The 121,896-nt window shown below is 47.5% G+C and overlaps 1 protein-coding gene across 1 annotated transcript; it reads left to right on the top strand.

Annotated features, from left to right (window-relative positions):
• The first annotated feature begins 836 nt into the window (after window positions 1–836).
• On the top strand, window positions 837–81,154 carry Commd10 (COMM domain containing 10). Its single transcript, XM_042672506.1, has 7 exons — window positions 837–945; window positions 3,439–3,529; window positions 6,515–6,625; window positions 9,046–9,201; window positions 20,245–20,355; window positions 79,598–79,657; window positions 80,365–81,154. The coding sequence occupies exons 1-7, from the start codon at window positions 905–907 to the stop codon at window positions 80,401–80,403; spliced, it is 609 nt and encodes a 202-aa protein (XP_042528440.1). The 5' UTR covers window positions 837–904; the 3' UTR covers window positions 80,404–81,154.
• Window positions 81,155–121,896: the final 40,742 nt, after the last annotated feature.

Below are 121,896 nucleotides of genomic sequence, written 5' to 3'. Positions count from 1 at the left end.
CGCAGTCCTGGGATTCCTGTATTTGAGAGAGCAGAGGGAGGAAAGTTGAGGCGATGGTGGGCTGCAGAGGCGGGGGCAGGAGGAAGCAGGGGGCGCGGATCAGCAGGCCTGGCTCTCCCCAACACACGGGGCGTGCACCATTATTGATGGTGATAATTAAGCAGTGTGCGCAAGAGAGACAGTCGGTGACTACCTATGCCTTTAGATGGAGTGCAGCGTGACCTGCCACCAAGCCTAACCTTTAACCTGCCACTCAGGCTTAACCTTTAACCCGCTACTCATGCTTAACCTTTAACCGGCCACTCAGGCTTAACCTTTAACCTGCCACCAAGCTTAACCTTTAACCTGCCACCAAGCCTAACCTTTAACCTGCCACTCAAGCTTAACCTTTAACCTGCCACTCAAGCTTAACCTTTAACCTGCCACTCAAGCTTAACCTTTAACCTGCCACTCAAGCTTAACCTTTAACCTGCCACTCAAGCTTAACCTTTAACCCGCCACTCAGGCTTGACCTTTAACCCGCCGCTCAGCTCGACCGTCAGCCCGCCGCTCAGGCGGGGCGGTCCCTGCGCTTTCTCACTCACGCCCGCTGCTCTGCCCCTTCGGCCCCAGCGGCGCTCTTGGCTGTTTGCCGGTTCACCGGGGTGAGTCTCGCCCAGGCTGGCCTCGAACCGCGGTCCTCGGATCTCAGCCCGGCCCGCGGGGCGACGACGGCCGCCAGCGCCAGCGGCCCCGCCCTCCGCGGGCGCGGCGCACGCGCACCTGCGCGCCGCGCGTCTGCGCGCCGCGCCTGCGCACCGTCGGCACACTGCCTGCGCGTGCGCGCGCGGCGCGGCCTGGGCCTCGCGGGCTTCCGTCCGGCGCCGCCGCGTCGGGCGGGGCGGAGCGCGGAGGAGGCTTCAAGATGGCGGCGCCCGCGGCCCCGGTGCTGAGGGAGAGCCCCAGGTGCGGGACGGCGGGACGGCGGGGCGGCGGCGGGGCGGCGGGGCGGCGGGGCGGCGGCGGGGCGGCGGGGCGGGGGGGGTGCGTCAGCCCGGCCCGGCGTCCGTCCGTCCGTCCCGGCGTCCCCGCGCGCTCGCCGGCGGCCCGGCAGCCGCGTGCGTGGGTAACGTGAGGCCGGCGGCCAGACCCGGGCTCGAACCCGGGGCAGCGGCCTGCGCCTGGGCCGCAGCGCCCCTGACGGGACAGACGGACAGGCGGACAGACGGACAAGCAAGGCCGGGTCGCGCAGCAAGTATAAACGCACTCGCCACGCTGCAGTGAGCGCAGGTCTACACCTAGATCTCTCCACGGAGAGACAGACAGACAGACAGACCGGGAGATAGCCTAAATCTATACACACAGAGAGAGATAGACAGACAGAGACAGACAGACCGGAGATAGCCTAAATCTATACACACAGAGAGAGACAGACAGACAGAGACAGACAGACCGGAGATAGCCTAAATCTATACACACAGAGAGAGACAGACAGACAGAGACAGACAGACAGGGAGATAGCCTAAATACAGACAGACAGGCAGACAGACATAGCCTAAACACAGACAGACAGACAGACATAGCCTAAATCTATACACAGAGAGAGACAGACAGACAGAGGAATAGCCTAAATCTATACACACACATAGAGAGAGAGCCAGACAGAGCCAGACAGACCGGAGATAGCCTAAATCTATACACACACAGAGAGACAGACAGAGACAGACAGACCGGAGATAGCCTAAATCTATACAGAGAGAGAGAGAGAGAGACAGAGAGAGACAGACAGACATAGCCTACAGACAGACAGATAGACAGGCCGGGAGATAGCCTAAATCTATAACAGAGAGAGAGAGAGACAGACAGACATAGCCTACAGACAGACAGATAGACAGACCGGGAGATAGCCTAAATCTATAACAGAGAGAGAGAGACAGACAGACAGACATAGCCTACAGACAGACAGACAGACAGACAGACAGACAGACATAGCCTAAATACAGACAGAGAGACAGACAGACATAGCCTAAATACAGACAGAGAGACAGACAGACATAGCCTAAATACAGACAGACAGACAGACATAGCCTAAATCTATACACAGAGAGAGAGAGAGAGAGAGACAGACAGACAGACAGAGATAGCCTAAATCTATACACAGAGAGAGAGACAGACAGAGGAATAGCCTAAATCTATACACACACATAGAGAGAGAGAGACAGACAGACAGTCTATACAGAGAGAGAGAGAGAGAGACAGATAGCCTAACTCTATACACAGAGAGTCAGACAGACAGACAGACAGAGAGATAGCCTAAATCTATACAGAGAGAGAGAGAGAGAGACGGACAGACAGAGGGACAGATAGACAGCCTAAATTTATACACAGAGTCAGGCAGACAGACAGACAGAGAGATAGCCTAAATCTATGCAGAGAGAGAGAGAGACAGACAGACAGAGAGATAGCCTAAATCTATACACAGAGAGAGACAGACAGACACACAGATAGATAGGTAGATATGGATGCACGGTGGCGAGTAGAATTAGGTTGCATGAACATCTTCCCTGTCGTTTCCTCTCTGGGAAGACTTTCTGGAATGTTCCACCTCCTGCCTTTGCACCTTTCTGCATGACCGGTGTTTCCCGTAACTATTTTCACAAAACAGGACACTCATTGTTCAGAACGAATGAAAGCAAAGACTTGATTGGTGAGGTGCGTAGGGCTTCTCCCTTCTTCCTCTTCCTTCTTCCTTCTTTTGATACTGGGTTCTAAAGTTGTGTCCCTGGCAACTCCGGAGGACTTTGCTCGTCCCCTCCCAGCACCCACCCTGCGGCCTCCTTCAGGTTTTTTATTAATTTATTTTTTTCCTGCAGTCATCTATAATTTCCACCCACTTCTTCTCACTCCTCCTCCCAGCTCCATTTTGGTGTAAGTGGTTACACCAACGCACTGCCCCTGTCCTTTTGCTCTGACCAGCACAAGAGGACATTTGCCCAGCAAACGTTTTCAGCAGAATGCTTGAGAGAGAGAGAAAGAGAGAGAGAGAGAGAGAGTGTGTGTGTGTGAGTGTGTGAATACCAAGATGACTGGATTAAAAAAAATTTTTTTTTCCTGCTCTCCTCCATTCTGCTTTTGTTTCACCGACACCACCCAGCCGTTAGAATAGTTGAAGACACCCCTAGCCAGTGCATTCAAAAGCTCGTTTCAAAACTTTGTCTTTGGGGCTGGGAAGGTGGCTCAGTGGTAGAGCGCTTGGCTTGCATGTCTGAGGCCTGGGTTTGATTCCTCAGCACCACATAAGCAGAAAAAGCCGAAAGTGGCGCTGTGGCTCAAATGGTAGAGTGCTAGCCTTGGGCTGAAGATCTGAGGGAGAAGCGCACAGGCCCAGAGTTCAACTCTGTGACTGACAAAAAAACCCCCAAAACCAAAAAGACAACTCTTTCTTTCCCATTTGTTCAGCATGAAGAAAGCCGTGTCACTGATCAACGAGATCGATATAGGAAGATTTCCGCGCCTGCTTACCCGGATTCTTCAAAAGCTCCACCTGAAGGTGTGTGGTTTTTATGTCTCTAAATTTGTGACACCTCCTTCCGATTTCACTGAAAGCTCACGTTCCTGTTTGGAGAAATCTTGGGGAGATGTACCATTCTTTGTTTTCTCAGCAGATTTGATAATGTTCCCCTTGGTCCTGTGTTTGGGAAGTTCTGGGTTCAGTACAGTTAGTTTCTTAACAATTATGACGCTTTTCAGAGTATCTAACATACTAGTGTTCACGGTAAATACCTGAGTGAAAGATGGCATGTAATAGTTTCCAGATGCATTTGGATGGTGTCAGTTTTGGGGCTGCTGTTGTATGGCACATACTTCGAGAAAATTCTGATTTCATTTCTTCCTACTATAGATAACTCGGGTGCTGGCTGTTGGTCAGCGTTAGTCTTTCTGTCAGTTTTGCTTCTCCTCTGTCTTTATTTCAAGGGCATCGTCACTTCCGGCTTTCATGAGTAGTTTATTGGAGGTGAGAGTCTCTTAGACTTTCCTGCCCAGGCTGGCTTCGAACTGTGATCATCAGATCTCAGCCTCCTGAGTAGCTAGGATGACAGATGTGAGCCACTGGCTCCTGGCTCCATCTTTTATTCTGACACTGTCGGCAGCTGTGAGCTGTCGGTGGAGCTGGGAGCTCCGAGGGGCTAGCACTGTGCTGCTCGAGTGGAAGTCATTGAGGACAGAAAGACCGGTGTGGCTGAGTGCCGGTGGCTCACGCCTGTCATCCCAGCTACTCAGGAGGCTGAGATCTGAGGATTGCGGTTCAAAGCCAGCCCAGCCAGGAAAGTCTGTGAGACTTTTATCTCCAATGAACCATCAGAAAACCAGAGGTGGTGCTGTGGCTCAAGTGGTAGAATACTGGCCCTGAGCTGAAGAGCTGAGGGACAGTGCCCAGGCCCAGAGTTCAAGCCCCACAACTGAAACAAAAAAATCCCCACTAGTGTGACTGCTTGCTTGTCAGCTAAGAAATGGTTGAGAAACAGAATTTTCTTTTCTTTCTTTTTTTTTTTTTTGTCAGTTGTGGGGCCTGAACTCTGGGCCTGGGTGGTATCCCTCAGCTCTTCAGTTCAAGGCGAGCTCTCTCTCACTTGAGCCACAGCGCCACTTCGGTTTTTCTGGTGGTTTATTGGAGATAAGAGTGTCACGGACGTTCCTGCCCTGGCTGGCTTTGAACCGTGATCCTCAGATCTCAGCCCTGAGTAACCAGGATGACGGGCTTGAGCCATGGGTGCCCGGCAGAATTTTTTTTCCTGACCCATTTCAGGCTTGGTTTTCCAGAGGGGTACTGGGGGAGGGGTGCTGCTGGGGGAGGGGTGCTGAGGGAGGGGTGCTGCTGGGGAGGGGTGCTGCTGGGGAGGGGTGCTGCTGGGGAGAGGTGCTGCTGGGGAGGGGTGCTGAGGGAGGGGTGCTGCTGGGGAGGGGTGCTGAGGGAGGGGTGCTGCTGGGGAGGGGTGCTGCTGGGGAGGGGTGCTGCTGGGGAGGGGTGCTGCTGGGGAGGGGTGCTGCTGGGGGAGGGGTGCTGCTGGGGAGGGGTGCTGAGGGAGGGGTGCTGCTGGGGGAGGGGTGCTGAGGGAGGGGTGCTGCTGGGGGAGGGGTGCTGAGGGAGGGGTGCTGCTGGGGGAGGGGTGCTGAGGGAGGGGTGCTGCTGGGGAGGGGTGCTGAGGGAGGGGTGCTGCTGGGGAGGGGTGCTGCTGGGGGAGGGGTGCTGAGGGAGGGGTGCTGCTGGGGGAGGGGTGCTGCTGGGGAGGGGTGCTGCTGGGGGAGGGGTGCTGCTGGGGAGGGGTGCTGCTGGGGAGGGGTGCTGAGGGAGGGGTGCTGCTGGGGAGGGGTGCTGCTGGGGGAGGGGTGCTGCTGGGGAGGGGTGCTGAGGGAGGGGTGCTGCTGGGGAGGGGTGGGTCTTCAGGCCAGCAGTGGTCATCGGTGTCCTGTCCGTCCTTCTGTGCTTTCTGTCTGTCCAGTTGTCTTGTGCCTGGGACAAGCAGGGTGAAGAGGGTCGCCGCTGCCACCCTCACTGTCAACAGCTAGGTGCTTTGATTTTGCCAGGCTTTCCCCTTATGGGCACACACTGGGTGTCTGTTTTGTCCAGACTGGTTCCTCATAACTCCTCGTAGGAATCAACCGAAGAAACCAACAGCGTCGGCAGCGTTGCGGGGCCGAGGATACACTGTGGAGTCCTCTGAGCTGCCCTCCTGTCCTGTCTTTGTGTGCACAGATGATATGTGACTTGGGGTGTGTGTGTGTGTGTGCGTGTGCGTGCGCGTGTGTGCATGATAGGATTTATTGTGTGTGTTTGGTACTGTGTGTAATGGAGCTGCTGGCATTAATTGCCAGGGTTCTCTAGTGTCCTGAATTGCCGCACCCAGCGTGCCATCTTGGGCAACACGGAGCGGGCTGGGGCGGACTCCGGAGCTGGGAACTTAGACACCAGCGACAGCAGGTGCAGCTCGGGCAGCTGCAGCTCTGTGGCTGGCTCCAGAGAGGAGACGAAGCCCCGCACGGAGGCTTGCAGACGGCATGTACCCGATGCTGTGCGCGTGAGAAGTCTGGCCTGCCTGACCGTGGCAGACCAGACGCAGGCTGGGGACGGAAGTGGCTGTGTGCACACTCAACCATGTCTGGAAATGAAAGGGAAGAATTGGGAAATGCAGGCACAACACGAATAGAGATTAAAAAAGGAAGGTGAGAAATCACCTGGGCGTCCGAACTTTTCCAGGGCACAGCAGCCTGGAGCTCCTGCTCTAATGATGACCAGAAGGGGTCCCGAGAAGTGCGTTTGCTGCAGTTCTCCAGTGCGGGCCAGGCCTCGCAGACTCTCACAAGCACTTCCCTCTTGTCGTCATGGATTCGTCCCTTCTTTCAGGTTCTTCACTCATAGATGGATGAGCCTGTTTTCTCTAAGATCTCATGTTGTGTATGAATGAACCAGTCTTCTGCTAAGGATGACTTTTGGGTGCCTGAACGGATGCTAATCAGTTGCTCTTTGTAATTGCAGGCCGAGAGCAGTTTCAGCGAAGAAGAGGAGGAAAAGCTTCAAGCCGCATTTTCTCTAGAGAAGCAAGATCTTCACCTCGTTCTTGAAACAGTAGCATTCATTTTAGAGCAGGTATTTTTATGCCTCAGGTTCCCTAACTATGGGTCAGTATGTATTTGTGTTGGTGTGGGATCTGTGACACTGCTTTGTTGAGTGTGGATGATGGAGGCCGTGACTGTTACTTTAAGAAGAGGCTGGTGGCTCATGCCTGTCATCCTAGCTTCTCAGGAGGCTGAGATCTGAGGCTTGCTGTTCAAAGCCAGCCTGGGCAGGAAAGTCCATGAGACTCTTATCTCCAGTAAACCACCAGAAAACAGATGTGGTGCTGTGGCTCAAATAGTAGAGGGCTCACCTTGAGCTGAAGAGCTGAGGGACAGCGCCCAGGCCCAGAGTTCAAGCCCCACGACCAACAACAACAACAAAAAAAGCATCTCAGTGTAGTAAAACATTCAAATAATCCCAATTTTTGCTTATTGGATTCTGCACAAAAGTTGAATGTTGTTGGTAAAGATTTGACCGTGTGAATTGAGACTTCACGAACACGAGACAGTTGTGCAAGACTTGAATTCATTGGAGGAGGAAGCACATTCCACGGGAGAAGTCAGAGCAGTGCGTGGGGGTGTGTCTGACTAGGGTGGGGTAGTAAGCTGCCCACCCCTCACTGAGCTTCGGTCTGGGTCTCCCTTCTCCTCACCCCGTCCACGGCTCAGCCCCAGCCTCGACTTCGCCTTCACCCCTGGCGCCTCTGTCCCTCCTAGCGGGGCAGCGCACTGCCGTCCTCTGCGCTTTCCCCTCTGCTAGATTTGAGCTTGCCTTCTGGGCAGGCGTAAGCCTGGCCGGCTGCAGGAGGCGGTGGCTGGGCACTAGGCACTCCGCGAACGGAGGCCGTGCCCTTCCCCTTGTTTCTTTTGGGCAGCACTGGGGTTTGGCCTTAGCTTATTAGGCGCTTGAGCCATGCCCCCAGCACTTTCTTATATGTTAAACTCTGAGTCTTCGTTAAATCACATTAATGTTACAGAGGCTTTCAGAATTTTCAGATACGAAGGTATCCTAAGTCGTTTGTGCAGTCCGTCCAGTGATTGTGGATTGTGGGTTGATGTCCCACCCCAGCACTTTTTTGCCTTAGTTAATTTTCTTTCTTTCTTTTTTTTGGTCCAGTCGTGGGGCCTGTACTCTGGGCCTGGGCGCTGTCCCTCAGCTCTTCAGCTCAAGGCTAGTGCTCTACCACTTGAGCCACCTTCCCAGCCCCGCCTTAGTTAATTTTCAAATAAGAGTCTCACCCTTAAAAGTGGGGGGGAGGGGGAGGCTGGCCCTGAGCCATGATCCTCCTACCTCCATTTCCTTCACAGCTGGGATTATAGTAGACATGGACTGTAATGCCAGGCTTGTTTGGTGAGGAGATGAAGTCTCATATTCTTTTTGCCCAGCTGACCTCGAACTACAGTCCTCTTCCTCCCCCCAGCCTTCTGTATCCTTATACAGATTATACATCCTTCATCCTGCTTCAGTAGAGAAACCAGGTCCCTGGGCAGCCTGCTCAGGGCAGGGCTTAAGGGGAAGCTGCTGTAGAAGGTGAGAGACAGAGCAGGTGTCCTGGTTAATGCTTTGACTTTTTTTTTAATGAATGACTTAGGACATTGGTAAGCGAAGGTAAATTGGTAAGTTTTACTTTATAGAATTTGTTAGTTGAATACGGGTGCCAGTGGCTCATGCCTGTCATCCTAGCTACTCAGGAGGCTGAGATCTGAGGATTGCGGTTCAAAGCCAGCCCGGGCAGGAAAGTCTGTGAAACTCTTATCCCCAATAAACCACCAGAAAATTGGAAGTGGCGCTGTAGCTCAAGTGGTAGAGTGCTCGCCTTGAGCTGAAGAGCTGAGGGACAGTGTTCAAGTCCAGAGTTCAAGCCCCACAACCAACAACAACAACAAAAAAAGAATTCGTTAGTTGAAGAACAAAACCACTATGAACTTTGAATAATGAAATGAAATCAATGAAATTTTAGTTCATGTAATTTACATAGAGCAAGGAAGAACAGTTTCTGGTAATTAACTGAATTAGGCATGGTTTAAACCACAGGCAAAAATGAAAGAGCTTAATTTGAGTGAGTTAGGTCTTTTAAGAGTCTCTTGCAATGGTGGCGGTACTGGGGCTTGAACTCAGTGCCTGGACCTGTGAATTTTCACTCAAGTCCAATGCTCTACCACTTGAACCATAACTCCACTTCTAGCTTTTTTTTGGGTGCTTAATTGGTGATAAGAGTCTCATGGACCTTTCTGCCCGGGCTGGCTTTGAAGCTCAGTCCTCCTATCTCAGCCTCCTGAGTAGCCAGGGCGACAGCCCAGCCCCCAGTACCCAGGCGTAGTGGTAGTGTTTAGTCCTTGGCTGTGTATGTTGTGGGTTGTAAAATGGCTGAGAATGTCCACAGGAACAGCAAATGTCTTCACTTCAGTAATGTGCAGTAGTTGTGTGCTGATGTCTCGGTCTCTCTGCAGGCGGTGTACCATCACGTGAAGCCGGCCGCCTTCCAGCAGCAGTTACAGAGCATCCACTTGGCGCAGGACAAAGTCGAAGCCTTCCTCAGTGTCTGGTCGTCTCTCGGTCAGGAGACAGTGGAGAAGTTCCGGCAGAGGAGTCTGGCTCCTCACAAGGTACAGGACTTCCCATCCCAAAGATATTTCCAAAAATGTGCAGTATGTTACTATATCTAGAGAGTTTTCTTCTCTTTTCTTTTCTTTTCGTGCCAGTCATAGGGCTTGAACTTGGGACCTCATGCTCTCTTAACTTTTCTGTTCAAAGCTGGTACTCTACCATTTGAATCACAGATCCACTTCTGGCTGTTTTGGTAGTTTATTGGAGATAAGAGTCTCACAGACTTTCCTGCCTTGGTTGGCTTTGAACCATGATCCTCAGATCTCAGCCTCCTGAGTGGCTAGGATTACAAGTGTGAGCCATCAGTGCCAGTTCTGTCTTGTGGTCTTGAGACGAGACTGTACCATGTACACAAGATTTCATTGTGGTTTTGACATTCATTTTTCTGATGACAAATGAGACTGATCACCTTTGCATCTCTTGGCCACCATGCTTATGTTTGGGAAAAATGCCTGTTCAGGGCCTCTGCTCATTATTAAAACTGAGTTAATTTTTTTTGTCTGCAACTGTGTGACGAATCCTTTGTATCTTTTTTTTTTTTTTTTGGTCCGGCCTGGGCGCTGTCCCTCAGCTCTTCAGCTCAAGGCTAGCGCTCTACCACTTGAGCCACAGCGCCACTTCCAGCCTTTTTTTTCTTTTTGCTTATGTGGTGCTGAGGAATCGAACCCAGGGCCTCATGCATGCAAGGCAAGCGCTCTACCACGGAGCCGCCTTCCCAGCCCCCCTTTGTATGTTTTTTATGTTAACCACCCGTCACATATGTGGCTGGTAGCTGTGTCTCAGGGTTTGCAGGCTGCCTTTTCGTTTTGTTGAGTTTCCCTTTGCTTTTAGGAGCTCTTTGTCCTGTGCAGTCCCATTCTTTCATGTGCTCGGTTGTCTGAGCTTCTGGTTGCTTTGCTGAGGCATTGCTGGTTTTGTTCTCTACCCTTCCTTTTCCAGTTTTACGGGCTCACGCTGTACCTTTAAGAGTTTCAAGTTAACTTTTGTATATGATAAAGATACGGATCCAGTTTTCGTCTTTGATATGTAAATAGTTTTTCCTGCACTGTTCAAGAGACCACATTTTTTCCCCCATTGTATATGCGTGGCATCCTTGTCAAAGATGAATTGAAAACACCTCTTTCTGTGTTTTATTATTTAGATCTAATAACTGGGAGAGTCAGATTGAAGACTAGCCTTGGTAGCTTTTTTTTTTTTAAAGCATGTGATTGAAAGGATTGTTCAATTTTATCTCCTTTTCCTTAAAAAATAGACTTTATCTTAATCTCTCTGGAGATTTGAAACTAAAATGTCACCACCACCTATTAGAATTTATATTCTTTTATCAGTGTTCCGCTGACTGTCAGCAGTGTTCTTCAAACAGCATTTTTTTTGTTTGACTTTGGTTATAATGTCTTTATGGTTATAATATTTATGAAGCTTTCAATCCTTTCCAGACAAAAATTGAATGCTGTATTTAATTGTATTCCTGAAATGGTAGTTAGTGTCTGTTACGTGTATTTCTACTATGCTAACAGTGAATACTGACATTTCAAACATTTTTAATACCAATTTACCTTTTTTTCTGAGGTCTTTTGTTACACAGTTCTTGAACTGTGTAAAGATATTTCAGGAAATGTGCCAATATAAAATAAGGTTATAAGTAATACATAGAAGGCATATTTTGAGTGCATCTAGAGTAGCTTTCTGTCCTTTTTTTTTTTTTTGGTTGGTTTTGGGACTTGAACTCAGGGCCTGGGTGCTGTCCCTGAGCTTAAGGGTAGTGTTCTATCACTTGGAGCCACAGCACCACTTCCAGTTTCCTGGTGGTTAATTGGAGATAAGAGACTCATGGCCTTTCCTGCCTGCCCTGGCTTTGGACTGTGATCTTCAGATCTCAGCCTCCCAAGCAGCTAGGATGACAGGTGGGAGCCACCAGAATCTGACTAGGGTAGCTCTGTCTTTAAAGGATACACACCCCCTTCTTAAAAACCGTGTCTGTTAGGAGCTTTCCCTTGAATCTGTGTTGAATGTGTTCAGTGTGATGTTCTCTTGTGAGAGGAACTTACTGTTCCTCACCAATTACATGAGTTATTCATAGTGGAAACTCATTTCTTTATATAATGAGATTTCATTATTTTCCAGCAGCTTCTCGGGAAGCTTGGGAGGCTGTATGCTCAAGGTTCTTAACACAAGAATGGTTTTCCGTAGGAAAAACCCCCTTTCAGCCATTGTGAAGCTTTACTGTATTGTTAAGTATAATGATCACTTCAGTCATTTCTGTGGAGTAGAAGAAATTAAAAGTTTAAAAATTACATTCTTTTATTATTTTAATTTTTAAAATTTCATTTTTTGGTTTGGAATTTGTTTTTTTGGGGGGGAGGGAGCGGTCAGTCATGGGGTTTGAACTCAGGGCCTGGACGCTGTCCCTCAGCTCTTCAGCTCAAGGTGAGTGCTCTACCACCTGAGCTACAGCGCCACTTCTGGCTTTCTGGTGGTTCATTGGAGATAAGAGTCTCATGGACTTTCTTGCCTAGGCTGGCTTTGAACTGTGGTTCTCTGACAGCCTCTTGAGTAGCTAGGATTAGATGTGAGCCTGGCTTTTGTTTGGAATTCTGAGGAGAAATGGGTGGCTTTATTGTAAAGAGGACAGACAGACAGACAGGCTTCATGCATGTCAGTCTCCAAACATACTGCATGACTTGGACATTATGTAGTAAGGGCGTCTGTGTACTGGCATGCCTTCAGCACAAAGTCATGGTTTTTCTGTGTGCTTGAATTAGCTGAGTTAAACGGTTGTGACTTTTAACTTGTTACCAATCTTTTTTTTTTTTTTTAACTTTTCAACTATTTTATTTATTTATTTTTTTAAATTTTATTTGAGAACATACTGTACAGAGGGGTTACAATTACATGGGCAGGATAATGCATACATTTCTTACCAAGCATTGCAGCCTCCTCCTTTGTTTACCCTTCACCTCCCTTCCCAGCCTCCCCCCTCCCCCCCACCCAATCCTTCCCCCCCCCACACCGACATTGTAAAGCTCGTTTTTGACATGACATTTTATACTTCTCATTGTTGCAACAGGTCCACCTGAATCCTTAAACGACTTGTTTGTCCCCATCTCCTCCACAAGTTATACTGACATCAAATATAGTGAAAGCGGGGGTTACACTGTGGGGGAGGGACATACAAAGCAACAAAGAAATAATCTTATAAATGCGTTAGAAACACATGCATGAAAGAAAAAAAAACATTAAAATACATATTTGAGGGTTCGTTTTCCTAACATCACATTATCTGACCTTTTCCGTTGCCAATCTTTTAAACTTCCTTTTGAAACATAACTTACCTGCAGTAAAACACAAGTAAGTGCTCAGTTTTGGTGGGCTTCAGTATTCTCTCTCTCTCTCTCTTCTTATAGATGGATAGGTAGATGATTATTTCCAGTCACTGTCTTTAGTAAAGCGGTGTTTCCATCACCCAGAGGAGCCTGAGCTGCATTGTGTGGCTACATATTGGGAAGCCAGTCTGGTTTCTTCATGTGGGCACGTGTAAGTGTAACTTCCCTCCCAGAACCATGCTCTGTGCATCCCACTGATTCTCCAGTAAGTTGTGTTTCTCTTTTCATTTAATGCTAGGAGTTTTTAACTTTTGCCCTTGATTTCTTTTTTGTTTTTCGTTTGTGACATTAAAAAATAATTTTCTTGGGCTGGGAAGGTGGCTCAGTGGTAGAGCGCTTGCCTTGCATGCCTGAGGCCCTGAGTTCGATTCCTCAGCACCCCATAAGCAGAAAAAGCCAGAAGTGGCGCTGTGGCTCAAGTGGTAGAGCACTAGCCTTGAGCTGAAGAGCTGAGGGACAGCGCCCAGGCCCAGAGTTCAAGCCCCACGCCTGACCCGCCCGCCTCCCCCCATTTTTTTTTCTTGTTGTTCCTAAGTTGCTGTACAGAGGAGTTACCGTCTCTAGTTAGGTCACAAGCACAGTGTCTTTTGGACCATGCCGCCCTTCCTTCTTTTCCCCTGGTTTCCCCACCCGTCCCTGCCTGCCTACAAGTTACATACTTCATTTTCCGCGTGGGGCATACTGAACATCATGATTGCGTTTCTTCACCCTCCCCCCCCCCCCCCCCGCCCCTCCTACAAAACACAAACAAAATCACCAAAAGAGAAAACAAACATACCACCACCACCACAACAAAAAGCCCCTCACGTTTCCATTTCCTGGAGCTCGTGTGGATGAGTAGTGCTTTAGATGTTTGGAGGAGCTGCATCTTTGGGTTCCTCCTTTAGACTGACTGTGTGTGGATGCCTACAGTCCTGCACAGCTTATCGTGTCCAGTTACGTTTATCTCTAGTGGCCACATAGAGAGCGTATGCTGTTTGTCTCTCTGAGCGTGGCTCACCTCATTTGGCATAATTTGTTCTAAGTCCATCCGTTTCCCTGTAAATGACCTGTTATTCTAATATGTGAGTAAATTGCCTTTGAGTGTCAGTACGACATGTTACCAATCCACTCATCTATGGTGGGGCATCTGTGCTGTTTCCATAACTTGGTTCTTGTGAATAGTGCAGCAGTGAGCATGGGTGTGCAGGTGTCTTTGTGGTATCCTGGCTCGTGGTGCTCAGGGTAGATGTCCAGGAGTGGCGTGGCTGGGTCGTAGGAAGGTCTATGCTGATCCTGGCTCGTGGTGCTCAGGGTAGATGTCCAGGAGTGGCGTGGCTGGGTCGTAGGAAGGTCTTTGCTGATCCTGGCTCGTGATGGTCAGGGTAGATGTCCAGGAGTGCCGTGGCTGGGTCGTAGGAAGGTCTATGCTGATCCTGGCTCGTGATGGTCAGGGTAGATGTCCAGGAGTGGCGTGGCTGGGTTGTAGGAAGGTCTATGTTGATCCTGGCTCATGATGGTCAGGGTAGATGTCCAGGAGTGGCGTGGCTGAGTCGTAGGAAGGTCTGTGCTGAGTGTTTTGAAGACTTCCAGATGGCTCTCCGGAATGTTTGCACTAGTTTACATTCCCGCCAGGAGTGCAATATGCCCTGATTTCTTTGATGTCCCATTGATGGTTCAAAAGCGTGCTATTGTTCATTCTTAATGTGTGTTATTGATTTATAGTTTTATTCCATTGTGCTCTGATAAAATACAAGAAGTGATTTCAGTTTTCTTGTGTTTGTTATTTGAGTGGAGTTTCTGTTAACATCTGACAGCTTTTAGTGGTTCTCCACTGCCTTCAGAGTTGCCATAAAAGGGGCTGCGAAGGAGGCTCAGTGGTAGAGCGCTTGCCTGGCATGCATGAGGCCCTGGGTTCTATTCCTCAGCACTACACAAGCAGAAAAAGCCAGAAGTGGTGCTGTGGCTCAAGTGGTAGAGGGCTGGCCTTGAGCTTACGAGCTCAGGGACAGTGCCCAGGCCCAGAGTTCAAGCCCCACAACCCAGGAAAAAAACAAAACCGAAACCAAAACAAAACAAAAAAACAAAGCTACCATAAAATACTTGGTTTAGAGGTTATAACTTTTATGTTAAAGGAGGTTAGAATGATGCCAGCTACTCCTTCACAATGGTCAGGTCAGGAATACCAAACTGCAGGTCTCCCTTCTAAACTGCACATCTTACTCTATCCTGAATCTACAGATGGTTTTCTGTTACTGAGGATGGAAGTCTGAGTTCTCACTGGTGCCTGGTGCCCGGCACCCCCTGGGTGCACTCACTGGCACTAGTGTGCTGACCTTCACCTGCTCATAGCCTCCACCCGGCTCTCTGAACACCTCTGATGTGGTGGCCTTGGAAGCTCTTCCCTGGATGGCCATATGGCCGTCTTCCTGCCTTCTTTAGATCTTGGTTTCTGGTGACATTTATCTGTGAGCCTCTCCCTGATCATCTCTTCAAAGTGCCCCCTACCTAAGGTACTTTGCTGCCTTATTTTGCTTCACATCTGTATTTGTTTACCTGGCCCACTCTCTTGTTTTGTTTTACCTGGTTGCTTTTTATTGTATGTCCATATCACTGAATGTGAATCCACTAAGACAGTAATGTCGGGATGTTGTCAGTGAACTGGGGGAGATCCTAGAGTCTTAATAAATGTAGTTGTGTGAATATGTACACACCCTCCCCTCTTTGCAGAGTATACTGTTTCGAAGTTCAGTCTGTTTGCTTATAGGCAGGAACGTTCCTATTGATTGGTCCAGAAAATGGCAAGGAGGGAAGATGTGAGCAGTGTTTTGTATTTCCTAATGTTTTGTCTTCATTTTATTAATCTACGTTAAGCTTTTTCATGGTTCATTTCTTTTATGTGTTTTGAAATTTACTAGACTACTAGCTTCCAGTCACTTAAAAATTTCCCTCTTTAAATGTGGGAATATAGAGCGAGTTGCTTTAGCTTGAAACAGATGGAAAAAAAGGGATGGATTTAGCTGTTGATGCAGCAATCGATGTAAAGAGCTTTAGATCTAAGAGACCCTTAATCAGTCTCATTGAAGCAGAAATGTATTCCGAGCTTGGTAAGTAAGTGGCTGAATCCAGCCCCATTAACACACTGGATGAAGATTTTGCTAATGCCCGAGAGCTGTGCTTCGAGCAGAATTACTCTTGTTCTGTCAGAGCATTCGAGGATGTGCACTGGCTAAACAGAACCCCTGTCCTCCTTCAGAGTGTTGCCAGTTTTGAGAGCGTTGGTTGACTGACATTCCCTCGTCCTCAAATGCGTTCTGTTACCCTCCTGTCATCCTGGTCTGCAAGGAGATTGGCTGGTGTTTCCAAACAACTCCTTACCGCTCGGACCTGGGCCTGGTCTGCAGGGCAGCCCTCGGTGAGAGGAGGCTGTCTTTCCTGGAGCACCATTTCGCAGATTTCTTCATCTTTTTTTTTTGTATATTTAAAAATAACTCATTTGCTAAATCAGTGTCTTATAAATATTTTATCAGTCTATTGCTTGCTTTCCCCCCCCCCCCAATGGTGACATTTGAAGAGCAGAAATTTTAAGGTTTTGGTTAAGTGCAGCTGAACTCTATTTTTTAGGGCTATGCTTTTAATATACTCTGTTGTAAGACCATAGATTATTCTTTTGTGTTTTCTTTTAGAAATTTGATAGCTGTCTTCTTATATTTAATATATGATATATTTTGAGGTTTTTTTTCTCTCTCCCCTTCCCTTCCCTTCCCTTCCCTTCCCTTCCCTTCCCCTCCCCTCCCCTCCCCTCCCCTCCCTTCCTTTCCCTTCCCCCTCTCTCCCTCCCTCCCTCCCTCCTTCCCCCCTTCCTTTCCTCCTCCTCCCTCCCTCCCTCTCTTCCTCTCTTCCTCTCCTCTTTCTTTCTCTCTTTCTTTTTTCCCCTCTTGTGCCAGTCCTGAGGCTTGAACTCAGGGCCTGGGTGCTGTCCCTGGGCTTTATTGCTCAAGGCTAGTGCTCTACTACTTGAGCCACTGCTCCACTTCCAGCTTTTCTTTTCTGTTTTTGTTTTTATTTGATGGTTAATTGGAGATAGGAGTCTCATGGACTTTTCTGCCTGGGCTGGCTTCAAACTGTGATCATTAGATCTCAGCTTCCTGAGTAACTAGGATTATAGGAGTGAGCCATTGGTACCTGGCTTTGAGTTGTGTTGGTTTATGATAACTTCATTTTTATTTCTCTCTCTCTCTCTCTCTCTCTCTCTTTTGTCGGTTGTAGGGCTTGAACTCTGGGCCTGGGTGCTGTTCTGGGCTCTTCAGCTCAAGGTGAGCGCTCTACCGCTTGAGCCACAGCGCCACTTCTGGTTTTCTGGTTAGTTTATTGGAAATAAGAGTCTCACAACTTTCCTGCCCAGGCTGGCTTTGAACCACAATCCTCAGATCTCAGCCTCCTGAGTAGCTAGGATGACAGGCGTGAGCTACCAGCGCCCAGCTCATTTTTATTTCTATTTTATTAGAAATTAATGACACTTATTAGAAATTAATACCTGGGTCTGTGTCCTTTTTCTTTTTCTTCCTTTTTTCTTTTTCTTTTGGTTGGTCATGGGGCTGGAACTCTGGGCCTGGGTGCTGTCCCTTAGCTCTTCAGCTCAAGGCTAGTGAGCCACAGCACCACTTCTTGCTTTTTCTGCTTATGTGATGCTGAGGAATCGAACTCAGGGCCTCATGTACGGGAGTCAAGCACTCTACCACTGAGCCACCTTCCCAGCCCCTTTGTGTTTCGCTAGTGCCACATTTTCTTGATTGCTGTAAATACTAAAGTTAGGTAATATAACTTATCCAAACTTAAATAAAATTACTTCTTCTCTTTTGCATTTTATCCTGTCAATTATATTTAAAAAATGCCTACTGGGAATTTAATTTAGGTTACACTAAATCTGTAGATTACTTCAGGGAGCGATGGTATCTTCTGAGAGCTTTCAGATACATGCATGATACATATGTCAGTTTAATGATGCCTTATCAATTTATGCTAGTAAGTTTTGTAGTTTTTCATTGTCCAAGACATGCATAATTTGTTTTCAGTTTATTGCTATAAATGTGTATATTTCCATTTTACTACTATAAATAGAATTTAATTTGTGAGATCTTCCCTGCTTCCGGTGTATTGAAATTCTGATTAATCTTGTTTCATGTGAATCTTGATTGCGGTAGCCTTCCTAAAATCATCTGTTAGTGTTGGTAACTCTTGTGAAGCGCACCTCAGATTTTCTGATGGTGCGTTATATCAAAATTGTTTTCTTAAGTGTTTCTGTGCTGCTACACCCGGAACACTTGGGCAAAGATTGTACATTAGACAGATTGGTCTTTGCCGTTGTCCTCGGCATCTGAGATGGTGTAAAAGCCAGCCCACAATCCTGTGCCTCCCTATCCACTACTTTTCCTTTCTGGCCATGCTTTTTACTCACATTTTACAATATATTAGGACTTAACTCCTTACTGTTTGTTTTTTTTAATCACCTGCCCCGCCTCCCTCTTCCTCTTCCTTCTTCTCTTTCTTTCCTCTGTTCATATGCACCTGGTAATTTTATCTACTCCTCAGGCTTCAGGTAATAATTTTTTCCCTCTACCCCAGGCCTGCCTACTTGATAACTTTATTGGCTGTGTCATAGATAGCTCAAACTTAAGGTTACAGACAAGTCCTTCACATTCTGTAGCATTTTCTTTATTTTAAAAAAGGATAAAACTTGACGTGCTCAGCAAATGATTGAAAAATACTCAAGAAAAAAGTTAACCAGAACACCTTGTGTTGATAATTATTAAAATTTCAAAACCTTTGATATATGCATTTTGTTTGTATATCACTACTAACTCAGAAAAGCAAATCATTCGTGTGGGTTTGTTTTATATATATACATACATATATATGTATATATATGTGTGTGTATACACACACACACTCACACACACACAAAGACACTGAGATCTTGAAAGGCTAGGCCTTCGCTGGGGACAAGTCATTGGTGATAGCTCCCGACATGAACTAACCACAGCTTTCAAGTTCCTGCTCTCTTACCCGCCCTCCTCCCAAATTTATGCAGTGTCTAAGTGTATATTAATTAATGCTGGAAATAGCTTCTGTTAAATGAGATCGTCCATATCAGAACCCAGAAGCTGCCTTTTCAACCCAGGCCTGGTGTCAAAATGCTCTTGGGTGTGAGAGGAGATATGACATGTTTATTAGCGGGACTGTTTGTGTGACTCTTGAAAACGGCGGCAGGCTGATCTCAGAGACTCTGCTTCCTGCATGTGTGAAAGATCAGTATATCAGAGCCTTAGATTGAGCTTTTTACTTACTAGGGATTATGGATCTTATCCCCCTTTCCCCGTAACCTCCCAGAGTGCCAGAGAGCGCAGAACTGTCTCTTTATTTTCTCACCGCATCCGCTCCCACATAGATAGCACTTTCATCGCTCTCTTTCCAACTTGGCTCCGAGTCACTGCCGTGGTTCTGGCTGTTGAGCAGGCTTTGGAGTGCGGTGATTAGTATTCTGGTCCAGTGGAAATTGGTGTGAGGCCGGCACTCGTCCCCAGTGCAGCTAAGGCAGTTTTGCTAATCCATTATCAGGGTCATGCCAGGGCCTTACAGCAATTTTGCCTCGTGAAACTGCTAAATACTGAGACTTGAGATTTGCAGGAAATTGAATCTAACTCTGTACAGTATCCTCATGCTTTTTAGGTTGGAGAAATTAGTAAAGTTTCATGAATTTATGCTGTTTAAAAGGAAATGGAAGCTGACTGAGTCCTTCTTGCCTGATTTTGTTTTACTCGATTACATTGTGCTGTTAAAAACACTCAGAGGAGATGTTCTAATAAGTTACTGTCACAGTTGGGAGCTTTAAGGCGCACCAGGATGGTCTGCTGGGTACCACTTGCAAACTGGTAGACACCAGTTCCTTGCCCGGCTCCAGTCTGCTGTCAGTGGCTGTGTGGTGTGCGTAGGAATGAGGAGGAGGGATCCCTGTGTTTTACCTACATGCAAAGATTTTTGGAAAGATAATGAGAAGTCATTAAAAGATTTTCAGCAATACATACTACTTGCTCGTTGAAATTTGTACCCAGTTAAGCATATTAATTTTAGGGCTGGGAAGGTGGCTCAGTGGTAGAGCACTTGCCTTGCATGCCTGAGGCCCTGGGTTCGATTCCTCAGCACCCATAAGCAGAAAAAGCCAGAAGTGGTGCTGTGGCTCAAGTGGTAGAGCGCTCACCTTGAGCTGAAGAGCTGAAGGACAGCGCCCAGGCCCAGAGTTCAGGCCCCATGACAGACCCCCCCCCCAAAAAAAAAAAGTATTAATTTTAAAGTAATGGTTATTAATTCAAAAAATTAATGTGGTAAATTTTATAAAAACTAGTGACTCTTTCGTGGACTTTGCTGCTTGGAATTTTTATTTGTAGCAGGGAGTATATTCGAACAATGCATGTGCTGTTGAATTTGACAGGCATGGCCAGAGGCTAGTCTAATGAGTCCAAGGGGAAGAGTTGCCGCGTGCGTGGAGTAAGAGAGGTCTGGAACTGACTGTCATGAAGTCGAGGCCATTCACGGTGATTCCTGCGGGGCAGGAATTTGCTTCAGTCGACGCTTTTCTTCCTTCGGTACCATCTGACTCCGATGTGCACTTGTCTTTTCCAGCTGGAGACGGTTGGATGGCAGCTTAACCTTCAAATGGCTCACTCTGCTCAAGCAAAACTAAAATCTCCCCAAGCGGTGCTGCAGCTGGGGGTGAGCAGCGAAGACTCGAAGGTGAGCGACGCTGCCCTGGCGTGTTGGCAAGGTCATGCGCTCTGTGGGTAACAGTCTTCATCCTCTGCCTCTGAAATGCCAACACAGATCTGTCACATGTGAAGGCGCACATCAGTAGGTCTTTATTTGTGGCACGCTTTAATGTCAGGCTTTTTAATATCACTGGTAGGTATCGGTGTGAAGAAGTAGCTTATCTTGCAAGATACCTTCTTACAAGAACACTTTATAATATCCTTTACATTTTGCAAGGAGAAAACTTGGTGGAAAGTACACAACATTGCAGTTTTAGATATTTATGGACAACTCTTAAGTCTTCTGTGTTTTAAACTGCATACGTAAAGTAGAGGGACTCCAATCAATACCCGCAAGTGATGGTGGCCTGAAGTAGGTTTTTTTTGTGTGTAGAGTGATTGTGGTGTGTGCGTGCGTGCGTGCGTGTGTGTGTGTGTGTGTGTGTGTGGTGAAGGTGGTGGTGGTGGTTAAATCCTAGCTTGTACAAGATAGAATTTTAGAATAGTTTAACATCACATGGTGGTTTCCCCATCATTAATTTTATAGTAACATGGATGTGCTCATGCAAGATCAAGAGTTGTTGTGGAATAGGATATAGAGAAATACTTATTTCAGATATAATAGGAACGATCTATCATATTTTACATTGTAGTTGATTACCTTTTTAAGAAGAGAGGGAGAATGATCTTTCCTCTAAATGAACGAGACTTTCTGTGTCATTTAAAGAGGAACAGAATAGAATTGAGAATGAGGTGGAATGGCAGGATCTGAAGAAAGAGATCACCGTGGCCGAGGGTGCTCGGAGTCCCTTGTCATGGGTCTCGAGCATGGAAACGACACTTCCTCCTGGCACGCTCACAGTTAGTTACTGCATCCTGGATAGTTCTAGCTTTTTTTTTATTTTTTTATTTTAGAACTTGGCCCCGTGAGTATCCTGTTATATGTGCAATTTGTTTTCCTGTTATCTGTGAGAGTTGTTAGTTTAGTACAGTGTTTCAAAAAAGTCACCTCGGGGCTGGGAAGGTGGCTCAGTGGTAGAGCGCTTGCCTTGCATGCCTGAGGCCCTGGGTTCGATTCCTCAGCACCACATAAGCAAAAAGAAAAAAGCCGGAAGTGGTGCTGTGGCTCAAGTGGTAGAGCGCTAGCCTTGAGCTGAAGAGCTGAGGGACAGCGCCCAGGCCCAGAGTTTGGGCCCCATGACCGGACCCAAAAAAGTCACCTCATTTTCGTAAAAGATAATCTAAATGTAGTGGCTAAGAGACAAACTGACAGATACATGCGCCCTGCAGTCTCGCAGTGCGGAGATCTCTGGTGTGGAACTTAATCTTTCCAAGTCTCGGGTTCATCATTTGTCACATGGCAGTAATACCCATCTCATAGGGTTTTTGTGACGTTTGATACTCGGTGTGTGGAAAATGCGTAGTTAGTGCCTGCTCCTGGGGTCAAGTGCTGGCTCTGCCAACATTTATCAATAAATAAATCATTTTATTATATTTTTTAGGCCAGACTTCTTACTAATTTTATTTCCTAATGGAATTAGTGCCTGTTTCTTTCCCCTTTCTGTGTACTCTCTTTTTGGTGGGGAGAAGTTGGTCTTGTTAGTAATGTTTTTGCTAACTGGGGATTTAGGAAGGAAAGGATGGTTTGGAAACTCCCCCTTTGCCTATCAACCAAGGAAGACATTCCTTAGGTTTTGTAGAATGACCTGGAATTCACTGGTATAGGAGATGCATGCATACATACGCATGTGTTCACACATGGAATTGAACATATACTCACATACACAGGGACAGACATACATGCACATGGTCACATTCTCCTGTACATACCCATAGATACACACGTGTGCATATACACATCCATACGCATTCATACATACACACATGCATGCATACTCCAGGTAGCACTGTGCCTTTCCTGTTTTATTCTCGTAACTACTGAATGTTAACTGGGTAGTCAAGCGATGCGCAGGCCAGCGCGTGGAAGGTATGCATTTTAGCCTACACTGGATGTGCCTTCGGCCCCATGACGTCGGCAGGGCTGGGCTCTGGGAGGCTCCTCCCCTTCAGCTCTTTGTCCAGCTGCACAGTGTGTCCATGCGTCTTTATTGTACTTTCAGACCGTGGAAATGAATAATGCTTCTGTAAGACAGCCATGTTTTAGCATTGCCTTATTCCAGAAGCCAGTGCAGATGTGACAGCGCTGCTTGTGGATGTGTGCTCGAGTATGTTTCTGTGTTTCTGTGTGCTGCCGTGTTGAAATTTTAAATGGTGATGACAAGTGCACGTTCGTTAGTCTTAGCTTAAAGCTTGCCTGGCCGGCGCACTGTTGTTATTAACAGACCAAAGAGCAGCAGCACCCGAATGTGAAGGACGTGTCTTTTCATTTTGTATGCAGACTTCCTGTCGGCCTTCCGCCTTCCTGTGTGGGTTTGTTTCCAACTGCTTGTATCTCCTTCCCCATAGACACATCAGGGAGCCTGGACAAAGCACTCATGCCGAGTGCACTACCTGTAGGGAAGCGGCCGGCTAGACTACGGCACCTGCTCCCTCAGGGACCCTCCCCAGCAGCAGCTCTGCTTCCCTGTGCTCGCCTTCGCCTGCTTACGACCCAGTGTTCTAGTCTTCCTACTTCATCTGAATGCTCGGTGTCAGTTCTTACGGTAATTCTTACAGAAGTTGCATAACAATTCACATACTTTCCCCTAAAGATTTACTCTGTTCTGAAATGGGAACTCAAAAATTATTGATGGGTTGAGGTGGTAAGAGAAGGAACGAAGGTTGTGAAAGCAAAGGGAGAGTTGTTTTGTTTGTTTTTTTTTTAGCTACAAGGTAGTTTAACAACTATGACTGCTTAGTTTATGAGGCAAAAGTTCCATGAAGTACACACAGAACTGTCATGAAATGGATGTTTGTCTGAAACAGCTTTAGGTAAAATTGTTTTAAGTACCTGTCTTAAAAAGTAACACCCTTTGAAGTACTTCTGAGAGGATTAGAGTCAGTGCAGATGTTGAGAGGCTGTTTTGACAGTGTTGCTGGAGAGCCGTTGGACTGAGAATGCCGTAATTTACTCAGGAGCATGGTTTCTGAGAAGTGCGTTTTGTTTTTTTGCTTCCAACATACACACAAGAAAAGTAGCCTGCAGTGACGTTTTAATTTGCTATCGCACTAGATAACATTGTTTGACTCTGGTATCTTTTTTCTCAGTGCATTTTTGTCTCGAGGCTTTCCTGTTTTGCTACTAATTTTATCACACAGCTAGGTGGTTATAGCTTTTCTGTACCACTTTGATGCATATTCTGATTCCTTTCAGTTATTGGTCTCAGTGTTTGTGTGCTGTATTTGGCAAGGTATGGTTATTTTCCTTTCCCATAGATACTTCAGTTTTCTGGGCTTTTTTTGGTCTTATTTCAGTAGGGGGCAGTAGAGTTCTTTGCTTACCTACCCATTTCTTGCATTCAGTGTTACTTGAAATAACATTCAGAATAATTTGTGAAGTCAGTGGTTATGGGAAATGCTGTTTACATTCCTAATCTGTATATAACAATAGAGTCTTGTTTCCATCAACACAACGATTGTCTATTAATCAGATACGTAAAGAACAAATAAATGAAATCATCATGATTCAGCTTTTGTTCATTTGTATGCCATCACTTGCCAAAAATTAAATCCATTAAAGAAACTGTCCGTACTGTTGACTTCGGTTAAATCCTGTCACATTAACTTCTTTATGAGAAAGGGAATAAAATAAGCCCCAAGATAATTGACTGGCTCCATTAGTTATAGTTTAACTAGTTCCAGGCCCAGAGTAGGCTGTTGGAAATAGTTTATGTGTGGAATGTAGCGTGTCATGTGTAACAGTGTGGTGGTCACTGGTGGTAGCGGGGCTTTAACTGTGAATTTGGGTTTTGTGATACCATTTTCTGAAGTAGAGATCTTGTTTCCAAAATAAATGAGCTCTACTTGAAGTAAGAAGAAAGGGTAGATTTTTTTTTCTTGTTGCTATTGCTTTTTACTGTTTACTTTCCACTAGGCATGATGTTTAAAACATCTTTTGCAGGAATGAATTGGTATCACTTCCACTTATCAATAGATGGAGACACGATGTACAGAGAGGTTAAATAATTTTCCCAGACCATAAAACTGGTAAACACATACTTAGGATTTGAGGAGCTGCTGCTGCTGCTGCTGCTGCTGCTGCTGCTCCTCCTCCTCCTCCTCCTCCTCCTCCTCCCCCCCCCCTCCTCTCCCCCCCTCCCCCCCCCTCTGCTTTTTTTGGTACTGGAACTTGAACTCAAGAGCATGCTCTTGCTCAGCCTTTTCTCTGATGATTGGTGTTCTGCCACTTGAGCCATGCCTCCCATTCTCAGGTGTAGGTTTAGAAATGAGACAATTTTTATTTCAGAATTCTGGGGTAGAATACTGTGTCATTTTACTTAGTAATTTAGTAGCTGGTCTTCCAGTGTATGCATATGTTTCAGGATGTTGGGTGCTATTCTAAAATGCAAGGTCCTGTGGTTCTTTTCTTTTTGGTTATACTCATATAGATTGTAAGTTTTGTTTTCCTTTTATTTTACTAAACTGAAATGATTTTATACTTTTAGCCAATTAGAGATACTTATGTGATTTTATGTGGTGAGTAAAGTCACAAATGATATCAGTTAGTTTAACAGACCTACGTTATTACCACATCTTATTGTAAGGACTGTATGTTACATCATGATCTGGGTGTCTTTTGAATAAAGAAATAGGCTATATGACTTTAAAAGAAAACACATCCTCCAATTTACTTGGGACAGATACTTACAAAAGAAAAATGTGTATGCCAATCAAATCATGGCCTCTTATGGAAATTGTAATTACTTTTATCTCCTTAAAGGTGATGTTGATATTGATTGATTTACAAAGACCTTTGAGTTTTTCTGAGCTGTTCTCATGAACAAGTCTGAATTTTCTTTTTCTTTTCTTTTTTTGGTCAGTCATGGGTCTTGAACTCTGGGCCTGGGCGCTGTCCCTCAGCTCTTCAGCTCAAGGCTAGCGCTCTACCACTTGAGCCACAGCATCACTTCCGGCTTTTTTCTGCTTATGTGGTGCTGAGGAATTGAACCCAGAGCCTCATGCATGCAAGGCAAGCACTCTACCACTGAGCCACATTCCCAGCCCCAAGTCTGAATTTTCTAGATGCAATATATTTATTAGCATAAATCACACTAAAGAATATTTTTTACCCTTAACCACACAAATAAGATATCCATGTTGGTACATAATTTGTTGAAAAGTTACCCTCTTATAAGTCACATTTTTAATTGTATATGTTTAAGGTGTGCAGCCTGATTTTTGTTTTGTTTTGTTTTTGTTTTTGGGTCCGGTCGTGGGGCCTGAACTCTTGGCCTGGGCACTGTCCCTCAACTCTTCAGCTCAAGGCTAGCGCTCTACCACTTGAACCACAGCGCCACTTCCGGCTTTTTTCTTTTTGCTTATGTGGTGCTGTGGAATCGAACCCAGGGCCTCAGGCATGCAAGGCAAGCGCTCTACCACTGAGCCACCTTCCCAGCCCCAGCCTGATGTTTTGATATAAATATACAAACAAAACAAATAACTGCAGTTAAGAAAATTAACTTATTCACCAGCCTCCATAGTTCCTCTTTTTGTATGTGTGGTAAACACATCTAAAGGCTATTAGCAAAATTTTCATTTGTTGTATATTATCTGGAGTTCTCATGTTGTGCATTAGATCTGTAAAGCGACCCCACATAGTTTCTGATCTGACCTATTTCTCCATTTCTTCTTTCTTCTCCCTGGTAACCCCTGTTCTAGCTCTGTCTGGTTTTGTGTACTAAGCCTTGTGTGTGCTGATCCCAGGGCTTGAACTTAGGGGCCTGCCGCTGTCCCTGAGCTTTTGTGCTCTACCACTTGAGCCACAGCTCCATTTCTGGCTTTTTGGTGGTTTGTTGGAGATCAGCATCTCATGGACTCTCCTGCCTGGGCTGGCGGCAAACCGCAAACTGTGATTCTCAGGCCTCAGCCTCTGAGTAGCTAAAGATTACTTACAGGTATGAGCACTGACGCCCAGTTACCTTTGTAGTTTTGACTTCCGTGAATCTGCAGAGTTTGAGAGTCCACTCAGGATGCTCAGAATGAATCTTTGCAATAAAGTATTAGTTGTCTGTCAGACATATTCTTTCTCTCCCCCGAGGGTGCATTTTGTTGGCAAACACTTCCGTCATATTTGACAAATAACAGGTGCTAACATCTTTTGCAGGCTTGTCACGGGATTTGAGGGTCTAGGTCACCATGTTCATTAATTAAGTGCAGGAGATTTTTATCTCTCCTGTGGCTAATCATTTTCTTGTGGCACTCATCAGTCACCTGTGTCTCCGGGTTCTCTGCTTCCCTCCTGTCCTCTGTAGTGTTTGGTTTTACACAGCAGTATGATTTGCCAATGTAATCCAGACAGTGCTTCTCTTTGTGTTTTTGAAGTTTCCTTCCTTCACAACTCAGAACCCAGAAGCTGCCAGCATCCTCCACAGGGAGCGGCGTGAGTAGCGCCACACTGCACGCTCGACCATCTCCTGCTCCCACTGCTGTAACAGTGGAAGCTGCCTGATTTGTAGCAAGACCGCTTCAGAGCTGCTCCTGCCCCAGGGCCTTTGCACTTTTCCTTTCCCATTCTGGAGTGCGTCTGTCCCAGCTGTCCTGTCCTGTAAGCCTCTGCTCCAGTGCCCTCCGGTCACGGTTCATGAGGAAGTGACAGCGCCTTGTCAGCGTCGGTCCAAGTGCAGCGCGGGCACACAGTGTTAGCTGCGTCCCGACGGGAGGCCCCAAGAGGAGGACACGTTTGAGTGAGCCCTTAAAAAATGGCCTGGGCTGGGAAGGTGGCTCAGTGGTAGAGCGCTTGCTTGCCTCGCATGTGTGGGGCCCTGGGTTCGATTCCTCAGCACCACATAAGCAAAAAGAAAAAAGCCGGAAGTGGCACTGTGGCTCAAGTGGTAGAGCGCTCTTCTTGAGCTGAAGAGCTGAGGGACAGCGCCCAGGCCCAGAATTCAGGCCCCACGACCAGACCCAAAAAAACAAAAAAACAAAAAAAGGGCCTGGGTGGAGAGAAAAGTGAAGTACAGGCAAGGACTAAGTTCAGTGTGGTTAGAATGTAGATTGCCCAGAAGAATGCTTAATTAAGATGGATTCGTCTCCTATGGTGAGTGTAAACTTTTCAGTTACAGCGTGAATAGATAGTTCTAATAATGTTGTCGTATGACCTTACAGACAGTGACAAACTCACAGGCTCTTTCTTCATAGTAGATACTTCCATCACATATAGTAGATCAGGCAGGATGTTTAATCCTGAAAGGAAAGAATTTTCCAGGAACGTTGGCCTGAAAGCTGTTTCATAAACCCTGATGTGTGTGAAGCTCTGGCGTCTAGATAACAGTGTTGTGTTCTTAAAGGCCCTGGGGTGGTTCGGGAGGGACGAGTGAGGGAGCAGATGCAGAGGGCTGTCCCCGCTAGCTGCTCAGAAATGGCAGTGAGCCTCCGAGGTTGGCCGCACATGCAGGAACAGCACATGACCCCCAAGGCCGTCTTCCCGGTGCTCAGTCCCAACCTCTGCTCTAAAGTCCATAGCGCGAGAATGGAGAGGTGGCAGGCGGTAGACATTGCTAGAATGGAGAGGTGGCAGGCGGTAGAGCATTGCTAGAATGGAGCGGTGGCAGACGGTAGTGTTTTGTTGGTTGTGTGGCCTGAACTCTGGGCTTGGGCGCTGTCCCTCAGCTCTTTAGCTCAAGGTGAGTGCTACCTCTTGAGCCACAGTGCCACTTCCAGTTTTCTGAGTAGTTTATTGGAGATAAGAGTCTCACGGACTTTCCTGCCCTGGCTGGCTTTGAACCGTGATCCTTGGATCTCAGCCTCCTGAGTAGCTGGGCTGACAGGCGTGAGCCACCAGTGCCTAGCTAGAGCATTTTATTTTATTTTGTTGGTTGTGGGGCTTGAACTCAGGGCCTGGGTGCTGTCCCTGAGCCTCTTTGTGCTCAGCCACAGTACCACTTCTGGTTTTTGAGTGGTTAATTGCAGATAAGAGTTAATTGGAGATAAGGGTCTCATGGGGACTTGTCTACCTCATCTGACTTCGAACTGAGATCCGATCCTCAGAGTAGCTAGGATTATAGGCGTGAGCCACTGGTGCCCAGCTTGGAGAGTATTTTAGATACAAGTGGCTCAGAATTGTTAGGCCTTTTGCTGCGGGTTACTGTTTTGTGGACAAACTATGAATTAAAAACACATAAACTCAGAAAACTTTGCATGAATTTATGAATACTTCTGTTCTGGCATTGGCGGTGAGCTAAATCTCTTGTCTATTTCCCCTAAGGAGTTACTTAGAGTCACAGTGCGAGGAAGACCTTCACCTCTTGAGTTGCGTGGGGAGGAAGGGCTAGAAAGGCCGGAAGGCGTATGAGTGATGGCAGAGTCGCTGAGTGCAAGGGAACACGGAACTGCTGCTAGGAAATAGAGTCAGGATGAACAGGAGCACATCTGTTGCTATCAGAGATTTCTTTAGCTTATTTTGTGAAGTTCTTCTTTTCTTTGTCCTCAGAACCTTGGCATAGAAAAACCTTCAGAAAATCCATGGCTGTAGTCAAGGCAACAAGCGATCTGAGCCCCGTAGTGCAGTGCGATGGGGATGGGGTGCGGGAGAAGGTCTCAGGGCTGTGCCCCGTCTTCTCCAGGGGCCCTGTGACCCAGTGCCCGCGGAGCCGCGGAGGAGAGCCAGGCTGCCCTGTGCTGAGGGCGGGGGGGGGGGGGCGCGGAGGAGAGCCAGGCTGCCCTGTGCTGAGGGCGGGGGGGGGGGGAGGAGAGCCAGGCTGCCCTGTGCTGAGGGCGGGGGGCCGCGGAGGAGAGCCAGGCTGCCCTGTGCTGAGGGCGGGGGGGGGGGGGGGGAGGAGAGCCAGGCTGCCCTGTGCTGAGGGCGGGGGGGGGGGGGAGGAGAGCCAGGCTGCCCTGTGCTGAGGGCGGGGGGGGGGGGGCTGGGGGGGGCGCCGGGCGGGGTGCCCGCCCCGCTTGCTGCAGAGGCTTGCTCCTCACCTTCACACTGGGCCCTGTTCTTTTTCATAGTAATACTTTTTATCTTATAAGGTAATTCAGGCTTTGGAAAACAATCTGTCATTTCATAGAAAATAAAATGTTGGCATTGCATTTCCATTAAGTTCACTAGCCCTGTGCGTGTGTGTGTGTGTGCGCGCGTGTGTGTAAAATGTCTGTGTTTACATCTGTGACATCCACAGTCTGAGACTACAGGTGTAGAGGAAAGACTGTGGGCTTTGGGTTCAGCAAACCTGTTCAAACTCATTCTTTAATGTGCTTCTAGTTTTCATCTTGAAATGGGATTGTGTGTGCCCCCCTGCTCGGGTTCTTGTGTGTGGATTGGCACAGTGCCAGGTGCAGACAGGAGCTGCAGAGACTTAGCTTCCCCCCTTCCTTCTTCCTGTAAGTCATTGGGGTACTGCTGGGGTGCGTGTAGCGGAGCCTAAACTCCAGGAGCAAAGAGGAAGAGGCGTGGCAGCCGCAGCCGATGACGCCCTAGTGAAGAGTAATGAACACGCATCTGTGTCAAGGTGACTGCCCATCTGCATAAGGAAGTTCATAGAATGCTTCACTCACACGGCAGAGATAAGTCAAATGTGGTAGACCTTAGATTTTATTTCTGTAAAATGAATTAAAACAATGGACACAATACTGTGGTAGGGAGCCCCGGTCCAGACTAAGTCGTTTTAGCCAGGTACTGATGCGCACCTTGCGGGGCTTGTTCTGTGCACTCACGGCAGGTGATTTCTTCACGGGTCACCGCCTCGGAGGTGTCTGAGCAGGCGCGATGCGCTCTGTGCTCTGCGCCGTCACCATTTCCATCTTGCAAATCTTAGATCATTGTTTATGGACTTACTGTTGCTGCTATCTGTGGCTTGGGCTGTTTGGTTAGGACCTGCCTTTGAGGTATTTCTTCCTTGCCTCCTATGAAATATTTTAGTCCCTATTGGATAAATTGAGAGTGCTAGGGAAAATGACCCCCCATCATGACAGTAGCCTTGTGCTTCGGAAGGAGAATCTGTCTGTCTGTTCACCTCAGTGTTCGCCATGGGTCGCAGCGAGAAGCACTGTTGCCATGGTAGTTGGTGAAATGGCTGTTGGAGTGGACAGCTGGAAAAGCATAGATTCTTCCATCTACGTTTGTTTTTGTTTACTTATGTATTTTGGAGAACTTTCTTCAATTTCAACATGTGGCAATTTCCATATAAAGAAATCCAACAGGACAAAATTTATGCAACTCATTTCTCATTTATAAATACAGACCTGCACAGCACTGCCTAGGTATATGCATATAAGCATTTTAATTAGGCATGGTCTATACCTTTTAGTAACCATGGACTGTTTTCTTAGTACCAAGATATCGGGCCAGGTTGTGATCTGTAATAATTGTAAACTATAAAGTTAGATGCAACTATCCTTCTTTGTAGAGATGTACGGCATTATTTTATTACTGTCTATAAGGTTTTAAGACTTGGATCTGTATCTTCTAGTTCCAAGTTAAAGATTCTATAAATGGCCAAGCACGCCCTTTCCCCAGAATAATTGTAATTCTTTGGGGGAAGGCTCTCTGGGGAAAGTTCCAGCAAGTTTATTATTTGTACCACTTCCTGGAACGAAACCTTGCGCATGATCATATTTAAACTCAGCTGTTGGCAGTGGTGTTTAAAGCAAATGATTTTCACCTAATGGCATGTCTAGAGCTTACAGAATGGCTTAAGACTGGCAAATGCAGCTTCCTGCCCCATTGCTTCATGTATTACATGTTGACACGTTTGTTAAGTGTTCAGGAAAATCCCGTATTGGCCCTCTAGCTGGTATTTTCAGAGATTGAAAATGTGATTTGAGTTATTGTCTGCGGGTGGATGGAGGTGGGGGAGAAAAACTGGGTGATTTTAGGAGGGGACAGTGTCTTTATACTTCCCGCATTAGGAGTGGAAAGGGGAGGGGTGGAGAGGCAGAAAGAAGGTGAGGGGGGAGGTGATAGAAGGAGAGTCCATGGGGCTGGGGAGGTGGCTCCCTGGTAGAGCGCTGGCCTCGCATGCCTGAGGCCCTGGGTTCGATTCCTCAGCACCACAGAAGCAGAAGAAAAAAGCTGGAAGTGACATTGCGGCTCAAGTGCTAGAGCGCTCGCCTCGAGCTGAAGAGCTGAGGGACAGCTCCCAGGCCCTGAGTTCAGGCCCCACGACCGAATCCCCCCCCCCCCCCAAACAAACAAACAAGAAGGAGAGTCCATGCTGGTCCCAGTAGTGGTGTGAAAGAGTATTGACTGCTGCCTCTTTTCCATGTGGCACCCTGAGTTACCAAGGGCCGCCCACTTTATGGTTGTGCAGAAGCACCGAGCCTCCTGATTTGGAGCCATGGCTCCTCCTGGCTATTGCTTCATGCTCTCTGCCCCAGGAAGGAACATGCAAGTACTTTATCTTCAGTATCGTAGAAAACAACGAGGAGTTCCCGTCTGTGTGGGGGGGGAGAGAGGGGGAGACAGAGAGAGAGAGAGAGAGAGAGAGATTGTGTGTGAATGTGTGTGTGTTTGTGTGTGTGAATGTGTGTGTGTGGGCATCCTTCCAGGACACCTTCTCCTCTATCTGCGTCTACAGTCTTCGACCAGGTTGGTGTCCAGGGAGAAAAGGAACACAAGGATCTGTACCCCTGAGTTTGAACTACACGCATGTAGGTTAAATTAAAAAATATTTTTACCAACCTTACATGTGAAGTAGCAAGGCTTTGGCATGTCAGCTCTGTTTTTAATCTTTTAAAAACGTGACTGTTGAGTGCTGTTTCAATGGTGATTTCCACGTAAAAACTTTAGTTAACAGAGCCTGGACTAATGTAAATCATGTAAATAATGAAATCAGATCTTTGACTTTTGCCTTTGTAAAGTTTCTGAAATTTAAATTACTTAAAATTATGGCAGTGGTATAATCTTCGATGAGGTTTAGAATAATGCAAGTGAATAATGCAACTTTGTGTGCATGTTTTCTTTTGAGATGTGTTAAAATATTTAGGTAATGTTAAGGTCAAGGAAGTCATATATTAATTCACGTAACAATTGTCTCCTGTTTCCTCATTGTATTTTAAAGTAGCTTACAAATGAAAAAAGCCATTAATGCCTTGACATTAAATTTCATTTCTTAGACATCAGGAAATTCTTAAATTATACTTCCTCTGGCAAACATATTGCATCATTCTATGGGTATAGTGACTTTCAGCTTTCCTGTTCTATATACCTTTAAAATGTTACATAAGCTAACTTAAGCTAATTCTAGAATAAGAGTGTATAAACTTTGGAATTTCCTGGCTTTTAGGGCGTTAGCTTTCTGCTTTGCTTTGGTGGGCTGTATGGTGCGATTTAACGTACACACTTTGTATATTCGAAGTCAGGAGGGAACTTGGCCTTCCGGTGAGAGAACTGGACAAAGCAAGCGCCAGGCAAGGTGGTTCAAGAATTGCTGCCACGGCACAGGGAGAATCTGCAGAGCGGCAGCTTGATGGCTGGGAAATGGAGAACACCCCTTGTGTCGTAATAAAATTTAGGGAAACAAAGCAGTATTCTGTGCAGTCACGAAGGTTATCAAGGGCTATGAGGAAAGCAGTCATTTTGGGGGATTTGAAGAGATAGTGAATCTATAAACATTAATGATAGAAAGACAAGTTGATAGGGAATAAAATATTTGACGGGATAACAGGCAGATTGTCAAGAAAGCGAATGAAAATAAGAGATTAATACACAGTCATAAAGATACTATCGATGGGAGAGAGAATTTGCTCATCAGAGAATGTAGAAATGAATTGATTAGCAGATTCACCTATTACCTAATAGTACATTGAAATATGGTATTAGTATTCTTAGGGGAGACTAAAGGGACAGTGCCCAAAATGGAAAGAAAAAGCAGCTTCTAGAGGATCTCAACCATAGCAAGCTTAGCAAGCTCCTTGAGAATGGATTTTAAATGCCTGAAGTAGTTTTGAAAATCTCAGTTTAGCTGGGTCATATCTTAGAATTTCAATGACTACATAGAAAATTAACTCATTAAAATGAAAGTCAATCTTGTTTTCATTCTTAATGTGATATTTTCCACTTCTCCAAGAAACTATTGAGAGGCTTAACTAGTCTGTGTACTTATGGGATGGAAGGGAATTGCAGGACTTCTTGAAGTTAAAAAGGATATGGATTTTTTTGAGCAGTGTTAACTTAAACTGGTGACTTTTTTGATATTGTCTGGTTTTCCACTTGAAAGAAATAGAATGTTTCTGTTTTGCTCACTAATGCATTCATTGCACTTAGCATAGTGCTAGCCATGTAGTAAACATTTAATAAATACTTACTGAATAAATGAATAAATATGACTTTTACAATTAGTTCTGCATTCTCTTGAAAGCTGAAAATTTAGTTTATTTGTGGTGTCCTAAGAGATCTATCTTTTTACTGAACTCAAGTATGATGATAGTAAGCTACACTTGAATAATATTAGTGCTTGTTAGAAATGCAGTAGAATGTTTTTGAGTACAGAACATATTGATGTTATTTTAGACCAAGTATACATTACTTTAGATTATTTATGTTGACTTTGTTATTTTGACCATTCTCCTCTTCAAGGAGACATAATCACAGTTGACAATGCTGTTGGAAAATTCTAAATATTAAAGGTCTGAGTTCATGTTGCTTTGGAAAATAAATATTGCTGATGACTGTTGAAAGATGTTTTATACATCTCAGATGGGTCCCCTCCCCCTCCCCCTCCTCTTCCCCTCTCCCCTTTTCTTTCTCGCTTTGATTTATTCCTGCCACCCAGTAGATGTGTTTATTACTATAATCACTCACACACGTGTAGGAAAAGGAGCGATGTCTGTCTGGTCCCGAGTTCCCTGGCGTTTGGTGTGGCATGTCAGGACTTTTGCAGCCACTCCCTGCTTACATTCGTATACTGTATTTTTCTTAAGTCTGACATTTCTTTGTTCTCTGAAACTCTTGATTGGGCTCAGCTCTGCCCGGCCGTGCTTTGCGTGCGGCCTCACTTCCTGCCGGTCTTCAGCCGTGCCTCTGTGCGGTGTGCGCGTAGAGCGGCGCTGTAGTGAGCACCACCAGCCCGAGGAAGCACCTGCGACCGCTGCTCTCCAGCCGCGCACGGCTGTCGAGTGCCTCGAGGGAAGGCGGAGCGGGGATCTGCGCTCTCACTGGTGGTTCTCAGCGTGTGGGAGGTCATTTCATGGCCTTCGGTCAGGCTTGTATGAAGCGGTCACCGAGGCGCAGTGCTGCGTGTGGCCATGCGCGTGGCAGCGAGCGCTGGGATGTCACGCATCCACGGATTTGCCTCGTGACTTCGTGACTGTGCGCGAGCTCCCTGACCTGTCTGGACCGTCACTTCCTGTTCTGCTATTTCCTGACGGGAGTAACATGACTACTGAGATGCGGGCACCCATCGGTGTGGCCTTCCCTCCCCACGGATGAACAGGGTTTTAGAGAGAATTCTAGATGAGTGTCGTCTTTGTTTGCTGTAGCCGTGTACTCCCTGGTTTCTGTAGCATCTCACCCCGAGTGGTCCCCGGCACCCCGGCCACCTTGCGTCCTCAGAAAGCACGGAGCTCGCCTTGAATGAAGGGTCAGCTTGTGTTGAGCACGACGTGGCGGTGTGTGACAGACCCCAGGAACTACGCTAGCGGGGCAGCTACCCTTGTCCGTGTTACTGATTGTCTTTCCGTGTGAGGTAATGAGTGTGTATCACAAAAATGTGTGAAAACTGTAAAGCTCGCTCACGGGGTCTATTCCGTAGCTTTCCTTTGTCTTGGGGCTCACCTTGCTCACTCTTCCGGCTTTTAACATTTGCAGGGCTTGTGGAGTTAGAGTGGGAAGAAGATAGGGAAGCATTTCAGTCCTTTATTGCACCTAAAGCTCAGAGAATGAAGTGCGGCCAGAGAAGAGTCTGAGCAAGGGTCTGACGCAACCATCCCTTCATCCTGGCCGTGATGCCTACCTCAGCAAACAGCGGCACTCAGTTTTCTGTGACATCTTTAATGAAGAAGTAGCAGTACTGTGCCCTGGATTGCTCCTCCTAGTGTGCAAGATCTATAGGTGAATGTTGCTTTATTATCTAAGTATGTATACAGAGGTGCTTCAGTTCAGCCCGTCAGCGGATGGATACAATGCATTTTCCAACAACATTTCTTATTCCAAGAATTTAGAATAATTATATTGTGAATGTGTTAGAGACTGGTTTGCCATGTCCACTGTTTTTTTTAATCAGTGCGCGTAAGCTCACGTCTGAGTGGTCTGGAGCATGCAGAGCTGCAGCGGCGACTTCCTGGCTGGATAAGGGCCTCAGGAGCCCGGCTGTGCACCTGCTGAGCTGGCCTTGGGGAGCAGGCGTGTATCCTGTGGCACTGAAGAGACGTGCCGTGGAGCCGGGCTGGGAAGGCTTACTTCTAAGAAAACGGTTGCTATTTATGGGTGTAGACCGTGTGTGTTTATATCCAAACATTCCTCTTGCTGTTAATCACAGAAAGACTAAAACTGTATGTATGAATGACTTGTCAGAAACGGTTTGGAAAAATAGCTAGTATACTATATTCTAAATGAGACATCTTTATCTTCATCTATAAGGATAGCTTTTCCTATTTTTCAAACTTATCAGGAAGACATTAAGCAAAACCTAAAAAAAAAAAGTGACAAATGATTTACTAGATAAAGTTCAGAAGCTTTGCTGTACCTGCGTTCTTGATTTTCACTGTATGTTTACCTAAAAAACAACTTTATAAGTATTTTTCTTTTATAGATTGCCAGTAATTCATATCAGAAGTATAAGATCATGAAATCTGCCAAATATACTTTTTAATGTTTCTGCTGTAAATACGGTGGCATTTTTACTGTGTCTTTCTCGTTTCGCAGTCTAGTTTACAATCATAGGCCCTTCAGTTTTGGAAGAGACTGTAAAGTTCATTTCATTCATTCCCCAAGCTTCAGTGGTCATGTGCTCTTGAAGACTTAATAAGAAATTAACACCTAAGATGGCTTTTTCACTTTACAAAATGTCATATATTTCATGTAAACGGCACATGAGATTATGCCAATCTTTCTATGTCTTGTCAATAAGAATGACAAATAGCGGCAGAATTTTATTTTTATATTACTGGTGTAATACAACGTTTTTATATTAATAAATGTAGAAGTCTGTGACTTTGCATTTCTGCATGTGCACGTGGCTGTACAGTTCCTCGTGTGTGTAGGCAGTTACTTGGTGGTGGCTTCGCATGTAGAGACAGGCGTGCAGGGAGATTGCAGGAGCTTCTCTGTGAGGATGAGACCTGACTGAGCCCAGGCCTGGGCCAGCGTTGGTGCCGCCCAGACCCGGGGCATTTCCATGTGGCTATCGCCCGGACTCTTGGCTAGCAAGATAGAGTGAGCATTTCTCCCGCCCTCCTGCCCCGTCCTTCTCTTGATGCATCTGTCTCTGTACCACTGTCTCTCTCTTCTCTTCCTCGCTCTCTCAGTCTTGAGCATTTTGATATTTTTTTAACCATATATATATATATATATATGTATATATATACACTTCTTCCATATATATATACACCTCTTACATGTGCTTTTGTTTATTCGAATTTTTTAAAATGTCAGTGTATATGCTTTGCAATGTCCGTTGTACTTCTTTTTTTTTGCCAGTCATGGGCCTGAACTCTGGGCCTGGGCGCTGTCCCTCAGCTCTTCAGCTCAAGGTGAGCGCTCTACCACTTGAGCCACAGCGCCACTTCTGGCTTTTTTCTTTTTTCTTATGCTGAGGAATCGAACCCAGGGCCTCAGGCATGCAAGGCAATCGCTCTACCACTGAGCCACCTTCCCAGCCCCGAGCAGTTGAGTTTTTAAGTGCATTTTTATTTTTCCCTTCGCACGGTGTGGGAGATTGATGTTTTTAGAAGACACTCGTCTCTGGCCTTTGCGGCTGTTCTGCTGTTCTGAGAGAGGCAAAACAGGAGCGCAGAGGTTTTGTTGTTGTTGTTGTTTTTGGTGGGGAAGGGTTGAAGACAACGCTTAATATGACACTAAAACAACGGCTAGTACTCACACTGGCAGGATGCACAGGCCCGGGGTGTCGGTGTGCGAACGTGGGGTTGGGACGCATGGCCTCCTCATCACGGCTTGCACACACGCAGTAGTACGCATTTCATGTTTCTCCACGTCTTTTCCTACTTGGGTTGCTTTTTTTAAAGAAACAAAACACTGAATACTATTCTCTCATCTGAAAGTGCACGCTTGGTCTGCGTAGCTGTTGAGAGACGTTTGGGATGCGTCAGTGTTCTGGCAGCTGCGAGGCAGCTGCCGTTGTCTGCCAGGGCTGGCTTCCGTGTGGGTAACCATCCCCTCCTCCAGGTGGCCCCGGGGCCCGCGCGCCCGCTCAGGGAGACGCCAAGCCCTCTCCAGGTGACTGCGCCGCTCCCCACTCGTGGCAGAAGCACCTGAGAATTCCTGTGGGTGCATGCGCTCGCCGGGCTCCGGTGCTGGCTGCGCTCACCAATACGTCTGCAGTAACGGCACATGGCTGTCTTAAATGTTCATTTCTCTGGAAGAGAGTGTGCATCCGGATGGAGCATCTTCTCAGATCCTCACTTGTCATCATCGTATGTCTTTTATTGTGACGTGTATGTTAAGATTGTTGGTCTTTTTTTTTAGTCTGCTTTTCTCATCGTTGAGTCTTTCGTATTCTTTGCATATTTAGGTGCGGGACTTTATATTAGGTATGTCTTTTGCAAATTATTTTCTCTAGTCATCTCTGGCCTTTTTTCTTTTTTAAATTCACAGTGTCTTTTACAGAGTGGAGTGAATTAAGTGTAATGAGGCCTGGCTCACCTGATCTTTCCCGGATGATGACTTTGGCTTTGTACTTGACACTCTGTAGCCGGGTGCGGGGTGCGGGGTGCGTTCTCGCTCTTGGTGCGTTCTCGCTCTTGGTGTGTGCGCTCTGGAGGCGGAGGCAAGGAGAGGGCGCCTTGCAGCCTGGCATGCAGGGCGGGTTTAAGGCAACCTGAGCTCTGAATCGAGATGCTGCCAAGGGCCAGGAATGCAGCGGAGAAGTCGGTCTAGAAAATAAAAGGTTTCGGCCAGGCCCAAGGTGTTACACCTATTTTCTCTTGAGTTGTCTTGGAGGAGTTTTGCTGTTGTGTATTTTACAGAGTGAGTGGCGGCATCTGATGGAGGAGGCAGCGCCCGTTCAGGGTGGAGCTCTAGTTGCTCCAGCGCAGCGCGTTGAAGAAGCTGTCCTTTTCTCCATTGTGTGGTCTCGGTTCCGTCTTCTGAGGTCAGGTGACTGCGTCTGTGTGGCGGCTCTGCTCTCTGTTCTGTGTCCCTGCTCTGCAGGCAGGCATCATTTAATGATGGCGATAAGGCTTGAGAAATGTGTCCTTAGGTGATAGCCTTGTGCAAACATAATAGAACATCCTCACACAAGCCAAGATGACAGAGTTCAGTTACTCTGTGTAGCCTCCATGTAGCCTCCTGATGCGTAAAGCATAGTGAGCAGGAAACGTAGGAGGCTGTCGCCAAGTAACACTGGAGGACTGTTCACAGCGCACTGCTTGTGAAAGTAGAGGGAGTCTAACGTGATGATAAAAAGTACACCTTAGGAAATATAGAAACTAACAGCCATTGATTCTCATTAGCAAGTGTGTGTGTTTTCCTGAATTATCTCTCTCTATACTTCTGCTATACTTTTATAAGACTGAAAGTGCAGAAGGTTTGTGTATATACCAGCACCGCTGCAAACATGCCAGCAGCGCACCACTCCCCACTTACAACAGCTAGATCACAACCTGAATGGAGTGTTCAGCTTCACCGTACCGAACCGCCGCACTGTAATGCCACACACACAAAACCCGAGCATGTCATTGCTTTTGTCCCGCATCCATGGTATTATGTTTAAATGTCTACTTTGCTGGAATATGGAAAAGTGATGACTCGGTGTATTATTAACCTTGTATCTGGCAGCCACAGTAACAGAAGGTTTTGTGCATTCATCATATTTTCTACACAATGGCTTTCTTGACTTTGGTATGAGGATAATGCTGACCCCATAAAATGATCCTTTGCTTCCACTTTCTGCAAGAAATTGTAGTGAAGCAATGTAATTTCTTCCCTCAATGCTGGGTAAGATGACCCGAGAACATATCTGTGTAGAAGGTTTGTCATTTGAATTCAATTTCTTTAGTAGGTACAGGCTTATTCAGAATGTGCTCTGTGTGTGTGTGTGTGTGTGTGTGTGTGAGAGAGAGAGAGAGAGAGAGAGAGAGAGAGAGAGAGAGAGAGAGAAAAGAGAGGAAGAGAGAGAGGGAGAGAGAGAGAGAGAGAATGCGAGCGCACATTGGTAGATGTGTCCTTCAAGTCATAGTACATCTCATTGCAAGTTTTTTGTAGTATTCTTTTGAATCCTTTTGATGTCCATGGGGTCTATAGTAGTGGCTCCTGTTTTATATCCTATTTCTTTTCTTCAGCTCAAGGCTAGCGCTCAACCACTTGAGCCACAGCGCCACTTCGGGCTTTTTCTGCTTGTGTGGTGCTGAGGAATGGAACCCAGGGCCTCGTGCATGCGAGGCCAGCGCTCCACACTGAGCCCTTCCCAGCCCGCCTTTTTGTTTTTCGTCAGGTATTTACAGATGTTCTGTATCCGTCATCCGTTGTTGCCGTTTGTGTGGGTGCGGTGTGGTGGGGCAGGGCAGCTTGAGGTCAGGGTCATTGATTTCTGTGCTGTTTTATTTTTATTTTTTCATTCATTTCGGTTTAACCTGCTCTTCTTTATATAGTGTCTTACCCTGGAAGCTTAGATTGTTAATTTTAGATCTTTCTTTTCTGGTGCATCATTTGCCGCTGAAAGGGCATTAAATAACTTGTAAAAATAATTCAGGGGTAAGTTGCTCAGTGTTCTAGATGCTTCCATCTGAGGAAGTAACTTTCAAGTGTGAGGCCTTTTGAAAGTAACATTTCCCTCAGCATGCTACAAAATTTTATTGCGTCCACTTTGGTAAATTGTGTTTTCATTTTCATTTGGCTCCAAATGTTTTAAATTTCTCTTATGATTTCTTCTTGTCTCATTTGTGCATCGTGTGCAAGTGATTGTTAACCTATTCTGTTTTGGAATTTTCTAGCAATTACAACTAATTCCGCCGTGTTGGGAAGCAGATATTATATGACGGCTATCTTTTAAGTTTCTGAGATTACTTTTTACGTCCACGGTGTGGCCCAGGTGAGGGACTGCTGTGGGTGAGCGTGAGAAGAGTGCGTTCGGCTTTTATGGAATGGAGGAAAATGTTACACTGATGCCGGGCGTCGTCTGAGTTAAACACTCTTCACTGATTATCCGCTACTCTGCCGCTCCCTCCTTCCAGAGGACTAGACTTCTCTTTCTGCTATACCACTAAATCCCACTTTCTTTGAAACTAAATACGAGTGCTTCATGACTAGAAACCTCGTGACGCCGACGTGTCTGCGTTTAGCCTCATCTTGATCTTGGGATTCTCTCACTGTTTCTGTGCCTTATTCAATATTTTTCCTATTTGATCTGGTTCCTGAGGATGATGAATTCAGAGGCATGCGTGCCATTTGGGGGACAGAATATCTAGTATCACAAGTCTGTTTCAGATTTAGGGTACTGGCAGCAGTGACTAGTGGAACACACACCTACTGCTGTATTCACATTTGAGTTTGTAGAGTACTCAATAGTAACGTGCCAACAAAAAACATACAGTGACAGTACTCAGTGCTAAATAAGATTTCAGCACCACAATTGCTTTGCGGGGTTTAATAGCATCATGGTGCGATAGTTTAATGTTAATACTCGCTCAGGCTTAAAATGGATATCTGCGTGTAAACCTTTTATTTTCTGGGGAGGCCGTGGAAGAGGATATTTAAAGAGACGTTCGACCAGAACTCATTTTTCTGATGGGCTCCCAGGTTCCCATAGCAATTTTCACCACACATGCTGTTTTACTGCAAGAGTAACTGCAGGATGTAGTCAGACCCCTCCCTGCCTCCCATGGTAAACCTTCTGTTTGTTCTGTGGACGTGGCAGTTAAAGGTGTGAGATGCAAGTTCTGTCTCCTGTCAGATGCTGCTAAATCAGACAGTAATAAAATGGCTGCCAAGCTCCATTGGCTCCTCTTTTTATTCCATTAGACATAGATTTCCTCAGTGGTCATGACAGCTGGTTTGTCCAGAGCGTCTTACTCTGGAAGCACTAAAACCTACAACATTAAATTTAAATTCCAAATGAAAGGCGGGGGAAGGGACCCCTCATAAGTGAAAATGTTCCTCAAACAAATGCAAGGCAACAGAATTTCCCCTGGAAATTTATTTTTACTTTTTTGACCATTATATGATTTCCTTAGCAATATCAAGCAATTCCCTGCCGTCCCTCCCCATTTAATTATTGAAGCAGAAAAGTACATTAAATCTTAATTAGCTATACTATCTATAGTAGCATCTGGTGTTGCTGAATTTTGCCTGCCTCTCGAAGCAGCGCAGTAATCATTCTTTACCTGCAGGAACGAATTCTAGCCTTCTGTTTGATTAGATAACTTTTCCGGACTCTCAGTTACAGAATGTGTTTAAAACTATCTGATAAACATGCAAGAATACGCACGTATAGACATTCATGTGCCTGGGTTTGAGCATTTGCACGTGCCTCTCTAACTAGTATTCTGTTTTATACTGTGGAAGAATATTTAAAAATGAGGATAAGTTATTAAGCAATTGATTTCAGCTTCACATTATACGTAGAAAAATTCCATATTGTTCATATAGTTTAGATGTTTTGATAGTTGGTTGATTTTTCTTTTGTTTTCTTGGCACTCTTGGTTTTATATTTTTTCCTGTAATTACTTGGAGCACCAGGTTTCACCTACATTGATTCTCCTTCCTCCTTAGTTTCCTGCACACATCATTTAGGTGATAGAATCCGAGGGTAAGCATGTAATTTAGAAACAGTTGAAAAGTTTCATCACAATTTTGAACATTTTTTTTTTTCTGAGATTCTCAGCTCATCGACGAATTGTCCTCTTGTCCGACATGAGGTTGTAGCCGCTGGGAGCTTCCTACGTAGTTTATACTTAGCTTATAGATGAGATGAATCTATATCCACGTTCCAAGTCAGTGAAATGTTAATGCCCTGGATTGCTGAAGGACAGGAAGAAAGGTTAGGGACCTCTTCATTTTCTGGTTTTTTCCTGTTGCTCCTTCAAGAGCTTGCAGAAAGAGGATGTCCTGTTAAAGAATGGGTCTCCCTCGTGAGCTTTTCCTAGTTGGCTTCAGGACCCTGTAGTGTCAGTCAGTGTTTTCTGTGTTATATTCTTCACCTCCAGCGCTCCTTTCCATTCTTCCCTTTGGCCGACACGTAACAAGTGCCTTGCGCAAGGAACGAGAGCTCTCAGTCCTTCCTGTCCTGGTGGAGATGCGTGGCCGCGTCTGAGATGGTCGCCGTGGGGTGAAGGGCTCTGACCACTTTACTCGGGGTGGTCAGCGGACCTCACCTTGGTGCCGCCTCCCTCCGTGTGACCCTGGAATACAGTGTGCTCACCTTTTCTTCTCCGGTGTGGGAAGCACCTGAAGTCCATCAGTTCTTCGCAGCTTCCTGGTGGACATGGCTGTGCGTGCAGCTCCCATGATCCCCCGGTGCACCGGGCTGCAGTGGGCAGCTTCTCCTTCCTTGTGGGGGTTGCTTACGTGGGGTGCGGCGGTTGGGTCTGTTGTCATTTATTAGTTGTTACTGTAAGTCTTTTAAAGGGCAGGGGCCAGAGGAATTACTGGCTGGCCTGTTACCTTGTATCACAGGCATTTGATCATGGAAACACATAAGAGCATGTGGTGGAGAGAGGCATACGTCCCGCCGAGTCTGAGCAGCAGAGTGCAGTGACGCCGTCTGTGTTCCCGAGCTGGGCTCTGTTCGCTGTTGCTCTGTGCCTCGGAGCCCTCCCTTCCGTGGGGTCAGCAGCTTCCTTCTCCCACTTCCCCGTGGCTTCTGCACTGCTCGGGAGAAGAAGCAGGCTCTATTTCCAAAGTAATTACAGCTCGTTAAATCCCACGTGTGGAAACTCTGATTGTATGTCGTCATCTTCCAGCTCTTTACTTTGTTTTTTCACTTGTGTAATGTCCTTTTTCCTTCGGGCTCGGTGTACTCATTTCTGAGTCCTTTCCCCTCACCAGTCCGTTTTCCCCCCAAGTCCTACCCTAAAGCTTTTCAAAGGTACACAGTTATTGGCCACTCTGGACTAAATCAGCTCTTTTTAAAATTTTATAGTTTGCGTTTTATGTGCTCTAGTTTGACTCATTTAATAAATAGTGTTTTCTCCTTCTGGTATTTCTGTTTTAACTTTTATTTGGCTTTCCTCTGGCCTTCTATAGGCTGGGGGAGGGGAGATTAAGCAGCGCTTCTAACAAGTGCAGGCATGCAAGCGTGAGAAACCCCTCTTTGTTTTACAAGAGGAAAGGTTAGCGTTAGCAGAGCTGACCATAAACCTCACAAGTTGCCAGTTTGGTCCACCAAATTGGTCAGTTAAGAAAACATGGTTTTGTAACATGGTATGTCAAACCCAAAGAGTCCTCGGTGCTTCTCAGTTCTAAGGAAGTGCCTGGAAGGACCGCTGTTTTCATTAGTAGAGGAAAGAAAGGAGGAGAGGTTTATTGTCCATTCATAAGGCCGTCGTGGTGGGTTTTTTTTTTAAAAACTGAAACCTATGTTATCTACTTCCTAGTTAAATTGTATTAAAATTAAAACACTTAAGAAAAAAGTCAACATTGAAAATCCAGTAGCAATTTATGCCAGAGTGACATGTTATCTAGTAATGCTTGTTGAAGCATTTTAAATTAATTTTCTTAAATCATCTGTTAAAAACAGTATGTTTCTGTGTACTTAACAAGTTTTGTTTTTTTTGGCACAGATCGATTTGGCAGTCTTCTTGGAGATATTGTTAGCAACTCACAGAAATGGTGACACATTAATTAAAAAATAACTTAAGTTATCTCTTGTCAAACCTAAGCATTTGATCCTATTAAAAAGATGCTTGTTAATGACTGTAAGAATGACAACAAAGGAGGATGTGAAATGCAATATTTAGCTGCTGTTAAAAAGAATGTGCTTGATACTTTGACATTTGCCTATAAACCAGGAGTGTTTGTGGTAATAGAGCCTACCACAAGCTTATTTTTGTATATTGTTACTCACCTAATCAATGTTTGTGAATAGTCTGTTATGATTGGGGTGTTCACAGCTCCCCTCCCCTCTTCTGAGCAAATCCTGTTTGCTCTCCTTGTAAAGAATCCACGCTGCATACAGCTGCGCACCTGCACACAACCTGTGTCACCCCCCCAGGGACCGCCCCCCCCCCCCCCCCCCCCCCGCAGCGCTGCCTCCCCTGAGCTTCTTACCCAAGTGCCACCCTGTGACGTTCTGTGTTTAATTGCACTCTCTGGGTTTTTTTTTTTCATGCTATGCCTATTCATTTTTTACTGCCTGTGTTTATATTTGTGTCCCCCTTGGACACAAATCATGGATGAGCGGTTCACCTTTCTTACATAGCTAGTCTTTCGCTCTCCAAATGTAGAACAATACGCAGTATGCCCTAGGGGAGAGGCAAAAGGAATAAATGCCGTGCAGCGACAAGTGCAGGCTGATTTTGGCAAAAGTAGGCGAGGCATTATTTTTGACACTAATCACTATTTTTAATACTAGTCAAAAATAGTACCTTCGCCAAGTCCCGGTAGCTCACACCTGTAATTCTAGCTACTCAGGAGGTTGAGATCTGAGGATCATGGTTAAAAGCCAGCCCAGACAGGAAAGTCTGTGAGACTCTTACCTCTAGTTAAACACCAAAAAGCCGGAAGTGGAGTTGTAGCTCAAGTGATAGTATACTAGGCTTTAAGCCACAGGAGCAGTTCACACACACACACACACACACACACACACACACACACACAGCACCTCAACATACTTTTGTGTAATGTATTTTTTAAATTGATGAGCGAATGAATGAAGGAAGGACAGTGCAGAGTTTGGCTTTCATAGTCTGTTTTGGAAACTTTTGACAATATATACTTAAATGCATAACTCAGAAATTCTGCTTGTAGGTAATATACCAAGTGAAATGGAGACGTATGTTCATTAAAAGGCCCTGCCTTTCATGGCAGCAGAAATAGCTGTAGAGTTGGGTCCAGAGTATAGTGCGGGCATACAGTGATATACTGGGTATTGACGTAGAAGAATTAGGTCCTAAAGCACATGAATGAACCACACACATGCGGTGTTAAGCGAAAGCAGCCAGCAGTCTTCAAGAATGCGTACTGTAAAGTTCAGTGTCATTACATGTCAAGACACCCCCGAAGCGGGTGTGAGCAGGGGCATTTCGGAGGTTGGTGCGCTTTGTCACCCCTACCTTGAGAGCACGGGTCTAGTGACATGTCTGGTGGCGTACAGAAAGTGCTCCGGGTGAACTGGGGAAGGAGTCATATGTGGCAAGACAACATCGTAAATAATTATAATGCCTTGAAGTATTGTCTTTGTGTCTTAAGTACCAGATGTTGCTCGAGGACTAGATGAACTCAAATTCCCCCAACTCGGGTAATTTTATGATAGGTGGCTGATCAGTTTCATTTTGTGCTCGTGCCAGGGCTTGAACTCAGTACCTCAGTTCTCGTTCAGCCTTTTTGCTCATGGCTGGTGTTGGTGATGGCGGTGGCAGAGGTAGCTGGGAAGAAGGGCTGGGCAGACGCTGGCAAAAGGTATCACGTGTGTGGAATTAGGCAAGAGGAGCAGATGTGCAGAACTTCTGATTGAAATACAGAACATAGCTGGGCACCGGTGGCTCACGCCTGGGCACGTGAGTCCGGGAGAGTGTTATCTTCAGTTACGTACCCAAAAGCCAGAAGCGCAGCTGTGGCTCAAATGATAGAGCAAAAAAGCTCGGGCAGAGTACCCAGGCCTTGAGTTCAAGCCCTAGTACCAGTGTGTGCATGCGCGCGCGCGCACACACACACACACACACACACACACACACACACACACACACACACACACACACACACACACACACACACACACACACACACGATGGACTGAAGACATGGCTAGAGTGCAGAGTATCAGTCCTGAACAAGCAAGCTGAGGAACCGAGGTCGAGCCCTGGCCATCCACCACCACCATAAATACATAAAAATACAGAACATGCAAGCCGTATGTTATTTTAAGAATTTACTCCTGGCCTTTGGTTGAGACTAGGTAATGAATTTACCACATTTTATCCTTCTTACCCTGTTCACTTTAAGGAAACTAGCGGGAGTTTCGATGGTTTGCTTTAGTGTGATAGTGGTGTCACGCATTTTAGCGCGTGGCCCAGGCCGGCCTGAACTGAGCAGTCTTCTTGTCTCGGCCTTCGCACCGCTGTGCCTGATTTTTATCCTTCTGAACACAGAGGTAACAGTGCCAGCGTGCTTGTGATGCTACCGTTCCTGGGAAGGGAAGAGCCTTATCGCGGGCGGCGCCCATAGGAGGGGGCAGTTGATCTGAAGGGAGACGGCCCGGGCCCTGGCACTGGTACACGGATCAAAGGCTTCGTCCCTAAACAAGAGCCCTGCGCAGCAGCTGGGCACAGCGTGTAGATACAAAGAAGCTGGTTTTTACGGTGAGGAAGTTCTGTCCTCTGGTTTGTATTTTTAACCATTACGTAAGATTTTTACCATTGGAAAAAACCCCACAAAAACCAGATAGCACCCTTACATTTCACATCAAGGAGCAACCTTGAGCTGTGATAGAGCTCTGATAAAACGATTTCCTGTTATGTGTCTGTTAATCCAGAACACTATCCTACTCCTTGTTACTTCCTGGAGTTAACGAAAGAGAGAAGATCTGGCCACATCAGCACAGCCCATGTACACTAGACGGCACACATGCAGATGGAGACCACTGCTCCGCGCTCGCTCTCCGTTTGCATGGAAACACTCACGGCGCCTAGGTTGCATTTTATGAACCCATACTTTACTGAAACTATTACAAGCAAAGTGATGACTAGTAAATGTTTTATATGTGAAAGTCATTTATCTATGTATGTATCATAAATATATGTCTAGCGTAGAATTTCTAAAGGGGATAGAAATTAACAATACCAGCCCTAAATTTCTGTTGTGCTATCGTTTTTAAACCTCTTCTTTAGTGTGCTCTATCTTTAGTACAAAGAAGGTAAAGCCTCTTCTATGGAGGGTGTAGATTGAGAAAGTTTTTTTTTTTTTAAAGAAGGAATAGGTTTAAATGGCTACTTTTGAATGTCCTGTGAGGAAAATAGTCTAAATTGGCTTTGAAAACAGAACATGTAATGTTTTTTAAATTTCTAAGAGTAACAGGTGGTCATCAAGAAAGATGATCGCCAAGGTCTGCAGAAATGGACCCACTTGTTGAACAGAGAGAGGCCTTCTCCTGTGGGACCAGCTGCAGCTGGCTCTCTGTCTGGTGGGGTGTAAGTTCCCAGACAGCAAGGACCTAGCATGTGTTTCTAGGGTGACGCAGTCTCTTGGTGAGGCTGGGTAGAAGACAGGAAATGCTCTGGGAGAGCCCTGGTGGGCAGTCCTGGGTCTGGAGGAGTAGTGCGGAAGCAAAAGAACTTGGGGTTAATTTCACACTGTTGGACAGTTCCAGCTTAGGGCCTTGACTTAGAGGGTTAGAGAATGAGTTGCGGTGCTCCCCAGTATTCTTAGGTTGAATCTCTGGATTCCCAGGGTAACTGTTTCTGGAGACAAGGCCTTTAAAAGGCAGTTGAGGTGAGTGAACCGTGGCGGCAGCGTGATTGGCGTCTGCTCCCTCGGGGTGTCAGCGCTGGGCACGGGGCCGCGCTGGCTCCATGGACAGGCCGAGGCCAGAGGCCAAGAGGGAAACACCAGCTGACACTTGTGCCTTGGGCTTCTTGCCCCCAGGTTCCTATGGTTAGACCCCGCGGTCTGTGCTCTGGTGTTGCGGTGGCCCCATCAGACCAGCATGGGAAGGAAGATCTCCTCCTCTCCCCTTTCCTTCCCTCGTTCCTTCTTTCTGCAGAATAGTATGGTGAACAGAGCAACGGACCTTCATACATGCTAGATTCTAGTCCTGGGACTCTGTAGGAAAAGGGCTTTTATTTGATCACGTGGCGAGCTGAGGGGGAAGGGTTATCTAGACAGACCCTAACCCCGGTCACAAGCGCGAGCGAGGAGCAGGTGGTGACGTCGCTGTGTGGAAGTAGTCAGAGACCGCAGTGGGGCGGCGCAGTGAAGGGCGGCGCAGTGAAGGGCGCTGCTCCAGGGCGGGGAGAGGTGGGTGGGAGAATCGTGGCGGGGGGCGGGGGGCCCGCTGACACCGTTATTTTTCCCAGTGAGCCTGGCTCTGACTTTGGGGGTTAATTATTGCTGAGGTGTGTGGCGGAGTCACAGCGGCTGCGGGAGGCGATGCGGGCCTCCGCTCCCCCACGCACACGGCCGAGGACACGCCTCGCCGCGCTCCTGAGTCGCGGTCTTGGCCTGTTCATTTGCAACGCGTTCAGGCTGACCGTTGGTCAGTGTTTGAGCCGTCATCGCATTCTCAAAACTCTGCGTAGTCATGATAGCTTTTAAAGCACTGAGAGATTTAGTAGTGTTTGGATTTCTTAATCAGTGACTGGAATGGCATCAGAAAATAGTCTCTCACTAAATTCCTTTGAGCATTCAGAGAGAGCCCAGCGGACACCAGCGCCAGCGCTGCCACCGGAGGAGGCCGTGGGCCGGTTTTGTTTGTGTTTTAATCAGGAGAAACCATAGGAAAGGAGTATTTAGCTGCAAAGATGTCATAGTTCACCCAGAGCCATCTCTGTTACCCAGCGAGCATCATCGGGGATGGCAGCCTCGGCTGACAGCGTTGCTGCTGAGTCTCCCTGAACACATTCCGATCCACGTGTGTCCTCCCTAAGAATGCGTTGTGGGGAATTGGATCAGGGAGCAGAGGGATGCGGCCACTGGAGAGTGCCTTCGAGCGTGACGCACGGTGATGACACCCTGTGTACCGTCACCGGCAGCCTTTCTCCCGCTGGACAGAGTGGACGTGGTCAGCTCAGTCTCCGGCTGAGAAACAGGAGTGGGTGAGGAGAGGTCCACAGCCCCCCTGCAGCGCAGCGCTGAAAAAATAATAATAAAATTCACACCTATTATTCCAGGCTTTCAAATACACGTACAACTCACCAAGTAGAAAGTCTTCTTCCTGGACTTGTGGTGTCTTTAATCGTTAATGGCGTCTGCCAACAAGTCCCAGCTTATCGTACTATTCTCCTAAGGGAATATCTTCTAAACACCAGTCTTCCTTGTTATTGCTGAGAGATACGTGGTTGTATAGTTACTGCTTGCTGGTTAGTCCTGGACCCCTGGGGAGAGCCTGTTTTCAAGATCCCTTAGAAGTACTTTGGAAAAAAAGGCCTTAGGTTTAAAACACCAACTACTGGTGTTTATTTGAAAAAGTATAGATGCTTTACACAGATCGAAGGTTATTACTACTTTTCCAGTGTTGGTAAGGACATTTTTTTATCAAAATGTCCTTAAATTTAAATTGGTGGTATAATTTCAGTTTGGCAAGCTACTTTTGACATGGCCCTGTGATTGTTTTGGACATCACACTTCTGTATTCAGGCACCAATCTTTATTTGCCTGGTAGAAAGTCAAAGGGGCACAAAGGTAGAGTTAAGAATTCTCCCTTTGCTTCCTAGAGGAAAAAATAACAGTGTAGACAGGTAGACAGACAGACCGACCAGCAGACAGTGGAGCCCATAACTGCACAGATAGATAGATGGAAAGACCAGCAGACAGTCCAGCCCATAACTGCACAGACAGATAGATGGAAAGACCAGCAGACAATGCAGCCCATAACTGCACAGACAGATAGATGGAAAGACCCGCAGACAGTGCAGCCCATAACTGCACAGATAGATAGATGGAAAGACCTGCAGACAGTCCAGCCCATAACTGCACAGACAGATAGGTGGAAAGACCAGCAGACAGTCCAGCCCATAACTGCACAGACAGATAGGTGGAAAGACCAGCAGACAGTCCAGCCCATAACTGCACAGACAGATAGGTGGAAAGACCAGCAGACAGTGCAGCCTGGAAAATACAAACCCAACCCTCCAGAAACCTGTTTTGAAGATTGGTGAGGCGATAAGCTGAATTTACGGGTCTGTGCCTCTCCTTGCGTTAGCCAGGGCAGGTGTGGGGAAGCGAGCCTTGGCATCCACCAGCCTTGATAAACACACAGAGCCGGCCAGCAGAGGGAACCAAGGTGGAGGGGGCACACTGAGGTGCGCTCCCTCGGGCCACAGCACAGCTAAGGAGGAGTCGTAATGCCTTGTTCTCTGCACCCAGCGAGAGCTCAATCCATTTCAAGCCTGTAATTCTGTTCTCATTAAAGTAGTCCCGAGAGCTGAAGAAAGTAAATAATCAGTCCATATGGAGCTTCAGAAAAGTTAGTCTTAACTGTTGGCATTAAATTTTAATAGTTTAATTTGGAAAGCTATTCATCCTGAAATCTCAACTTGGTGAAAGTATGGATTCTTGTACAACTGTTTTGGTCAACAGCTATGGTTTCTGTACCCATTAAAGTAGCAAATGCTTACAGCCCGAATGATATTAAACTGACACATTGACTTAACTAATTAAATGAGAATATGTTTTTAGACGCACAAGATTCTACTTGTAGCCCAAAAGTTGATACATTCTTTCTTCTTTCTTTCCTTCTCTCTCTCTCTCTCTCTCTCTTCTCTCTCTTTCTGGTAGGGCATAGGGCTTGAACTCTGGGCTGTCCGTGACCTCTTTTGCTCAAGGCTAGTGCTCTACCACTTTGAGCCACAGCAGCGCTTCCAGCTTCTGAGTGGTTAATTGGGGATAAGAGTCTCACAGGGACTTTTCTGTCTGGGCTGGCTTCGAACCAAGATCCTCAGATCTCAGCCTTCTTAGTAACTAGGATTATAGATATGAGCCACCGGCTCCTGACTAATTGGCACATTCTTTGCCAGGGAATTTTTAATATTTTGGAACATGAACCTGGACAGAACGAGGAGAGGAAACTATCTCAGTTCTTCATATTCACCTTTTGTTCATAGAAGAAACTGAAAATCAAGAGAAAACAACACTTAGCAGGAGTTGGTTTTTGTTTGTTTGTTTTGTTTTTGTTTTAGGTGCTGGTCCTGGAGCTTGAACTCAGGGCCTGGGCACTGTCCCTGATGGGCGCTGTCCCTGATGGGCGCTGTCCCTGATGGACGCTGTCCCTGATGGACGCTGTCCCTGATGGGCGCTGTCCCTGATGGGCGCTGTCCCTGATGGGCGCTGTCCCTGATGGGCGCTGTCCCTGAGCTTTCTCTCTCAAGGCTAGGGCTTTACCGCTTGAGCCACAGCACCACTTCTGGCTTTTTTGGTGCTTCATTGGAGATGAGTCTCATGGAATCTCAGCCTCTTGAGTAGCTAGGAGTTCAGACATGAGCCACAGGCACCCGGACACTTAGCAGTTTTTATATTATGGTTGTTGTAGTTGATGCGTATCTTCAGATGGCTCTTGATTAGAGTATATAAGTAATACTTTGTGTTTCTTTAATTTGCTTGTTTTTTAAAAATACCTTTCACTGCCTTGCCATTTATAAATTATATCTAATCTATATGCAGGAATCAGATTTTTTTCTATATTAAAAATATTTTTCTTAAGAAATAGAAAAGGAAATAAAAGTCTAATAATTATTTTGGATAAGTGACTGTGGACTTCAGTTTGAGAAGGGAGAAGAGCTTTGACTGCAAAGTAGAATGTGAGGTGCAAGACCAGATGCAGAGGTTTATCTACACTTTTCTTGGATGTCATTTATTTAACAAATATTGATTGCATTCCAGAGTTGGTACCACAGAGTTTCTTAGGCTCACATACTGATGTGTCATGCCTTGCATGTGTGATTAGACAACTTAGGAGTTCTAACAAGAAAAGCTCATGGTTCTTAGAGTGTCTGTCTAGCAGGCACAAGGACCGGAGTTCAAACCTGGCACCCCCAAGAATCAAAACCAAAAAACACTGGAACTGCTGCTGTCTTAAAAGGCCCCTGGACGGAACACACAGTTATTGGAGGGGAGGCAGTGAGAGGCGGTGAAATGCAGCGACTCGACAGCCAGCCCTCGCGCTGTACGAGGGAACGAAGGCTCTTGCTCAAGCCTTGAGGATGGAGGTGTTCTGGGCTCTCCTTGGTGGCCTAGTTCATCTCCTTCGTCTCTGAATGGCCACCTGTGTCATTTCTAGTCATACTGAGGATTGCTGTTAGCATTTCTTGTCATTGAGGCTTAGTTGCAATCTATTCTCTTAATTTTGTGCTTTCTAGATATGTTCTTAATTTCGTTTTATTATTGAAGGGAGGCCTTTGACTATGTAGTTCCAGTCACTTTGACTTCCATACACGCTGATGAGAATTCAGGTGTCAGTCTCACCGTTCTTCCTTTTGTGGAAAGACCTCACTGAAGAGCTAAATGTGCTCGGTTTTCATGCCTAGGAGAAATTTTCTTAGAGTTATTTGTATTGATTTGCATTTCCAGCTGAGACTGTGTGGCGTGGGGTGTGTGTGTGTGTGTAGATACTTAGATGAGAGAGACCGGATCTTCATGCTGTTCTCGTAGGCCATCAGTTTGCCTGGCTTGCATGTGCCAAGATTACCCTCTTTGAGGTGTCCGCTCACCCCACTCCCAGGGGTTCCTACTGCTCCTTCCCGGTCAGACTCCTGTAGGTCTTCCTTGTACCCCGTGTCTGCATAATTTAACAGTCAGCACGAAAAGCTGTTGGCAGAGACATTGTTCACCCCCCTCCGTCGGCATCTTTGCTCCTCAGAATTCCATCCTAATTGACAGCTCTGAGCTGGCGCTTGGTTCTGTGCTCTGACATATCAAACCCGTCCAGATTCCTCTTTCTCCCACTCAGGCTGCAGATGATTGATGGATTTGCTCCAGTTAATAAGAGAAACACAAAATTAAAAAGTCTGTTTTCCCCTTGCCTGCTTTTTCACTAGACTTGTGTGAGTTTGCTGTCAGCCAGTTTGTGTTGTGGATGTGGGTCTCCTGCCGTCTGATGTTGGCTTGGCTCCAAGATTTCCCCTTTAAATTTCCCCCCTGCCTTTTCAGCTCTGGATTCCAACACCGTCAGCCAGTGTGGCTTTCTTTCTTTCTTTCTTCCTCCACTTTTTTGTTGGCTTGGAGTTGGATCTGTATGCTGCAGCAAGGATGCCATAAACTCTATTCTTTTTTGGGGGGGCGGGGAGGGGGTAGTGAGCCTTGAACTAAGGGCCTGGGCACTGTCCCTGAGCTCTTTTGCTCAAGGCTAGAGCTCTGCCACTTTAGTGACAGCACCACTTCCAAATTTCGAGTGTCTAATTGGAGGTAAGAGTCTCATGGGGACTTCTCTGCCCTGGCTGGCTTCGAACCACAGTCCTCAGATCTCAGCCTCCTGAGTAGTTAGGATTACAGACAGGTGTGAGCCACTGGTGCCTGGCTGAACTCTATTCTTAATTGTTCTACTTTGAATTTTCAAACTTGAACTTTCTTCAGCTATATGTCTGCTTTTGAAAACTCTAGAAGTTTCTTTAAGTATCTTTAAGATCATTTTGATCTCTAGGGTTTTGTGAGAACATCTCACAAGTGTGAGCCACCTGGCTCAAATACATACTCAAATACATATTTCAGCCTTGCAAAGATGAAGAAAATCCTAAGAGAGGTCAAGGGTAAAGAACCCAAAGTTATTAGCAAAAGAAAAGGAGTCCAATTGGTATTTGGTTTCTCACCAGCAATGCTGAAATCTAGGCCACTGTGTCAAGAGGTGTGTCTGTCTGGGGAAGATTTTTCAGCCATTAAGTCACATTATCCACCAGTATGACTGCAAACAAAAATGAAAGCATTCTGGAAGTTTCTCTCCACTTTCCTTTTTTTTTGTATGAACATTCTCTTGAGAATCTACTTCAATTAAATGAGAAAGAAAATGACTACAGATGAAGAGATTTGCTCCAAGTAAGTGTCAGTCTAACCCAGAGTTAGTATAGGACAGTGAAGTACCTGCATTGTTGTCTAAGACAAGTGCTCATCTTGGAACTAGAAACCTAACAAGCACGCGTCAATCTTACGTTAGCTACCCAGCTCTTACAGTTATGAGTCCATGGGACTAAAGTCACTCTGCAAGGAATTATAAAGTAGTCACTGTTAACCTGGTCGCTGGATTGATCCTTTTTAACTGTGAGCTGCTTCTTATTCGCTCATACTTGTGCCAGTTGTGTCTTAGTAATGTTGTCGGAGTGCCTGGTCTGCTCGCCTGCTCAGGACCAGAGACTCACTCCTGTCATCTCCGCTACCTGGGAGGCAGCGCTGGGCAGAGTTAATGAGGCCTTGTCTCAAAAACAAATAGGAACACAAGGGTTGGGGGGCATGGCCCAACTGGTAGAGCCTCGCGTGCTTGAAGACTTGGGCTCAATCCCCAGTCCTGGAAAAAAATGACACCTGTCATGTATGGCAAAATTATGCCTCAGTGGCTTAGTCCTGGGATGTATAGATGATGAATTCATGCATTCTCTCAACGTAACCTCACATTTGAAGAAGTGCCTCTGCGGGGTGTGTTCAGGTAGACTCCGGGAGGGAAGGCTCAGGCTCAGGCCCCGTGGCTGCCTTCCCCAGCCTGGGTCTGCCAGGCCTAGAGCCCTGGCCCTTCCCTCCCCACCCCCCCTGCTGGCCCTGGCCCTTCTCTCCCCCCCCTCCCCCCCCCCCCCGTTGGCCCTTCCCTCCCCCCCCCCCCCCCGCCCTGGCCCCCCTCCCCTCCCTCCCTCCCCTGCTGGCCCTGGCCCTTCCCTCCCTCCCTCCCTCCCTGCTGGCCCTGGCCCTTCCCTCCCTCCCTCCCTCCCCTGCTGGCCCTGACCCTTCTCTCCCTCCCCCCTCCCCTGCTGGCCCTGGCCCTTCCCTCCCTCCCTCCCCTGCTGGCCCTGGCCCTTCCCTCCCTCCCTCCCCTGCTGGCCCTGGCCCTTCCCTCCCTCCCTCCCCTGCTGGCCCTGGCCCTTTCAGGGAGCTCCCCCTCCCCCACAGGGATGTAGCTTCCCCCTAAAGTCAGAAGCCTCCAACCTTCCAGATGAGCTTATCCTAGAACTCATACTATTAGCCAGGGAATCCCTAACTCTCAACGACACGTCAGTTATTTGTAGATGATTGCCAGTCCGGCCAGATTGCCTTATTTACATGATATTACGGGACACCTGAATGGCTTCTCCATTTGAACGCTAACTTTTACTTCATTTCAAACACACTTGCATTAGCAGGCCATGGCATTCTGATTCGCGTTGAGGTCCGTGCTGTCCAGCGCTGTGTGTGCGTGTGTTGAGTGCGTGTGCGTTGGCGTGGCTGCCGCGGCGTTCTCCATCTCCAGCCTGAGCATCCGCGAAGGCCCCTGCGACATTCTCCTTCCTCCGCTGTGCTGTCCAGGTCAGCTGCTACTGTCCCGGTCACCGGCTTGTGTGGCTGACGTCCGCTCAGGCGCAGTCTTCCCGGGCCCAGCTTCAGCCCTCTTCCTGCCTAGCTCCCTGGCCCTCAGACATGCGCACCGCCGACGGTGGGCTCCTGTTTGTGTGTACCTTTTTCTTCACTCTCCGTGCAGATCCCTCCAGGGGCTTCCTGTCTGAAAGCACTCCTGAAAGCCCCTCTCTGGCTGGGGTGCTGTCTCCCCTCGTCCTCCCCCTCCCTGTGCCGCCTGCCGCAGCTGCTCGGCCCCGCTTGGTCTTGGAGACGTGGAGCCCACATCCTCTGTGGGGTGCGGGCATGGCTTCCCCAGTGGCAGAGCACCTTAGGAGAGCAGCTCCCCTCTCCTCCAGCCGGCCTCCCGCCCCTGAGAGCGTCTCAGCTCAGCCTGAGTGTCCACACACCTTACCACGCCCCGCTGGTTGGCTTTGATAGGGTCTCTCACTTTTTTGTCCAGGCTGAACTTGAACTTCTCTTCCCAATTTCCACCACCCAAGTAGCTGGGATTACAGGCGTGTGCCACCATCCTTGGCCTTACTGGTAAATTTACTAGTGTTGTTTCTGTTAGAGCCATGGTTGATGATATCACCATGCACACACTTGTTTTTCTTTACTTTTCCATTGACTTATAAAACAGCACTAAAATAATAACCAAACGTCTGTCGTCGTTGGAGGCAAACCAGGTATGTTGGTTATCTTTTGGATCCTGAAATGTACTAATAAAATGAAATGGAAGACCTGGAGGGGGGAATTACAGTTTCTCAGTATTGGAATTGGAATTACTTGAAAGAAAAAAAATATTAATTTATTGATATCTTGTTTGAGCGTTTCTAAAACTGAGGAGTAAGTAAATAAACCACGTAAATGTGGAACACCCATTGCTGTAATTTTGTTACGTTAACTGTCAGTTCTGTATTATTTTTAGTGAAAGATCGCACACTTACGGGGTTCGCTTTGTAGCGTAGCTACTAGCTCTGTTCTTCCTTTACAACCACATGTTGCGCCACACATTCACACCCTCGGTGGTTGGGACCGTTTCAGATAACTAAATGATCAGAACTCTTTTTGTGTGTTGACTTGGTTTTTAGAAGTGAAATTTTCATTGCATGATAATGTAGCATGACATGATTATATGTAGCAATACTGATGGGATCGATACAAATGCTCTAGAATTAGAAGTTTCTAGATACAAGTCCACACTCCATTGTACTTCTCTGTAAAGTCCTAGTAATGACCAGAATTTCATAGTCATGAAAATATCATGAATATAGGATACCTAGGAAAAGGACTTGACAAAATATTTGCAAAATCCACACACTAAAGTTATAAAACACTGCAGAGTAACCAAGCAAGACCCCCAAATACAGTGATTACTGTGGATTAGTGTTTTCCTGTTTCATCTCTCAAACGTCTGGAGTCATCCAAGAGCTAGCTATGGGAAGGCACACGTCCACTTTTATAAACACACATTTGTCTCCATGTAGAGGTTGGATGCAAAACACTTCAGTGGCATCATGGTGCTTTGAAGTTGCTGTGATATTGGAAGGGAACTCTAATTTATAACAGTGTTGAGACTGCGAATTTGACTAGAGATTCAGAACTGAAACGAGCCGATCAGGGTCTGTTCCCTGCTTTCCTCTTCCCCATGCCTGGCCACGTGGGCTCTGACCTGTGAAAGGTAATGCGTGCAGCTGAGGTGGCTGATCCATGTGTGCAGCAAAGCTGCAGCATTGTGTGCTTTCAGGGATGTTTTTCTGTCGGCCAGGCACTCCGCTGCAGCCGCTTGTGGCCTGGGCTGCCTGTGGTGTTTCTGGTTTGGAGGAGATACCTGGCCAGCGCCCAGCCCCACATCTGACTTTATGAAATGTAACCAGAAATGAAACAATGGCAGTAAAGTAGTAAGTCGGCATAATGACTCAGTTAACTGCAATTCCCATAAATCACCGGACAGGCACATTTGTTTAGTGCCGTGCTTGTCATAAATTTAATATCTAGAACTTTCCAAGTTCGTAATATTGTTTGTTTTTTTTTCCTGAGTGCAATTTAATGAGTTGTGGTCATTTATATGTTCTCCTGACTTCCATGTATCTAGTTGAGCCTTTCTACTCATTGCCTCTTTTGTAGAGGAGATCTGACTTTCACTTTCAGACATCTAGTTTTAACAGCTGAGATAGTGGGGGCAGCTACATTATCTTTCTGTTGTTTCGTAAGGAAACCTTTGGATCTGAAGCAGGCAGAGTCTGGAAGCTTCACTCGATGGGGAGGTGGTGGTGGTAGCGTGTCCTCCATCCTTCACAGATGAACACGACTGTTGCTTTCCAGTCCACACATGCTTGTACACAAGTTCAATTGAAAGCCAGAACGGTGTGGATTTGTCCAGATCCTAGTGTAAGACTAGTTGTTGCCCAGGTCAGCAGGCGAGACTGTTTTTACAGACACCAGACAGGAGTAGTCTGGTTTACAAAGGAGAAAAAAAGACGGAGGCCTGAGCCCGCATGATGATCACGGAAATGGAAGTGTAGCGAGTGACTAGATGCACAGCCGAGAGAAGGAGGACGCCACCACGACTTGCAAGGCTCAGGAAAACAGGGAGCGAGGAGCTGCGAGGGAGCTGGCGGGTGCTGCGAGCTGGAAGCCCTGGAGGGGCCCTGCCCCGAGGGTCTGGCAGGAGTTCTGTCGGGCGCGGTACCCTCTCCCGGCCTGCGTCGTTCCCTGACCAGCCTGGCTCCGTGACTAAGTCTGACTGCTGCCGGCCTGCGGAAGCCCTGCTGCCTGCACACAGAACCCTCCGTGCCCACAGCGCTCATGAAGCAGGCGGGAAGGCACACGAATGCCGCTCAACTGTGAGGCCTCTCTGTTTCCCATGATGCTCTTGTGCTTACCGTAGGTTTTATTGTTCAGATGTGCTGCTCCCCATCACACGTTCTGAAGCCAACTGTTTTCTTTTTTAAATTGTTTTTCATAAAGGTGATGCGCAGGGGTTACAGTTATATAAGTCAGGTAAAGAGTGCGTTTCTTTTTTTGTTATTAAAAAAGTTTAAATGGTTGTAGGTTACACAGAGAGGGGTGACAGTTACAAAGTCAGATAAAGAGTACAGTTCTTTTTGGACAGTGTCGCCCCCTTCCCTCGTTCTCTCCCAGTTTTCCGCTCCCTTCTCCACCCACAAGGTGTGCAGTTCATTTGGAACAAAGTGTCTAGTGAGCACCACTGCTGCATTCCTTCACTCCTCACCTCCGTTTCTGTGTCCCTCCCCTTAACCTTCCAAAAGACAGATAAATGAACAAGCAAGACAAAAAGAAAGCAAAAACGGCAACTAAGAAAAAAGCCTCTTGTTTCCATTTTCTGGAGTTCATGCCTATAAATATTATTTTATGTGATCAGATGCGCATGTGCATTGTGCTTTTGTGTTCCTCTCCTAAGAGCATCCTCCTTCAGTGGCACTGTGCATGAATGCCTAGAATCCCAGTGTAGTTTATATCTAGCTTCTGCCGTTTGTGTCTCTGTACCTCACTTAACATGATTTGTTCTGGGTCCATTTATTTGTCTGCAGATGACATAATATTCTTTCTAATGGCTGTGCAAAATCCCATAGTGTATAGGTACCACAGTTTTTGGATCCACTCATCTATTGTAGGGCATCTGGGCTGTTTGCTCAACGTGGCTGTAGTGAATAATTCTGCAGTGAACATGGGTGTGTGAGCGTCTTTACAGTATCCTGGCCTGTGATGCTCTGGGGAGATGCCCAGGAATGGTGTGGCTGGGATGTGGGGAAGGGCTAGGTTAGTGTTTGGAGGAACCTCCAGGCTGCTGTCCAGGGCGGTTGTGCTAGTTTACATTCCCACCACCAGTGTGGTACCGTTCCTTTCCCCCCCATCTGTGGTGAGATGGACTCCCAGGGTTGTTTTCATTTGCATTTCCTCGATGGCCAGGCATCAGGAGCACTTCCTCCTGTGTTTCTGTGCTGTGCTTACCTTTTCTGAGAAGTCTCTCCTTAGCTCCTCTGCCCATCTAATGATTGGTTTATTAGCTTCGGGAGGGGCTAGTTTCTGGAGCTGCTCGTGTATATTGGACATCAGGCCTTTGTCAGATGTGCTGCTGGTAAAGGTCTTCTCCCAGTCTGTTGGCTGTCTTTCTGCTTTAGTAAAGACACCTTTTACTGTGCAGCAACTTTTGACTGTCCAGTCTCTCTCCTCTCTGCTGTGCCCCAGGGACTTTTTCATACAGTTTCTGCCTGTGCCTGTTTCTTCTACTCCTTGCAGTAGTTTCAGAGTTTTAGGTCTGACGTTGAGGTCTTTGATCCACTTTGAGTTGATATTTCTGTATTGTGACAAACAGGGATCTACTTTTAGTTGTTCACATATGGATGCCCAGTTGGAAGCCAACTACTTTTAACTTCACTTTTGGACTCTACCAGTAAAGCTTCCCCCCCCCCCCCCCCCAAGACATCTGATTAGCTTATATGTTGATGGAGCATAATTTAGGAATAATTTGTCTTTATAGTTTATAATCTTAGTTTGAATTTAATAATATAAGCCAATTGAAATTTAATAGTGTATCTATGCTAACTGCAGATTGGTTGATATACTCTATTGGGCTATATCATTTTTGCTTCTAAGAGATACTAAATGCCTTATTAAAACACTGAGAAATGTTGATCTTACTAAGTGAAAGAGAACAAATTTCTTGTCTTTAAGTCATTTATGGGATGTGAATTGAATGTAGTGTTCAGAACTTTTCTCATTTCTTTAAAATTTCACAGACGTACATTTGCACCATTTCTGTATTTAATCTCAGCTGAATAAATTAGCCTGAGCCTACATGACAAATTGCCTTCTATAAAAGTTTCCAGAAGCATTCACGGTTGTGCCTGGCTTTGGGTGGCTATGGATTGGAGGGGAGGAGTCCCACAGGCAGCGGGAGGGAGCTACAGGGCGTGTGGCCAGGGAGGGCGTGGAGAAGCTCCCAACCTGACACTTTGGGGGTGAGTGAGAATTGGAAAACTATTATTTGTCTCTGAAGGTCAGAAACATTCATACTGGTCATTATGCCAGAGTAAAATTTGAGTATTTTTTTTCAGTCTGTGGTAGACTTCAGATTACTGCAGAAATTTTTTCTTTGGTTCAGGTCTGAAGTCTTAATTGCTCATCTTTGGATATGCGTAATGACGGCAGAAAATAGACACTTTTCCTGTGCAAAAGGCCATTGTAGACATTTAAATATATAGTCTATCTACCTATAGTTTATCTCCTCACTTAGTATTTCAAACTTATGTGTTTCCTGATTCAGATGCTTCATACCAAGGAAACATGTATGGAATTTATGAAAGGCAAATGCACAGGTGGGAAGTTGAGCAAGACAGAGAAAGCGGCATGGCTGGTGGCCTTTTCCCGTTGGGCGTGTAGTAAATGGAAGGCTCAGAGCTCTCCGCAGGGGTCTCTTCCCTTTTAGCAGGCACCACTGCTTTTCAGTAATGAGGCCAAGTCCTCACCATTTTCGGCACACAGAGAGACTGGTGCTGCCCTTAGGCTAGCATTAATTAGTGTTTCTGAGAGTTCTTCTTACAGACTGCTTCCACAGAGCATGGCATCCAGGTGAAGAGTTTGTGTGTATTTAATCTCATTTGAAGGCTAGGTAGACTTGACTTCGTTTCTGGCGGTGAATTGCTGTGGAACTTTGTAGATACTCCCTTGTTCTCATATATTGTCAAAACAAGTGCAGGTGTCAGTATAGTTCTTCTATCTGTGGATGACCTGTGTCTGCCCCTGCTACTCCTGGAAGGCTTTGGGCCTGGGCGGGGAGGGTGCATTGGCTTTGAGGGGCGCAGCAGACCCCTCCCACTCTCCCAGGCTTAGCCGCGTTGTTGGATGGTCTTGCACTTTTTGTCTGGGTCCTGCCTCGGACTACAGTCTTTCTTCCGCAGCCTCCTAGGTCGCTGGAGTCACAGGCACGCACCACTGTACCACACCTGTGTTTGGGGTTTTATCCCGAGTTTCAGTGTACACTAGAATGTGATGAGGTGGTGTCATTACTTCCATGCCTCCTAGGCTGTTTCCCCAGCCCCCATTACAGCTGAAGGCCTGAGTCTGTTTTTAGCTAAGGGAAACTTCCTGGTCTTCCTTCCTCTTCCTCTTGAACTCTGGGCTTTGTGCTCTCGCTGAATTTTTTTTTTTTTGCTCCTGACTGGTGCTCTACTATGTGACCCACATGTCCATGGCCAACTTTTTGCTGGTTAATTAGACATAAGACGTTTTAATTTATTGCCTGGACTGACTGTGAGTCTTCACTCTTAGGTCTCAGCCTCCTGAGCAGCTAGGATTATAGGAGTGTGCCACTGGGGCCTGGCCTTTTCCTTTATGTCTGTGATTCACTCCCCCCCCCCCCCCCACCCCCCACCCCGCCCACTTCTCTCTGCTTTATCTTCTTGTTAGGTAGCTACTGGGTTTTCTTAATCTACTTTTTCTGTCTCGTTGTTGTTACTGTTATTTGCTATGCAGTAGATCCTGGAGAGTCTCTTGATCTTCCAGCTCAGTAGTTTGATCTTTAGTTGGGTCCTTTCAATTTTTATCCCTTAGGAGATTTTGTCACTCTTCCATTATGCCTTAATTATGCTATTTCTTTTTGTCAATCTGAGATCTGTATAGATGTGAAATAAAGAGAAAGTAAAAACATGAAATCATTGTGATGGAGTCCTGTCAGCCTCTTTGCAAAGGAGGAAAGTGTGCTGTGTAATTTACCGAGGTCATTCATTTGGCATTAACCTCTAACACGACCCCATTTTGTTATCCAAGAGAAGAAGTCGGCAGTACTGATTCTTACCGCAGGTTCTCGGGCAAGGCTTGTTGCCCGTCGTCCTGTTCAAGAGGAGAGCTTGCTGTCCGTGTCCTTTTATCTCGCAGGAGCAGACTGCTTTGACACACTCAGTGCTCCGTCTGTCTGTTTTTAGTAAGTGGGCAGTTTATTTTCAAAAGTTTCACAGCAGGTCATGATTTTGATTAGAAAATGTTAATTTAACCAGTATAGAAGAAATAAATCATTATGTATTTCAGTGGGAAAAAAAAAGACCTCCCCTTTTTCCTCCAGGGTTGATTCAGTAAGAAGAGAAAATCAAGTGTTCTATTAATGGTATGCAAAGCGATAGCTAATCTGCACCAGTAAATTAACTGTCTGCTCAAATGGACAGAGGTTTGTTTAAACCTCATTCTAATTAAATACATTTTTGGAAAGTGAATGCAGTTTAAAATTAGACCCCAGGTTGGAATTTGTTGTATTTTTCACAATTATATTTTGAAGCAGCTTGCTACTAGATGTCTAGAAGAAAGTTAGAAGAGTTTTGTTTACGTAATTCACGCTTATTTATAGAACTGACATTGTATGTTTGTCATTAAAATATTCCAAAGAAGGAAGAAGTTGGGGAACAACCTGTGCTCCTTACGGAAGCTGGCGATTATTAGCTAATCAGTAAGATTGCCTTTTGTATTGTACTGCCTCATAGAGACTTACACAATTTGATCTCACTTTTCTCTTTTACTTTTTTTTTCCTAGAAAAGCGGGTTTCTACTTTAGAGATCGGTGGCCTGTGAAAATTCGTTACTTTTAATTTAAAGGTGCACCTGCATCCCAAACTGATTAAAAGCACAGTTTTAAAAGAAAAACTACCATAATGAATTGCATTGCTCAGTACTACCTCATTTGCCAATATGACTAGTTTTGATGAAAAAGAAGCTGATTACAATGTTCAGAACTGTTTATTGAGCAGAAAAGATGAATGCAGTCAGAAATCAGAGACGCACCCGTGCATCTGAGCATCCTGCTGTGGCTCTTCTTCTTCAGGTTTTGCTGGTACGGCCAGGGTACGACGGCGCCGTGCTTCTGCAGATGTGTGCAGAGTTCCCTTGAGGGTGGTGCTGGTGACTTGGCAGTCTGGTTGGGCGCGCAGTGATGGAGGGTGTCGGCCTCCGGGGGGCACTTCCCGAAGGGTCCGTGGCTCAAGGGTTTTCAGCTCAGCATCTTTACCGTGTCCCTTGTCGTTCGAGTCACACCTGACTCCTGCCTCTTCCTCCTTGTTATCCACTTTCCCATTTTTACTTTGGATTCTTCTGCATATGTAAAGACCTCTTGCGGCATCATTCCTGTCAACTAGCTTTCTTTGCCCCAAGCCCAGCTAACAGCTCGTATGAGTTCTATCTTACATTAACTTAATCGCTCTTACAATGTGTTTTTAGCAGTTATTGAGACATATTTGAACATCCTTGTGGGTGGATTCTGATAATTCTGTACAGATGTGCAGAGCATAAAGCCCAGCGTGGCCAGTCAGCATCTGCGTCTCTCCAGCTCCAGAGGATTGAGCTCGGGGCTCCTCAGCCTGGGCTCTGACTGCCAGCCTTCCCTACCCTTTGACCATCAGAAATGGTCTTCTCCCTTCAGTTTTATAATAATAGTAATTGGTATTTCTTGAGGGCTTACTTTGTATCATTTATTATTTGAACATGGCTCTTGATCTTCACTACAACCTTTGAGATATAGTGCTATCTTTGTTGTTGTTGTTGTTGAAGCATAAGGAAAAGCCTGGTGCCGGAGTTTATGGCCGGTAACGGCAGCTGCTTATAAGGCAGGTCAAACCAGTGAAATGTCTGTCTTCTCATCCCAGTTAGAATGATTACTGCAAAAAACAAAACAAAAATCGGACAGAGATGTAGCAAAAAGGGAACTCAAAAGTATTATTGGTGGGAATGTGAACTAGTTTAGCCACTACTGGAATCATTCTGGAAACTTCTCAAAGAAGTAAATCCAGAAAGGAGTACCAGATGATCCGTATGGTTCTGTATGGTCTTCGTTGGCCTTTTCTGTCCCATGCAGGGATCTGTATTGTGATGGGAGTTGCGTTGCTCTTGAGCAGTATTGCTGCTTCTGTGTAATGGGCGCGGGAGGCTGGCACACTGTTTTACAATTTTCATTTCAGAGGCCTTGGCACTTCGTCAGCTATTCCAAAGTATTATTCTTGCAGCCATTGGAAATTGCTTCCTTAATTTCTTTTTCAGCAAATTCATTACTGATGTATAAAAATGTCATGGCTTTTCATAAGCTGAACTTGCATTGAGTTAATTTAGAAGTCTTGACAATCTTGATGGAGTGTTTAGGCTTTGCTGTGTATTTCTATAGAGAGGAGAGAGAAATAGCCAGAGAGAATCCCAGCTCCTCCAGGGCTGGAGATCGGGAGGACGGAGGTTCAAAGCCAGCTTGGGCGGAAAAGGAAATTCCATCTACAATAGCCAGCATAGGGGCTGGGAAGGGGGCTCCGTGGTAGAGCGCTTGCCTTGCATGCCTGAGGCACCACATAAGCAAAAAGAAAAAAGCCAGAAGTGGCGCTGTGGCTCAAGTGGTAGAGCGCTAGCCTTGAGCTGAAGAGCTGAGGGACAGCGCCCAGGCCCAGCGTTCAGACCCCATGACCGAACCTTCCCCCCCTCAAAAAAAAAATAGCCAGCAAAAATAGCTGGACTGGAGGTTCGGCTCACGTGGTAGAGTGCCTATTAAACAAGCAAGCTGAGCAAGCACAAGGCCCTGCATTCACACTCTTCTACTACCAGAAAAAAAGTATAAGACCTACTTGGGGGGGTAGGGGAGAAGCAGATATTATTTTACAGATTTGACCAACTATAATTCAGGCCAAAATTTGAAGGTATGTATGCAGCCATCGTATTGTTTTAATATTTTAGTTCGTTCTCTTTAGTAGCTACAGTAATGACTAGTCAGGATACCCTTTCACTAAAACCTAGGTCTGTAACTTGAGGACTCATTTCTCAGTGTCCAACTTTACTGTTATTCTTCAGCATAGACAGCACTAACCACACACAAACAAATGTGTTTTCTGCAACTCTGAATCTCCTTAGTCCCTTGTCAGGAGAGACCATGGAGTTGAGAACCGTATCGGGGCTGGTGCAGGCCCGTTTGGAATAGAAGCCAGGCCGATGGGCCTCCCTGCCTCCTTCCGCAAGCCGCAAGTCAGCTCTTCAGGGACACCTGGCCCCAGCCCCATCCCTGGCTCTCATTTCTCCCTCGCTCTGCTTCATTTCTCCCTCGCTCTGCTTAAAGAGTATTTTTCTTCGTCTGCAGCTTGATGAAGGGAGTTACCACTGTCACATTTTTGCATAATGTCTCAAGCGTCTTGAAAAATAAGTCATCTAAATGCAAACTATGGTTAGTCCTTTTAATCTGAGACATCATCTGATTTTTTTTTTTTAAGGCAAGTCTGTATTATGTAAAGGATATGCATTCACAGAACTTACTCTTAAAGTTTATTTCCTAAAAGTGTCAGACACTGACTGCATTCAGAGTGGTTGGCATTTCATTTTTTTTGGTTCTTTGCTTTGTTTTCGTGTGGTCATTGAAAAGGGTAGGGAGACCTCTTCTAATATTAATACTGTGGCTTAATTTTGGATTCCATCGCCAGAGAAATGAATTTTATAGGCCCGTTTTATTATACACAGATTTTTACTACACACGTTTTTACTGCTTCCAAAACAATAACATAACTCTGCATTTTTGTTGGTCTGCATTCAAGAGACATTACACCTAAATATAGCTGGTGGTTGCAGTTTCGTACGAAGTAACGTTAAGCTGGGAAGAGACCGGCTCCGCATGCTCGCCCTGCAGTGTGTTCTGCATGGCCTCGTTCCACTCGGCCCCGAGTCAGGATTTCTTCTGCAGTGCTGATTCTGCTGACATCGGCCTCCGGAGTAGCCACGAACCGTCTCTCAAACACCTATACGAGCATTGATAAGCCCAGTTCCCCAGTGACACGCGTGAGGAATTTTTTTCACAGCTACTTGGTTAAAATTCATCGAACTCCCTAGTTTATATTTGTTAAGCCAGATCTGACTTGGCAGTGCAAGTCCTTTCGGGGTTAAGCAGATTTAAGCTGTCCCCCACCCTGGCCTCCCGGGCAACCTCGACAAGGAGCCTCCCACCCAGCGCACCCCTAGGGAGAGCTAACCCTTTTTATATTGTGTCCCAGCCGTGTATGGAGCTGGGTCCATTTGTCTGTGACTGCGTTCCAGCCGTAGGTGACCTGTAACCAAAAAGAGAGGGTCCTTTCCCCCGTCCAGAGAGGAAAGGCTCTGAGACCGCGCCTTCTCGCATGGCTGCAGGAGCCCCTCAAGCACGTTCAGATCCAAAGTCACTCCTGAGAACTTCTTAACGGGGCATTTAAAGGTTTGTTTTATTAACTTGGCCCAGGTCAGAAAACTCATTAGTATTCTGATTAGGCTAGAGAAGCACTTAGCCTCTATAATCACGAGCAGATACAAAACATTAAACCAGATTGTGAAGCTGTCTCATGCTACGCGTCGAAGCAAAGACCACATGGGCCACGCAAGCGTGGCCTGCTCGTCAGGTCCCCCCAGCTGCGCCTGCAGCCGCTTCCTTTACGTAGGTAGACTGGCATTCCAAAACTAACACTCCAGTAAAATTTTCATTGAATTCATATGAGTACAGGAAATACTTGGAACTACACAGTCATGGCGCAAAACACATACTAGTAAATTACAGAAAAGAGATAAAACTTAGGGGCACAATTTTCTCTTTCAAAAGTCCCAGTTTCATCCGGGCTGGCTCCTGGTGCTTCTCGCTGTAATCTGAGCAGAGGCTGAGATCCTGAGGCTCATTGTCCAAAGCCAGCCAGGGCAGAAAAGTCTGTGACATCCCATCTCCAAACTGACCAGCCAGAGACTGAGCTGGAGGCATGGCTCGAATGGCAGAGCGCCAGCCAAGCAAGCCTGAGTCCCTGAGTTCAAACCCTAGTACAGGGGAACCACAGCAGCAGCAACAGCAAATCGGTCTTAAATTGCGTTTCTTCTAAAGAAGTTCATGTGATGGAAGTCATTGCTGACTGTGTGACAGTCCCAAAGCTGCGAAGTGGTGGCCCCTGCCAGTGCCTCCAGCTAGACTCCCTACGAGAGAAGCGCGTCAGGTGACCGTGGAGAAGGCCTGGCACTTCCACCACTAGATGATCAGTGAGGTCGCTTTCAGTAAGTAGAATTAATAATACAAGACATTTGTTACAAAAGTCGCTAACAAACTTCCAAATGGTGAAGTAGTTCAGGTTTCCAAACTGCACATCTCTGTACAAAAGCAGCCATAGGCCATCTGTGAATGAATGAATGAATGAATGAATGAATGAACATGGCTCTCGTCCAGTAAACCTTCATTTAGAAAAATGGCCAGCAAGTCAGACTGGTGGTCACTTAACGTGTGTGTTTTAGACTCCAGTCTTCGCCAGCGGCCGGGGCTTCCTTCCCCACCTCTTCGCCAAAGATATGCTTGCTGGTGACCTTGTCCTTGTTGAATCCAAATAAAATCCTACGCGTCCTTTCTCATTGGCTTCTGGGGAGCTGGGACACCCCGGTCACTCTGTCCTTCTTAAACTTCCTCCCTGCAGGGCCACGGAGAGTGTGCTTTGGGGATTTTGTCTTGATCTCCTCCCTGCCCGAGGGACCTTCCAGATCCCGACCCCGAGACGGGCTTGGGGATCCAAAGGCCTGCTGCCTTTCTTCCCTTGATGGTACAGAAGTACTGCTGCTCACACGCCTGTCTCTGTTCCCACCCTGAGTTCTACCCAAGGACCGTACCCCTAAAACTCACCCTGCCCCACTCAGAAGCCCCGCGCCTCCCTCCGTGCCCTGCCTGCACTTAGTGCCCCTTTCCAGCCAGTCCCCCGAGCTTTGTAGAGCCTCGCCCCCACGCATCTCCTCTGCCCCACGTCTTCCCGTGCTGGGCTGTGCCCGCCGTGGTACAGGCCCCGTCCCGTGCTCTCTCGAGCACTGCTGAACTCCCATACTTCTCTGCTGCATTCTCTTTCACCAGTAGGACTCTCCCTCTGCCTTGGCCCGCCCCAGTTAATTATTTTTCAGGTCTCACATGAGCTCTTACTCCTACTGGGAATGCTTTATTTTTACTTTATTTTTTGTCGGTCGTGGGGCCTGAACTCTGGGCCTGGGCGCTCAGCTCTTCAGCTCAAGGCTAGCGCTCTACCACTTGAGCCACAGCACCACTTCCGGCTTTTTCTGCTTATGTGGTGCTGAGGAATGGAACCCAGGGCCTCATGCATGCAAGGCAAGCGCTCTACCACTGAGCCACCTTCCCAGCCCTGGAAATGCTTTATTGACTCTGTACTCTGGGCTTGCTGTGTATTCTGTACTTTGCCCATAATGGCACTGACGTCACTTGGTACTTTCTGTTTGTTGGTCTCTCTTGGACTCTTAAGCTCAGGAAAAACAAAGGTCATATGCATTGTCTGTGTTACTGCTTTCATCCCAAACACCTTAGCATCTTGCTAGTAAATGTATGCTGAAAACCTGAAATGAGTCCCAGTATCCTCAACCGCACAGCAAAGCAGCAAACATAGCTGGTGAGCTTGATTCGCAAGGGCAGACCATGGAAGTATGTGCTCAGACAGGCGGGTGAGGAGGAGCGGGCGGGCCGCGCCTCCCACAGGCGCCTTCTGTGGAGCCCCTGCCCCCCACACCCCTGTAGCAGAGAGGGGTGATCCTGACCAAACCGCGCTGTCCTCGTAAACGGACAGGTTGCTGGTCAGCCTTTGTACAGCCCCTTACACGTAATCACCCAGAACTTAAAAATCACGGTCAGTCACGCTGCCGGAGCCCAGGCGGCTGGGCCACATGCATGGTGCAGGCCCCTGCAGCCCAGGTGCACCACGAGTGTGAGATTCCTGTGTGCGCACCGTGCCTTGCTGAGCCCGCCCCAGAGGGAGCGTTAGAACGCAGGATCTACATTTCATTCAGGTAGTTGGAGGCTACCTTCAACGATGATTGCATTTTCATCACTTCATTCTAGAGGTCAGTTTTGCAGAGCAGCGTAAAAGCCATTTCCTTCCCAGTCTCTTGGAGTCTACCTGTTCTTTAACATGGGCTGTTTTCAGAATGGATTGATAATCTTGGTAATGACTTAACCCTTTCAGTGGTCTTATACAAGGCATTGTTAATTTAGGTGGATCCAAAGCAGTGCAGTCGTTTAGTAATGAAAATGATACACGTATCCATTAGCATCAGCCTTGTAAACAACATCCTTTACAATTCTATAATGCTTTCATTTCATCTCAAATACTCCTGCTTGAAGCGTTTTAACTTTATCATACGCCACCTCTCTGCTAGGTGTGTCGCCTTGAAACATGTACTGTGGTGAAAAAGTAGTACTGCAGATATTTCCGGAAGCTGAGAGTTTGTCATGTCATTACAAAGTAGATTTCTTATAAAGGAAGTAAGGGAAAATGCCAACAGTGAATGGAGTGAGACCTGCTAAATCTAAAACATAGTTTGCTGGCCTCTCGCAGTCCTTCAAGTGTGGCTTTGTTCCCTTGTTTTTAACCTTATTACTAAATATATATATGAGTACCATGTGGAATTGTGCACCACGTTCACAAACTAGTGGCACAGGGATTATTATTGCTCTTTAGCAAAAGAAGAAACTAAAGATCAGAGAAGTCTGGTGGTGGATTCAAACTAGGTCTGTCTGGCTATAGGATGGTCCATTCCCAGAGTCTCTAAAATCTTTTTTTTTTTTTTTTTTTTGTCGGTCGTGGGGCTTGAACTCTGGGCCTGGGCGCTGTCCCTCAGCTCTTCAGCTCAAGGCGAGCGCTCTACCACTTGAGGTACAGCGCCACTTCCGGTTTTCTGGTGGTTTATTGGAGATAGGAGTCTCACGGTCTTTCCTGCCCTGGCTGGCTTTGAACCGCGATCCTCAGATCTCAGCCTCCTGAGTAGCTAGGATTATAGGCGTGCGCCACCAGCGCCTGGCTAGTCTCTAAAATCTTAACATACAAGAGAGCATGTACCAGTGTAGGCTTCCGGGGCCTACCACCTGACTAGAACTCTGGCTCTGTCCCCAGCTGCTGTGGGAGCTGAGGTTAGCTCATCTCTGCTTCAGACTCCTCATCTTAATGGAGATCCTAATCACACTTAATGGGCTGGATGCGAGAATTCAATTAGTTAATAGGTACAAAGCACTTAGAGCAGTGGCTGGCCCGTGCTAAGTGATGTGTTTGCTATTATTACTTAACTTATTATTTCTGCTGTGTGCTGTGTGCATTCCCCCTCCCCCTTTTATCATTTGAGCTGATGAAACATTAAACCTTAGAAATGCCCATCATAATGTCTCAAGAGTCTCTAATAGATAAAAATTAACTGATATTTTTTTCCTCGTTCAAGAAATGCATGTCAGAGGGGCTTGGGGTATGGTTCAGCGGTGGAGCACTTTCTTAGCACGCGACAGCACTGGGTTCCGTCTCCAGGCAGAGAGGAGGGAGGGCAAGGGGGAGGGACGTGTGTTGAAAACCTCTTCTGTCCATACCGTGTCATGTGCTGCATTAGAGAGTGGCGATTGGAAATCACAGGAACACTGTTGCGTTTTGAAAACCCTGCTGAAGATCATCACATCAAAAAAGCCTGCCCACTGTGCGGGAGGCTGGCACTGAGATCACCCTTTCCAGGAGGAATCTAAGTCGTCAGAAAGAAGAAGGGAATTGCTTAAAAGCTCCCAAAACACGAGTCCAGAAGTATTTCTTTAATTGTCAGGAGATGTTATGTGTGTGAGGTTTGGGCGCTGTGGGGTCCTGGTTTTCTTTTTTAACTCTCAGTTTTAGTCTTCAACGGTTCAGGTGCTTACATCGGGGCATGTCTCGGGCTTAGTAGAAGTTACACTGTTGAATACTACAACATGGATGCTCTTTGGCGTAGAGTGGAGGAGTAAACTTAGTCACAAAAGTCCACATTTTATATGGTTACGCTTAGAAGTTGAGATTGTTTGAAGAAAAGGCTGCCCTGGGGGTGGGGACAGACAGACGCATGGGAATATTGGCAGATGGTGGCTAAAAGGCAGGAACCCTCTTTATGAGGTGGCGAAAGTATTCTAAAAGTAGCTAATGTTATTGTTTGGCACAGTTTTGAGAGTACACTAAAGTGCCTGCCTGGGACGGAACTGGCACCACTGTCACTGCTAAGACGGAAGCCCAGCGTCCATCCTCACCCAAGTGTCATGGTACAGACAGAGCCGTCTGCGCTGTGCCCTTTGCTCAGTTCACAGCAGTATGCCACAGACCTGCTGTACACAAAATGGAGGCCTCCCTTAGCAGCCCCCTTATACCAAGGATCATGGCGATGCCCCAGCTCGTTAGAACGGTTTGCAAACATGCACCATCAGCTCCCTGATGATGAGAATATTGCAAATCATAGTTAGGCAATGGTCACAGGGCTCTAACATGGATAGGAAGATGGTTCAGTTGCCCTCTGTAATGTTGGAATGTCGCCATTATAGGTTAATCTTATTTCCTCCAGACAGACACTGCCTTAAACTAACTCTCTCCTCTGTCAGATTAGTCTTTACCTGCCTGGCGCAGGAATTTAGGTTCACAAATATTGGGAGTAAAATAGGCATTTCCTATCACATTCCAATTAACAGTGGGCGGTTACCTATGATTATGTAATATAATAAACATGATAAATTCAGTGCAGCAAATCATGAATTTACCCCCTTTAGTGAAATAGAGCTTACAAGTAGCTAATAAAGTGTAAATTGCCACTAAATTATGAAATGAGCACTTTCTTAGGTGTACATCTTGTTCTTCTGTCCTTGAAGACCTTACATGACAGCAGAAGTAGAAAGTGTGAAACCTGCATATGTTTTTAATTACATTTTTCTTACACTCTGAATCACACTAGGTTATTTAATTTTGATGAAGTGGCTCCTGAAAGTACAAATGAATCATACAAGGAAATCCAATAACGTGACTTTATGAAGAGAGAGGCCCAAATTTGGGTCCTGAGCTCATAGTCATTAAAACTGCACAGGGGAAAAAAAATAGGATTTTAATTTGATATTTGTAGTTTACCTAACATCTCTCAGATGTTAGACATGTTTTGCAAAGTAATGCAGCTATTCCAAGTGAAGATGCTTCAGCAGCAGATAACTAACTACTCTTAATTATAAAGGAATATATCTGGAAAAATGCAGCATCTCCTATAGTATTTAGCATAGAAAAGGCTCATTCTTTCCAGCCATTGTTCCTGGCATAATTTCTTACTGTTTAAAGTGCATCAGAACCTGTTATCTTGCTGATTATATTCAGCAACCATAGCTAAATATTTCAGTACCAAGGTTGAAAATTGTGATGACATATGGGCACACACATAATAAATTGCAGTTCACGAGTGCTATGGGAGGTGCATTTTGATTGGCTTCGAGGTTGTGATCTCGGCTCATGCACAGCATGGTATATTTTAAAGAAGGAAAATGTTTCATCTATCCAAGAGCAAAGCAGTATTTTAGCTAGAATAAAGAGTATATGCAGATATAAGCGAATGTCTACCAGCCAAAATAAATGTGCTTAGTGAATACTTAATGTGCACTCTTACTCAATTTTTGTTTTGATTCTGATTTTTTATTAAAAAAAAAAAAAAGATTTGTTCTCCCAGTGACAGCCAAAACCATGACTTTTTTTTGTTAATTATGTATAAAACCCCAAATCTCTGGTTTGAAACCATGTTTATGTGTAGAGAATCAGAGCTTAAGAGCTTCATCGCTCGACTGTTTAACCTGTGTATTTTCTAGGTTAGCGAGATTTACGAAAGCCAAGCCTGCTGGCAGCACATCAAATACTACAATGTAATTGTAGCATAGAGGCATTGTTTAGACAGAATCTACCTATACTAATGCTCTCCATAAGGGGAAAATGGTAGAATATTCTGAGTGTTCAAGTAGGTAACCAAATGAAGTAGCTGATCTTGATGCATGCATGCACGCATGCACGCACGCATGTGTGTGTCTGTGTGTCCACGTGTGCATGCACACAACCCAATGGTGCTTGTAGAACCCAGCAGGCAGTCCAGCGAAGACCTGGGGGCAGTAGAGAGAGCGGTGCTGCTGGCGTGCTGAGGTGGAATTAGCGCTTCCTGTTGGCGTCCTGCTTACGTGGTTGACAAACAGGCGTGGTGCCGGCCTGTGCTGTTCAGAGACGGGCGTGTGTAGAATTCCGAATTCCGGTGGTGGTTTCTGCCCCACGCAGTGTGGCAGGTGTCCTCCGGCCCGGGATCCACGCTTCCCGTCTGCCACCTTCGTAAACTTGCCGTCCTCCCCAGAGTGGGGCTGGAGCGGTGCGCTGAGAGCCGGCGGCCGGGCTGGGAGGTGGCAGAGCCCCGGCCTGGCCTGGGCGGTCGAGCCTGGTACCAGCCTGCCCATCGCGTCTGTGGCAGTTGCGGGTGCACACTCCCCTGCGTGGAATTAGAATTGGAAGTTAGCGCTCATATTGGGTTAATTGGCTAATCAATGTAGCAGGATCAAAAAAGCCCCCACAAAACTATTATTTCTTTCGGAATATGTTTGAGAAATGCAAGAGTTGAGTCTCACAGGACGCCAGCTGTATTTATCAGAAGTCTGACCCTGGGCACGGCCTTACTTACATGGTTGTTGAATGGAAGGAGTTGTGCTCATTACGAGGAACCTTCCCCTAAGCTCTCTTGGGGGGCAGAGGAGGGGCTCGGCTCCTGCAGGGGTGCCGGGGGCTGGGCGGCGCAGTCTCTGTCCTCACACTGAGGCGGGAGATCACCCACGTGTCCACGCGTCGGGGGCTGGGCCGTGGGGTCTGTGTCCTCACACTGAGGCGGGAGATCACCCACGCGTCCACGCGTCGGGGGCTGGGCCGTGGGGTCTGTGTCCTCATACTGAGGCGGGAGATCACCCACGCACCCACGCGTCGGGGGCTGGGCGTGGTCTGTGTCCTCACACTGAGGCGGGAGATCACCCACGCACCCACGCGTCGGGGGCTGGGCGGCGCGGTCTCTGTCCTCACACTGAGGCGGGAGATCACCCACGCGTCCACGCGTCGGGGCTGGGCGGCGCGGTCTGTGTCCTCACACTGAGGCGGGAGATCACCCACGCGTCCACGCGTCGGAGGCTGGGCGGCGCGGTCTGTGTCCTCACGCTGAGGCGGGAGATCACCCACGCGTCCACGCGTCGGGGGCTGGGCGGCGCAGTCTCTGTCCTCACACTGAGGCGGGAGATCACCCACGCACCCACGCGTCGGGGGCTGGGCCGTGGGGTCTGTGTCCTCACACTGAGGCGGGAGATCACCCACGCACCCACGCGTCGGGGGCTGGGCCGTGGGGTCTGTGTCCTCACACTGAGGTGGGGCGATCACTCATGTGTCGGGGGCTGGGCCGTGGGGCCCACCTCCTCACACTGAGGCGGGAGATCACCCACGCGTCCACGCGTCGGGGGCTGGGCCGTGGGGTCTGTGTCCTCACACTGAGGCGGGAGATCACCCACGCGTCCACGCGTCGGGGGCTGGGCCGTGGGGTCTGTGTCCTCACACTGAGGTGGGGCGATCACTCATGTGTCGGGGGCTGGGCCGTGGGGCCCACCTCCTCACACTGAGGCGGGAGATCACCCACGCGTCCACGCGTCGGGGGCTGGGCCGTGGGGTCTGTGTCCTCACACTGAGGCGGGAGATCACCCACGCGTCCACGTGTCGGGGGCTGGGCGGCGCGGTCTGTGTCCTCACACTGAGGCGGGAGATCACCCACGCGTCCACGCGTCGGGGGCTGGGCCGTGGGGTCTGTGTCCTCACACTGAGGCGGGAGATCACCCACGCGTCCACGCGTCGGGGGCTGGGCCGTGGGGTCTGTGTCCTCACACTGAGGTGGGGCGATCACTCATGTGTCGGGGGCTGGGCCGTGGGGCCCACCTCCTCACACTGAGGCGGGAGATCACCCACGCGTCCACGCGTCGGGGGCTGGGCCGTGGGGTCTGTGTCCTCACACTGAGGCGGGAGATCACCCACGCGTCCACGTGTCGGGGGCTGGGCGGCGCGGTCTGTGTCCTCACACTGAGGCGGGAGATCACCCACGCGTCCACGCGTCGGGGGCTGGGCGTGGGGTCTGTGTCCTCACACTGAGGCGGGAGATCACCCACGCGTCCACGCGTCGGGGGCTGGGCCGTGGGGTCTGTGTCCTCACACTGAGGTGGGGCGATCACTCATGTGTCGGGGGCTGGGCCGTGGGGCCCACCTCCTCACACTGAGGCGGGAGATCACCCACGCGTCCACGTGTCGGGGGCTGGGCGTGGGGTCTGTGTCCTCACACTGAGGCGGGAGATCACCCACGCGTCCACGCGTCGGGGGCTGGGCGTGGGGTCTCTGTCCTCACACTGAGGCGGGAGATCACCCACGCGTCCTCGTGTCTGACACCTCAGTTCCCTAGTGTAGCTTGCCCATGTTGCCTTGTCTTTTCTTCAGTCTCCTGAGGGTGCAGGAGACCGAGTGGCCTCACTGAAAGGTACATACAGCCTCCCTCCCTCCCTCCCCTCCCACCAAGCCAGGCCCCTCCCCACGGAGCTGCTCCTGACGCCTGGGTGGCCCTCTTCCCTCCATGTCCAGAGACGCTCTCCCCAAAGGTAGGCTCTCGGTGGCAGGGGCAGCCCCCAGCATGCCGGAGGACCGCGCCCACCCGGCCCGGCCACCGGCCTGCCCAGAGCCTGCTTCTCCTCAACTGTTTACTGAAAGACTAAGCGTGCATTCTCATGGCTTATTCAGGAGCGGGACTGAAATTCCATCTCTGCTTTCAAACACCACTGAGTAAGACCATCAGCATACACTCATAATTATGTAGAATTTTATGTATGTATAGAAATCTGCCTGTCTGTCTATCTCTATCTATCTATCCATCTATCTATCTATCTATCTAATCTATCTATCTATCTATCTATCTATCTATCTATCTATCTGTCTGTCTATCTATCTATCTATCTGTCTATCGTGCCTAGTTATTTTTGTTTACTAAATCTGGTCAGTAAGACTTGAAATGTTATCTTTCAAAAAGTCTTTGCCTACATGTCATGTCTACAACTTAAAAGGAAACTTCCTCTTTAAGTAGCTCTCCAACTCGACAAGAGATTACTACTAGTATTTCTCTAACTGGAATCTTTTACTGCCCGATTTTCTAGGTGAAAGGGTAATTGTAGCATTTCTAATTCTGATATGCAATTTAAATTTAAAAGCTTAAGTGATATAATTTTGGGTCAATTCTTATCTAGTTTATATTTGCATTATTTAGAAGATATTTCTGCTTGGATAATTTGTAACAAGGTAAGTGCATTTCTGTCTTGAAAAATGTATTTGTGCTTCCAATTCCTAACTAATGGGAAAGCAGAAAGTATTTTCAGTGTCAGATTCCATCAAGGCAGCCCTTTCTGAAGGCCGCAGTAAGTTCTAGTTCCAGGGGAATTTTGCTAATGGGTCTGTGCAACCTTATCCACGTGCTCATATGTAGGATTACAAATTAAAAATAAAAGGGGAAAAACGAACAAGTGCATTTTCTTCCTTAAGACTCAGGCAGAGTATTGATCTTTGTGCTTTCCTTCTCGCTTTGCCGTGTTTTCAGATCGAGTACACGAAGTCTGCCTTTGGCAGTAGTGAGTGGATGGGCGTAGACATTACAAGCGGTAACCACCCTAAGTTGGGCCTTGTAATCTTAGACTAATGAGGCCGAAGAAAGAAAGAGTCTCCCCGTCTGGGTGTCTTCAGTGAGTTTTCCAGGAAAACAGAAGATTGGAGACATATTTGAGCATGCGTTTTATTCTTGTGCCGACTGGTTTTGTAATGTGGTAAATGCCCACTGCCCGGTTGAGCACGCAGTGCGGCAGACGTCTGTGTGCCTGGTGGCTCTCTGAGCACTCACTCCACAGACTCACGCGCCCTCCACGGTGGAGCTGCACTCGCGCTGCCAGGGCTCTCGGGGCTGCTTCCCTTGCACCGCGCTCCTGCCCTGGGCCCTCCGCCCACTCTTCAGCTTTGACCTGTCATCAGTATTCCAGCGGCCCTAATGCACCTCTCCACCTCCTTTTCTAGTTTCAGGCTTCAATCAGGTGTGTTTGTTTGTTTTTTGTCAGTCGTGGGGCCTGAACTCTGGGCCTGGGCGCTGTCCCTCAGCTCTTCAGCTCAAGGCGAGCGCTCTACCACTTGAGCTACAGCACCACTTCCGGTTTTCTGGTGGTTCCTGGGAGATCAGAGTCTCACAGACTTTCCTGCCCAGGCTGGCTTTGAACCGCGATCCTCAGATCTCAGCCTCCTGAGTAGCTGGGATGACAGGCGTGGGCCACCGACACCCGGCTCAATCAGGTGTTTTTAGGGAAAACTCTCCAATATACGATGCTCATTGTGCTTTGCCTGCTCAAAACTTGGGGTAAACTTGGGTCTGCTATTTCCCTTCTCCAGTGGAGAGCAAATACAGTGCATACTATTTCTACACTGTGCCGATTAACTCTCAGTGCTGTGTGCCAATTAGCCAATTTGTACTTTTAATAATTTTATATAATTCCTAAAGGATGATGCGGCCACTCTTCAAGACGCAAGTACTTAGGTTAGTGTCGGAGAGAAAACGAAAAGCTGTTCATCTGCCCCCGAGACTAGGCTTCATGGAGAGGGAGGTGGTGTTTCTGAACATGGCCCCATGGGCCTCCCTGCCGTCAGCGAACGTGGCTTCTAAATTTAGCTTTGTTGGTGCACACGGGAATTCAGCCGAGGCCAGAGGCTCTGTGGAGCTGGCCGTGGGCAGGCGTCTGCGGTGAAAGCCTCCTTGGAGTAGGCTGCCTCTCCCTGGCCTGGCTCTGTGGCGTGGAGCACCGGTGAGGCCAGGCAGCCCGGCTGGCTTCCCCCCATCCCTGCCCCTCCCCGCCTCCCCCCTCCCCGAGCAGCCCGGAATAGAAACGACACAGCCCCAAAGTCTTCAGAATTGATTTGTTTCCCCAGGTACAGAATCAACCAAAGGCTGTGTGGTTGTTAGTTGGGCTTAGTTTAAGGTTACATGTGATAACGCCATCATACATACTACACAGGATTACACCATCATACATGCTACATGCGACCACACCATCACACAAGCTACACATGGCTACATCATCGTAAACACATGCACAGTATTATTCAACTGTGTGGGTTGAGTTTAATGTTACATACGTTCTCATACTCACATCTACAATTTCCTTAGCAGCCATAAAAGTTTCTCCAGTGCATGGGCCATGAAGCAAAGGAGAACGTCTCTGTGTCCTGGCTCTGAAGCGGTTGTGTTAGAAGTTAACTTTTGCTGAGTGTGTACCTTTAGGAAGGTAGCCCTGTCAGCATGCTCGGATCATAGCTGGTCGGTTAGTGCTTGCAGGCAGTAGCGAGGCCTTAATGGCTGCGTGAGTTCCATCAGCTAGGCCTCCTCCAGTGTCTTTGTGTAATGATATTTACTGGATGGCAAGTGGACTGCTGAGGAAGATGAAACATAATCTCTCGTATCATGTGTCTCGAAAAAGAAGCAGCAGTGAGATTGTTCTCTTAGCTGGAGTGTATTTCATTGACCTTTGTGGGGCCACCTTGACCCCAAGCCTGTGGAGCCCAGGCCTTCTGCTGAAATGGAGTGCTACTAAGTGAGTTCATGACATTTGGGAATCACGGGATTGGGGAGAGCAGGTAAATGTTTTAAAAGAAAAAAAAAATCCCACCCAGAACAGCACAGAGCATTCTCGGAGGCGAAGTGGAGAAGAAAGTCGTAATGTAAATTCCACACAACTAAATTCTTTCTTTGACTTGCTTTTTTACAGGATCTGGAAAAAGTGCTTGTGGAATTCAGTCACAAAGAGTTGTTTGATTTCTATAACAAGGTCTGTATTTTTAAATAACTTTCTGATATGTCGTGTTTTTTTTTTAATGCTACTTTATCTTATAAATTTTCTTAAATGCCACATTATGGAGCTGAGGTCTTTAAGCCTCCCTTTATAAATCTCCCTTTATAATCTCCCAGCGGGAATTATAGCTGAGATAGGAGAATCTGAAAACAAAATGAGGAGGACAATTCAAATGGCTTTAATTAGAGCCAAGGCGCGAGCGCGCCGCTGTGTGACCCCAGCCACCATGACACTTTATGTAGTGGCGTGTGAAAAACTTGAATTTCTGGGCTCAGGAAACATGGACAGGGAGAGGCTGGTTTTGTAGATACTTATCTTTGAGTGTATTTTGAGTTTCTTTCTGAGTGCTGCTTTTGTAGCCCAGGAAAATGCATGCTCCTTCCCCCCACCATTAAGATCTCATCATGTAGCTATAATTTAAGATGAAATTGCTGGGTGTGCTTAAAACAGTAGTTCTTAAAAGTCTTCCTCTCTTGCAAACTTGGAAAATAAGTGGCACGCATCGACTCTGTCTTTACACAGAACAGTAGTGTGGGTGCCCTTCCATTGCTGTGTGGATGGGTGTAATAGTGCGCACAGTTAGCCGTGCCGTTCCCTCCCCTTCATTTGCATGTTCCTAAACAGCACTCCCTGCGCACGCGCTCCTCTCCCTCACCAGCCTCTCTCTCTTGTCTTGTGAATAGCTGGAGACCGTACAAGCACAGCTGGACGCCCTCACGTGAGGCTGGAAGCAGGCTCCCCATCACCTTCCCGCTGCTCCATGATCCTGCCTGGAAGGGAAATTGCCTGGTTGTAGTTTCTGGAGGCTTCAATGGCTTTCCTCCTACAAATTGTATGGCTTACCATTTTTTTAAACAAGTTGACAGCCAAGGGGGGCGGGGGGGTCACTGTCAGGAGCTCGTTCTCTGCCTTTGTGAGCCGGTGCCAGTGGTGATGAGTGCTTTCAGCTCCAAGAAGTCAGAGGCCAGGACCGTGGTGTGGTTCTTTCTGTGTTTTGCGGCTTCACTGCCCTACCTGCTTATTTTGATGCTGCCTCTGTCATCAAGGTGGGTCCACAGATAGAGTACAGCAGAATGCAGAACCTGAGCGATCACCTTAGCATCACTGAAAAGGCAGCCGCTCACCATCAGACACATTGCATACATTTCCCTACGATAAGTGCATTTGCTTTAGTTATACATAATACAGGAAAGAAATTTAAAATAGATCTAGTAGTATTAGTTCTCTTGTGGGCTTCTCTGTGCTCTTGAATTTTTCTGAGTTTAATGAGTTAATCATAGCTTAGGTTTTGTGTGCTTTTCTTTGAACTGCCAGTTAATGATTCACTTCATAATATGGGTGACAGATTGAGATCATGAGTAATAGTAATTGCAATGAATCCTAAGTAAGCATTCTTGCCATTGTTGTGCTTCTTTTTCTGTGAATATTAATTGGTTTCAGTCAATAAAAATTTTGTGTTTTGGGATAATTGGAGCTGGTGTTCAACATTTCTTATATATCTCCTATTTTTAGATGTGCCCGTGTGATCTGTAGGATGGTCTTTGTAAAGAGTCCGCTGCGTCTCCTCTGTATTAAATGCCTGTCCTACACTGTTTCCAGAGGGAGGGAGAAGGGGAGGAAGAGTTGAAATGGACCTCACGCAAAGCAGTTTGAATTCAGGAGCTAAAACCATTACCATAGTTCTCATATGAGGTATCTGGGTAATAAAGTACGTTCTGTGTCTCTTTCAAGTAAACGTCCATTATACAGAATTTATACCCTCACCTGTTTATATATGTGTTTGTATGTTGTTGCTTAGAAAACTTGAAAGTTTGGGTTGGTTCATAGTCGAGTATTTCAAGTATTGCTGTCTGTAGATCATTGATTCTTAAAGTTCTCCAGAGTCCACCTTCCACTGTTAGTTTATCCCTAGGCCTGGGCACGATATGAAGGGACTTGTGGAGTGGAGTCCTCTCACCTGCTCTGTGTCTGTCTTCTTTAGGCCTGGCCCCCTGGGTCGCCCAGGCTCCTCGCGTGACCCTCCTCCCTCAGCCTCCCTCAGGAGCCAGGACCATACTAGGACGACACATGCCCTGCCTGGCTTTCTCTCGCTTTTTAAGCTGCATGTTGCCGTTCCCAGCGGCGACTGCCTGAGGTCACCGAGGAACTGGAAGCATTTGGTAAGCGTGCTCCACGCTCCCCCATTTTGTAAACAGCATCCAAACTGGTCTGATCCCCAGCCCAGTCTGTTAGCCCCTCCCGGCAGTGGCCGTAGAAACACTTTTACTGATGTAATGGCCAGTGTAAGTGTCTTAACATTGCCCGTGATTCTTAGGATGCATTCTGTGATGTTCGCACAGTGATGAGTCACCTCGCGATACATTTCTCACAACACATTCTCACCTACCAGTAGGCAAAGCATGACTCTTGTCTTTTGTCTGAAGACGTACAGCTACTCCCTAGACGTAGAAATCAGTGAACTCGAAGTGGGGCTGTGACTCAAGCGGTAGAGCGCGTGCCTTGAGCTGAAGAGCGCAGGGACAACGCCCAGGCCCAGAGTTCAAGCCCAACAACCAACCAAAAAAAAAGAAAGAAAGAAATCAGTGTACTGTTTTCATGTTCACTGCAAAATACTTGCAGTTCTTCTCTGATTATGTGATATATGATTATTTTAAATTGGGAAATAACAAAAATCATAAACAGTCTAAACTTCATTATAAGTTCCATTATCCATTTTAGTAGAAGCTGACATTCATTTTCCTACCTTTCTAACAAATTGAGGCTATGCTACGTGGAACTTGCCAGGTAACCCTTGCTATTGTCAGGGTCATGTGGCAGGGAACTATGTGGGGTGAGCTGTAGATGCTGAGGGAGGGAGAATTGTACCAGCCAGAAGCTGACCTCTGGACCTCTGCAGCCATGGAAGAAGCCACCACGCTGGCCTTGCACGCATGGTCCACAGTGGTCGTGAGAGTACAAATGTTTGTCTCAAAAGTATGTGGTTATTTATTAAGCTGCAGTAGGGAACTAAAACACCTGCTATGCTCGTTTGTTTATGTGTAAGTTCTCCATAATTATAAAATTACAGCCCGTTTTAGAAAATGTGCAAACCCTTGCTTTATGCTGTTTCCTAAACTGGGGCATTCATACAGAATCTAAAATAGTGGGTAGTGAACACAAAAGCCCTGAAGTGCAAACAGTGCGTATTTCTACAGCTTCACTTCAACCCTAATCTTTGTCTTCCCACTAGAAAGTAGATTTCCCATGCTCCTTTGCAGCCACTTGAAGCCATGTGACTTCAGTCTCACTGGAGAGTTACAGCTGAAATGTATGTACACTTGGATTTGCATCTGCTGGGAACAATAGATAGGAAGAGCCCAGGTCCCTGCTTGTCCTGGAGCACAGCTGCACGTGTGCCCTTGGCCTGTGGACCGCCACATGAGAGCTAAAAGCCCTGGTTTGTACAACTGTGTTTGCAGTTCGATCACGCTATCAACAGTTTAGTCTAGAACCAAGCTGATAGGGTGATACCGTGGTTTCGAATGGGCAGTAATTTAGAGTATTTGTGCTTAAAGATAGCTTAAAATCTTACAATGCATAGTTCAGACTACCTCTACATGCTTTAGAGAAACAGGAGGCTTGAAGAAGGAGAGAAAATTGCTTGAAGTCTGAAGCCTCAGGATAAACTGTCAACTACTTACATTCCTCCTCCTCCATTGTGACTGCTTTGAAAGAATTTGAGAACCTTGAGTACAATTGTAAATTTCCCCTTGTAATCTTCACATATTTTCTTTTCTGTGTTTGAAGAAGAGAGGGCAGTTCTGACTTGTTCAGGCTCCTTTAGAAGCTCCTCAGGAATTTAGGCTTCATATCAATCAATTTTGATTCCTTAAAACTTTGATTTTTTTTTTTTTGCTATCATTATGCAAATAGCCTACTCAATAGACCAGCCTCATTTAATGGTAAAATTAGAAACACATTAATTTGAAGAATTTTATAGTAAAACTATATGCATTAATGGCATTTATAATTTGGGGGAATTTAAAGGGTTTTTTCCCTCATTGTTTCCCTGTCTCCCAAACACTTGAAATCTTTTTGGAAGCTGTTCTATCTCTAAGGTATCAGATTGCCCCAGCAGATCTGGGGACATAGCATAATTCCACGTGGCAACAGTTTTCCTAACCTGCTTTGTCTTAGTTGAAATGGAAACTTACTAGTTTTATTTCCAAAGGAATAATCTGCATACTTAGCAAAATCCAGCCTATAAGTCATTAAGGAAGGGGATGCTACAGGGTTAGAGAGACAGTGTCAGACTCCAAGACGGGGAAAAAGAGAATGCACAATAATGTTCCCCAGTAAAACCAGCCTTTTACCACAACCAGAATTTGAGAATCTCCGTCTTTTCATGACTTGATTTTTTTTAATGTTTTTTTTTTTTTTAATCTAGGTAAAGGAAAGCAGTAGATAGTAGATTTCGTAGTTGTTTCTTTTTAAACTTTTTTTCTTCAGATGGGGGATTTGATACTGTATTTGACAAAGATTGCATGTGCATTTATTCTTGAAATTGAGTTTTGAAGAGCACAGCACGTCCTGTGTGGATTGCTGAAGGGAAAAGTCAATAGCGTTTTTTCTCACCCGTGATAAGCGTAGAGTGCCGTGATTTGTGAAGGCCTTTCTCCTCCTCGCTCCTCGCTCCTGAGAGCTCTAGTTTTCCTCGTGCTCTGTTTCCAGTTGTGCACCGCGTGTGGATTCTTCCTGCATGTTCAGCCACACTGCCTGTGGACAGAGCAGACAGCCATCCCCAGCGGAAGCCCCCAACTTCCCTTCCCGCATGGGGTGGTGTGGGGTATGCGTTCCAGAGGCGCACAGTGATTTCCCAAATGATCGGACAGACTGATGCAGCCTAGACCGTGTGTGCTCCGTTGTGACCCAGCTTCTCTGTGACGTGCTGATGTGAGTAGTTCTGTGAGCATCACGGTGCTTCGGAAATATTGGCCGGATGACTTGGTGGTTTTTATTCTGTCTCCCTGTATTCATGCAGTACCCTGCATGCTTAAAACCACCAAATTACTGCACACCTTAAGTTGTACAAGAGTAGTTTCCAGACCGCATAAGCTGAGCACTTTGGTAATTCCATTAAGGAATGGCCACCTCTCTTCTCCAGCGGATCCCTCAGCCACTAGTTCCTTTATTCATCAACAGGGGATGCACAAAGCCTAATACTTAGCAGGAGATGCAGATGTCTGCCACCCAGGCTAGCGCAGGTGATCTCCTGGCTGTGAAGAGATTTATGGGAGTCATGAAGTTGACTGAGGCATGCTTCTCGGTAGAGATGCTGCAGAGACCGAAAGCAGTTGCATTCCCACCAAATTCTGAATCTGTGTGACAGGATCCAACCAAGTGCTTCGGAGAGAAAGCAAGAGTCCTGTACTGAGGTACGTGTTTAGTGAGTGCAGAGTTTGTGAGCTCATTACCCAGAGGGTTTTAATTTCCTGCTGCAAGGTGCATCCCATAGACACGCTCTGATACATAGTGCCTACAAAGGAGCTGATCCCGCGACAATTCGGTGGCCAAGTTCTAAAGAGATGGGTCCCTTCTAAGTTACCATACAAACATACTACCTTGACAAAACCTGAGCAAGTTCAGGTAGTTAATGCAACGTGCAGGCCAGGTAACGGTAAACCAGGCAAAATAGAAAGCGGTTAAACATCCCTGCTTATCCAAGACTGTGCCTGTTAGTGAAATGAGTCCCTTCTCTTAACCTAGTCCACTCCTTCCCCTCTCCACAGCCTAGCATGCTCCCTTCCTAGGCAACACCAGGCCCACGTAGTAAAGACAGTAAATAACCAACTTGCAGCCCCCTCTACCGTGGGATGGCACTCCTGTGGGTCAGCTGCCACTATAGAAGGCAGCAAGAGCCCCTTAGAGTGACCTTCAGGTCTGGGCAGCTGCAGGGCCCCTGATCTACTGTTTGGACAGCAGCCATCCATCCTAGTGGGCCATGATGAAGCCCCTGGCCCGCACGTCCACACCGGGGTCTCCGCCTCCTACCCCCTAACCCCCCGAGGTCATCTAGGTCACCCCAGACAATAACCGTGCTTCTTCTCACTCCTCCCTTGTGAGAAGGGGTCTGGCCAGCCCCCTTTATTGCCAGCAGTCAACCTTTCTTTGTTCTCTGCACCTGGATGTCTGCGTGGTTCTCTGGCACAGTCTAGTGAATCTTAATTTGCTGTCAGTGCCCTCAGCCACGGAGGCCGGTGTCCGCGATGGTCAGTTCCTTCTCGATGGACTGGCCCCTGCGACTGGTTGTCCTGTCTCATGTTGGGGTGCTCGGTGGGGTCAGGTCCCTCTTCGTGTCAGAGCCCCGGTGCTTTGTACTACATGCTGTGTCCTCTGCTGTGTGATCTCCGGTGACTGCCGCCGCGAGGGAGGCCGCAGGTGCACCAGCTTTGTGGACTTGCCACCACCCTGCTGCTGGGGCCGCGTCCATTCCCCACCTCCCTCGGACGTGTGGGTCAGCGGGCTCCTGAAGCTCTGCTCGGCGCAGTCAGGTGTGTTGTTGATAGACGCCCGAAGCCGTGGGCAGCGGCGCGTGGCCACCATCTGTGGGGGTCATTCCTTGGGGCACTGGGGCACGATGTGCCAGAATGTTCTGATTTCACAGCTCTGCAGTTGCTGTGCTCGCTCTCAGGAAGCAGGCCTCCCACTAATTGTCTTGGCTCATTTTCCTTGGGCTAAGGCCATTCCCGTAAGTGCGTCTTCTGCTTTTGGATCGCTTTCCTTCAACTTACGCTTTCAGTGGAATTTGTACTCAAGACAGTCTGGGCCTGGGAAGGTGGCTCAGTGGTAGAGCGCTTGCCTCGCATGCATGAAGCCCTGGGTTCGAGTCCTCAGCACCACATACACAGAAAAAGCTGGAAGTGGTGCCGTGGCTCCAGTGGTAGAGCGCTAGCCTTCAGCTGAAGAGCTGAGGGACAGCACCCAGGCCCAGAGCTCACATGACACACACACACACACACACACACACACACACACACACGAAAGTCTGAAAACATTTTAATTCTTGTGTTTTTAGCTCCCAAGATTTATCAGTGTTGGGGACTCAATGGTTCCAAACAAGTCTGCTTGAAAAGGAATAACCACCAGTCAGCTTGTCTTTCTATAGAAACGCGCGCGCGTGTGTGTGTGTGTGTGTGTGTGTGTGTGCGCGCGCATGTACGCGCCCCACACTTTCATGCCGGTAGTCAGCAGAAACCAGACCTAGTCCAGGCTTGGGTGAAGCCAGGCCGTGTGGGAAGGGGTTGATTGGTTACCCTTGGAAGTATCCTGTGTGCTCCAGCCCCAACTCCCCTCGCTCCGAAAGATAACACAGTGTCATCCTGTTTTCCGTGTGCTGTTAGTCTGTGTGCAAGCGGACGCATTGCTTCAGGAATGTGGGAAGTTGAGGAATGGTTAGCAAGGGACGCTGTAGCCATCGGCAGTTCTCAAGTTGAGCGCTACTGGTGCAGTTGTAGCTTTATCTCTTCCCTCACTGCACTTCTCAGCAGACCTTGTTTCTTTTTCTATCTATGATTTGGTTTTGGTGGGGGGAGGAGGAGGACTCAGGACCAGCCTGAGGCCTTGCGTTTGTGTTTACCACACCACTGGGAGCTTCACAGACTGGGAAATGCCTTATTTTTATTTTTTTAAATTTATTTTTCATTGTAAAGGTGAGGTACGGAGGGATTACAGTTACATAAGTCAGGACATTCTGTAAACATTTGTTAGAGAGCCAGCGGCTACAGTATTGAGGATACCATTCACATCTTTCAATTCTCAAGTGAGCGTTGAGTAAAAGACTTTGACAAAAATCGGCATCTATGACTCACCCTAAGGAAGACCAACTTGGCACCTCTAACCTTCCACGTGAGATGAGAAACGTTTTTTCCTCTTCTCTAAAAGCAGAGGAAAAGACATTTCTGCAGCGTGGCTCAGTGGTGTGTGTAAGGCCTGCAAGTTAACCCCAGTTCTACAAAGAATAATGTTAAGAAAAAAAATCATTGATTACCTACCTGCTGCAACTCAGGAGTGAGAGACTCTGCAGGAGGGAAATTGACCTGAACTCACCCTCCTAAGACAACTTGAATTTCATCAGCCTCCTCCGGCTCCCTAGGGAACCAGGGAGATATGGGATTGGGATGGTAGCCGTGTTCTCATCCAGCCTTTTCTTCATCTGTGGAAGGAAAAGAACAATAGGAAACATTGCTTCCATCTTTCCAGACTGAGAATTTACAGTGCAACCGCACTAAGTGGGAAAAGGGGGCGCAGTGTGCACTGACAGATCACGTGTCCCTGGTGTGCCCCAAGAACATGTCCAGGCCACCTTGGGGATACCTTTGCGCCCCCTTTTCTCGGTGTGTTTGGTCATCTGCAAGTCGAGCAGATTCGCATCATATGAAACCGGTGCGATTTGCCTCAGGCAGGGAATGAATGAATGAACGAACAAACGAGTTCTCCATGTGTTAGTTCACCCTGAAGTAGTTAACCCCTCTTCATGTACGTCAAATGCAGAAACTGATTTGCAATGCCAAGTTATTTGTGCCTCACACAGTTAACTACTACCATGCCCAGATCTCTGGCTAAGCTTGTCCACAGAACAAATCATAGGCAGAAAAAAAATTGTATTAGTGACATTCAGCTTAGAAGAACATGCAACATTTCACGTCCCTCTGAAACATCCTAGGATATGTTTTGGAGTAATTAGCCGTGTTTACCTCTTTTCTGCTTCTCCTCCTGAGACTGCCCCTGTGGGGGAGGAGAGCCAGATGGCAGAGTTCCTCCACCAGACCCATCAGCACATCCTCCCGTGGGCCACCGTCAGCACAGCTTGCTGCCAGCCTCCTCTCCACGGGCATCGTGGGAGCCACAGACCACCAAGAACTTGGCCTTCACCCAGGGAGGGGGGCTTCCCTGATGCCCACAGGGGCCCCTGACCCAAGATGCCCGCTGGGAGCCCTGCAGCGGCCCACGGTGAGGAGGAGACGAAATGATCGACTTGCCCTGCATAGAGCAACTGAAATGTTTGCGCGGAAGGGAGAGAGAAGAGGGAAACGGACAAGGGGTGTGTGTGTGTGTAAAGACACTTTGAGGGAAATTAGTAAACAGGCTTTGGTAGTCTCACCATTATTCAGGTAAGATTCTGGACAAAGCCTTAGCCGGCAGACTGTTGGCGTAGCCATTCATTCACTCATGTCTGGATGGGCATCCCGTAAGTAGTTGGCAGTCCGCTGGGTGAGTCCTGCCAGAACTCTAGCTCTACTTGAGCATCAGGGTCTACAGCAAATGCCCCGCCTCAGGTCGTGGTTGACCCGGAGCAAACCTACCCATCCCTGGAGCAAAGGAGGAATATCACATAAGAAATGTCAGGGCCTACACCTCAGGACTGTGACCTGGCCCTGCCTGGAAGACATAGCATTGCCTTCGGCTCCTCAGGTCAACAACCGGTAAGTATAAAACTGAGTTCTGGCAACAAAGACCGAGGGCTTTTTATTCCCCTTGGTGTGCTAGGTCCTGACGTGCAAAGACAAGTCTCATCGCGGAGAACTAGGGCCGGGTTGAGTGTCACCCAGTTCGGTGGTGTGCTAGGCGTGACACTGAAGACCCTTATCACAGTGAGGTCCTGCTGTGCTTTCCCAGGACCTTGCGTGTCTGAACTCGTGGACCCTCGCCGCATGTTTAGGAGATTGGGTAAGAATTACTTCTATCTTGCCGGGCACTGGTGACTCACGCCTGTCATCCTAGCTACTCAGGAGGCTGAGATCTGAGGATCACTGTTCAAAGCCAACCCAGGCAGGAAAGTCCGTGAGACTTATCTCCCAGGAACCAACAGAAAACTGGAAGTGGCGCTGTGGCTCACATGGTAGAGCGCTCGCCTTGAGCTGAAGAGCTGAGGGACAGTGCCCAGGCCCAGAGTTGAAGCCCCACGATCGACAGAAATTCAGTTTCATCAATGAACAGATGAAGTTTGGTGGGAGCATGCAGGTGAACTCTGAGTAGGCAGGCTCTCTCTTTACTCTTAGAGACCTGGATTCTGGATTTTTCATCCATAGTTTAAGGCTCCGTGGAGACTGAGCCAATGATCGATTTTTGTCTCTTGGCCCCATGTTTCCCCTCTAGTACTTGTCGTTGGGATCTCTTTACGCTCTTGTCTGAATGTGAGTACCATGTCTCCTGTATGTGTGTGTCCTGTCTGTGAACATCATGTGTCCCGTGTGTGAGCGCCATGTGTCCTGGTGTCCTGTGTGTGTGTGTGTGTGTGTCCTGTCTGTGAGCTGGTCCGGGCAGGGCGTGGGGGCGCTCAGGAGAGGGGCGTCTCTGATGGGCCCCAGCAGCTGAGCCACCAGTTCCTTGTGTGGGGATTACGAACGGCTCCACAGTCCCTTACTAAGCTCGCAGTCTTGGCGTAGTGCGCTAGGTGCTTCTGGGATGTTGCTGATACGGTCATTGCTTTGTCCGGTCTTCTTTTAGATCGGGTCTCAGTATGGAACCCAGAGAATTCTTTCCATTTATCTTGCATCGCTATGAGCAGCTTCCTGCGTCGATGCCTGACGCATAGAAAGTCATGATCCGGGCTGGTGGAGCGCCATTTACTGTTGTTTTCATCAGCACACATTAGCTGTTAGCTAGACGGTGAAGTTTCCAGTCGCAATGCGTTACCATCCATCTCCGGCACACAATTTAATGTCTAACCGTTCGATGGGATGTCGCAGCAGCCCGGATGGCCGAGGCGGGAATTTGTTCGTGCGTGTTGCCATGCATGCGTATTGTTCACCTCGGGTGGCTGATTTCCGCCGGGGAGCCCAGGGCAGGGGCAGCGCCGCTCAGTGCTGAGGGTGGAGGAGGAGACCGTGAAAACCGCGTGGAAAGACCTGAGCGGAACCAGGGGTTTCCAGGGGCCCACAGGGCGCCCCTCGCTGGCAGAGCCACAACTGGGCAGCAGGCCCCCGTCCTCAGCTCCACACCCATCCCTCAACCCGTGACTCTACTTACCTAACTCTACAAGAGTTCATCTCGGGGCCCCAGGAATTTCTCCTGGGTGCTGTTGTCTTCTGAATACGTTTGAGTTGAGGTTCAGTCCTCCTCAAGGTGTAATACCTGTTAAGCCACAGCACCCCATTCTTGGGAGGCAAAGCCGCCTCTGAGCTCGGCTCCATACTGTCTTCTGACATCTGCGTTTTTCCCTCTGCTCATCACCTGCCTTGATCGAGCAGGTTCACCCAGCAGGACGCTGGGGATTCCAAGGCGTGGAATCGCTCCTGAAGCGAGGAGAGCCTGCGGTCTCATCCCACACACCGCTGAACCTCCCCCAAAGCACGGCTTCCAGCCTCAGTGCCACCACGGGATGCTGGGGCGCACGCACACACACACACACACACGCGCACACACACACACACACACACACACACACACGATATTATTTTTGCCTTAGTCAACTTGGCTGAGATTTAATTGGAATATAATCAGCTATATCATTTTAATTGTATGGTTGGATATGTTTTGACAGACGAACACGCCGATCGCTACGGTACAGACGGGGATGGGAGCGTGGAGTTAGATGGCCGCGCCTTCCTTTGCTGCCCTCCTCGGCCCCTGCCAGCCCCTGGCGTGCCCTCTGTCATGATAGATTACTTCTGTCTGCCCTAGAACTTCACGGCGATGGAAGCGTGCGCTGTGGACCCCTTCGTGTGTGACGTCTCCCGTGCGTGTTTTTGTGTGCACCCTGAACTTCCCTCGGCTGCTGAGCACCGTCCTACTTCACCCTCTCTGGATGGGTTTGGTACCGCCATAGAGAAAGCTGCACATTTCTGGCGTTGGGGAGATAGGTGTTTTCATTTCTCCTGTGGAAACGGCTAGGTATAAAAATAAGTGAGTTACATCGGAAGCCCTTTCTGGAATAATCGTACCGTGTGACATCCCGCCCCTTCTGATGACCGTGTTGCTAGGAGACAAAGAGAGGTTGTAGTTCCACAATGACTATTGATATCAAACAGCTTTGCATATGCTTATCCATGCATTTTCTTTGGGAGATGACCTTCTCAGATACTTTACTCATTTAAAAGTTATGCCGTCTTTCCTATTGTGGGTCTACAAAAGTTCTTTATATTTCCTGGGAGCACCTCCTCTGTCAGATAGGCTTATTGAAAATATTTTTGTTTTTCAATGTCTTGCCTTCAAAAAGCAGATTGCTCTATTTCTCAACTCTGCTCATCAATTTTTTTCTTTTCTATTTGTGCATTCTCTGTCCTAAGAAATATTTGCCTTCTGCCAAATCATAAATGTGTAAGTTGTCTCGTTTTAACTTGTATGTTTAGATAGATAATTAATTTTGAGGTAATTTTCACAAATGGCATGAAAGAGGGCCAAGACTCTAAATCGATATTCTAAGTATTTCTAACAGATAACCTTACGGCTTTCTTTGTTTAAAAGCATACCTTTTCCTCTTGAATTATCCTGGTACTTCCTACGTTTTCCCGGTGCTGTGAACGGCAAGCTGGAGTTGTTTGCCCAGCCCTATTTTGCTTGGCACGTTTTACTCTTGAATATATAGACTGTGTCATGTTCATATGGTAGTGTTACAGTGACTGATTTTAGAATGCTAAACTTGTATTCCTGAGATGAACTCAGCTTTGTCACCGGGTGTTATGTAGAATTAGGGCTATTTTTATAACATTAGGGGGAAAAAAATACACTGTAAAACTGATTGGTAGTTTTATTTATAGAAGACTATTTAATTGCACATTGAGTTTTTTTTTATTATATGTAAACTTTTTCTCCTTGAACCAGCTTTGATAATTTGCTGCTTTTAAGGAATTATCCATTTTCCATTATCTTTTAAATTTATTGCCATAATATTGTTCCTAAAAGATCCGTTGGTTGCTTTTTAGTGTCTGTAGTTTTTGTAATAATCATCTTCTTTTATTGGTAATATTGGAGATTTGTGACTGCCCTTTTCCTTCATCATTCTCAATAGACATTTATCAGTTTTACTGTTTTTTTTCAGAGCTAGCTTTTGGACTAGTAAGTTCTCTCTGTTTTGTTTTGTTTTCAGTTTATTCTTCTCATTTTTCTTTCTTCTGCTTCTTTGGGACAAGTCACTTTTTTTTTCCTGGTCCCTGACCTCAGGGCCTGGCTCTGTCCCTGAGCCTCTCCGTGCTCAAGGCTAGCACTCTACCTCTTGAACCACAGTGATGCTTCTGGCTTTTTTGAGTAGTTTATTGGAGATAACAGTCTCACGGACTGGGCTGGCTTTGAACCACAGTCCTCAGAGCTCAGCCTCCTGAGTAGCTAGGATGACAGATGTGAGCCACCGGTGCCTGGCTCTAAGTTACTTCTTAAGGTGGAATGTTACATTACCTTAAGTTTAGATCTTCCTTTCCTAGTTCAATTATTTATGTATAGATATCTATTCACGTAGATATTACTTTGCTATTGTTGGATGGAGTGAAATAGGCCAGTTGGCTGGTAGTATCATTGAGATCAGCGGCATCCTTACTTCTTTCCATTTGTCTTATCAGTTACTAAAGGAACATTGAAATTCCCAACTATGATCTTGACTATATTTCTCCTTGCAGATGTCCACATGACTTGAGGAACAGAGTCTGACTCTCAAACAGAGAGTTTGTTTGTTCAGGAATGGGCAAGGATTGTGGTCTGGGATGGGCCTGCCCCTGTGGAACTGTGGACGCATCCAAAGGGGCTGGGTAAGGAAGACCCCAGGTAAGCCATTTTGAGCCAGACCTCCTCAGCATTAGGAGCTCATAACAGGCCCTGGTGGATACTCATTGGAAATACTGGCTGTTGCTCAATGAGTGTCCACGGTAGATGTGACTGACATGAAATTGTTGCAATTTGGGAGTCTTCATAATAGACCTATCATGAGCATAGTTCCATGAGAACATTTGTTCTTGGCCTCCTGGCTCTATTTTCTTTGGGTTTGAGATAAAGTGACATCCATATTGGTACCGACAACTTCCACACAGGTCTCTGAGCTTTGCCTGATTTATTTTCAAACTCTGATGTTAGGTTGTGTGTGTGTGTGTGTGTGTGTTTAGGTTTGTTATGTCACTTTAAATAACTGACACTTTTATCATTACTCAATGTCCCTCCTCCTTACCCCTGATAACATTCCTTGTCTGCAGTCTTCTTTTTCTGAAAACTTGTTTCCGTTCAGTATTTGCATGCTCTACTGTATGTGTCACAGCTCCTGACGTGTACCTGCTCGTGTCTTAGTATCTAAGGTCGGTTTCTTGTGGCTGGCGTGCAGTCGAGCATCGGGCAGCTCCCCCACGCTCAGTCCACATTGCATGACTCTGAAGTTGGACTTCAGTGTCCTTGCCCATGTCTTTCCCGAGTGGGTGCCTCCCGCCCTGCCAGCTGCCCTTCCCACAGCTCCGGGGTCCCCAGACGGTCGGCAGCGTCTTCTGAAACCTAGGTAGAGGACACCACACCCCGACTCCGCCTACATTCTGTGTGCCTGGAGAGCTAGCACTACCGAGAGCCTGGCATAGCTCACTCATTGTCGGTGCTCTCCACGGGAGCGGGCTGCCCTCCTCCTGGAGACGTCCGAGCAGCGGGTGCTGCACGGGGATGTAGGGAGCAGAGTCCCAGGGTGGCCCCGGCAGCGTGTTCACGGAGCGCGCCCAGAATCCGTTCTGCCTGGGAGGGTCCTGAGCCTGGGAGGGGGGAGGTCTCAGAGATCTCAACGTGCCCGGGGCCTCCCCCACCCCCTCTGCCTCTTCCCCACCTCACGGTCCTGGTGAGTCGCCCGTGGCTTCTTGGTGTTCGTGTCCATCTGTCTCACAAAGAGTTACTTGGCCGTCTTCTCAGTGTTGGCTTTAGGCGTTCCTGATTTTTATGGCCAGGTTGCAAATTTCCTGAATTTTTACACTCTGCTTCCCTTTTAATTACGGATTCTGCCCGTGGGTCATGGTTCTGCTCCATCTCGTCAGCGTGAGCAGTTCAGAGCAACCGTGCAGCAGGGTTCGGCTTGCTGTGGGAGATTGCGTCTATCAGCGATCAGACCTAGGCTCACCAGTTTCTTGCTCCCCCTTTCTCACAGCCCTGGGGCTTGGGTGCAAAGAAGCCACATACCCCCCAGCCCCGCTGGCGTATATAGAAAGTTCTAGGCCCTCTCTGAAGTTACCCACAATCCAGGCTCTTTCTAACCAGCCCTCAGACTCTTCTAATCTCAGCCCATGACTTCCAGATTTTCCAGCATCTTCTGAGCGACCACCCCCACTCCCGGCACCAGTTTCTGTACGAGCCATCCTTGGTTGATGGAACCCTGCTGCAGGGCAGTTTGTCGGGAGAAGAGAGTTACATGGGCTCCTGGTTTTCAGGGCTGAGCAGCCTCAGGGCACGGCAGCGTGGAAGGTCGTCGTGATGAACGCAGAGGGCAAACAGGTGCACGTGGAAGGGGGGAAGGTGAGCCAGGTCCACGAGTACAAACGCTTTCCCCGGTGACCAGCGTCTACCCATCATCCAAACCTCCCACAAGACCCAGCCCCTAACCTGGCCACCCACCCACGAACCTCCCACAAGACCCAGCCCCTAACATGGCCACCCACCCATGAACCTCCCACAAGACCCAGCCCCTAACCTGGCCACCCACCCACGAACCTCCCACAAGACCCAGCCCCTAACATGGTCACCCACCCATGAACCTCCCACAAGACCCAGCCCCTAACATGGCCACCCACCCACGAACCTCCCACAAGACCCAGCCCCTAACATGGCCACCCACCCACGAACCTCCCACAAGACCCAGCCCCTAACATGGCCACCCACCCACGAACCTCCCACAAGACCCAGCCCCTAACATGGCCACCCACCCATGAACCGTGAGGACAGGTTCAAACTGCCATACCCCTCTCCACCAGCCTTCTCTTCCTTCCTTCCTTCCTTCCTCCCTTCCTTCCTCCCTCCCTCCCTCCCTCCCTTCCTTTCTTCCTTCCTTCCTTCTTTCCCTCCCTCCCTCCCTCCCTTCCTTTCTTCCTTCCTTCCTTCTTCCCCTCCCTCCCTCCCTCCCTCCTTCCTTCCTTCCTTCCTTCCTTCCATCCTTTCTGTTGTGGGGCTTGAACTCAGGGCCTAGGCACTGTCCCTCAGCAATTCAGCTCAAGGCGAGCGCTCTACCATTGGAGCCACAGCGCCACTTCCGGTTTTCTGGTGGTTTATTGGAGATTAGACTCTCCCGGACTTTCCTGCCCTGGCTGAACTTTGAACTACGATCCTCAGATCTCAGCCTCCTGATTACAGATGTGAGCTACCAGTGCCCGGCTTAAGCCTTCTCTTTCTTTTAGCTGTTTTAGACCATTTACACTCTTATAGAGAGAACTCAGATTAAACTCTTACTTGTTTGTGTGTCTTCCTTCTTTTCTGTATTTACTTGAGCATTTTATCATCATTTTAGCTACTCTACTAACTTATGCTTTGTGATTCAAAATTTTTAGTGGTTTTCCATGAGTTTACAGTACATATTTTAGAAGTCATCTCAATTTATCCTCAGATAATATTTTACCACTTTATGTATTGTTTATGGGTTTTATTCAGTGTCATCTGAATTTTTCCCACTTCTCACTTGTGCTGTTTTTTAAAATACATTTACTGCTTGATATGCTATGAATACATAGTTTTCATTTTGTTTTAAACAGCAAGCTATTTAGAGCAATTAGAAAACCAAGGAGGTAATCTTATCATCCTATCTTCATTTTTCCTACTTCCATTTGCTTTGTTTAGATTGAGATTTCTGACTCGGTCTCTACCTTCTGCATAAAGAATACTTTTTTTTTTTAATAGAGTAGATTGGTTGTGATGAATTGATAGTGAATCTTTCTCTTCCAATTAAAATGGATCTTTTCACTTAATACAACATTCTAGTTAGACTGGGTTTTTGGTTTTTTTTTTTCAGCCTTAAAAAACAATTCTACCGTATCGTTGTCTTGTTTTCTAGGTTCTGACAAATACTGGCTCTCATTTTCACTGTGTTCCCTGTTGTGATTGTGTCCTCTTCACCCCGGCTGCCTTCACAACAATCCTTTGCCTTTGTGTTTATTTTAGTCCTCTGCAGTGTTCTCCAAGTTTATTGGATCTGTGTGTGATGTCTGTCACTAATTGTGGAGAAAATCTGTCGCCATTATGGGCCTAAGGGTCGCTTTTGTTCCGTTTTCTTCGTGGTGTATTCTGAGTACATGTGGGCGGGCCGATGTCCGGCTGTGTCCGCAGCTCCGGGGTGCCTGCGCCACCACTCCCTCACAGGCCGCCCTTTTCTCCCGATGTTTGCTGTGGGCAAATCCCATCCATTCCCCTTCCCAAGGGCCCACGGGTTCGTCTCTCGACTGTGGAAACTAAACTCTCGAGACGGTCGCCGGCAACCTTTATTATTGGGAGTTTTTAACATTTTGCACATTTGCCTTCATTCGTTCTTGTAGTTTCCATTTCTCTTCTGAAATTGCCTATGTGGTCATTGTGTGTGTTGTCTACCTTTCCATCACGCTTTCAGCGTTGCTGGCTGTTTCCACTTCCTGGTCGTTCCACACCTCTGTGTTGAATCCGGTTCTGATGGTTGCGGTGTGAAAAGACATCACGTGTTTTTGATGAACAAAATGTTATTTTCCTTTGGTTTAAATTCCAGTTCGACTCCAAGTGGCCCAGTAACAAATTCTGCGTTTTGTTCATCCTCAACTCTGTCTTCTTTTCGCTGTGGACTGTTAGGTTAAAATGTATTTCTCTTGGTTACTGGGCTTCTCATAAAATTTGTGCCTGGAGCAAGTGTCTCATCCAGACCTCTTGTTCTGTTGAAGTGAGAACATATACATTTTAGCAAATTCTCTTTAAATAAGTAACTCTAGTATCAGTGTTGAGGTTTTTTTTTTTTTTGGTCGGGAAGAGTGCTAGGAGGATTTCTATTTTAGATAAGCAGCGGTAAAACTGTATACACTCAAACGATCCTTCCAGCGGGGAGCGCCTTCCAGCGGGGAGCGGCAGGCTCCTCATGAGTGTGGCACCGTTCGGAGCCTCAGGGAGCCTCACCCCGCACGGGGCCGGCCTCCTGCTTCTGGGTCTTCAAAGGGCGGGCCGGCCTCGAGAACCTGGGAGAGAGAGAGAGAGACCTCGCCATCTCCCCCTCTGCTTTGTGGGGGCCAAGTGCTGCCAGCCCTGTGGCCAGCATGCGGAGGGCAGGGGGCTGGAGAGGGGCCGTGTGTGTGTGTGTGTGTGTGTGTGTGTGTGTGTGTGTGTGTGTGTGTGTCTCTTCCCCTCTGTCCCGGGAGATCACATCAGAAGCAGGAATGCTGCCCACGTGTGTGTGGTTTGTCTGTGTTGCTCAGTCCTGAGAATCTCACTGTGATCTTTGCATTAGAAAGAGCTCTAGGAGGAAAAAGAAAAAACCCAAACACCATATATATATATATATATATCCGTGCTGGTGAGATAACTAAACCAATGAAACTGGAAATGCATCCACCACCCTAGAGAGACCCAGAGGGTGAATCCCAGGACAGAAAGTCCAGAGGTCTGGACTAGAGTTGTGATTGAAGCCCTGCTCTGCGGGCTCGGGCATGAAAACACCTTGCTGCTGGCTCACGGCCGGGTCTACGCTCAGGGCTTTACAGCCAGGACGCAGGCAGAGTTCCCGGTAAGTGACGTTCTCCACGCACATGGACGCTCTTCATCGAGACAGGCCAGCGGCTCCAGTGCCCTGGCATTGAGTGTTGAGGATTGAATCCAGGCAAGACAAGCTGTGTGGCCCACACACAGGCACGTTATTTAGAGTCTCCAGAGGAAGGAGGTCGCTGCGGCCGAGATGCGTTCTACAGCATTACAGCTCCTGAGTTAGAATGTGTTTTTAGAAATACTTAATTTTCACTGCTATATGTGGACACTGGGGGGGGGGGGGGGGGGGATAGCGCTCTTAGGGAAATATATTCAGAATGTTTTTTTTCTTTTTAGCCAGGCGTCACTGATGCCTTATTTAACTCCATGCCCCTCCCCCGCGTTTCTGTATCTGGCTTCCGCTCACAACACACTTGAGGTTGGCTCTAGAAAGTTCTGAACCCCCAGCTGGTGCAGGAGCCTGAGGAGCCCACGCTGCGTGTTGTGACATTTCCTAGTTCAGACATGACGGTAGCCCGAACAGGAGAAACAAAACTCAAGATGAAGGAAAAATGAAGGGGGAGAAGGAAAGAAAGATGGGGAGGAAGAGAGATGCTTCACCTGCCTGCTCCCGCCTCGGGACACGCAGCAGCACGATCCTGCGTTCACAACCACGGAGGCAAGGGTGGCGTTCACCAGGGAAGACCCGGTGGTCTTCAGAGACACCCATTAGCTTCCCGGACCACTGCCACCGCAGGGAGCTGGTTCCCCTGGGGTCCCCCATGATCTAACGGGCCTTGCACCGGGTGCACACCGGGCCTCTGCTCTGTGTGCACAGGAGTCGGAGGCCCGGACACACCCCGGGGGACATGAAGCCAGTCCCTGCCCTGAGAGAGTCCCGAGCTACTCTCAGCTGTTGGGGTTTTCTGTCCCCTTCCGTTTTGAGGGCCTCGCAGTTGAAGAAGGAAGAGTTGCAGTACAGCGTGCAAGGTGGTATGCCCGCCGATGCCTTCCTGCCCTACCGCTGCCCTTCTTAGCTTCGTTGGTGCTGGCCAGTGTAAGCAGGAGAATTGGGAAGTTCTGTGCTTCCGGGTTGGAAAATGACCTCAGAGGTCACCATCCTGGGCCAAATACGTGAATATCATTCTCAGACTAATGCCACTGGGTTGAGAAATGGGAAAGAAAAAAATCTCTTACGGAGATGATTATAGCAACAGGATCCAACCAGGCTTTTCCTTTTCCTTTTTTTTTTTTTTTGAACTATTGGTAAGGTAAATGGAGAGATGGCCACGTATCTAGTAATTTCCAGATTCTAATAAACTGCACATCTGCATAAAATGTTCATGCTGTTGGCAAGCAGAGATGAGAGATATGTAAATTTTATCATAAGAAACAGTCCCAATAGTCTTGCTTTAAAAAAAAAAATTCTACTTGCAATTATTGGCGGAGACTTACCTCGTAAGTTCCCTTCCCTGGAGTAGTCTGTCAGAAGGGCTGCTTCCTTATCGGCCATCCAAAATTATTCAGAGGACTTAATCCCCTCAAAATGAGTGGATTTTCACCACGGGATTTAGCCAGGGGATTTTTTTTTCCAGCGGCTGATACCAACACTTAAAGTGATTATGTATAATCTATTTTCATTCCACCCTTTCACCTTACTCAACTGTGTTCCCAGTTTCTCTCTTCAGTAGAAGAGAGGTCAGGACTGAGTATGCCAGTAGGATTTAGCTCCCTGGCCTTTCGGGGCTGGGGGTGGGGGGGAGGTGGAGGGGGAAGGGAGGTGGGGGGAGGCAGCCTTCAGAATCACCGCCCAGGTCTCTTTAGTGGAGGATTCTCTTTCACAGCCTTGCTTACACCCTGCCAGAGCTATTCCCCGGTCAGGGAAGGGCGGGGGTTTTTTTGGACTGTGGATGCAGTAGGCCTTGAATAGCCCAGGAGACATTTGCAGTGTAGGCTGAGATCTTTGTACTGCTACGCTGTCCCAGCTTCCCAGTCCAGGGTGATAGGACACCAGGGCGAGGGTGGGCACAGGCCCTGCCCTCCTTCCTACATTTTATTTTACCAGTGGCATGGGGTAAAGAAATCAAAGTCTAAGCCCTGTTCACCAAGGAGGCGGCAGCACGCAGTAGATTCTACCTCGCCCTGATCAAGTGTTCACAGCGCTAGACAGCTTCATCTTTGATTTCCTGCTTTACATTCAGCAAGGATCTGCAGAGCGGAAGTTTAGTTGGTTAGAAAAGAATTTTGATATGGTTTTGAATGGCTAATTTTTTCTTTTTCGGTTGTGGGGCTTGAACTCTGGGCCTGGGCGCTGTTCCTCAGCTCTTTAGCTCAAGGCGAGCGCTCTACCACTTGAGCCACAGTGCCAGTTCCGGTTTTCTGAGTGGTTTATTGGAGATAAGAGTCTCAGGGACTTTTGTGCTTTGAACCTCTGTCCTCAGATCTTAGCCTCCTGAGTAGCTAGGATGACAGGCGTGAACTACTGGCACCTGGCTGAATGGTTCATTTTTTTGTTGTTGCTGTTTTCTGTTTGTCAGTCATGGGGCTTGAACACACACACACGGGCACACACACACACATACATATACATATGTGCATATATTTGAGAAAGTAATAGTCAACATTTGCCTAATTTAACTAAAACTTGAAGCCACACAGATTGACAAAGCTCAGGAACTCCACACATAAGAAATGTAACAAGATCCACTGAGGCTCAGCACAGTCTGGTTGTGAGCACTGTTGATGAAGGGGAAATCTTGGAGGCTTCTAGACTTTGGGCTTCTGCGCCGTGGCTCTTTCGCCTGCCAGGCAGGCAAGCAGGCTCCCCTGACCTCAGGAGAGACCACAGTAGTGATCCCGAAACCAGGGGAGCAGCTGTTGGAGCTCACAGTGGACAAAGAAATTTCAGAATGAAAGGGAGGGTGCTGCAAAAAGCCAAAAAGGAGCAACAGGGAACCTTGCCCCCGTGGCCAGCTGGCGCGTGGAACTCTGCGTGTAATTAGTGTGAAGTATTCTTCTAACCCGTGACGGTCGTATAAAACCTGCCTTCTTGAAGTAGCCCGAGTGAAGCACTCATGTGTTACGCGTTTGTGTTGTTGGTGGATGTTCAGAAACATGAGGAAGACGTTTATATCATTCCGTCGTTTTTGCCTGTAGAAGCCCTGGCTCCCTGAAAATGAATGCTGAAGATTTGGAGTAAATGCATTTGAAAGATGTGAAAGTCTAAAGAACTTTTGTGAGTTTTAACTCCATGCACCTTACTGGATTCCCCACAGCAAATACTGGAAGGAAATGCCCTCAGGATTCCAGTATGGAGCGAGGAAAGTCAGGAAGGGAAACACAAAGCCACAGCCAACGCTCTCTATACTCTGCCGCCTGAGCAAGCAAAACCCAAGCAGCCGCCGCGAAACACAACTGTAAGTCAGTTATTTAAATCAGTTATGATGGATTGTTCACGGGATTCGCCTAGGGAAGGTATGCAACAAACGCAGCCCGGAAGAGCATCGGGTAATGTCTGCAGGGAGAAGGAAATGCTAAGAGGAAAACGTGAAGTGCTGGAAATCAAAAACACTGACAGAAACTAGGATTCTCTTGGTGGCCCTCTGAGCATACTGGAGACAGCTGAGGAGCGAGTCTTGGGGCTTCGAATATGTCAGAACCAACTTGCAAAATGAAAGAAGATGGAAAGGAGCTGGAGCGAGAGAGCATCCCGGATCTGTGGGGCCGCTAAAGAAGAGGTAGGCATGGGCACAATGGGCAGAGCAGAGGGAAAAGAGAACAGAGGAAGTCGTGGAAGCAATTATGAAGGAGAATTTCCTCAAATTAATGTCAGATCCCAAGCCACAGATGTAGGAGGCCAAGAGTACCAGGCAGGATAAACGCAGAGAAACAAACGAAAGACACGTAGACGTCCCTGTTCGAATGCAGAAAAATGAAAGATAAGTTCTTGAGAGGAACAAGAAGGTAAGAGCGTCTTACGGCAGAGAAGCAAAGATAAGACTTACATAGGACGTTTCAGAAACCAGCCAAGCAAAGGAAGAGTGACATATAAAGTGTTGCCCAAATGACCCGCATAGTCAGGTGCCCGTGGCTCACACCTGTAATCCCAGCTACTCAGGAGGCTCCAAACTGTAGAGGATTGAAATTCAAAGCCGGTCTCTGTGGGAAAGCCCTCATGATTCTGTCTCCTGTTAACTAGCAGGAAGGTGGGCTGGAGGAATGGCGTGGTGGAGTACTGACTGGAAACATGCATATCCTGGTACCTGCAAAAAAAAAAAAAAGGAATAAAAATAACACATTCTCACAGTGGTGAGGATCTGGCCTGTGGATTTAACCTTCCAGTGTACTCAGCCTGGGCTACTATAACAAATTCTCAAGGGCCCCTGGGCGGAGGGAGAGGGAAAGACGGACAGTCGGAGTAGAATTCTACGTCTGAGGAGAACATCATTAGCAGTTGAGGTAAGTAAAACTCTGTGTTCCCAGATCTACGCCAGAAGGCAATGTGAAGACATGCTTCATGCGGGAGCGGCAGGCTGCTGGGGACCCGGAAAGCCACCCAAGTGCACACGTGCACACGTGCACACCAAACGTATGTGTGTACAAACATACAGACAATAACGAGATCTGGAAGTGGTCAATATTAAATATGAAAGAAATGCGCCTCTCGTTTTGCAGCCTTACAAATATACTTGGTTTTACGATAAAAGTAACTGCTCTGTGGGGTGACAGTAAGGTGATAGTAAAATGTATGTGGCACCAGCAGCACCCAGAGGCGGAGAGACATGGAAACATAGTGTTGCATGACTAACTACCTATCCATTTTTTGTAACATATGAAGACAGACGACGACGATGAATTATGCTTACGTACGATAAAAACAGTTATACTTACATATGGTAAGAACAGCCATAAAAAAATAAATATAAAAAAGATGGCTAGAAAATTTGTAATGGAATACTAAAATATTAAAATAATCCAAACTTCGGGATGGAGACACGGAGGACAAACGTGACAATTAGGAAATCAAACAGAACTATAGTCGGTATAAACCCAGCCACATAGATAGCTGTGTTCAACATAAGTGGTCTCGATTCCTTCCCCCACAAAATCCATAGTCAATATTATTAACTGAAATAAGCAAGATTTTTTTTGGGGGGGAAGAATATATTTACATATATTGGCTAACATATGCATAGCATGTTTTTGAAAGTGTTCTTAAGAAGTCCGAGTTCCATGTAAGAACAAGAGGACAGGCATTTATTCGCTTAATTTGCCCTTGGCACGGTGTTACTCACTGAACAGAGCAGTTTACATTTAAGTCATAAAGCAATAGTGCGTTGTTTCGTTGTATTACGCACTGCTGATGACGAAGTGGGAATAATTTTTCTGAAAAGCAGTATGACAAAAATCTTCACAGTTCTCATTCTGTAATCTCTAGCAATTGCGTTTTTGGTTTCCTGAGAAAACAGAAATGAGACTAGATAAGATGCTCAGCATTGTGTCACAGTGAAAAATCAAAATTGCCTGGGCGTTCGATGAAACAGAAACCACTAAGTAAGTTTCTCCCTTCTTTGTACAACAGTATGCTAACAGCCATGCAAAGTAAAGTGTTAGCTGGACCCCCGTGGCTCACATCTACTAGAATCCTAGCTACTCAGGAGGCTGAGATCTGGAGGATTGTAGTTTGGAGCCAGATGTGGGCAGGAAAGTTCAAAGACTATGCCAGATGTGGGCAGGAAAGTTCAAAGACTATCTCTGATGAACCAGCAAAAAGCTAGACTGAGCAGGATAGAAAATGGCTCTGATTGAACCTCTGAAGTCATAAAACCTTCACCCAAGAGTTACCCTCAAACGACCCCTTCCAAGACACAAGGAAATCCTGAACGCACCCCCCTTGATTACCATTAGATCGTGCAGACTTTGGTCTGACCATCATTGAGCCTGACGCTTATTCATCCAACCTAAGCAGACAAATGCAGTTTCCCTGGGTTCTTTAGGCCTTTATTTCTATCGTACGAAGTCATGTGCTTTCTTCCTGTTAATCTGTCTTTTGTTACAGGTGTGTCAGTCATGAAACCCAGTGATGGTCGAGAAAGGAATTCTCTTCTGCCCTGAATTCCCAGGAACACCGAGCACAAGCACACACAGTCTAAGAAGAGCATTTTGTCTGCACGCTCTTGGAGTTTCCCTACGTTCAGGATCTTCTGGTATGATTTTCAGCGTCCCCTGGAAAGTTCTTACAGTAAACACATTTTCCACGGAGAGCAAGCACACATGATGTTAAGTCAGCGGAAGGGATAGGTAAAAGAAATAGAAACCCGTTATTCACTGCGTTGTAAACACGTCATGTTCTTGTGAGCTCATTGACGCTCACTTTATTACCAAACAAAACACATGCAGCTACAGCATATCCCGGCTGTAAAACTGGTATAAAAAAGGCAAAATTATAAATATGTCTGTACTTGCCAAATTATGAAAAGTAGAGGTTCCAGGAAGAGAAGAGATCTGTGGTCAACGAGGTTAGGGCACAATGAAGCCACATTTCCCAGTCTCCTCCTCTTGGACACGTGGACCCGCAGGATCTGTAGCACATTACCGGAACTACTTGTGAGCATTGCACCCACATTCCGGTGCAGTTGTGTTTCTGATAGGCTAACAGCATTTGCATCCAAACGTTTGCCTTTCTTTAGGAAGAGGTCTGTGTGTGTGTGTGTGGTGTGTGTATGTGTGTGTGTAACTTGGATTCAGTTTTTTTTTTCCCCTCTCCTTTGCCCTCCTTTCCTTTCTTGAATTTTAGCAGTGCAGATTTGGAAAAAGACAAGGTGACAGGCGAGATGCGGGGAGAGGTTTTGGAAGAGAAATGTCAAGGGGGAAATATGGGAGAAACAGGAGAAGAGAGAAGACGAGATTTCAAGAATTTGCTGCAGTAAATTGTCCTCTAAATGTTTAAGAAGGATACAGGAGAGCAGGGGAAGGAAGCTGGGGTGGGGGTTGTGAAAATTCTGTTTTGGGGGCTGCATGGAAGTTCTTTCGCCCTGACATGGTTCTACCACCGTCTCTGGGCGTCGCTTGCAGTAGGGTGAGGAACGGAAAAGCCCATCAGAAAGCTCTAAGTAGAAGATTATATGGGGGAGGGGGACAATCCTGGGATAGGGCCGATGGTGCGTCTTCCTTGTTAGAGCGGCTCATTGATTAGAAAGGGGAGCGGGGGAGCAAGCCAACTCCCAACCGACAAGAGGCGGAATCACAGGAGCTCTGAAATTAGCATCGCCGTCACTGTGGTAACCACATCTGAGTCAGAAAACGTGGGTTAGGAAGGCTGAGCAGTCCTGTGTGCACAGAGACAGCGCCAGGTAGCTGAACTCGCCTGGAGAGACAGTCGCAGAGTCAAAGCCGGGCCACACGGAGGAAATGCAGCGAATGGAAATCCCGGGCCCGGGTGAAGCGGCACCTGCTCCCTCAGCACAGTTTAAAAATCAAGGCAAACAATGGGATGTGTTTTCCACTGTGCAGATCATCGGAGAAGGAAAATATTGACAAAATCTCAGCGCTATCACAGATACATCAACGGGCAGGCGCGTCCTAAACCACTCAGCGGGGTGAACCTGGGTAAACTTTTCTGGTAGGTTAGCAAACAAAAATTTTAACGCATGCGCACACCCTAACAGCAGTTCCCTTAATAGAAATTCTCTCTGAGGAGATAAACAAGTGTGCTGAGATGTGCGGCAAGGAGTCTTAGAGTTATTTTTACATAATCACAAAAACCCTGTGAATAATTTAATTACCCATCAGTAGGGGGCCTTGGTTTAGTTAATTAAACACCATCCATACTGTGGTACCATGCGTGATTCTGATCCCATTAACATCCCTGTGCTTACATTTCCTAACCTGTGAAGCGGCTTCACAATCTATGAACTGCTTTTTACAGAGTTGTTGCAGAGAGTAACTTGATTGAAAGTTCGTGCAGGTAGTAAGTGCTCAATAAATACTAGCGATTGGTATTGTTCTGCAAACATTATCAGGTAATTACAGTGACACGAAAAATGGTCACGTTGAGTCAGAGTTACAGACCAGCTTTGCGTTTCTACAGAACGATACATGTGTGATTGCCTGCTTACATAGAAGGAATCCTGAAAGTGACTGTCATTATATTCCTTTTTTTTTTTGTTTGGGTAATATTGGGATTTGAACTCAGGGCTGTGTGATTTGCTGGGCAGGCTCTCTTTTAACACTGGAGCCATACCTTCAGCCCTTTTGCACTGGTTACTTTTGAGATAGGATCTTACTTTTCACCTAGGCCAGTGTGGACTGTGATCCTCCTAATTGTGCTTCGTTTGTAGCTAGCACGGCACTCAGCAATTGGCTGGCATGGCATTCTGCTAACTTTTTAACTGGTTCAGCCTCAATCCATGGTCCCTTAAATTCTCTACCTTCCAAACATCTGGGATTATAAATCAAAGCTGGGATTGACAGTATGTACTGTAATTTTATTCTAGGTGTCTCCGGTCTATAGTATTCTGAATAACGTACCTTCTCCTGTCTTATATTCTGGCTTGGTAACTTTAGCATATAAATAACTCCTAAAAATGGTAAGCCAGAAGATTTAGACCAGATTTTTCTGCTAAGGAAATCTAAACTATTGGATGAAATAGAAGACAAAAAAAAAATCATCATCTTGAGCACTAAGGGGCTTGTGGGGCTGGGGCCAGGTGCTCAGGAGGCTGTGTGTGTGAATCCAGCATCCGGGGTGCGGTGCTGTCACCCCACAGGCAGGGCTTGGGGGTCACCATTGTGTCCTGTGTCCCGGTAACATGGCACGAGGCTGTCTTGAACTTGTGGTCCCAGTTCCTAAGGGAGGGAGGAGCGTAGCAGCCTAGCTACTTGAGACTCCTCGTGACTCCAGATCAACCAGCAGATAGAGGAATTGACAGTGCTGGTGGGGGGAGGAGGGGAGGAGGGGGAGGGGGGGCTGCCCGCCCTGCTCCCTACTTAACGATGGAGGTAAGAGGGTAGGTGTGGACTACAAGACGTTCCTCCAGATATCTCAGCCTGGCCGGGCCTTGTGATGAAGGTCGATGGAAAACTAGATCTCAGTCTAAGTAATGCTGCTGGTATCCCTGAGCGTTCAGCCAAGAAGGTGAGAACTCTCCCATCAGCTCAAGAGCCGGCCGTGGGGACGTGAGGGCCGCGTGTGCCGTGAGCATGTCCTCATCTGGTAGTGAATACCCAAGTCTTCCCTTGGTCTCCTGTCCTCTCTCGTTGCCCTGTTAGGTAAGATTTATTGATTCTATGTCATAACACTATTGCTCGCTTTATAGCATAATTCTTAAGTCATAGAGCGTCACGGAGAAGAGTAAACACTGGAAGAATGGACCTCTCCTTTCGGGGTAAAGGTGAGCGCGGTTTTTAGTTGTACCCCTGTGGTTGTGTCATGTTGGGTGGAATTATATATCACCGTGTCCTTGGCTTTATTTGGAGACGAAGTGTGGTTTAAAACTGAGTTGACGGAGGGTGGCGTCAGGATGGTTAATTTTCCGTGTCAGTTTGATGTCTCTGGGAATCCAGCAGTTGGCTAAACGTTACCTTCTACGCGTGTTCGTGGGCATGTCTTTAGAAGGTAGTGGTATTTGACATGATAGGCAGCCACTGGCGAGTCCACTGAGAGCCGAGTAGAAAGGACCGCATCGACTCTGCCTGTGCAGTGGGCAGGTCGGCAGCCCCGTCGGACCCCGGGGTTAGAAGAAAGGCAGGCGGGCACCCCGTATTACTCATAGGAGGGACATACGGAGAAGATACGATTTTGAATATACAGGCACCAAATTTCCTGCACCTAGTTTCATAAAATAAATACAACAGGGCCTGAAGGGACACTGCAGTAATAGTGGACAATGCCAATAACCCACTTGCCAATAGATAGTTTATCCAGACTCCCCTCCCCCGAAATACCAGTGAAGACACTTCAGCTAAACTGTGTACAGATCAAATCAGTTTAACAGATTTCCATTGCCTATGCCATCTAGCACTGCAGAAGACGTGTTCTGTTTGGCAGCTCATGGAACTTTGTTCAAAACAGACAATATTTTTAGGAGATCAAGCAAATTCTTAACGAAAACATTGAGATAATGTCTTGCGTTTTATCAGCTCATGATGGAATGAAGCTAGAAATCAAATCGAGACACCACATACAAATAAATGGAGATTTGAATCATCAGTGGGTCATTGAAGAAATCAGGAGAATTTTAAAGCGTCTTAGCATCAAATGGAAATAGGAAAAAATGTATTGGAATCTGTGGGATACAGCAAAGGCATTTCTAGGAAGAATGTTTATAGTTATAACTACATTAAAAAAAATCAGAGAGTGGAAATAATACATAACCTCAATAATGCACTTGAGGGTCTCAGAAAAATAAAAAGCTAAACCCCCAGCCCGTAGAACGGAAGAAAACCAAGCGGCAGAGCTGAAATGAATGGGGTCTGCAAGAACACAAAGCATCAGTGAAGGAAGGGCTTCCGTTGAAAAGACCCACGGGATTGACAGAGCCTCAGCCAAACCAAAGAGCAGGGTGACCCGAGTTCATAAAATTGGGGATGTGAAGGATGTGATGTATTGCCACAGACAGGACGCAAATCCAGCAGTCAGCATTAGGTAATACTTTGAAAACGTATACTCTGGTCTATGGCCATACCACCCTGAACGCGCCCGATCTCGTCTGAAGACGTATACTCTGATGTATCCGAAGAAATGGCTCCATCTCCAGAGAACCTGACTGAGCAAGACCATGGGTCAGACGGGACAGGCGTGGTGAGCAAGCCAGGGTTGGGCAGGGTTTTGCGCGAGGATCGCTCGGTCCCTGTAGACGCACGTCCGTTGGCTGGTTTGGTGTGTGTCTTGTTTTGTTTTGAAAGTAGAGCAGCTCCTCTGCTAGTCAGCCAGCGAGCGCACAGAGGCCCTTTTTATTTTTACCAGGGCGCGGGGGACGTTCTGAGGATGCTCGGCTGCGTCTCTCCCCGCTGGAGCTCTTTGATCTCACACCTTTCCGCTACAGATGTGTTCTTTCCCCTCCCTATCTCTGTAAGTGTCGCGGTTCTCCTAACATGCTCAGCGCCACACTGCCATTTATTGGGCCCTGACTGTGTGCTGGGCATAACCTAGCTCTCCGTGTCCACCACTCAGGTGCCTCACATCCACTCGATGGGAAAATCCCAGGAGGGTTGAGCAACTTGCCTAACACGGCTCAGCTTCTAAGGGATGGAACTGGGATTTGAGGTTGGTCCATCAGGCTCCCCCCTTCCTCCCTCCCCAAACCTGCTCCACGCTCTGAGAAACCGTGGCGGAGACCCCATTCCCTGCCCCCACCCGCACCACGGGGCTGTGCCGGTGATTTCCAGCCCAGTGATCTGAAAGCAATTGCAGGCCCCACGCCTCAGCCCCTCCCCCGCCAGCCGCAGCAGGCAAGATCTAGACTGCAAGGTCAGCAAGGAGCTGAGCCCGTTTTCTGGTGGCTTCTTGGCACCGAGCTCTGGGTGTTTTTACAGCAGTCCCAGGCCTACATCCTTCCTGGAGACTCCAGGATGGAACACAAACAAATTCACCTCTTTCTGCTTCCCCCCGGCCCCCGGTGGGAGGGTGGCTGGCCTGCTTTGCGCTGCTTGGGTCTCCCTGTGCTGGACGGGGCCTTCTGTAAGCCCCCCCTCTCCCCCCACCCCGTTCCCAAGAGGATGGTTTGGGGGAGCCCCTGGAAATGGTTGCAGGTGGTCTCCCAGACACGGGGCTAGCCCGGCCCCTCCAGCTCCATTTGCATTGCCTAACGGGTGTTTTCTCCGCGGGCTCGTGTTGCTGTGCTGGGTCTGGCGGCCATTCGGCAGGAAAGGCGGCAGGAGCCCGCGGCTCATGGGAGGCTGGGCACAGGGCAGAGAGGAGGGCCGGAGGAGAAGGAAAGGGAGTGGGTTTGGTGGGCGCCTTTGCACGCCTCCAGCCTCTGTGGTTTTCCTGCAGACACAGAGCCTCCAAGGGAGGCCCGGGCAGGGCTTCGAGGGGATTTGGAAGCTGAGGAGACTCTGGCTTCCTCTGGTCCTGCAGGGCCCCACGTTCTTAGAGCCCAGGAGGCTGGGGAAGCCATGGTGTGGGGGGAGGGAGGGCAGAGAGGAGCAGAGCAGCCCGCGGCTCGGGCCCCGGCCTCTGCTTCTGCTGCAATGTTCTGGCTCCAGACCCCGGGCTGTTTGTGTCCGGGATGCCCAGCAGAGGTTACAGGAAGGGGCTCGACTGGGAATCTGTTTGTGGCAGGGGTTCAAGGCCAGCCCAGCCCAGGGCAGGATCTCGCTCTGTCTGTCTACCAGTCAGTCAGTCTGTCTGTCTGTCTGTGCCTTTGACTTAGAAAGGCCAAAGGGAGCCTTCGCACGGCCAGGGGTGGCTGAGGGTTGGCTGGTAAGACGCCGTTCACGTCGCCCCTGCCCCGTGACGGGTCACGGGGTGAACGACGCGACCCAAGACCCGCCTCAGCCCCGCCGCCCCCCGAGCCCCGCGGAGGCCGAGACAGGCCCAGAGAAGTCGAGTGCTGGTCCACGGTCTCAGGGCCACCCCGGGCTCAGCTGAGCAGGCACTTGGGGGGACAGATATGGCTAGAACCCCCCCAAACTGCTGCCTTTTTCTGCTTGTGTGGTGCTGAGGAATCGAACCCAGGGCCTCATGCACGGGAAGCAAGCGCTCTACCACTGAGCCACTTTCCCAGCCCCTGGGGCTGAGCTTCTGAGTCATCTCTGGTGCGTTCTGCCCAGGGCGGGTCCAGGTGCCCTCCTGTTTCACGCCATAGCTTCTCGGGGCTGGGCGGGAGGAGACGTAATCTTCCACGACTCTTAATAGCAGTGAGTTTCATGCAGACCGAAAAGCAAGGAACGTAAGAGGCGGTATTTACTACGGTGAGCCGCGGGACTGTTAGAATAAGGAGAAAGGGCTTACGGGGAAGGAACACGGCTTCTGAGTCTGTCCAGCGTGTCTTTTTGTTCCTTTATAAAGATAGCCAGGTTGATGGGCTCAGCTCGGAGGCTGGGTGGTCAGACAGTGGGTGGGGCCGGTGAGGGACGGGGGGAGCGTGGCAGAGGTGGGTAGAGATGAGAGGCTTCAAGGCTGTATGGAGGTCAAGTGTGAGTCACCCCGTGGCGGGAGGTTGTGGAAGCCAGGAGAAGGGGGCGCGGAGCAGGGGTGAGCCCGGCTCTGAAGCCGCCCATGCAGGAAAGGAGCGCTGGGCAGTCAGGCAGTGCAAGCAGGACTGCGTTGGATGAAATTCTGAGGATCTGGAGGGTGTGAAGGGGAAGGAACCTGGGCGCCACCATCAGGGAAATCCTTCCTCTTGAAAGATGCTTTGTCCATCCACATTCTTTGGGTAAGAGACTAAAGAGAGACTAAAGAAGCAGAGGAGCTGGGCGCCGGCGGCTCACGTCTGTCATCCTAGCTACTCAGGAGGCTGAGATCTGAGGATCACAGTTCAAAGCCAGCCTGGGCAGGAAGGTCCATGAGACCCTGATCTCCCATAAACCACCAGAAAACTGGACGTGGCGCTGTGGCTTAAGTGGTAGAGCGCTCGCCTTGAGCTGAAGAGCTGAGGAACAGCACCCAGGCCCAGAGTTCAAGACCCACGACTGACAAAAATAAAGTAGAGGCCCGCGCTGGTGGACAGTCTTGGCTCTCGGTGACGGCTGGGAACAGGAACTGTGGAAGATGGAGAGTCCGCCCTTGCGGGAATAAGAAGACGACGCACAGTGCTGAGCGGAGCGAACGAGACGCCGGCGCCGGCGGTCCGGGCAAAGCGTGGCAGGGCCTGGGGCAGCGGCAGAAGCTCTGGTCTGGAAACCAAGTGTCCTTGAGCTCCGTCCTGCGGTCAGCCGGCGGTGCAGACCCACTCAGAGCAATCCCTCTCTGTGTGGGCCTTGATGTCCCCACCAACAAAACAGAAGGCTTGGGGAAGCCCTGTGGCTGCCCTCGTGGGGCAGAGGGGGTCATGCGTGAACTATGTAGGATGATTTCCTGACGCACGTTTCCAAAACGTGTATTTGAGCCTCCTTGAAAGATGGATTCTGGGTCTAACTGGCGCCATGTTGGTAGATGACCAGGACCTTCCAATAACGCCCAGAGGTGAAATTCCACTCCTACTCCCACCCCCAGATGGTGACCATCTGAAATCCTAGAAGCAGGCGGGGCAGGGACTTGAACAGGAACTCGAGGGACAATCTGAACTCTCGGGCTCCCTGTCACCCCGCCCCCTGACCCTGACCCTGTTTCGGCCCCCAGCAGCTCAGCCGCCATTTTGCGCCCAGTGTCTCCTGACTCAGGTCACGGTGGCTGCCCCTCCTCAGCTCTCCATCAGAGTGGATCCGGTTTGTTCACTACGCTCCTGGCTCGGTTTCCTGACGGTATTAAGTGCCTTCGAGGCTGCAGGTTATTTTTTGGGGGGGAACATGTGTCTGTCACCAGTTGCTGATCGACCTCTCAAAAATGGGGCTCCTCTGTGTCTTGTGATCGAATCCCCGTGTAAGCAAATCTCATTTTTCTGGGGGGTGAGGAGCAAGAAGGTACACGCTGACAAAGCTCCGCAGGGGACTGAAGAACCGGCTCTCCGCCTTCCCCCGGCCCGCCTCTGTTTTCTTGCTTCAGGGAATGGCTCGGCTTTCCTTTCCCAAATGTCATCCCTGGGACGGTGGCGTGAGTGCGCGGCCGGCCAGGGCTGGGGGAGCAGTTATCAGAGTGGACCAGACACCCTGGGCGCTGCCCTCCGCGGGCGCCAGGCCAAAGCGCCAACGGCTTTATTGTGACAGCTTTGTTCTTTGGGCATTTTCCCACTCACAGGCATAGCGCCGGGAACTGAATCAACACAGCTAAGTGGGTTTTTTTCTTGCTTTGTTGTGTTTAAGGTCAGACCTGGTAGTTGGCTGCTGTCCTTCCAAGACATTGGTTGCCCCTGAGGAAGTCCAGCGGTCAGGAGACGTGTGGGAAGGACGCATCTTGAGCCCTGGATGCCCCAGCACATAGAAATGCACCAGCACTTTGTGGAAGCAAAAATGACCCATTAGACTGAAGCCTAAGGAAGAGCAGCAGCCGCCCAGAGAGAGACAGCAGGTTTCCCACTACAGGATGGAGCCTCCACAAGAGAACTGGTATTGGACCCTGTGCCAAACGACCCTGAACACAGAAGGGCAAAATCAAACCACCGAGGAGCAGAGTGGGAAGATTCCAGCCAGGGGCCTTCTCTGAGCACAACACCTAAGTCTTTCTAGCAATAAGAAAAATGAAGCCGGGTGCTGGTGGCTCACGCCTGTCATCCTAGCTACTCAGGAGGCTGAGATCTGAGGATCGCGGTTCAAAGCCAGCCCAGGCAGGAGAGACTGTGAGACTCCTATCTCCAATAAACCACCAGAAAACCGGAAGTGGGACTGTGGCTCAAGTGGTAGAGCGCTGGCCTTGAGCTGAAGAGCTGAGGGACAGTGCCCAGGCCCAGAGTTCAAGCCCCACGACCGACAAAAAAAAAAAAAAAAAGAACTTAAAACACAGTCTGCAAGCTGAGCACCGGGGGCTTGTACTTGTAATCCTAGCTACTCAGAAGGCTGAGATCTGAGGATCACAAGTGGAGGCCAGCCTGGGCAGGAAAAGTCCACCAAAAAGTCAAAGTGGAGCCGTTGCTCAGGTGGTAGAGCACCGGCCTTGAGTGAAGAAGCTAAGGGATAGTGTCTAAGGCCTGAGTTCAAACCACAGGAACAGTGCATGCACGCACACACGCCCGTGCACACACACACACAACCCCCCCAAAACAACCCCCCAAAACATGATCAACAAGTAATAAGAAAGTAAACAAGTATGTAAATTAATCGCTGAATCCAAAAGGTCATTGATAGCATAACGTAGAAGAAAACAGGAGAATTAAAATCCCCAGTGATCTTCATGGTTTTGGGGTAGGAGAGGATATGGGGAAAATTTAAAAAGTATGCCAGTTTGGAGTTGCATCAAACCAACAGAAAACTCTGAGGGGGAACACAAATATATTAACGAGTACCAGATGTTTATGAAAAAACAATACATTTAATTGTGTGTTAAAATTTAGGGGTAACCACCAGAGAAAAGGGAAGAAAAAGGAAACAGGGTTTATAATGCCAAATGTACTTAAGGAAACAATTCAAAGCATTTACATTAATGAAATGACTTAAGTGGTTAAAGGGGGAACTCATGGGTTTTCTAAAAAGGAGGATACGAGGAAAACGTAAATTAAGCTCATGGAAACACATCCAGTTGTTAGTAACCCCGCGTATGTAAAGGAGTTACGTATGATTATTTGACAAAAGAATGTAACTAGAAGGTTCCACATGGCCTCAGTTCGTGTCTCTCCTTCCATCCGTCTTGTTCCTTTGTTCATTCCCCGCTCCCTCCCTCCCTCCCTCGCTCGCTTCCTTCCTCTCTCCTTCCATCCCTTCCTCCTTTCCTTCCACGTAATTCCCCGCCTCTCTCTCCCAAGTGCTGTGATTACAGGTGTGCACCACCATGCCCAGCTCTCAAATTACGCCTTATAGTCTCTCATCTATTTTATGTATATGCTATATTTGTTTATATTGATATATACTATTTATATATTTTACATATATATACATATAATGTGTACATGTAATAGTCTTCCATAGTAGTTTAATTTTCAATTCTCCAATAGTAATGTCTTGAACCCTTTCCTAGTTTTTTTGGCTATTCAAATATCTTTTTTCCTGAAGTGCTTATTCAAATTTAGGTCTGTTTTACAGTGAGTTGTTTGCCTTTTCACTCTCAATGTGAAGGAATTTCTTACATTGTCTGAATATACATAACAGGAAATTTTAATATGGACTCTTAAATACTTTTGAGGCTAAAGAAAATCCTACTGAAATTATAAGCCACTTGGGAATAAATGAAAATGTGATTTACAGCACTGGTAAAGCCTGTGGATGTACACAAAGTGGTATTCAGGGAAGCTTTCCTTTAAATATCCCGATTAGCACCGAGGAAGGCTTTTGTAATGAACTAAACTTATGAATCAAGAAGCCCTATGACAACTAATATGATAAAGCGTTCCAAAATAGAAGGAAAGAATAAACATGAAAATCCAGGGGTGACTGAGTCAAAGGGAAAAGGAGGATCTCTATGAGGAATATTAGAAAGAAGAAGAGGCATAGTATGCCCCGTTTCATTACAGTAAATTTAGAATCTAAATTTAAAAGTGGTGGTTTTCTAGGCAGACATCTGAGACTAGAAAGAGGTAATTACCAAAATGCTTGAAAGTTACAAAGCTTAGAGCACCAGGGAGCAGAGAATTCTAGAGCTGCATTACTTCATGTAGAACATACAATGAAATCGGAGGCCTTCCAGCTTGTCTGTGAAGATTGCATAACCATATTCCAACACTACACAAAACAGAGAAGAAGGGCATAGCTTCATCACATTTGCGAATAAAATGATCAAATCCCAAGTACCCTGTTAGCAAATTAAAGCCATCTGTGTATTAAAACAATAATAACATCCTAAAAATAAGTAGAGCTTATCTTTTTGAACGCCAGCATTCATTAGGAAACCCATCAGCGTAATTCATTTGATCAACATTCATTTGATTAGATGGAAAAAAAAATCTTACTAGAATCTTGTGAATTTAGAGAGAAAAATTTCAACGGAGATCCACTTGTGCAGAAGAAAAAGCTTAATAAAATGAAAACAAAAATGGAAATGCTTTAATTTTAATAAAGCATTCAATATTAAATCACTAGCTCAGAATCAGATAGACTGTAAGGCCCTAACTATTATAACTACATCCTGGCTAATGGGAGAAAACAATTATATATATATATATATATAATATATATATTACATATAAGCATATATATATTATATATAAATATATGTATATGTTTATATATAAAAAGAAGAGATATTGTTTTTTTGAGATGTTGTTTTTTACTTGCAGACAATGTAACTGTCTGTTTTTAAAAAAAAAAATCCATGCAAATCTACTGAAAAATGGTCTGAATAAGAGAATTCAGCAAATTGGACAGCTACTGCCCCTCATTAATAAGCAATTGTGAAAATGTCAAGGGAGATAAAGATGACATTTACAGAACTCCAAGCTACCCGAGAACAAACTTTATTTTAAAAAAAAAAACAGCTAAGATCTGCACGTAAACGAAACTCAAAGCGGATTTCCTCAAGACTTCCCTAAACTTCATGAAGAGTCCCTTCGGGACCGTGTGGAGCTGCGTTGGGCTTCGCTGCGATGCATTATCAGTGACTTGGTGTCAGTCGAGGCCTGGACTCAAAGCCGGGAGTGTAAGGCTAAGTTTGGCGGAACTCACCATCACAATCCCATTCATCCGTCAGAATTGGGCCGTCCGTCTTATTTTAGCTCCTTCCCCCGTGGTGAATGTGGCGCGGTGGTAAACTTCATTCTGCTCTGATTTGGTTAGCTGTCCTTGGACAGGTCCTGGCTTCGTACTTGCAGGTTAGTGGAAGCACATCATCGGTTTGTCTAGTGTCTGGAAATAAACGCAGCTGGGTAGAGGGAGGAAGGCAGCTCCGGACTGGCTTTCAGGAGCCAGGGGAAGTTGGGGCTGGTGGCCCTGTGATTTGCTGACTGGTGATCAGAGGTGTTGTGACGTTAATGTTATCAAAGGACACAAACACCTGTGATCCTAGCTACTCAGGAGGCTGAGATCTGAGGATCACGGTTCAAAGCCAGCCCAGGCAGGAAAGCCGGTGAGACTCTGATCTCCCATGAACCACCAGAAAAATGGGAAGTGGAGCTGTGGCTCCAAGTGATCGAAGCCCTCGCCTTGAGCTAAAGAGATCAGGGACAACGCCCAGGCCCTGAGTTCAAGCCCCGCAACAGACAAAAACACAAGGCCAGACCGAGGATTGTCCCATCTTCTCTTGGGGATGGGATCGTGACACGTCTTCCTCATTACAAAGACAGGCTTGCAGCGGATATGGCGGCAGCAGCCAGGGACAGGGTCTGGACCTAGAAAAGACAGAGAAAGACTACGGTAACAACTTAGGAGAGAGACCCTTGGATGCCGGAAGCAAACTGCCAAGCAGAGCGTTGCGGGGTTGCTGCTTTCTGCTCACTTCTGCATGTGTGGGTCATGTTCCCTGACAGGTCTCAGGACGGGACTTGGCCTCCTCGCCCTGGCTCCCATCTCCACCCCCACCCTGACAGGGCAGCAGGAAATGGACTGTCTGCTCCAGCCTTGGTTCCATCTGTGACCGATAACGCAGACCCAGCGAGGGTAGTAAGTAGTTCATCGTGTCCAGAGCACAGGACAATGGGATATCCTGTTTGACTACACTGGAGGGCGGGTAGGAGGAGAGGTTAGATAGAGAGTTCTAGAAGAGGCGGGCTGTTGCGCATACTCAGTGGATGGGTTTTTGAATTGTTTCCTGGAAGAACCCCATCTTTCCTGCATGGGTTGGGATACTTGGCAACCCTGGGAAAAACGGAGGCCAGGGGTATTGGTTGTGGGTTGGATGGCAGAAAGCCTGGTATTGTTTCTGCTCCACGTCAGGCTCTGGATCTGATCTCAGGTTCATTGATCTTCCTTGTGTCGGGTTAGGAGAATGGCATGTCTTGTCTTCGTTGGAAGGAAGGCTGTCATAAGTTATTCAAAAAAATATGGCGGACAGATCTGGACAGCAGAAAGACCAGTGTGTTCCGGTGCTGTCTGGGCCGAGGGAAAGCAGCTGTGATCACTGCTCGAGCAGATACTTCAACGAAATGGCGCCCAGGAACTCAGAGACTGTGTCCACAACTTAACATCGCAGTCGTATTTGCAATCAGGAGACTTCTCCGCCCTCAGAATTCTTATTTCATGTCCCAGCTGCTGCTCCTCTTTGAATTATGCATCGTCTGAGTATTCGTGGGTTTTGACATAGGAAGTTCATGGGGCTCTGGCCACCGTGGAAAAGGGAGATTTGTTTTTGTTTTGGTTTGTTTTGAAGTCTGACAAGCTCTCTCACTGGGAAAGGGTAGGATTTCGGTAGAGTTCAGTATATTTATAAGACTTTTTTTTAAAAATCAAGTATCCTAGAATGAAAAAGAAGGCCTAAAAAGGAAATACTGTTTGCCTGAAACTGATGTTCCTCGACTCTGCCAGATTTTGTTCCCGAGGTTAATCACCTTCTGTTTCAAAACAGGAAAAAGCTGAATCACAGAATCACCTACAGACCAGCCTGGCCAGATAATTACCCAGCTGGCGGTGGAGCGGGCCCCAAACCCTGCCCGCTCCTCCACCTCCACAGACCCGATTCATTATGTCTCCAACATGAAGAGAGGAATCCCCGTTGGGATCTTCAGACTGAGTGGTTTACCTGTTTTAGGACATGGTGGAGACGAAGAATACCTTTCCTAACAGTTACGTCGTAGGCTTTAATTATTTCTATTTTTGATCCTCGAGCTGTAGATGGAGCGTGAAAGCGTCTTCCTTTAATGTGGTTAGCTGCTTTTTTTTTTTTTTTTAATAGCTTTTTCCCCCTCCTCAATTCATAGACTTAAAATCTTTCCTTTTTGCAGGAACAGCTTGGGCGGAGAGAAGAAAGGAAGTGCCAAGTTAGGGCCTTTTGTGTTTGCTCAGAGGCCTATGGGAAGGTTTCGTGGCAGGGTCTGGATTAAGTCTGCTACCCACACATGCACACACGGAGAAGGGCCGCACCCCCAGGGGTGCATGGATGGCCTCCCCCAGGATACAGGTCTCTACCTCGTCCTTCCGAGGGCCTTGTCTGAGACCAGTCTGGGTGGGCAGGGTGTTGGGTGGCGATTTTTCACAAAGTGTCACCCACCGTGACTAAACACTGCAGGTTGTACCTGAGAGCATTCTGCTCCTCCGTGAGAAGGTAACTGGTAAGATGACATGATTTGAAAGCCTGGAGAGGTCTGGGTGCCACCCTTCAGACTCAGGGAGACTCAGGGACCGGGCAGAGCTGGTTCTTGGCTCATGATGATGTATTTTTACTACTCATATCTTCATTATGTTTATCTCTGTTGGAAAAATGCTGATATATATATATTTATATATATATATATTTATATATATATTTATATATATATTTATATATATATATTTATATATATATATTTATATATATATTTTTATATATATTTATATATATATTTATATATATATTTATATATATATATATTTATCTGGGTACACAGGGAAGGGTGGATATTAAGAAATGGGAGTAAACAGATGGTTCCGGAAAAAGAGGAACTGTCCCGAGCGCAGGAAGTGCTCGGCCCTGCTGGGATCATAACAAACAGGCAGAAGAGAGGCCAGCTGTGTTGGGAGATGATGGATGGACTCGGTGTCCTGGCCGGCCCGTCTCTATGTGCTTCCTCCTGAGGTGAATCTGACCCCCGTGGAACCCCGTGAACGATCTATGTCTCCGAGGCAGAGGGAGGCCGCAGCCCCCTCCCACGGGGCCACGCCGGCTTGGCCATCACGCAGAGAACTCGGTGTGCACACGCTCCTCATGATCCTTACCTCGGCCTGACAGAGGAGCCGTTACTACCACATTTTGTACCCGTAGAAACTGAGGCACAGCGTTCAGAGGTAGGACTGCATTCAGACTCGGTCGCTTAGGCCCGGATTCTACCCTGTGAGTGACTAAAAGTTTAGTAGTAGAAAAACAAAAAACCCAGGAGGTAAACTGCGAGGGGTGCGTGTGGTGACTCAGACTTGTCCTGTCCTCTTCCACACTAGGGACTGGAAAACATCAAGGCAGGGAGAGGAGGAGACTTCTCACTGTGTGGCCGCAGGAGCCAGGATCTCCACCCAGTCAGCCTTGCGCCCAGATTCCAGCCCGAAGCGTGGCTTCCAGGACCAGAGACGGCCCACGGGAGTCCAGGAGCGTGGCTCGTGATCTGTGGACTTCGGTTCCTCCGCTGGCCGGCTCTGTTGGGTGGTTGGGAAACTCACTCCTCTGATGTCAGACGCTACGCAGTCTCTCAGGTACTGGTCATAGGCCTGGGAGAAAGATGAGCTCCCTGGCAACGGCTCGTGGTTACCATGGTAACCATGGATGGGGTGGTACCCAATGGGAGATAGAACTTGTCTGCCCACCCCCAGGGGGTGTGGGAGGAGAGAAGTCCCAGGAGGCATCAGCGACCGACACCCAAGTTCAGAGTTGGAGCGCCGGCCGTGACCACAGGGGAGGGTAATCGCTAGGTTTTTACCTAGCAATGGAGAGGCTGCATCCGCCATGGCTCCCAGCCACTGACCCAGGCGGGGTACAACTGGGCCTTGCTCTGAATCCCACTCGCTTTATCTACAGAGCGGCAGGCGAAGACCCCGAGGGGATCCACCTCCCCACCCCGTGTGGCTTCTGTGAAAACCAAGTGTGTCTTGTTTCCTAACTTGATGGTCAGCCCCCGGGTAAACATTGGTTCTGTCTCCCGTGGGGAGCTCATGAACATGGACGTGTGACCGGAAGCCCTGGCCTTTCAGGGACCATGTCTCCCCTCTGCCTGCAAAGGGGAGAGGTGGGGGAAAGAGCATCAGAGTTGTTGGGTCACACAGCCCCATCTTCATTCCCAGCCGGAAGCTCCATCGCCCACCGCTGCTCCCACCGGACCCGAGTATGTAGCTCATGTCAAAGCACCGCAGACACCGGGAGATGCTGGGAAGCTGCTGGCATAGGTTTTATTTTGTTGCTTTGTTTTGGTGTCCGTACTGGGGTTTGAAGTCAGGACCTGGGTGCTGCCCCTGAGCTTTTGGTGCTCAAGGCTGGCACTCTACCACTGGAGCCACAGCTCTGCTTTCTGCCCCTATTTTGCTGTTTCATTGGAGATTAAGAGTCTCACGGACTTTCCTGCCTGGGTTGGCTTCAAACCAAGATCCTCAGATCTCAGCCTCCTGAGTAGCTGGGATTAGAGGTGTGAGCCACCAGCATCTGATATGTTAAAGTGTTTTCGGGATCTTTGGGACACACCCCAGAATCCAGAGTTACACATTCCTGGACACCCACCTGGTACTTGGCATGAATTCACCCATTGAATTTGTACATCAACCTTATACACTAGGGGTTCATTTTTCCATTTTACAGATGAGGAGAGTAAAGTCGAATTGGTGAAATACTTACCCAAGCGACTGGCCCCAGAACACAAGCGATCACCATTAGAAACTCCTCCCCGTTGGTCGGTTTCGGTTGTGCACATCTGTCACCATGTTGAACTGAGTCTGAAGGGAAGCCTGATGCTGTTCTGTGCCTCAGGCCTCTGAACCTTGGCCTCGGAGGCCGTGGGAGTGGAGACAAGGTAGCTCATCCAGCCCCTGGAGGAAGGAAACACCTCATGGCCCCACACATCCTCACCTCCAGATCCATCTGGAAGAATTGAGAGCGTTGGCCTGGGGTGAGTGGTCTGATTGCAGCTGGGGGAGTTTTGTTTTGGCTGCATGAGTTTGAGTCTTGCTACCAGTAAAATACTTTTACATGCCAAATCTAGGTAAGCGGGTGCAACCTTCAAGGTCTTTCTGTACAGAGGAAGTTTCTTTGTGTGTTCGAACACCAGTCCTAGGGGTTGGACTTGAATTCAGGGATCTGGGCATCCCCCCACCCCCCGCTC

This window comes from Dipodomys spectabilis, unplaced genomic scaffold, assembly GCF_019054845.1.
Source record: "Dipodomys spectabilis isolate Male_0828 unplaced genomic scaffold, ASM1905484v1 ptg000714l, whole genome shotgun sequence".
NCBI lineage: Eukaryota > Metazoa > Chordata > Mammalia > Rodentia > Heteromyidae > Dipodomys > Dipodomys spectabilis.
This window is presented reverse-complemented; position numbering and strand designations above follow the sequence as displayed.

Bases quoted from the DNA above. Each gene is read 5' to 3' on its own strand.
- Commd10 (XM_042672506.1), top strand. From the start codon at position 905: ATGGCGGCGCCCGCGGCCCCGGTGCTGAGGGAGAGCCCCAG. The intron at 3,530-6,514 runs GTGTGTGGTTTT...TTGTAATTGCAG, and splicing joins TTCAAAAGCTCCACCTGAAG to GCCGAGAGCAGTTTCAGCGA. The intron at 79,658-80,364 runs GTCTGTATTTTT...TCTTGTGAATAG, and splicing joins TGTTTGATTTCTATAACAAG to CTGGAGACCGTACAAGCACA.